The sequence below is a fragment of the Esox lucius genome, chromosome 17, assembly GCF_011004845.1.
Source record: "Esox lucius isolate fEsoLuc1 chromosome 17, fEsoLuc1.pri, whole genome shotgun sequence".
Taxonomy (NCBI): Eukaryota; Metazoa; Chordata; class Actinopteri; order Esociformes; family Esocidae; genus Esox; species Esox lucius.
In genome coordinates this window covers 19,947,287-20,091,465 of record NC_047585.1, presented here as the reverse complement: position 1 = coordinate 20,091,465, position 144,179 = coordinate 19,947,287, and the positions used below count along the sequence as shown (strand labels likewise).

General features: G+C 41.8%; 1 protein-coding gene across 2 annotated transcripts; it reads right to left on the bottom strand.

Annotated features, from left to right (window-relative positions):
- Nucleotides 1-31,472: 31,472 nt before the first annotated feature.
- Nucleotides 31,473-141,938, bottom strand: suclg2 (succinate-CoA ligase GDP-forming subunit beta). 2 transcript variants are annotated; one of them, XM_010881799.3, is made up of 11 exons: nt 141,809-141,936; nt 110,503-110,644; nt 92,042-92,141; nt 91,001-91,091; nt 85,870-86,022; nt 85,397-85,486; nt 83,946-84,042; nt 82,021-82,182; nt 80,727-80,869; nt 40,155-40,275; nt 31,473-32,306 (listed from the first exon to the last, which is right to left on the bottom strand). In XM_010881799.3, the coding sequence occupies exons 1-11, from the start codon at nt 141,923-141,925 to the stop codon at nt 32,191-32,193; spliced, it is 1,332 nt and encodes a 443-aa protein (XP_010880101.2). In that variant the 5' UTR covers nt 141,926-141,936; the 3' UTR covers nt 31,473-32,190. The 2 variants fall into 2 exon arrangements, with proteins under 2 accessions (XP_010880101.2, XP_010880102.1); XM_010881800.4 differs by lacking the exons at nt 31,473-32,306; nt 40,155-40,275 and adding an exon at nt 79,074-79,295 and having other exon boundaries at nt 141,809-141,938.
- Nucleotides 141,939-144,179: the final 2,241 nt, after the last annotated feature.

The window sequence follows — 144,179 nt, the reverse complement described above, 5'->3', positions numbered from 1 at the left end:
TAGGGTAGTCAAGCTCTAACAGGACCAGAGACTCACTCAGCTTTCTGTCCCTGGGTGGTGGGGCTGGGGTGCTGATGTATGAGCTGTTATGGGATTCTTCGACTTGTAGGGGCTCTGGGGAATCTGAGGTCTCTTGGACCACTGGGGGCTTTTACGTTGTTTTCATGCTCTGAAGCTTCTGTACCTGTGATGCTATTCAGAATGTCTGTCTCCACATTCTCTTTGAGTTTTGGAAAGAGCTCTTCAAGGGTCAGGAGAATGATCTCACTTTCCTGTATTGATACTGTCCCATTGGTGTAATAGGGGATTGTTGGCAAATATGAACTATTAGGTCGTTCTATATTCTTTTGTCAGTATTATGTGATATAGTCCACAGATAGTTTAAGGATTTTCGAAGAAAAATTTTCTTAGTTTTTTTGTTTTTGTTTTACTGGGCATTCTACTTCTGTGACGTCCATGGTGACTTCAGATGCTCAAGATGCTGTTTTTCTCTTGTTTTGGAAGTACATTAGGTTTAAGGTAAATACATTCTGATAGGTATGAGACTTACCAGCATATCCTTTTTTAAAGTTTTCTAGAGTTTTTTTATCTTTCATTAAAACAGGTTGCTCTAAGTTAAGACTGACTGTCTCAATCTTCTTGAATACATATGTCAATTTTATATTTTTTTCATAAATTAACACATGGGTCTCACTGTCCTCTTCCATTTTCAATGCTACAAACAGTTATGTTTGTTATAATCTGTAAAATGTTACATTTAATTACGAAAACACTGGAGACAGGTAGCCTATCTTATAGCAATACCTAAAAAAAGAGAGAATTATGGTTTTTTTCAGTCTTTGAGGGATCGTAACTAGGTAGCTAGTAATAAGATTGTTCTCTCTCATTCTCTCCATGGTAATTTGGAAATAATCTTGGTAGATTACATGATTGTACATCCATCTGATGTTCGAAGACAATTTGCAAAGGTGGATAAGAAATGTTCATGACCTGATGCTGTCAGACATTTCTAACTTTGCATTTCACAAAATGACCTAAAACAAGATCTTAACTCTATTTTTCCAGCTGTATATTGATAGATGATTTAGAACATGCTATGACATAGCATGAGAAGTGTAAATGTAAACAACATAATTTTAATGTTCTCAGATAATCATACCTTTACAACCCAATGTGTTATGTTTTGTTATAGCGGACTCAAAAACAGGCTCAGACAACGGAAGTAAAAGTAAGAAAATAAGGATTTAATGATAGAGTCTTGACAAAAGGCGATCCCAGTTCTGGGAGGGTGATTCATGAGGAGGTATTGTTCTTCGGCTGTGGTGTGGCAGGCGGATGAGAAGCAGTGCAGAGTCCGAGGTATCCAACTGGAACACGAGAGGAATATCAGGGTAAGAAACGAACATGGATTTTAGAACATAACAACCCAACACTGTCACACACACAGTTACCACGGGAGGACGAAGAACAATGTGGCGCAGGCTGGTTGGATCAGGAAGTTCTTATACAGGTGGTTGATGAGCTGATCAGCAGCAGCTGCACCGAACAAGGGACCAACCCCTGCACAGCCATGCCCACCTGCACCTACTAAGCACATACAAGCACAGAAGAAAAACAGCCAGACTCTCCAACCAAATATGAATGTTTCCCAAACTCACAGGAACATGACACAATAGGGCATCTAGGAGACCTCTATTAACCCACACCATAAATGTCCCTAAATGCACAAAGCAGACAATAGATAACATTTCCAACCTGGTTACCTATTTACTAGACACTCGTATCTACAAGATCTTACAGTATGAGTCAATATCACTGTGGAATTTGGATGTTATTGATCCTGCAAATTACCATTGAAATTGTTCAATTCATTCATATTGAACAACCCCTGACCTCTGTGAAAAATATGAAAGCTTAACAGTTGAGACTGGTGCTTTGAATATGTCAACAGTGGGCTATGTCTGAATAAATGGGTGAAGTGGTTAAAACGTCATAAAATAGTTATCAAGATGTATATACAATGTTGACTAGCTGAGACCGCACTAAACATGCAACCAAACCAAAATAACAATAGGTAACAGTTTGGAACTTTTAAATTGTCAACTACAAAGTTGTTCATAAAGGGTCACATAGTAGCCCTGATCGTCTGACTGCCTCCATACGCTGGCTCTAACAAGAACGGCTTGGACAGCTGAGGGCGTATCTTTGAGGTGTGACATCTCATCAGCAGCATTTTGGGGAATCAGTGGTACTGCCGTAACACAACACCAGCCCCTGACATTTCCCATCTCTATCCTGACACTGTCTTCTCTCAACATCAGTATTTTCCCTCTCACCCACTTTCTCCCCAGTCTGATTATTGTGTGTAGAAGTGACATGGTCTGCCACAATCTGGCTTCTATACCAGCCCTCACTGAGCAATATCTACCTCTGTGGAAAAGTTCTACTCCGTAAGGGTCTGTAAAATACACTCTTTATTGCTTATTATCAGGGGTTCCAATAATTTTGGAGTGACTGTAAATATGTAAATATATTTTTTGTCTAAATCCCCCATGTGACTTTTCAAATAAACATAATTTTTTTGCCGGACCGTGTAAGCGGAGCAGACTATAAAGAGCGAATGTCTCTTACTGACTGACTGACTGACTACCCCTTGTTAAATAGCATAGTGTTTAGAGAAGTGGACTTGTGAACTTTAGGTCCCGAGGTCGTATATCTCCTTGCAGGCAAAGCGAAGTACGCATTGTAAATTATTCCGTATTTACGAAAACTTCGCTGGCTAAAACCGAAACTTGAAAATGTATATGGTTATTTTGCGAGAGTTTCTGGCATGGAAAGTTCATCTTCAGTCTCGCTAGAAATTGCTCAATTCTTATGATTATTCCTAAGAAGTTAGAAGATACCAGTAAGCCTTTTACTGGCTAATACGCTGTTCAAACGGCCAGTGGCAAAAGCTAACAGCTCATAGATGATATTTCTGGTGGAGGTAAACTTAATGAGAAACGTTTGTCAGTATAGCAAAATGCTCAATAGTGTTTAGCGACTGGTGAAATGCGTAATGCCGTGTCGTTATGGTTGCTTCTCACGTGACAACCATATGGTTGCCTCTCACGTGGAAGGCTAAATTTCAAATTTATTGTGAACAACGACATTTAGTTCTTATGCCTTGAAATGAAATAGCTTTGTCAGACTCGCTAGCAATTGCTCAATTCCTATGACTATTCCAGTAAGTTAGTAGATACCGGTAAAGCTTATAACTGGCTTATACGCTGTTCAAACGGCCAGTGGCAAAAGAGGATTTGTTCAGGAAAGAGGCTATAATGACACTAGTTGAATGTAGAGCTCTCTGGTGTAGTGGTTAGCGACATTGCCTTTCACGTGGGAGACTCGGGTTTAATCTCAAGAGGGCAGTCATTCTATTGCGGTCCGGCTGAACTAGGCTTGCCTGGTTTCTTGTTTCTAATGTTTTCAACCAGGTCAGTATCTCTGGTCTCACCGGTCATATCTCCCTAATTACCACCCATGACCGCTCTCTACCTTCTTACCACCCATGACCGCTATCTCCCTAATTACCACCCATGACCACTCTCTCCCTTCTTACCACTCATGACCACTCTCTACCTTCTTACCACCCATGACCACTCTCTACCTTCTTACCACCCATGACCACTCTCTACCTTCTTACCACCCATGACCGCTCTCTACCTTCTTACCACTCATGACCACTTTCTCCCTTCTTACCACTCATGACCACTTTCTCCCTTCTTACCACCCATGACCGCTCTCTACCTTCTTACCACCCATGACCACTTTCTACCTTCTTACCACCCATGACCGCTATCTCCCTAATTACCACCCATGACCACTTTCTCCCTTCTTACCACTCATGACCACTTTCTCCCTTCTTACCACTCATGACCACTTTCTCCCTTCTTACCACTCATGACCACTTTCTCCCTTCTTACCACCCATGACCACTCTCTACCTTCTTACCACCCATTACCACTCTCTACCTTCTTACCACCCATGACCGCTATCTCCCTAATTACCACCCATGACCACTCTCTCCCTTCTTACCACTCATGACCGCTCTCTACCTTCTTACCACCCATGACCACTCTCTACCTTCTTACCACCCATGACCGCTCTCTACCTTCTTACCACTCATGACCACTTTCTCCCTTCTTACCACTCATGACCACTTTCTCCCTTCTTACCACCCATGACCGCTCTCTACCTTCTTACCACCCATGACCACTCTCTACCTTCTTACCACCCATGACCGCTATCTCCCTAATTACCACCCATGACCACTCTCTACCTTCTTACCACCCATGACCGCTATCTCCCTAATTACCACCCATGACCACTTTCTCCCTTCTTACCACTCATGACCACTTTCTCCCTTCTTACCACTCATGACCACTTTCTCCCTTCTTACCACTCATGACCACTTTCTCCCTTCTTACCACCCATGACCACTCTCTACCTTCTTACCACCCATGACCACTCTCTACCTTCTTACCACCCATGACCGCTATCTCCCTAATTACCACCCATGACCACTCTCTCCCTTCTTACCACTCATGACCGCTCTCTACCTTCTTACCACCCATGACCGCTCTCTACCTTCTTACCACCCATGACCACTCTCTACCTTCTTACCACACATGACCGCTCTCTACCTTCTTACCACTCATGACCACTTTCTCCCTTCTTACCACTCATGACCACTTTCTCCCTTCTTACCACTCATGACCACTTTCTCCCTTCTTACCACCCATGACCACTTTCTCCCTTCTTACCACTCATGACCGCTCTCTACCTTCTTACCACCCATGACCACTCTCTACCTTCTTACCACCCATGACCACTCTCTCCCTTCTTACCACTCATGACCACTTTCTCCCTTCTTACCACCCATGACCGCTCTCTCCCTAATTACCACCTATGACCGCCCTCTCCTCAGCACCATGACCTCTGGGACAGAAATACATAATTAGATCAGACGATAACTCTAATCTCTAAAACCATTAATCCAAGAAGAGCTTCCTGCAGTTATATCCAGTACACCCCTCTCAATGCTCAACGCTGAGGTATTTTAAGACTTAATAGGTTTTAACATTTTTCAAAAACATCTCTATTATTGCTGGTATTTTATTTAAATGTATGCGTCAAGGACCATGTTTACAAGATTAGCATGTTATAACATGTCATATGTCTTATTATTCTAATTTTTTATTTAAACAATAAGGTTTGTTTTTAACTAAAATCAAGTTGTAGATGGGGAAACCCAGCTGGGTCACTATGTTCCTCTGTCCACTTCTTTGCCAAACCTAACCCTTGTCCAGTCAAAATGGGGATAGAAACAGGCTGAAAACACTGAGCCATCTCCTATGTTGTCTGTCTGTACTCACCACCTCCTTACCTCAACACCTGACCACTCCCCTTTATATCCCATAAACTCAGTCAGCCTGTACAGATCCCCTCTATCTTCAGTCACTGCTTTTCCTCTCACAACCTCCGAAACCCCTTCAGGCATCTCTCCCTCCCTTCCCACACTAGAGCACCATGAGTCCGGGAAACCCCTACTGACGGTGTCTCCCCACTCCCAGGGTGATGCTGGCCAATTAGCATCGCCCCTGGGGCTTCCCAGCCACCTGTCAGCTAGTAGTACATTTGACTAATTGCCCTCCTTGTCAACAGGAAGCTTTGTTGGTTAATAAACATCTCAGGCTGCTGTGATAAGAATGACAGAAAAACCTATTTTTAGTCTATGGGGAGGTTTAGACAGGGAGTCTTGGATTAAATAGGAGAAAACATCTATTAAAGAATATGAACAATAAAGGTATGCTAATCTTTAGATGGAGACAGTAAATAGAATAATGATTTCCTTAAGATTTAGGGACATCTATGATGTGTTCAGGATTGTTTATTACCCATTTGTCATTAGATCAATTCACCTTTTAAAATCTTTGATCAATTGACCTTCGTAATACTTATTTGTACATATGAAGTGTCAACAACTACATTTCATTTATTCCGATAAAAGATCTACAGCAGAATTAACAATCTGGTATGCTTAAATTATAGCACTGTTAAATTAATGTCAATGTATTTTTCTTTTTGTTTTGTTCAACCCTAAATAGGTCAACAGTCACATGTCATCCATAGGTCAACATGGATGACATGTGACCCTAAATAGGTCAACAGTCATCCATCTAAAATCTCTTTCAGTCTGGAAAGTGCAAACAAGTCAATGTATCTTTTAAGGAGCCATTTGAATTGGGTGATCACATGACCTTTGTTCCTCTAAAATATACAAAAAAAAAATTTGTGACTAGTGCTTAAGTTGTCTAACTCTAACTTGAGGGTAATTGTTTAACTCTAACTTGAGTATTTTCTGAAGAGGGTTACTTTTAATTTTAAATTACTATCAAAGTAACTGCACTTTTTACTGAAGTACAGATTATCAGTACTCCAACCACTTCTTGTAACACATTGTTGTGTATGGCCGGTTAGAATAAATACTAATCACATTGTGAAAAGAGGGGGGTATGTTGAATTATCAATAAATGATTACATCTGCCCCTCAGTTGACAAAAGCCGCTGTTGCATGGTTTCCCAACAGTAGGGACAAAGTCCTGCTGATCTGTTGTGAGCAATGACAGGAGAATGTGCCTCTGGTAGGAAGACAGCCTGAAGATTAGAGGAGTGTTCAGCCAGACCCCCTCAGTGGGCAACAGCATGAGGCTGCGACAGAACAGCAGACGCCAGGATAATTGAGGAGGAGTGAGGGAGGAGGTCTTCAGTTTTTATTACACATCTTAAGGAGATATCTGTCACTATGTCTTCTGCAATATACTAGTCTACTTTCTCCTATTCACTCCCTCTTTCTTGCTCTCTCTTTCTGTCTCCCTGTCTCCTGCTCTGTGTGCTTCCTGAAGGTTTCAAGGGTGTATCTCCTATTCCCAGTGGGAATCTGCTGATTCAGACAATCTGACTCGTACAAAACTCATTATGCAGAGAAATACTACAAAACCCCACTGGAGTGTGTCAACAATCCATGCATTTCACATACAAACGTACATACAGATCTGCAGCCTGTTTTTCTACAACACATTTGTTTGTAATAAGATTGTATCTGTCTGGCCTTTCTTCCAGACAATGTGTGTGTGCGTCTCTGTGTGTGTAGAATTCCCTAAATCATGGTGTATAGATTTAGAAGCGGCTGGCTAGAGATGAGATCATCCAATGCTTGCTGCTGAGTTAAGGAGCTTAGCCATAAGTATATCCCCTCTGCCTTTAGTCATAGAGGTCATGTGAGAGGTGGCCCTGGCAAAGATTCTAAATCAGTTTGCCACTGTGCATATCCCTCAAAAGGTTGTGAGGAAAATGTTCAAGTGGTGAGAAAGTGACTAAGCTTAAACATTCACGTGACCCTCTAGAGCTGAAAACGTTGTGGTTTCGGTGTCCCGAATGTTGAGTGGATTTACAGCGCTACCAGACTGCTAAACAGTGGTTAGTGAGTTGATTAGCGAGATGGTTAGCGAGTTAGTTAGATCCTTCATCCTATTGGATTTACAGAGGAGACACTGCCCCGAGCTGCATACACCGAGGACAACTTCATGGGCTTCAGGAGGAAGGCCAATGGAGAACGAACGAAATATGTGCTGCAGGCTGGCCAGACCTCAAAGTCAGATGGGCACACTGACACCGTTTGAGCCAGTTGCGGGCTCTGATGCAGTTGTGGCCGACCCCTGTGTGGTTGTCGAGGCTTCGGCTAGTCTTTATGGAACGTCTTGCCCTCCTATGTATGGGATGGATGTAGCTACAGGGGCACTGGACTGGCCTCAGGCTGTAGGGAAATCTCCCTCCGGACTGTACTTCTCCGTCTCCCATCTCCAGTACCAGAATGCTGCTTTTGGCCACACCCCGCTCTCTTTTACTGTTAAAATGAGATTACAGGCTCCACCCCCAGATTCAGTCTAGAACCCTGATTCTGGTTCCCAACGTGACGTGGACCCGGCCTTTGCTGATGAGTTCCAAGTATCAGACCCTCTTATTACAGCTGAAAAGCCTTGTTTATCATTGCCAACTATATTCACCGGGAGGCCTTCAAATGGCACAAGACTTTAGTCCACGGTGAAGCAACTGGTTTTGCTGGTCTTCTGTGTTAGTGTTAATGGATAACTAGTCTGGAGAAGGTGTCATCTGTCAATCTTGGTTTTCTCGCATACAGACACCTTAAACCAACAGCATGTTTGCATGGTTAAGTTGATGTGTAGTTAAATGTGTGTTGGCGTCTGTGCGTATACTTTTCTCTCTTCCTCTCCCGCTATTTCTCCCTCTATACGTCAATGTGTGTAGCTGGGAAGCTGCTGGCCAGAGAGGAGCCAGGGGACCTGCTCCTTTGCCCCCTCCTGGTTCCTGCTTTGATTTCCAATATGTCTCCCCATCAGGACAGATGGCTATAGAGGAAACGTTTCCTCCTTGGCTGGTGCATAGGCACCCCCAGGCCCTGAGGCGGACAGGGCAGAAATTGGAGAATAATGTAATAGAATATTTGATTGGGCTCTGATGGGCAGGATGCAGTGAATGTTGCCACGGTAATGTGTCTGCGCTTGGCTGCGGTCCCTCGCCCTGCTCAGGTTAGTGATTTAATAACATGCATTTCGCTGCTCACCGCTTGTTGGGACCGGGGTCTGGGGCGCAGGAAACGGGACTCGCCGCTTCCTATGCATGTCAGAAGATGCTAACTACGTGACAACTGTTTGGCTCGGCTGCTCCTGAATTTGGAGATGAATAAATTGACGTGTCAGCGGTAGAATGAATGTATCTTCCCCGGCTGGTTCTGGGGGATCCACTGGAACGACTCCAGTGGCAGAATGAGGATCCACACTGCAACCCACACAAACCCTTGGCTCTGTTGGGACCGTGGGTCAATCTGCACTGCACCGGTGGTTTTGAACGACTGTATTTGGAGATTACAGATTACATAGTCAACAGCCTGTCACGTTTGACAATGTGTTCATAGGTATACAAACAGGCTGAACTTTCCAGCCCCTGATTCACCTCATTGACCTGTTTGAATGGTCTGGTTCTGGTTATTTTGGATCTTCCAGAGGCAGTCCTGACCAAGCCAATCATCTGAAGAGTGACAGGGAAAAATAATTTAAGAATTGCAGCTGTAGTTTAGAAAAAGTAAATGGCTGGCAGAAAAAAGATGCTATAATCCAAAAGAAATCCATTTAGTGTCTGAGTAGCCCTCACCTGCTCCCCTCTTGGCTGAGACGGATATCCAATAAGTCATCCATCAAAACGACAGCCTGAGCCAGCCACGCCACTCCAAGTCACCCGGGAATGTGCCAAAATGTACCCACTCTCCCTTGTGGGCGAGTGGATGGTAATTGTCACACGCCACATTAAGTCCGCTAGGCTAGCCAGCCACGGGATGGAGACAGGGAAGCAGAGGGCCCACTGAACAGACGGGTAGGACTGGCACAGCCAGCGTGGCCCCCAAAACTCAATGACTCCTTAAAAAGTGAGAGCCCTAATTTAGTCATTAAGGCGTCATCTAGTGTAGATGTCCCGGGGTTTGACTTGTGACTCCCCCATAACCCTCCCAGTGTGGTGGTACCGCCCCTGGCTGCTGGACTGACAGGCGCATGCCTCCTCAGCGGCTTCCCCTACGAGAGGAGAGGGTGAATCAACCAGTAGGCGGCAGGGGTTTGGGATTGAGCTCTCCCACTGAGAGGGAGAATAGGAGAGGGACTGTGGATGAGATGCTAATTGAAGAGGCACTGCACAAAACCTGCATGGCTACCCGATGAGCTGATAGGCAGTGCCATCAGGCTAAGCCGGTGAACGGAAGCTAATGGCTCATTTCTCAGAGAGCTGCTGAGAAGACATTCTGAGAAGTCATTTGAAATTGCGTCTAAAAGCAGCGTACTAATGGTCAAATGTCTATAATTAGGCTGCATCTTTATGAGAAACGAAATGAACTGTGGTTTTGGGAAACATGGAATATTTCATTTGAAATTGCCTGACCGTGCGTCCTTTCAGTGTATCGCAGATACAGTACTTCAAAAGTAAGGACGGATATGGGTCACATTTCAACCCTGTGTGTTTTACTACGTGCCTGGAAAAGTCTGAGACGGCATGGCTGCTGGGCGGAGGCCCGATTTAGATGTCTGCCTGACGATTGGGGCTGTCAGAATGTCAGGTCTGGGGAAATCAGAGCAAAACTGAGGACTTCTCTCGCCGTCATCAATCACCTGCCTGTAGCCGCACTGCAAGCCAATCCTCTCTGGTGAGGCCTGTGAATTCATCAGGAAGGACACCATCTGACACAGAGAAAAATGAGCCTGCTCCTCCAGACGTCAGAACAGATTGTATCCCAATGTCACTGAGTGACTCAACACAAAGCCCTCGCAAAGAATATGATAGGGCAAGACTGAAGCAGGATTTGATTAGAAAGTATCCAGATCATATTGTGATGTAGGTGTGACCGTTGATCCCAGAGAGTGTCTGCTGCTGGTGAAGGGTTTTACTGGATGTGGTTCTTGGAAGAATAGCTTGTTCTGGTTTCTTAGCTAGGTTGACAGGCTGGGACTTTATGTATGTCTACATTGGTTTGGTGTCTTTGACAATTTGGTATGGACTTTGCATGACGATGGAAAAGGTGTTGAAACAGAATCCTGAAATGTTGAGGTTTTGCACCTGTTTTTTGAAAAATCTTAGTTAATCCAGACCCACTGCCTTGCAAAGCCTGATGATGGATGTTTGCAGTGGTTACAGGTACGTGTCTACCTCAGGAACATCAACACTGCTATCTCTGCATTTCAGTTGCACATGCACCTTGTACATTCAATTTGCCTCTTTGCATATTTTGTATTGCCATTGTACTTGCATTTTTACAGTTATTACACACACGTCTACCTTGGGGACCTTAGTGCTGCCATCTCTGCATCATGGTTGCTCATGCTACCCTACTACAGCACTCCTTCATATGCCTTGTTTGCACATCTTTTATACCATTTAGAAATTTACATTTCTACCTGAACAACTGTTATCCCACTTGTAACATACACTATAACTAATACTTATATACTTTCCACCCCCCTCTATTTTGTCTTAATTGCACATTTAGTATTGCCATTTGTACTGCATTTGCCTTCACTGCACATCTACACATTTCACCTGTAATATACATATACCGTCTTTGCACTTCTGGTTAGATGCTTACTGCATTTCGTTGTACTGTACTTGTACTGTTTGTTGTATTGTAATTGTACTGACAATAACGTTGAATCTAATTTAATCTACAGTCTTTTAAAGTGTTTGGGTGATCAATTAAGTTTTGGTTCCATCCCTTTTAGAATAAATATTAGAAATGTAACAAAGAGCCTGACCCTCTATATTTGCAAATCATGTCCCTGCCCATTCTAGAATATGGAAGACACTAACACGTGTATCCGTTGCCTAAACCATGAGAAAAACACAAAGTCGTTGACTTTTCATGTGAGTCTACAGCAGCTAAAGCCATTATTTGAAAATGCAAATAGGCAGGGGGTGGTGTGGTATATGGCCATTACATCTGTCTTTTTGTTACCTATGCAATTACCATATTAAACATAAATGTCTTGAAATACCTAAGGTATACATTGTCAAAGTTTTCAGAGTCATTACTGATTGTTCAAACCACCTCGTTTATAGCTCTGTACAGTTCCAACTACAGCATTTATGCAGTCATGGGTAGTGTTATTGTCTCTCCCAAGTTTCAGTTCGAAAATTGGCTGATTCCTATGTTGTTGAAAGTCCCACCCAGTTGACTGGCTTAGGGGTTAGGGTTACACTTACAGTTGGATTAGGCCTGGTTTAAGCATAAACGTTAGGTTATTGGCATTAAGTTAAGGGGATAAGGAAAATAGGAAATAATTCTAATGATCCCCATGAGGATTAAAAAGCAAGTGTGTGTGTGTGTGTGTGTGTTTGCCTTTATAGAGTTAGAGTTAAAGCTTGGGTCCACCCTCCCCCATCCTTTCAGGTAGGAGACTAGGAAGAGGACCATTAGGCAGAGAATGATTAATACCTCTGATGTCTAGCCTGGCATCTGTAGCACATCTGCCCTGGGGACCAAGACATCTAGTCACCGCTTCAGGGATTAAGCTGCCCTTGGCCTCCTCCTGGGTAAACCGTCCTCCTCATACTCCTCACCCCTCCTCCCCCAAACCCCTGGGGCTCCAAAATCTGGGCCCACCTTGGAGGGGGCAGATTAAGCCAGGGTAATATTTATGATGTGGAAATGGCCTGCTATTTATTCACAGCACATAGGACTGGTAATGATTCATCATGACCCCCCCCCCCCCCCCCCCTTTGGCCTCTCTCTGCCTCCCTCTCTTTTTCTAAATGAAAGGTGATGTCTATAATGAGTCCAGAGCATGATGAGACCACAGTAACAGCAGCCTACAGACATAACGCTGACTCAATGCTTACCTATCATAACACACAATGCAGACATTCATCTACATACAGCAGGTAACAATACATACACTGAATTATTAAAGTAGAGAAGACCACCATTTAGGTAATTAGGCTGGATTAAATCCAAACCTCAAGTAGCATTCCATAAATACCCCAGTAACACAATAAGGGGTTCATGACCACATGCAGTATTATCATCATACACACACACACACACACACACACACACACACACACACACACACACACACACACACACACACACACACACACACACACCAGTTCTGTCCTTCAGCCCTGTTCATGCCTAGCCTGTGAACACAGAGAGACAGCCTGAGATTATGACAGTGGATCAATAGCAGTGTTTGTGGTGATTCCCAGAGGGCCAGAGCACTGAATGAAAACCACAGCCGAAGGGTCAAGGTCCCCTCAGAAGGTTCCCTATGCATTTACCCCAGGGCTAAGGTTAAGTCCACCACAGAGGCAAGACAGGAAAACCCCCACCAGGTTCCTCAAGCCTCCAGGCCCCTCACATTCACATGGAACACAACGGCTCTACCCCTCTGAGTGTGTGGGAGAGTAGCTTTTTGTGTGATAACACGCTGCAATAGCACAGCATAGGACCAAGTAGGGAAATACATGGGCATGCTGTTGTTTGCATTGATCCATCCAGGATGTACACTTTGTAAAAAGCTACCACTAGTCCCCAGCCATGTGAGGGGCAATGGTCCAAGAGAGGTCATTACACAAGGAGTATTGTTATGGCAGTAAATAAACACAACTAGTTATTTGGCCCAAGAGTAATTATAAGCCAGCGCCTTGTTAACCCTGGTGATTTACTGGCACTTAATTCCCTTCTTAAGACCTTGTTATTGGATTTATTAACATTTAATATCTCCAAGGAGGAATCTCTTTAACTGCTGGGCCACCATGGTGGCAAATCAAGCATTATATGTGTTTGAACTTCTATCTGTTTAAGAAGAGAAAATGAAAGTAAATGGCCCAGTTCTGGTAAACTAGCGCTGAGTGTTGTCTTCATACACATCTCATTCCTCTGTCTTGTGAACATTCAATCAGAGATGAATTTCAATAACACTTAACTAATCTGCAAACTTACTAGCTATAGGGAAGCAGACTGTCTACAGGACAGTGTTGATCCATCCGGCTAGCCTGAGAAGTGAGTCCGTTAACCCAGCCTCAGTGTGTGCGCTTTCCTTCAGTTACTGCCCCAGCCTACACCACATGGACTGACTCTGACAGGCCGTCATCTTCACACAGGCTGATGGAATACTAATTAGCATGGGATGGATTGAATTATTCATGCATATTAATTAGGGAGATATTTCCCATCAGGTTTCTCATATGGTAACAAAGGAGTACCACACACACACACACACACACACACACACAAACACAAATCTCCCATCTCATCCCTAGAGGCAGAGATTGATTAAAAGAGCATTTCACCCCCAAATGTGAGTCATGCTGCAATATTAGGAAAGCCGTGTGAAAACCTGCAGGAAGGCATGGCACGTTGAATGGAAAACATTTGAAAACATTACACTGCAGTCACACGGTGTCAGAGAATATATGTTCATAAAAAACCTGACTTTCTTATCTAATTATAATAAATGAATAATCCATGCCTAGAGCCAGCTCAGCTATAAGGCCATATGAAACATTATGCAAGAGCTGATCCACTAATAACAGGTTCAGTACCCCCTTAATGTGCCAACATTATTACATGCCACAGGTGTTGCAGTCATCAAGTAAGGTAACGTAGTAGCTAGTAGTGCATGATATCACTGTGCTTCTCCATTGTCCTGTGTTGGCCCTGGTTAGTCTACTCACTACCCAGCACAGCTGGGTCCATCTGCTCAGAGTTAGCTGGGAAATTAGGCACTTAATGTACCAACTTCGTTTTAAGTAATTGGAAAGTAATTAATAACCTTGTATGCAATATCGTGCCGGCAGAGTTATTCTGCAGCCTGCTCAGCTAGGATGTAATAGGTGTTGTAAATGACTGTCATTAGCTTTTTTTCAGCATGTTGCTATGCAGTTGTATGTTGCTGTTGTTGTTGTTCTAATATAACATTGGTTGCTTTGGATCCTGGACGCTGAGCAGCTTTCTAAGACATTTTGTATTGATCGTCACAGTATTACTGTGGCCTCTAAACTGCCCCATCGGAAAATGATCACTTCATCTACATAATAATTTCCTCAAGTTCAGGCTGCTGTCTAAAAAAGCTATTGTAATAATCAACTTGCATGTTGCTTCCCTTTTGTTTCTAGCCTAACATTTATTTTGTTACTGCAGGGGTTAACTTCAGCATATCAGTTAGGCTGTCTGAACCATTAAGCTCTATCTGCGGCCCGCAGCAGGGAAGCTCTGCCCAGGGAAGCACTGCCCAGGGAAGCACCGCCCAGGGAAGCTCCGCCTAGGGAAGCTCCGCCCAGGGAAGCTCCGCCCATATGGAACACCCTCCCCCGCATTCGATTTGTTCCTTGGCGGCCCGCGGCAAGGATGCTCCGCCCAGGAAAGCACTGTCACTATAAAATACGCTCCCTCTCTTCCAATTCGTTCCTCAGCGCTTATCTTTCTATTGGACTACTTCCTTGTTCTACAGCCAAATTGACGAAGTCATATTTTTTATTTACCGAATGACTGAATTCATATTATGAATTTTGTTTATATACATGTCGAATTTACATTGCCAGCTTAGATTGTTTAACAGCATATCCAATGGGCTATATTGGTCTATATCAGTGATCTTTCCTAATATACTAGTGTATTCTACTGAACTATTTGCTTCCCCTTTGCATGGTTAGGGAGGTCTATTTTTTAGTATACTATTTTAGATTTGTAATTAATTATGTTATTTGTGCCTATGTTACTGCACGTCTCTCCTTGTATTGCAACGTCTTTGTTACAAAAACAGTAAATCTCACACTTCCCGTGACATCGCACCTTTCCGATTTTACCTTCACCAACTCAAACAAAACTACCAAAGTCAAGACAAATGTTTACAAACTCAAAAGCACTTTTCATCATATTGACTGAGCACTACTTGAATTACAAAAAACAAAAGAAAAAAAGAAAAAGCTTTTGCTGCTAAGAAAGCCAGATGTAAAATTACTCTGTTTATTAGCCGTAGTTATTTGTTTTCACGTTTCATCAAATCTCCCTCAATCTATTTCCATGTTTTTATGATAAAAAAAAACAAGAGAGGTGCTTTTTACTATTTTAGACCCGATAGGACATCTCTTCTCATCTTTAAGGAAATTGACACCTCAGAGCATAACCACAAAGAAACCAGGCGCAGCAAGCTTTGAGGAACCAGGAGGGGAGAGGGGGAGGGTGTTATATGTGGGCGGAGCTTCCCTGGGCGGATCTTCTTTGCCACGGGCCACAGATTGATCTTTCTTATCTGAACTCCGAAGATTAGTATCACTTTTTTTTGGGATCTCACCTAGCCAACCTCATCTCTGGCGAATAAGTAACTTATCCTCTTCGCACCGGCCCCTTATGGTCCCTCCTGTGGGTGGTGAGCCCACGGGAAGGCGGCCCCACGTCACCTGTTCGGGCTGAGCCCGGCCGGGCCCCATGGGGGAAGGCCCGGCCACCAGGCGCTCGCATACGAACCCGGGCCTGGCTCCAGGGTGGGGCCCCGGCTGCGCCATACCGGGCGACGTCACGGTTGCCCACTTCAGGTTGGTGGAGAGTGCCTGCCTCAAGTGGAGGAGTTTAAGTATCTAGGGGTCTTGTTCACGAGTGAGGGAAGGATGGAACGGGAGATTGACAGACGGATCGGTGCAGCTTCTGCAGTAATGCAGTCAATGTATCGGTCTGTCATGGTGAAGAAAGAGCTGAGCCGCAAGGCAAAGCTCTCGATTTACCAGTCAATCTACGTTCCTACTCTCACCTATGGTCATGAGCTTTGGGTCATGACCAAAAGGACAAGATCCCGGATACAGGCGGCCGAAATGAGCTTTCTCCGCAGGGTGGCCGGGCGATCCCTTAGAGATAGGGTGAGAAGCTCGGTCACCCGGGAGGAGCTCAGAGTAGAGCCGCTGCTCCTCCACATCGAGAGGGGTCAGCTGAGGTGGCTTGGGCATCTGTTTCGGATGCCTCCGGAACGCCTTCCTGGGAAGGTGTTCCGGTCCAGTCCCACCGGGAGGAGACCCCGGGGAAGACCTAGGACACGCTGGAGGGACTATGTCTCCCGGCTGGCCTGGGAACGCCTCGGTGTCCCCCCGGAAGAGCTAGAGGAAGTGTCTGGGGAGAGGGAAGTCTGGGCATCCCTGCTTAGACTGCTGCCCCCGCGACCCGGCCCCGGATAAGCGGAAGATGATGGATGGATGGATCTTACAAATCTATGAACAACTAGATTTACGGTTAGGGTTAAGGTGAGGAATTACAGGACTCGGGTAAAGGTTAATGTTGGAAAAACCAAAAACTGTAAAAAACCCAAAACTACAGATTTTAACCATTGGAGTGTTTAAATCTAAATGCGCTCAGCACTGCCTTTTGTAGGTTTGTGCCCTAACCTAAAATAACATAACTTAAGCATTCAGCCAATTGTGTGCCGTTGGTTGCCTTCATTAAAAATGTACGTGCGTAAAAGGTGCCCTATGGAGCATTTTCCATTGAAAATATCCCCCCTGTTTCTGTGAACAGTAATACAGAGTTGGGTAACTATCTACTTGACAAGTAGGTTACATCACCTCATTCAGCTAGTTTGCTAGATAGTCAAGGAAAGCTATGTGTAAGTTATTAGATTGAAGATGATGGAGAAACAACTATACTATGTAGTAAACCAGACTCAAATTGTTTAGTTGATTTGTATGAGCGCAGGTATGTTTTAAGAAGTTTTCTCCATAGTCTTTGGTCGAGACTATAAGCTAACGTTAGCTAAGTTGTGTCTGAGCAGGCACTCTTTCATTCCATTTCTTTCTGGTTTTCTCTGCAAAATGTTTAGAAAAACAAACATGCATGGGTTGTTTGACCTAACCTAACGTATAAGCAAATATTGCTCGGAAGAAGGAATTATATTTTAGCTAGATTTAGCCTTGTGCAAACTGATCAAAGTATGCATATTATTGTTCCAGCTAGTGCTAGTCATCAAGATTATGGTTTAATTTTTGCTAGATAGCCATCAACGAGGCTCTGAAATATGACAATGCATCTAACGCAACAGATAGCCCAGCTTCAGTGTTGCCAACTCCTCAGTAAGGAAAGTCGCTATTGGCTGTCCTAAAAGTCGCTAGAAGTTGCTAAATTACGTCATCGCCTAATTTGCATAGTTTCCCATCAGCATCATTAATGGATTTTTAAATTATTTTTTAACATACAAAACTCTTGTTGGGGAAAAGAATATACATGCGTATTTACAAATGTTGTCCATGTACAAGAAATAATCACCTGAGCAAAAAACAAGGAACAAATCAAAAAAGGGGGCGCTATTTTAAGTCAAAAATAAAAAACTTTAGAGCGACACACAAGGGGAGATATCATCATGGTCATGGATTAAGAGAACTGCACCAACTGCACGTGATGGATGCTGCCTGTAGGAGAGGAATAACGAATAAACCTACCCTAAACCTACCCTCCTCCTTTATCCGGGCTTGGGACCGGCAAAAGTTACCCAAAAGAGACACTCTGGCGGAGCGCATGCGCGATAAATTTTCAGTCTAGACGCGGAGGAGTTAACATCTCCTGCTCTGACTGCAGCTCGGAGGAACTGCTGTGCAAGGACTGTGCTTTCAGATGGGGGAGGGGCCCACGGCGGCACCCGCTGCTCGTTGAGAAGAGTAAGAAAATGTCTCCAATAACACCACAAAAAGTCGCTAGAATAGTCGCTAAGGGGGTCTGAAAAGTCGCTAAATCTAGCGACAGTCGCTAAATTGGCAACACTGCCCAGTTTACGTTTTGATTGGTTTAGGTATTTATTCAGTTTATTCTGTGTTCCGTAGTTATGGCAAGGGCCCATCAACTTTAACCCCATTTGAAACAAAAATCATTGCTCCAGTGTCGACTGTTGGAGGTGACACTCCTTCAGACCAGTCAGTATGCTCGTAGTTACTAATGACAGTGTCAGATCCAAATGTTGTAGAACCGATATTCAATATTCAATTCAACCTACAAATAGGTGTCGTTAAAGAGGCGTTAAAGAGAATAGCCTGGCCTGGCCGTAGGCAACCGATGGCACACAATTTGCAGACAATATGATATTGTTTTTCTGGCATTAAAATTATTATAATTATTATTATATTATCATATACAGTATTCATCCATGAAAATGGCCATTGAAAAGCTTAAACAAATGAAAATGCTGCTTTTCATAGCCAACCTGTATATCAATCACTTTTAATTGGTCATTAATGCTAGTAGTACAGTAAAGGGCTTACAAATGGCCCCTTTAAGTATTTGTGGCCTCATGTCTTTTACTAAAAAGGGGTTTTTGTCCACACAACTGCTTTACCCAAATTCTAGGGCTGCAACAATAACAAACAAACATCAACAAGTATAGTATAATCACTAACCTCTCTGTATTGTAGGGGCCAATGAGTGGTTTGTGTAACAGCAAACCATCATTGGACAGTGCTGCACACATTGTGATGTTAGCACCTCTCTGGCCTGGGACATCCATGGTGGCTCTCTATCCAATCACATTTCTTCCCCTGCGGCAGGTTTTTGCCTGGTTGAATCCAGCTTTCTAAAAAAACTGTAAATTCATAGTTTTACAGTACTTTACATTATGTATATACCCTGTTTGGTTATTGAACAGATATCTTACCTGGATGTATTGATACTGGAGTTCTTTCACATATTTGCCGTTTCTCCCAAAGGGCACAGTGTACAACACTTGGGTCGGTTTTCAGTTGAATCTGCAATCAACTGTGTTTGGAATGACTCAATATTCTAACATTATTAACATTTTCTAACAAATATCAAACATTTTCTTTATATTTCAATCTAGTTACTGCAGAAATGTACACCAGTTGCCATCATTCTGTTTTGAATGTGTTTTGAATAGTTTTGAGAACACTGTGTAAGCATTTTAGAAATCATGTGCAGTGAACATATTGTTTTTTAGATGTTGGAGTATGAATAAGAAAAGAGTTCATGGATTTGGGAGAATTTGTTTGTTGAATGCATTTTGTGTGAAGGCAATGAGAAAATTTGGTTCACATACACTTCCGTTTTGCAGACTGCGTGAAGAGTTTTGTTAATGTTACTTCTGTATTGTTCGATGCTTGTTACAAATCGGGAAAAACTGTAATGCTGCTTGTTATTCTACCAGTGTTCTGCTGTAGTTTTGTGGTGCTTGTTGATCTATTGGTGTGTTCTACAGTAGTGTTGATTGTTGTTCTATTGGTGTGTTCTATATTAATTAAGGGTGCTTGTTATTCTACCAGTGTTCTGCTGTAGTTTGGTGCTTATTGATCTATTGGTGTGTTCTACATTAGTGTTGATTGTTGTTCTATTGGTGTGTTCTATATTAAGGGTGCTTGCTATTCTACCAGTGTTCTGCTGTAGTTTTGTGGTGCTTCTTGATCTTAGTTTGTTCCACGGTGGTTGTTGTTGTTCTTCCTGTGTGTGACATGAATACTTATTTACATCCAAACGGGAAAGCTGAGGTTTGAGTAGAGTTACATTAAGAAAAACAATGCAAAGAGGTTATAGGCTAAGCCAGTGGTGCCTAGGCGTTGGCACAGGCTCTCACAATACACATGGACGATGACTGCACTGTTGGTTTAGGCCAGCATTACATCTTCCACTGTTTAGAGTGTCATCTGCAGCGCTGAGAGGGGGGGTGAGAGGGGACCCAGGGAGGGAGGAGAGGGATGGAGTAGGGAGCGGCATTGACGATCAGCTCAAACATACGTACCCTTCACCCCTACAGAATGCTCCAGCAGCTGCAAAACGAGGCTCATCGGTGTCATTATAGGCTGAACGTAGTCTTCCGTGAGTGTGGCGCCCGGCAGCTCCTCCCTGAAGGACAGCTCAAGGACAATGGAACCAGGTGGGATGACAGATTTAAGTCAGTCACCAAACAACTTACCTGCTCTACTAAGGTGGCAAATTGACAGCTGTTTCAATGGCTGAGTAGAGGGGTTTGAAATCGGTAATATAATCTTTTGATTCTCTGTTGAGCTGTTTGAAATGAATGACTCATAAAAGTACGGGATAATGACAAGACATGTTGTTTCTTTCCAGAGTGAATACTCAAAGGCAAATGGGTTCTCTTTTGTACTCTGTTATGTACTCTAAACGTCTATTCATGTCCCCAATGTGCCCTTGGTGTGTCCTTCACGGACAATTAAGTACGTCTTTACGGATGAAAACAATGAATTAGGAACACCAATTATTTTCTTAAAGCAAGAATCCTTTTGGGGATGTATATATTAAACTGTCCCTTCATTATTAAAGAATATCACTTATCATGAGCTTAGTTGAGTGATTCCCTCCCAAACCCAAAATCGATTTTTTATTGGCCCCAATGTATGCAAGCAAACTGTATAGCTTCAAAACCTGGTTGAGACAGTCATTGTGACAGCATAGATGGGCAAACTTCATCCCTACCTCTGTCAATGATTTAAGACGTGGTTACATTTCTCCAGGACTTTCTCTCCACATACCAAAATAGAGGTGGGATGACCACTTGGTTATTGTTTCAAATAATTTTCTTATACCTTGATAAATGGTTCATCAATCCATTTAATCATATTCTGCTCAAAGCCTCCTTTGAACAGCAACCAAGATTGTGAATGACAGTAACGCAAAATGTACCAAATAACAAAACCTTAAAATGTTCTTCCTTAGAAACGTGGGCAAGTTCAGATTGTATCAGCCCAGGAGCATTACATTATTAGGTGTGAGATATAAATCTGCATTGATCCAGGTAGAGACATGGACAGGACATAAGAGATACATACATACATTATTTAGATGGGTGTGTGTCTGTGTGTAGATCCTGAGTGTGTAAGTTCTACGTATCGTAACCCATGGTAAACCTGGAAGTGGGAACATGTCGGTTATCACTTGTGTGAAAAAGGTTTGGTTTTAAGTTTTACAATCAGGCTTAGTATTAAGGTTTTGGATTAGAGTAGGTTTAGGGGTTAGACAAAATAAGATTTTAATGGGAATACATTTTAGTAAAACAAGCATAGGTGTGCCTGGGGTTAGCTAGGAGTTTGTTTTCCCTGACCTTGTGTCAGTGCTGTGGCTCAATAACAGGATGAGGAAGGATACCCGCTAAGTCCATGTCGGCTGGTGGAGCTGTGGCACATGGCCCAGAGAAACCAGGCTCATTAAACAGAAAGCTCACAATGAATCCAATCCACATAAAAATATCTAACATAGCCCTCATACATCACTGGTCAACTTGAAAGGAATGCAGGGATAAAAAATAAATAAAAATAAGATGGTGTCTTTCAAAAAACGTGAGTTTGAACTGCATTAGCTTGCATAATTTAAGGTTAATGAGGAAACCAAACTGTACGAATAGCACATCTCATCTTCCCCAGTCCTTTCTGCTGGGGCTCCTTCATTAAAAAGGCATCAGGCACTAGTTTTTAATGATTTGTGAAATCATTAAAATTTCAGATCATAATTACATCACATCTCAGAGCCATTATGCAGGAACACTTCTCCCTTTCAAAGAGAAGATCAGTCTCATCTAAAGCAGTCAAACGGCATGTAATAGGTCAGCCACAACTATTACACCTCCTTCAAACTAGCTAGTTAACATTCAGGACCCACCAAAGTAACATCAGAGAGATGAACTTGATCATTTCAGGGTTATAACGTATTGATTTTTCTTGCGCTAACTGTGTATATACCCTCTGATCCATTCAGAAGAAGTAGATAATTGATCATTTGGAAGCTGAAAACGAGGTAGAAAGTTAGTTGGTGCAGAATCCCTCTGAGCCCTAATGTTTCCCCCATAAGGAAGAAACTATTCAAAATCCAATTCAAGGATTTTAGATTTGCCTGGGTCCACTAGATTATAACAGTAATGTTTCCAAAATGCAAAAGCCTGATTGTAAAGTATCCCATTTATTGGCAGTTGTTCAGATGAATCTTTGGCATTATACTGCAGTGCACTTTCCTAGGCTGTTCCAGTTGTGTGTTTGTGTCGCAACGAGTTCTGTTCCCTAATGATACGTGTTGGCCTGCCCGCTGAGTTCCTTCTGTAATACAGACAGTAGTAATTGGACAGAGGGACACGGTGTCCTCACCCCACTGCCACTCCGCCAAGCTAACATCCCATCTAATCACAGCTCCATTTGCATGGAGGGCCCCAAGAATCAGCCTCAATAAAGCAGCTCTGCTTTGAGAGATGAGTTTTTAATCTCTGGGAGGAGATGAGATTCTGACCTCCGACTATTTGTTTTTATAGCCTCACACTTTTTTCTTCGGCGAAGGACCTGCGGGTAAATTCACGGCGGCAGGAGGGCCGTCTCGCTCCCTAAGGACTGTCATTGTGCATTCATTAATACCCCAATATCTGAGCTACTTGTCTGCGTGAATGAGGCTTTATAAAAGGCAATCAGAGCACTGACAGACATCTCAGCAGAAGGGAATTATTGGTGGGGCCGAGCCTTAGGAAAAGGATAGGTACTTATTTGTATTCATTTGCCCTTGGTTGACCCATGTAATGGAGAATTTTACAACTGGAAGTGTTTGAAATATCCAGTGGATGTAAGTAATGTGCTCATTTAGGAGAGGATACCGCACTCTGATCTCACAGAGAATGCACACGCACGCACACACACACACACACACACCGACAATGACATGGCAATATTACCCAGTGTATTCTCCCCCTCTGCACACAGAATGTCTGTTCACCATTTTGTTCGCGAAGAACATTTAAGATTTTATGGGAAACCTGTGGAGTCAACCAGATGTTATTGCAAGGAAAAGGTATGTTCTTTGATAATGTACCATCTATAATTACTATGCTGGTAGATGAGTTATATGCAAACAACCCCGAGGCATTGTTGTATCCGGCACTCTGAGGATATGGAGACAGTGAACCTGTGTAATGTGATTGGCTACGGCTAGAAACACAATCAGCATTTTCACCAGATTAGTTAACCGTCTTTCATCAAACAATCAGCAGACAAAACCTGTATACACAAACTTGCATATTTCCATCCTCAAACACCCTCCCTGTGTGCCTACCAGCAATATATTCACGTGCAATATCATACCTACACCCAGACACACACACACCACACCCTCCCAGACACCTTATTATCACGTTAACGCATACGCTGAGGAAAAACAAACCCAGATGCACTCTGATTTCCATGCCCACACTGATTACCATGCCCGCTAGCATCAAAAGTGTTGAGCAGCTAAGATCTCCACACACACCAGTCTCACCTTAGTGTGTGTGTGTGTGTGTGTGTGTGCTTGTGTTCATCACTCCTGTATGGCTCCTGCTGCCTTCATCTCCTCATTACCACCATGCTTTATCACATCGCCAAAATCACCCGTGACAGGCCACTTTTCCTTGGCGGTCTGCACACTCTCCTCGGATCGAGAGCTGCAGTCAAACATGTTTGACGACAATAGCACTTGACATGCACAGGCTTCATATATTCACCCTGAGTTTAGGGAAGGAGACAGAAAAACAGACCGAACAACCCTCTGGTTATAGCTATTAACTCCCAAAGTCACCTTCAACCTCACTGCGTGCATGCACACACACAAATGAAGATATGCAAGCAACACAAATTGACATTACTTTCGTGTATCTTTTTTCTTGAGAAAACTGAGTTGAATGGCTGAATAACTGTTTATATGTAGGCTATTGCCTACCAGCGTAAACACTGAACAACAAAAACAGTTTCATAAAATATATAGGCAGTGTATTTAGGTTTTAGCTTTTTAGTTTTTTATCTGTACAGCCATTGTTTTAACCTCTAACGATTTCATCCCCCATTTTCTTCCTACTAGGCTGTAAAAGGGGAGGGCATTGTAGCACTGTGGAGTGAACGTGTCACCAGCACACCTGCTGAGAAATCCACCAGGAAGCACCAGAGCATAATTATCAGGCAATTTGAAACAGCATTATTTTGCTTGTGCTTCTGTTTTAATTAGAAAGGCTTTCAGAGGTCACACCAAATGAGCTTTTAATTAGTGTCAGTGTATCAGTAGATTCCTTCGTTATTGAAGGCTTCTCTCCCGATACCGCTTTGGAGATAATTGGATCAGAGACAGCTCACAAACACACATACAAATCACTGTCAGAAGTTTGCCTCAGTGAAAGTTTTTCAAACAAAGGCGAACTTACAAATATTTGAAAAGACGGCACGGATGAATGGCAGGGTGTATTCAGTTCATGCCTCTGTCACTCTCCTTTAATTAATATAGGGGCATTAACTGCTTGCTGACAATGAGAGTGGAAAGGCACAGCTGGCTGTGAAGAGATGCTGTAGTCTGAGACAGAAGGGAGAGTTTGGGGAGAGAGGGAGAAGGAACATTGAACAAAAAGGAGAAGAGAATGAAGTGCGATGAAATGCTAAACAGTCAGACACTGCAAGCACAGATTGGCCAGCTGGCAATTCTGGCAAATGCCAGATGGGCTGGAAAATCTTTTATTTGGGCAGGCTGGTAAAAATAAATAAATGTATATATCATTCTTTAATAATTATTTGACAGGTCAGTGGCCCAGCGTTTAATCACTTGAACAGTATTTATGTTAATAATCTATGTGAATCATTTGGCTAACTAACGCGCAACGGCCAGCTCTCTAGACCAGTGTTGTTCAACCCTGCTCCTGGAGGCACCCCTTCCCTGCATGTTTTAGATCTGTCTCTCTGCCCTCCCATACCTGATGTAGCTCATCAAGGACATGAAAATGAGCTGATCGTTTGAATCAGGTGTGATAGAGCAGGGAGAGATCTAAAAAATGCTGGGCGGGTTGCCTCCAGGAGCAGGGTGGAGAAACACTGCTCTAGACAGTACAGTCTGGCCCAGGTTGGCTGTGCTGAGGTTGCTCATGTTCAAACTCTAACAAAAGATGATTTGTAAAAAACAGAAAGGTGGTGGTGCTGCTATCTGCATTGACATTAACCAGCTTGTTTGCAAAAGGATTATATCCTGCTGGTCTGCAGTGCTGTGTCTGTGACAATGGTGTTGTACATTGTTAGTGCTAGTCATATTTCATGTATTTTGAGTTTGCTTAATCACACACATCACTCGCAACCCTTTTATTATGACAATGCCGTTTTACTATCGGCACTGATGACCAGATGTAACATAGCCCTGCATTTATATTTTTGTTTAGTGTAGATACATTATACCATTCAAGTTGTTAGCTTAGTTCTCCACAGAGACTGCTGCAGTACAGTTTTGAAAGGCTCTGGTTATATTAGCCGGCTAGAATTATGAAAAGGAAGCTAATGTAAATGGAGACTGACTTCAACATGCCCAAAATAGGCTGCCAGATTCTCAAGTTTCCTTTGCTTTACATAGTGGGCTAGTAGTAAGAGACAGTGGTGAGGATGAGGCTGATCTGAATAGACAGAGGAAGCAAGCGGGAAAAAAACAGATTTTTGTCTGATTCTGTTTGTGGATCTTGAAGGACTTACAGAACAGACATCCTACATGGAATGCGTGGTGGCTCATTCCACAATAAAACACATTGAGCCAGATGTCATTTGTAGACCTCAGTAGCCCTGCAGAGTATTGGTCAGAAAGGTATGGCGCTTAAACTCGCAAGGTGGCATGCAACAATTAAGATTTTCACTTGTTTACGCAACAAAACATGATCTCAGACGGAAATCTGGCAACGTTTCGTTCATCTAGATAAAACTAACGTAGTTTAAGTATACATAAAATCCTCAAACAAGTAATCTCTAGCTGGAAATCAACCTGCCCAGTCAAAGCCATCCACTCCTACATTCACTTACCAAAAGTTATTCCAGAATGGACAGTCGTTTTTTCAACCATCCATTATTCAGCTCTGTCCCCGGCTGTCATTAGCGTTCTTAGCATCGTCCAAATTCATGAATAGAAATTAATTGTCCCAATACAGCAAAGCTGCATTGCAAGCGGAAAACTACTCCAAAACACTTACAACTACATTTAATAATCTGTCATGGTAGCATCGATTTTTTTTAACTCTACACTGACCAAACAACCAAACAACAATTTGGTAAATCCAAACCAGCACTAGAGAACTATTTCCTACAGCCACTCACACAGCTTTTTTAGCCGTTTGTTAATCAACACAATGACCAGAGAAATGTTCGATCAAGCAAAACACGTGGCATGCCCACTGGCGAAACCACCGAGGTGTCTTGCCACCCAAGTTTTTAGGAGTGTCTGCTGTAATACATTCATATTTAATTTTATTATTATATTTTTGCTACTGTCGTTGTTAACCTGTTCCAATACCCCCTTATGTCTTGGAGTCCGCCTGCTCCTGTCACCGTGCTGCTCCCGCTCCCTTCCAGAGAAAACACTGGCCGTCGGTCCGTGGTACTTTACGCAACTAAGCAGTCAGGATCGCTTTAAACTAGCCTAGCAGTAATGAAAGAAGGTACTGCTGTACATGTTTCCTAAATATACGATACAACTAATTATAGTTTAGATATGTCTGATATCTACAATCTACTGTAATGCAATCGTCAATATTATTGGTAAAGTTCACAAGCTAACAAATTTGAAGTAGCTTGCCATCATTGCCATGTAATACTTGTCCTGATAGCAAAGGGGCATTGAACGATGTTGATGTAGCTTGCTATGGATAATTAAATGGTTTATTTCATCTGTTGAGACAGAACATCTCTGGATGTCAATCAACTGTTTGGTACATTAGGAAGAAGTAAGCACTGGTAAACTAAGCAATGGAAAATTACCAGGAAAAACCAACAAAGACACTGACAGCGGATGAACCAGGAAGACAAACAAAGAAAACAGATCGACAAATCAGGAACACTCTCCCACCTGTGGGAGATTGTGGGAAATTATGTTTCATTGGAATTTTTGATATTTTAAAGCAGCCATTTGAGCTTTCAATAATCACGTTGAATCTCCTTTGTTTGTCTGTGGGAAGTCCAGCTAATTGTGACTGAACAGAGCCTTCAGCCTTCATCCTTCATCATCAACCTCTCCACGGTACATGGACTCATCTTGGTCAGTGATGATACCAACTTAAGTTGTGTAGCTAGACAGATGCCTTGTTGGTGGTAGAGGGGTAAAGTCTGAGGGGTGCATACCCATCTTTTTGTGCTGTGTCCTGTTGGTCATGAAGACAGACAGAGTTGGGGAAAGTATGTCTTGTTGTTCTGGGAGGATGGTGTAGAACACCCTGGCAAGCCTAACTTGGTATGTATATTATTGTTACCTGATAAAATGTGTTGTCTATAAAAATGCATATAACATCTGAACGGCTGCTGAAAAAGATAATCCCAACATTGAGATTTGGATAAGAAACAATTTAGCCCTTTGGCTGTAAAATCTCAAAAAGATAATAAAAGATGTGGTTCCGCCCAGAGTGTTTCGAGCCCCGTCATTAGCGTCAGTTTTGTTTCACAAGTGTCCATTTCATTTCAACTGCGCCAGGTGGCATGAATAAGCAGCATCAGCAGCCCCCTACCGCCCCAAATCTTTGACAAATTCCGAAAATGTTCCTGACTAAAAACATTTCTAAATCTTCAGCGGTCAATTTCTTGTAGAGAAGACACTAAAGGTAATTTCCATCGATTTTAAAGTCCTTCAATTACAGACAGACAACAATTCTAGAAGTGGGAAATTGATTTTTCTGCCTGTCTATCAGCCAAGGCCAAATGGTAAGACTTGACCAACAACCATGGACAAACAATATCAACAAACCCCGAGTCTTTCTCCCACTGACATTTTGATTGAGACTCATAGTTGTTGTTTTTTGTTGCCATAAAACCTGTCAGAGTATATTTTTTTATGGTTTGATTTAGAAGTTGAATAGGACATTTTCAGTGTGCCGGTGTTGTAATGACAATAGCCATAGGAATTCAAGGCCACTGACCTGCTTTAAAGGCTTCATGGCAAGAGGTTTGCTGTGGGAAATGCTAACAACCTTCAACCTCACCTCTCACACGCAGTCCTTCTGGCCTGTCCTTATCTGTCCAATGCCAAACAAGCCATCTGTAATATCCACCTATGTGTACATATTGGACAACCAATGTTCCCAAAAGGATGCAATTTACAATGCTATTTGTTTTCCATGAACTAATATATTAGTGGTTCTTGCCAATAAATTACTCTATAAATAACCAATACTTCCTGCAAGGGCAACTTGACCTTCATGTCTAAAGCTAAAGTGCCCAAATAATGGTTTCCAAGAGCGCTAGTTCTCAGTTCAGAAGCAAACAACAAGCAAGCTTCATAAAGTGCAATTATCATTTTCACATTGGTCTTGATGTGTATAGTATACCCAAGCCAAAAAAAGAATACTTGTATTATTTTGGAAACACAAATATTGAACTTTAGTATGCTAAATGATTTTTAAGTAATTCATTTCCACATTGTAGAATATTAGTGAATACATCAAAACTATCAAATAACACATATGGAATCATGTATTTACCAGAAAAGTGTTAAATTGATCAAAATACACTTCATATTGTATATTCTTCAGTAGCCACCCTTTGCTTTGATGATTTGTACAATGTTTGCATTCTCTTATATGTTCATTTGAATTTCTTTCCTTACATTTGAGCCAATCAGTTGTGCTGTGACAAGGTAGGGTTGGTATGTCATCATGTCTGTACTGTGGCAGTCCGTGTTATAGCATCAATAAGCAAAGAGAAACGACAGTCCCTCATTACTTTTAAGACGTGAAGGTCAGTTCATCCGGAACATTTCAAGAACTTTGAAAGTTTCTTCAAGTGCAGTTGCTAAAACCATCAAGTGCTGTGATGAAACTGGCTCTCATGAGGACCGCCCCAGGAAAGGAAGACCCAGAGTTCCCTCTGCTGCAGAGGATACGTTCATTAGAGTTACCAGCCTCAGAAATCTGCAATTAACTGCATTTCAGATTGCAGCCCAACTAAATTCTTCACAGAGTAGCATAACAAGTAACAGACACATTTCAGCATCAACCAGTCAGAGGAGACTGTGAATCAAGATTTTATGCTTGAATTGCTGCAAAGAAACCACTACTGACGGTCACCAATAAGAGACTTTAAGAAAGACGAGAAATGGACATTACACCGTGTTTGTATAGGCATACATAAACTGATTCATAAAGGAATGCATTACTGCTATTATAATTTAGTTGAATTAATGAATAAGCAAGCAAATTAAATCTCTTTCTAAACATTGCGTCTGCAGGGTTAGTGTGCTCTCTGTCTCTGAAGGCATTAGCCAAGTTAAGAGCTGGGAGTAAATGATCTAATCCACTAGGTGACCTCCAATGGTTCTCTCCTCATCTATATTTATATGACAGTGCTGCACTAATTTTGGCGAGTAAATCAGCGCACACATTTTCCACTGACCTCTACCTCGCTGCTGAATTAAACAATGTCAGTGCCAAAGCCCACTTTAACAAGCCTTAAATTCCACAGTCCAATCCATCAGCTGGGGTTTTTCTGACACACCGTAAGAAGAGCATGAAATAAGGCAATTATTGAACCATCCAGCCCATTTGCACGGCTCCTCTAGGCCGCCACCTCGGAGAACCGGGGGAAAAGTTGGACTTGTTCAGAAGGCGACACTGAAACGGGAGAGCCAAACAGGGTGAACTACCCCACTTATAACAAAGAGCAACTCACTGCGTTATTGCGACTACTGCACTTCGCATCACTGTAGGTTTAGGACGTGGCAAAACTGACATGTTGATCTGATCCACGTCCCTGATTTGCAATGCTCTCTCAATGGGATTTGTTGATTGGCTGTCTGTGGAGATGGCACTTCCCTCTCCAAATGATGTCTCTATTTTCATATACCAAACATTCAGTGGCCTTGGGTAGTCAAGCTGTCCTAACCACTGCCTCTGATGCACATCCACCATTGCAGCAAAGGTTCCAGACCTGCCCCCAAACACTCTCCTAACCCTGCCCCTGTTAAATCAACTCAACAAGAACCTTCTGAGTGTGTTGAGCACAAGCAATGCCTCACCTGTGCTGCCTGAAGTAACAGATTTCCGCGGACAAAGTCCGTGTCTATCCCAGCGTGGCTGCAGCCTGATATTTCACCTAGTTAGAATACAGGACCTGGAAAGACACCTCCGACCAAATTTAAGCCATTGTCGTTTTGCGTTCGTCCTCCAATGATGTTTGCACAAGTCACTGAGGCTTTTATCTTCAGATTCTCTTTTCAATCCCTGCGCTCGCTGTGCTTTGGACCAGCACGCGGTAATATTGATGACCTTTCAGATGCAGGCTAGCCTGACAACCAAGCAATAATGTATTCATTATGCCAACTGTCAGGGTGCTTCTTAGATAAATCACGTCTAACACGAGCACAAGTCGAGCGGGCCTTGGACCGTTTGTGCGCATAAAGCTTGTGGGAGGGCATTTTCTTCAACGCCACTGAGGACCCCTTTGTGTGACTAACTGTTCTGTGAAGGTGGGTCTACAGTGTGTGTGTACAGTGTGAGAGTCACATGGAGGTGCCAGTTGATCTGGCTGGTGTGTGTGTCCTCAGATCTTGTGACAGATAATCCATCAGAGAGTCAGCCTGTCTGACAGGGATGGATTTCATCTCTCCCTCTCTACAGCTCCACTCCACTCTACTCCGGCCCATGAAGGGCAGTCACTCTGCTCCTCTCAGCGACAGCCTCTCCTGGGACAAATACATGGAGATGAATTAGAAGAGCTTTACACTAAATGCGTGTACTGAGAGCTTTATTAAAAGAGATGTATCCACTCAGGTTCAGTATTCACCAAGGATGTTAGACACAAAACCGGGTGTAAATGACAGTCGTGCAAACCTACGATGAATGACGTGTCCTGTAAATCAGAAATCAACACAGAAAAAGTAGAATATTCACCTGTATTTATTAATCATTTTATTCATACAATATATGACCTAATCAACTGATCAACATATAGTACAATCACGATAATAAAAAGCTACTTCAGGGTCCAACGTACTGTTCATGTGAGGCATGTTGGCATCATGATGTACGCACACAGTATGATCAACACACATGGAGACTAGTGCAACAACATTGGACACTTCATACAAGTTGTCTGAGACATAATCATCATGTATGAGATTTATTGTGACCCAGGTTTTGCAAACTGGCATACTAAAGCACCTCTGATTAAGGCATCAATGTATTGGACTTCAACAAAGGCAAACCAGTGAGGTCACCAACTAAACACCTTCTACAAAATAAAGGTAACACACACGCAAAGGCCTTAAATGTTGCTCTTTAATACATGGGGTTTGTTCAGCGTATCAAAATGGAATGCACAATTAAAATCAGGACTTCTCTAACGTAGACCAAAAAAAAAGAACAACAAAACACCTATGGTGCAGTGTTTACCTTTACCAAGACAACAAAGTGATATGATTAATCAACCTGAAACTTGTCCTGATTAGACAGGAAGGTCAAAGGTGAGATAGGGTCTGAAGGACTGGTGTAGGGCTGGTGCTCTGGAAGGAGGTCATGTTTGGTTTGGTGTGAGGGGAGGTGCCGAGGACCAAGGGAGAATAAATGGCTGGTCATGTGTCCAGAAGGCAGGGGGCCTTTACTTCTTGCCAATGGCAGCCACAGCTTTCTTGGCAGCGTCGTCCAGGTCATTAGCCGCTACGATGGGCAGTCCGCTCTCTGACAGGATCTTCTTGGCCTCCTGCACATTTGTCCCTAAAACACACACACTCTCAGTTAGTGAATGGCCTATGACACACAGTCAGAGAGATACACACTAAACCTGATTCCGCTGCTCAAAACTGACAAAAACAAATACACAGAAGACAGGGAACATTGACATAGCCTGAATAACCAATGCACCGATAGATGGATGAATGGTAAAACAACACATTTGTCCTGTGATGAAGTGTGAAAGCTATCGGTCTAGAAGGGCAGAGGGAGTGTGCTGTTCCACTGGTCTAGAAAGGCAAAGGGAGTGTGCTGTTCCACTGGTCTTGAAGGGCAGAGGGAGTGTGCTGTTCCACTGGTCTTGAAGGGCAGAGGGAGTGTGCTGTTCCACTGGTCTAGAAGGGTAGAGGGAGAGTGCTGTTCCACTGGTCTTGAAGGGCAGAGGGAGTGTGCTGTTCCACTGGTCTTGAAGGGCAGAGGGAGTGTGCTGTTCCACTGGTCTAGAAGGGTAGAGGGAGTGTGCTGTTCCACTGGTCTAAAAGGGCAGAGGGTGTGTGCTGTTCCACTGGTCTAGAAGGGAAGAGGGAGTGTGCTGTTCCACTGGTCTAGAAGGGCAGAGGGAGTGTGCTGTTCCACTGGTCTAGAAAGGCAGAAGGAGTGTGCTGTTCCACTGGTCTTGAAGGGCAGAGGGAGTGTGCTGTTCCACTGGTCTTGAAGGGCAGAGGGAGTGTGCTGTTCCACTGGTCTTGAAGGGCAGAGGGAGTGTGCTGTTCCACTGGTCTAGAAAGGCAGAGGGAGTGTGCTGTTCCACTGGTCTAGAAAGGCAGAAGGAGTGTGCTGTTCCATTGGCAGCAGTGGGGGTCAGAGGAGAGTAGACCGGCAGCTGGCTGGGTCTCCACTGATCTGAGCATGCTCCAGCGCAGCCCTAACCACGCAGAAACACCCCAGACCCGGAGCCTTCATTACACCGGCTCCTTCGGAAAACCACACGAAAGCAAGAAACGTTGGGAAAGTTAGGGGAGAAAGAGAGAGGGACGTTGGAAGGTTGAGCTGGATCAACAGGGATGGTAAGAAAAACGATGTAAAGAGAGGGTACAGACTGGTCTCTGCTCGCCCTCCACCCGTAGAGAAAACAAGGACGGGGAAAAAGACAGAGCCCAGCTGTTTGTGTGGTGTTCACTGATTTCACAGGTGAGAATGGTACAGCAGGGACGAAGGAATTTACATAGCACAGGCGTTCCACATTACTACTGTGTGTGTGTGTGTGTGTGTGTGTGTGGTCTGCGCATCAGTTTAGCAATCCTGGCTGGTGTGTAATTAAGATTGCATGATATGTGAAATCTCAGGAGCCTGGCTGTTCTAATCAATAGCAGTTTCATGAGGAGTTATATTACCGCTGCCTCTTAACTCCTAATATTTCATTGCATTTGTCCGGTGAGATAATAAGTCATTCTAAACACATTTCTTGAGTTCTGGACAAAACAATCAATTGTGTAATCTAATTAGAGGAGGGAAGGCCATTGGCAGACACATTGCATATAGGGTATCCAAAGTCATTTTCTGACTAAACAGCATAGCAAGTTCTCCTTTGTCCTCTCATCAAAATCTATATCTCAAAGGGCACTGCTTTCACTCAAATCAGTGAGGGTACAGTAGAGGCTCAATACACTTGTATATAAACTAAATTTGAACTGACAATTCACAAAGACCCTATTCCTGCAGAGGTCACTGAGGATATAGTCAATAAACACTCCTTAAAATGTGTTTAATGGGTCTTTACACTACTGCTTTAAAAATGGTTTCAATTAGGAAAATGATTCCTTTAACTCTAATTCCTCAACTGAACACCACTATAAATGCTTTAGCAATGTGTGTTTCAATGTGAAGATGTTTCCACTGTATGTTCCCCAGTGTGTGTGTTTTCAGTGCGGGAGTGTGTGTGTGTTTTCAGTGTGTGAGAGTGCTTCCATGTGAGTGTTTCAATGGGTCGCTATGTGAATGTGGTGAGAGCATGTATCAGTGAGCAGAGTACAGTCACCAGACTGAGTAGCTAGGAGTTGAAGCCCAGCCTACTGGTACAGTACAGAAGATATAGTTTCTCCTACAGCCACTAGGTGCTGCCAGAGACCTACTCACAGTCTGGCCTGGAGGAAACACAAGTAGTGACCTGTACCTTTAAGAAAAAACACACCACTATTTTAGTAATCTTTCAATGCGAAGGAACATTATAGATATTACACAGATTGACAGAATGGAATGGATTTGGACTATGCGGAATACAGAGCTGTGCTTGCAGGGTACTCTATGACCATACATGGTTAATCCATCCTCCTACACAGTACAAACAGTTTGTTAATGCACCCTGGGCATTGTGATGATGATTCGACCGTTAACTGGGATCTGTGGGATTTGAACATTCTCCCTCCCTTGGCTTTAGCAGAGGGAACTAAACAGGACTGAGGAGGTGCTACTGGGACTGAGGAGGTGCTACAACGGCAGCAGAAGAAGACCCAGCCCTGCCTGAGTCTCCATCTGAATATGATAATTCTCCTAGCTGAAGGAGGCTGCAGCAGCCTAAGGTATCTGGGAGGACGGTCCTGCCCAGGGAACCACAGAGCCACAGCAAGAGGCTGGTACATGAAGGAGGGCCCGCTGCTCTCTGTCTCTCTACAACTCTAATTAGTCCGAGACTATAGTTCCTCATCCCGTTCCCCTGTCTGAGAGTGTGTTTGGGAGAGAACGGTAGAGAAACAAGCGAGACCTCATGTTTATGTCTGCGGTAATGAGCATTTGACAGGCATGCTGGCGCGTGTGTGTGTGTGTCTATCTGTCTGCATGCTCGTGTGGGCGTGGTCTGCGGCTGGACAATAAAGACTAAAGCATCTGATGGCTCAATTAAGGCCGTAATGATACTGTCAGGTGTGTGTATGTGTGTGTATGTGTGTGTGTACTCTGCAGCTAAGCGACAGTTGATAGGTCTTTTCAAGCTGTAATGATACTGTCAGGACTGAGGGAGCCATCTTGACTTCTCTGCAGGACCCCAACTCCTTTCTTAATTACGTTGGAAAACAGCTATATTCCTCCAATTTCCCTTTAAGCAGAGACTGGTCCCCATCCCCAGGCAGACAGAGACAGACAGCAGTGGAATGGCCGTGGAAATCAATAGCAGTGGAATGGCTTGAAGGGAATTTAATCACTTTTTCATAAGACCCTGTGGTGTGTTTAAGGGGACTTTAATCCACACCCAAAGACCGATGCATACACACAAACATGATACACACATCTACACAGACATTCTACACACACTACGTACACACACTACGTACATACACAGAGGCCAGTGTCTCAGGAAGGGGGCAGTAGTTCCTCATTTATCAGATCCCATTTAGTGGGTGTACATCAGATATGGCTACTTGCATAGGAGAACCTGACACCAAGGTAATCAGCAGTGTACATTAATAACCTAATGTCCAACGAATGAAAGCCTGTCTTCTCAAACATCAACGACTGGCTTCAATCTTCTAACTCCACAACTTGTGCCACTAAGTCACTAGAGAATTTACAACACTGTCAGCTCCCATGTGTGGCCAAAAGAGGGACAGGTAGAGAAAAGACTTGCCAATTAAAAGTGGCAGAGTTAATCCTCTCTGATCCTGTTGAAGAACAGTCTTGCCATTATGGGGCATGCGGTCAGCACAGCTAGCTTAGCTGATTGATTCTAACCAATCCATCTTTTTGATGCCCTGGCTTTAATAGCCACAAAAAACCAAGGATTAATCGCCAGCAGGACTCTGATTAAACCCGATGGTTACCAGGACCTTGTGACTCTGTCCCCAATTTGAAAGATGGGGCCTTATCTTACGTTTGTTAAAAAAACTGAATTCATATTTCATTTCTATGTCTTAAGAAAAACTTATTGTATGAAAGTAGTATATCCACCAAGTGACACAATTATAATAAATGACATTTCCAAAAGCGCATTTCAAGAAACCCAAGGACACTGAACAACAAAATTTAAGCAAAAACCGTAATCACAGAGAAAACACCATAAATAAGACTGAGCTAAATTGGACCAGGCTTGGACCAGTTTTGAGTCTGTTTTTAAAAGTGATGATAGAGTCTGAGTTGCGTGTTGCTAAAGGGAGAGAAACACTGAAAGCCCGGTCCCCCATGGTACAAAGTCTAGTTTTTGGGAGAATGAGAAGTCCAGAGTTGGAGGTGCGGAGACTACGAGATGAGGTGTGTAAGTGAATGAGGTTGGTGAGGTAAGAGGGGGCAAGGCCATGGAGGGCCTTGTAGGTAAGAAGCAGGATCTTATAATGTATACAGAACTTGATAGGGAGCCAATGAAGACGTTGCAGTGTGGGAGTCATGTGATCCCAGGGTTTGGTGCAAGGACTTTAGCAGCAGAGTTTTAAACATTCTGAAGCCTGGACAAGATTTTGCCTGACACCTCCAACAGGACTCTATTGTAGTAGTCCAGACATGAGGTCACAAAAGCATGAATGAGGGTCTCCAACAAGACTCCATTGCAATAGTCCAGATGTGAAGTCACAAAAGCATGTATGAGGATCTCTGCAACTGGGTCTGTGAGGTATGGGCGGAGCAGGGAGATGTTTCAGAGGTGAAAGAAGGCTGACTTGGTGATAGACTCGGGGCTCGAATGAGACAGTTGGATCAAAGATGACTCCAAGGTTACGAACCTCAGAGAATGGTCAGATGGAACAGCCATCAGTAGCCAACACAAGGTCACCAAATGTCTTCAGAAGAGCCTTGGAAGCCACCACCATAACCTCTGTTTTATTACTATTGATTTTGAGTAAATTAGCGTTCATCCAGTTTTTGATGCCTTGAAGACAGCTAATCAGAATTGAGGGAGTGGGTGCGAGTTGAGTTTGGTGTTGATATAAATCTGAGTGTCATCTGCATAGGAGTGGAAAGGAAGAACATGTCATCGAATGATCTGTCCCAGGGGTTACATGTAGACAATGAAAAGAAGGGGTCCAAGCATTGAACCCTGAGGCACACCTTGGTCGACAGGAGCTGGCTGGGATTTTAAGCCACCTAATGACAAACTGCTTCCAATCAGCCAGATAGGATCAGAACCAATCAAGTGCCGAACCACATATGCCCAATGTTTTTTCCATGCTGTCGAGAGGGATAGTGTGGCAGACAGTGTCGAAGGCAGCAAAGAGGTCCAGGACGATGAGGAGATCGAAATGGTGAGAGTTGGCAGCAATGAGGAGGTCACTGTTCACTTTGACAAGGGCAGTTTCTGTGCTGTGCTTCGTCCAAAACCCTGTTTGGAGTGGTTCATACAGGCCATGGTCAGTCATATGACAATGGAGTTGAGAGCTCCAGGATTTTAGCCAGAAAAGGGAGGTTAGAAATGGGCCTGTAGTTATTGAAGTCATCCGGGTCTTGTCCTTGCTTCTTGAGGGTGGGTGGGACTGCAACCAGTTTGAGTGAGGGAGGAACAGCACCAGCCTGAAAGGAACAAATTTACTACGTTCACCACAAGAGGGCACAGGGAAGGCAGGCAGGCCTTGACCAGGGATGTAGGCATGGGACCCAGTGAGCAGGTAGAGGTTTTGCTCTGGTGATCAACTCTGTAATGTTGGTGCCATCAACAGCAGAGAAGGTGGATAAACAGCAGTCTAGCGGGAGGGCTGTAGAGGTATAGTTAACAACATCCTCAGTTAGAGACAGGGTGAAGGATAACTGGAGCGGTTGGTAGACTGAAAAAACTCCTGAAACAAATTGCAATGTTGTACAGAGCCAGTGTGGGGGGAGGAATCCAGGGGCCTAAGTAGCTGATTAATAGTGGAGAAGAGAGTTCTGGGGTTTCCTTTGCTAGACATGCCATCTAAATGAAATATTCTCAAGAAAATAACTTTGTCAATATATACAACAAAGGTGTAGCATTTAACTGGGTTTGTAGACTAACTGTCAATATGCAAACTTGACTTGCCATCAAAACCATATGCAATTTCTATATTTTCATGTATTGTAGTAAGTCCTTTCCTAATTTTAGAAAAAATATATTATTCAGAAAAAGGAATTTTAGTAACAACACATTGTGGACGAACACTTAGTTACTTGCCTATGACAATCCAAAAATAGGGAGTGCAGCGCATACAGGTTAGTTGAATATTCTCCTGCAATACTTTAGATTACCTACTGGATGATGGATGTCAGCACGTTGGAACCACAGCAATAAGGCCCTAGTGCACCTCAGTCGCATGGACCATTACACCATTTCTCTCGCACAGTCAAAAGTGGTGTTTTCGCATACTTCTAATCTTTTGCTTCTATATTACCCTGGGACAAAGGGAGTTGTGCAATCTTCTGACCAATCACAGTATGCGAATTTAAGCTAAACCAAAGAAAAACAGGAAAATATGTTCTCGAACTGCTGAAATCCACCTGCTAAAGAAACTCCCCAAAACAAACAAAATGTATACAATACATGCAGAGATGCTGATAACACACATTCTTTTAAGTGGGAGCAAAAAATTAACATTCATTGTCTGACCAGCTGATATATCAATTAGCTACAGCCTTTCGCATCCTGCTTTGATAGCTAGCTCAGCCTGCATAGACCTGGAAATTTTAAGTGTCCTTTCTCAATCTTAGCTTTTAATGAGCAGGTTTTGGTTTTAGTGATGTTCTCTGGGTTGCTGGCTCTGCTTGCTGGTCTTAAGTTAAGTTGACCCATGTGCATCAACATTGATTGAGGCAGGAGATGCTGTAGATCCCCTGATGTTAATCCAGGATTCTTCTGGACTTCTTTGAGGATGTTTTGGTCAGCTCTTGGGCAGAACTTGGTGGGGTGGCCTCTGCCAGATACACGGCCAAAGATCTGAATTTCTCTACATTTGTAGATTATCCAGGGAGTTGCTTGAGGACCTAAGAAAGCTCTGTATTCCCATTCACACTAGCTAGAAATATCTTTCTTTTTCACTTGTGTTGCCACACCAGAGGTTTTAAACCATTTCTCAGATCCTTCAGAATTTGGCTTTAGCTCTAGCTCTGAACACCTGATTCACAAATCAAGGGTTTGATGATTAGCTGACAAGTCTAATCAGGTGTAAATGGAATGCCAGGAGTCCCTGAGAAAAGGGTTGAACACCTCTGGCGTAAACATAGGCAAATCCCCACTTCATATGTGGTTACGTTTATGCTGCCGTGCGTACACTACTTGAAGACTTGTCTTATTATAACTGGCCTGGCGGTGTCCCAGAAACAGAGGCTCTGACCTAAAAGGTATAGTGGTGCGGAGAGCCAAATGAAGTGCTGTGGGCTAATGGAGAGTCCCTCGCTCTTTCTCTGGGCAACACCAGTCAGCTGTTTCCTGCCAATTATCCTAACGACCAGCTGGGTTCCGCCGCCGTACCCTGAGTCACGATGGCACACCGTAATGCACAGCAACGCTGCCTCATTAGCATACTCAGGTGAGAGGTGACTCAATCAGGGCTGTCTTCCATTGTTATTCCAGTCGCTGTCGCTAACAACACGCTCCGCTAAACGTGACACGCGTGAGAATTGGGTAATCTTGTTTGCCAGTCAGAGGACAACACTGGACTGTCATATCAGGGACAGGTCATTCTAAAATCACTCACTCAAAATCGGTATAGCTTATTACCGCAAGAAATTCCTGAATAAGCTAGGGAGAATGACAGTTGACATAATACAGTTGAAAGAAAGCATAGTGAAGGAAACACAGAAATGTATGCATGTGTTACTTGAGTATAGAAGAGATCTGGGCTAGTGAAAGAAACAAGAAGCTGATAAAGCAGAGCGCTGTTTGGGGTTAGGGTGTAAAGAACAAGCAAACAGTGCATATGGGCAGGTGTAGCGTTGTGGTGATGGCGCCACCTGTACTGTACCCACCTTCCAGCCTGACAACCAGAGGTACTTTAAGCTCCAGCTCACGACATGCCTTGGTAATGCCGTTGGCAATGATTGCACAGTTCACAATGCCCCCAAATATGTTCACCAGGATGGCCTCTACCTAGGAGAGGAGACAGGAGAGGGTTCATATATTCAAATAGGAACACTGAAACTATACTACATATCCATCTTATGCTGCACATACACCTACAATCATTCTTGAAAACGTATTATTTTCTTCAATGATGTCAACCAGAAACAAATAGCATAGGAACACCATCATTATACAGGGGTATATATATGTAAATACAGCTCTGGAAAAAATGAAGAGACCACTGCACCTTTTTCTTTGATCCCCAAAAAAGTTGGATAGGAAGGTTTTAGAATTAAAACTTTCCTTTTTTGGAAAGGAATGAAAAAGCTGCATTGGTCTAAATTTTATCCAGCGCTGTATATCCAGAAAAATGTCTCAACTTATTTGTCTCAACTGAATATGTGAAGAGAAGGCAAGTGAGGGAAGCACTGGGTTTTTGGCTCCAGAATGACTTGTTCTTGTGTAAATTGTTAGGTTAATTTAAGTGCAGATTGGTCGATCCCACAATTTGCGCATCCTTGAGTCAAAAGGTTGAGCACAATATTTTAGTAGTTTGCACCAAGAAATTGTTACCGCCTACAGCGACCATGTAGATGCTTTCTCCAAAAGAGTTTTTATGATGTTATTATATTTAGTTTGCTGCCAAGATCTTTTTGCTCCAAAGGGGTTACAACTAAAAACCTTATTATTAATAATCACCCATATGTATGTAAGCCTATTTAGTAAACCCTGCAACTTCACTTACATATTTACTCTGTCAGTTATTTTTTGCCAGGCTTCCAATTGAGCTTTTCCAGGCAGCGGTGATGTTACTTAAATTATTGTTTGGGAGAAATCGCTAAGCAGTACATAGAGTTTGTATAGTCAAAGCTAAACTGTCCTGGGTTACATTGGACAGTTAGTTAGGTCCGGGGAAAAATAACCTGGACGCAGAAACAAGTTGTCATTTTGGCTGTTTACCAAAATATATTTAAAGTTACAGTTAAATAATGAATATGGGCTTAAAATGCATTTTAATTTGAATTCAAATCCAAATTAGAGGAAGGGTTTAGGAATTACAGCTATTTAATATACAGCCCCCTCTTTTTCAAGGGATCAAAATTAGACAATTGACTCGAAAACAGTTTCATGGACAGGTGTGGGCTATTCCTTCATTATTCTTTATCGGATAAGCAGATAAAAGATCTGGAGTTGATTCCAGGTGTGGCATTCACATTTGGAAGCCCTTGCTGTGAACCAACAACATGCGGTCAAAGGAGCTCTCAATGCAAGAGCATTGACCCATCCTTAGGTTGCAAACAAAATCCATCAGAAATAGCAGGACCATTAGGAGTGGCCAAATCAAGTTTGGTACCTTCTGAGAGAAAAATAATGCACTGTTGAGCTCTGCAACACAAAAAGGCCAGGATGTCCACAGAAGACAACAGTGGTGGATAATCATAGGATCCAGATCAGATTCAGTCAAATTCAGCAAAGTTGATTGGGCGCTTCACTTAACAGATGGACAATAACCCAAAACATACTGCAAAAGCAACCCAGGAGTTTTAGGCAAAAAGGTGGAATGTTCCGCAATGGCCGAGTCAATAACCTGATCTCAACCCGATAGACCATGCTTTTCACTTACAGAGCACATAACTTAAGGAAGAAAGGCAGCTGCAGTAAAGGCCTGGCAAAGCATCACAAAGGAGAAAACTCAGTATTTGATGATGTCCATGTGTTCCAGACTTCAGTCATTGCCTGCAAAGGATTCTCGACAAAGTATTAAAAATGAACATTTCATTATGATTGTGTTAATTTGTCCAATAAAATTTGAGTATGAAAATGGTTGTAATTCCTAAATATTTCATACAATATTTTTGTTAAACCTCTTGAATTAAAGTTGAAAGTCTGCACTTCAATTGGCTCTCGGTTGTTTCATTTAAAATCCATTGTGGAGGCATACAGAGCCAATATTTTGAAAATTGTGTCAGTGTCCAAATATTTCCGGACCTAACTGTTCATGTTGAGTCATAAATAACTGACAGAAGGAAAAAAAAAAAATATATATATATATATTTTTTTTTTCTGAATTATCCACAATATCTATTCAAGGTTTATGTTTTATGTATGTCTTTTTTTATTACTTTAATGCATTTATATATTTATTGTGTGTAAAGCACTGTGTAATTGTACTAGACAAGTGCTATACAAATAAAGTAAAGAAATATATTATAATAATTTGTAAATTATGGTGCACAATGCAAGCTCCAATGTCAACAATGTTCTGTGAAGGAACTGGCCATATTTGACATAGTAGAATCAGGTTGGTGGATGAACTGCATTTTATTAACTTGGATTGGATGAGATCAACTTAACCTAGGACAGTAGGTGGCTGGTTTGGTTCAGAGTACAGCGGGGAAAACAAGTATTTGATACACTGCCGATTTAGCAGGTTTTCCTACTTACAAAGCATGTAGAGGTCTGTAATTTTTATCATTGTTACACTTCAACTGTGAGAGACGCAATTTAAAACAAAAATCCAGAAAATGACATTGTATGATTTTTAAATAATTAATTTGCCTTTTATTGCATGACATAAGTATTTGATCACCTACCAACATGTAAGAATTCTGTCTCTCACAGACCTGCTAGTTTTTCTTTAAGAAGACCTCCTGTTCTCCACTCATTACCTGTATTAACTGCACCTGTTTGAACTCATTACCTGTATAAAAGACACCTGTCCACACACTCAATTAAACAGACTCCAACCTCTCCACAATGGCCAAGACCAGAGAGCTGTGTAAGGACATCAGGGATAAAATTGTAGACCTGCACAAGGCTGGGATGGGCTACAGGACAATAGGCAAGCAGCTTGGTGAGAAGGCAACAACTGTTGGCACAATTATTAGAAAATGGAAGAAGTCCAAGATGACGGTCAATCTCCCTCGGTCTGGGGCTCCATGCAAGATCTCACCTCGTGGGGTATCAATGATCATGAGGAAGGTGAGGGATCAGCCAAGAACAACATGGCAGGACCTGGTCAATGACCTGAAGAGAGCTGGGACCGCAGTCTCAAAGAAAACCATAAGTAACACACTACGCCTTCATGGATTAAAATCCTGCAGCGCACGCAAGGTCCCCCTGCTCCAGCACATGTCCAGGCCCGTCTGAAGTTTGCCAATGACCATCTGGATGATCCAGACGAAGAATGGGAGAAGGTCATGTGGTCTGATGAGACAAAAATAGAGCTCTTTGGTCTAAACTCCACTTGCCGTGTTTGAAGGAAGAGGGAGGATGAGTACAACCCAAAGAACACCATGCCAACTGTGAAGCATGGAGGTGGAAACATCATTCTTTGGGAATGCTTTTCTGCAAAGGGGACAGGACAACTGTACCGTATTGAGGGGAGGATGGATGGGGACATGTATCGCGAGATCTTGGCCAACAACCTCCTTCCCACAGTAAGAGCATTGAAGATGGGTCGTGGCTGGGTCTTCTAGCATGACAACGACCTGAAACACACAGCCAGGGCAACTAAGGAGTGGCTCCGTAAGAAGCATCTCAAGGTCCTGGAGTGGCCTAGCCAGTCTCCAGACCTGAACCCAATAGAAATTCTTTGGAGGGAGCTGAAAGTCCGTATTGCCCAGCGACAGCCCCGAAACCTGAAGGATCTGGAGAAGGTCTGTATGGAGGAGTGGGCCAAAATCCCTGCTGCAGTGTGCGCAAACTTGGTCAAGAACTACAGGAAACGTCTGATCTCTGTAATTGCAAACAAAGGTTTCTGTACCAAATATTAAGTTCTGCTTTTCTGATGTATCAGATTCTTATGTCATGCAATAAAATGCAAATTGATTACTTAAAAATCATACAATGTGATTTTCTTGAAGAGTACCCATGATAAAAATTACAGACTTATACATGCTTCGTAAGTGGGAAAACCTGCAAAATCGGCAGTGTATCTCCCCACTGTATTTGCTGCTGCAGTTTCTGATCAGGATACACTTCTTGCTCTCTTTCTCAAGCCAAAAACTCAAGAGTTTGCTCAAGTTCTGGTTTGACAGTGCTCAGTAAGTTACTAATCCATCTTTCTAGTTAGATCATAACAACATAAAAACACAGTAATTATCCAGGACAGACTATGATGTCTAGTTAGACCTTAACAACATAACATTGTTATTATCCAGGACAGACTGTGATGTCTAGTCAGACCCTAACAACATAACATTGTTATTATCCAGGACAGACTGTAATGTCTAGTAAGACCCTAACAACGTAGTAATTATCCAGGACAGACTGATGTTTAGTCGGAAACAACATAATACAGAAATTATCCAGGAAAGAATGTGATGTCTAGTAAGACCCTAACAACATAACTTAGCAATCATACAGTGCAGTAGGAAAATGCTAATGTGAAGACAGAATTAATCCTAGATGTTTGTTTGTAATCTTTGCTAATCTGCCATTTGTGTTAACACACAGCCATGTGTATTAATGATGTTTACACATAGATAAACATCATAATGCGCTTGTATTGAGACATTAGTGATGGCCATGATATTTTATACAATAGACCACAGTAGACTAATTTCAGACTAGGAATGTCACAATACCAGAAATTTGAACTTTGATACGATACCAATGAAAACACACGATTATTGATACCATTTGGATACCACTGCAAGAAAAGTATACAAAAAGTATTATTTTTTTATTAACAATTACCATTAAAGTGTAATCAACTTTTTAAGGAACATGGCTTAGGGCTTAGAAAAATAATCTGACCAAACTGATTGTTTTCAGTCTTTATAACATTGAATAGCCATCTCATTATAGCAAAACATAAAACATCAAAAAACTGAACTAATAGTATTTTGGGACAATTTGAGCATTCAATTGTAAGGTTTTATGAGATAAGCACCTGTATGACACTAAAACTGGGCAGCGCTTGACTTCGCATTAAAATAAGTGCAGGAACAGACAAATTGCACATTATATTATGTTCATCAAAATGTATGTGTTAATAAGGCTTGTTCCATTAAAGTAGACTATCCCAGAAAGCAATACTCAAAAAATTTAACCGGAACGCTGTTGGCCTAAAATTTTAAGTGCCACAACTCCTGTTTCGGATAGTGATGGGAAGTTCGACTCACTTCAGTGAAGTGAGTTTTGAATCGTTCAGTAAAAAGAACAAATCTTTGACTCATTTTGTTTATTGGAGTGATTGTTTGTCTGATCATTTTGGCATATCTATTATTAGCAAATAATATAATCATTGTCGATGTACAACAAAAAATTGGTATGGCCTAAGAGTTTTGGGTTAGGATGGTATAAACATGTGGAAGTTGTTTAGCTTAAACAACAAAGCTATTTTTGTTAAGCTAATACTAATGTATATGTAACATTCATAGTCAATAACATTACAGAATGTTTAGTTGGGATTCCTGTAACAGAAAACGATGTTTTGTCCATCTGAAATAAAGAATCTATAGATTTTGCAATAACTCTACTAAACTTCAGTCTCTACATAAGATTTTGTCGCGCATCAAGCCAAGTTTGAATATTTAGCTAGACACAATTAAGCATTGTGTTAAACTGGCTAACATTTCTTATGAAATTTACTTCCCCAACAAATAGCCTGTATGAACTGTTTGGCTTTTGCCACTGGCCATTTTAAAAGCTTCTAAGTCAGTATTACTAGTATCTTACTTCTTGGAATAGTCAAAATAATTGAGCAATTGCTAGTGAGACTGAAGACGAACTTTACACTGCCAAAGATATTTAATTTCATGGCACAACCTCATTGCTGCTATCCCTGCATTTCAGTTACACGTGCTACCCTACTCCTTCATTTTGCCTTGATTGCAAATTCAGATGCCATTGAGAATTGCCACTTGTACCCGCACAACTATTTATCCCATTTTGGCGTTTTACAGTCAAAGAAATCTGTCAACCTTGGCGGCAGGTATGGACTGAAATAATTGCAAGGCATTCTCAAATGCTGATGAATAAATGTTAAAATGAATTCTGCGGTTTTCTTGCTGTTTTGGTTTTGACGGTATGGGAAGTCATCCCCTGAAACATGAGAGAGTTGCTTTTTGGTGCTAGCTGGCCTGTTAGCATTAATGAGAGTATTTTAAACATGACACAGTTGGTTGATAGTAATGACAGCAAACTGTTTTAATAATAACACCTGACGCACATGAAATAGTGTATTGATGCACGAGAAAAATCTTTCAAAGATGACAAAAGGTAACGGTTTTTGCATTGCGGTCAATGGGGAAACCCAGTTTCTTTACCCCAGTAGAGGGGCATGGGTATTTTTTGTTGTTGTAGCTTCATAAACTGGGAAGCCACCAAAAATCTCACATGGCAACAGAGAGCGTTGTGTGAGTTATCCAGGAAAGAACACTCATTAAGTTTATATGCCTTTCAGGTCAATGGCCTGTGTAACTCATTGCTAGAGTAAATCAAAAATGTTATGTTAATGTTATTTAAATGAAACTGTGTAAAACCCTTTTAATCTACAGTGCGTGAGAGAGGTGGTGTAAGAAAGACACAGCCTCATTGGCTACACAAAACAGTTCAACGTTTGCCTAACATCCTGCTAGGTGAGAGTGGAAGCATGGCCCGACTGTTTCTTTCTAAAGGTAGATGTTATCTTTTCCACAGCCTGGGGGTGTGCCTGTGTGTTCCTCTTGGCCTTGGGTAGCTCTCGCCCCAGGCACACCAGCAGATTAGTCTAATCTTGGCATTTCCTCATGCTCAGTAACGCCATTACAACGAGCCATATCACAGAAAAGGAGGGAGAAACAGCATACAGTAGAGTTATTGCAACCTACTGTAAGAGAGAGTGAGTATAAGAGGAAAGGAGTATTAGAGAATGAAAAGGAGAGGAAAAAGCAAGAATAAGAGAATAAAGATCGACAGACAGTGGGCACGCTGTGGCTTCTGGTGGTGAGATCTATCAATACTCCAAGCTCTGCTGAACCTTAGCCCTGCCATTGATCTCTCCATGTAGATCATTCGATGATCTATACTCCAAGGACACCACACAGGGAACAGTATAACTGATCATGAACATACATCAGTTTTTCCTGCATTGCTTTACTGCAGGGAGGATATGCTCTAACGTTACTTGCATTTATAGATTGTATAGATTTGTGCCTTGCTTGTGGCTGGAAAAAATAAACTGTATCAGTAACAAATGTAGTTGGGTGGCATATGAGGTGGACCTACCTGGTGTGGAACATGGGTGGGGGTATAGGATGAATGGGGCCATTATAATTGTTTTTGCTCACGGGGCCGCCACATTGTATTTACACCACTGAGCGGCACCCAATCTTGTGCTAGCTAGGGCCAACAAACAGTAACTGAAGTTCTACTATATTAAGGATGAGTTTGCTGATGTATTTTTCCAAGGAAATGGAAAAGGAGCAACCTCAAAAACAGTTAGTTGTGAGACTGGGCATCGCTTTTAGAAACACACAAAATGGCAGCAACAATATGTGCACACTGTACTAGTCTACTAGCCTAGTAGTTTGTTGAATGATTCATTTCCTATTCAAAATATTTTCCCTCCCTAAATATCTCTGAGTGTTTCTAGTATGCAAAGATTGTTTTTTCGCCCCCCACATGCTTGGTGGTTTTAGTTGACTAGCAGAGACTAGTCAGATTTAAAATGGCAGGTTACTACAGTAGTCAGATTCTGGTTCAGTTACCATGGTAACCCCTTGCCCTTAAAGGTAATTGGGGGGTGGTTTGTCTGGTACAAAAAAAAAAGTGGCTATATTTTCAATCTACCTGCTGGTGAATCAAAAGCTTAGTTTGTATCTAGCAACAATATAAATGAACAGTTTTTCAGGAACCAATTTTTTTTACTGTACAAGCAATGGCATGAAAACAAAAAACACATTCCCCACGGACCCCTGGGCAATAGGTGCCTCTTCCAAAAGAAAGTATGCTGTAGGAAACATATCATACCCATATAACCTTATAAAAAAAAAAAAACTCCAGCAAGCCTAATCAATACCCATAAACTGACAGGTGAACCACTGTGGTGGCCCAGTAACAACACTGTTGAGGACATTGTAAGACAAGCACATTTTATACATTTAATCTTTCCTTCACTGTGTGGTTCCGTCAGTTTCTAGCAGCACAGAGCAATTTATGTTTCCCATGAGCACCAGGGGCTACTTGACAGGCCACAACTCAAGGTTGCTCAGGGTAACAATCTGGCCACACACAGGTGAATGTCCTGCTCTTCTGTCTTCTTACCACTGGGTGGCAATAGAGATCAAGATGCTGTTTTTGGAGCCCAGTACAACAAGCCCTATTCTCATACTTTCAGTTAAAAAAAAATTCAATCCAAGCTCTACTGAGTGGCACCACATTTCTTCAATTTGTGTGTCTCCTATTGACATCTATGTATCTTAATGATACATCAGAGATGATTTGGGTATCATGCTACAGTGCAAGTAAAAACAGTTGGCTTTACCTTAGTGTAGGTTACTAATTCAGAAATGAGTAAATCCCCCCCCCCCCCCCCCCCCCCCCCCACACACACACACACACACACACAATAGGCTTAGTGTAGAGATGGCAAAACGAAAATCAATTGTTACACACATCCCAGTTCCCCCATTGTGGGCTAAAGAAACTGGAACACCAGTAAGAGTAATGTAACAATGAAACAGTAATCCAGAACACTACAATTCCCTTCAGATACTAACTATATATAACTAGAATAGGAAGCATAAAGGCAAAGCTTCAAGTTACAGAATTAATTTTATTTATTTACATACACACTGACATCAGGTTTCAATGGTTGAGAGGTTGTCACATTGTTACAGCAGGGTCAATGCATGCCATCCATTTTGCACCTGGATGTTGACAACATATTAGCAAAGCCTATACAGTGGGGAGAACAAGCATTGCTGGTTTTTTCCCACTTACAAAGCATGTAGAAGTCTCAAATTGTTATCATGGGTACTCTTCAACTGTGAATGATGGAATCTAAAACAAAAATCCAGAAAATCACATTGTATGATTTTTAAGTAATTAATTTGCATTTTATTGCATGACATAAGTATTTGATACATCAGAAAAGCAGAACTTAATATTTTGGTATAGAAACCTTGTTTGCAGTTATAGTGATAATACATTTCCTGTAGTTCTTGACCAGGTTTGCACACACTGCAGCAGAGATTTTGGCCCATTCCCCCATACAGACCTTCTCCAGATACCTTCAGGTTTCGGGGCTGTTGCTGGGCAATATGGACTTTCAGCTCCCTCCAAAGAATTTCTATAGGGTTCAGGTCTGAGGACGGCTAGGCCACTCCAGGACCTTGAGATGCTTATTACGGAGCCACTCCTTAGTTGCCCTGGCTGTGTGTTTCGGGTCGTTGTCATGCTGGAAGACCCAGCCAGGAGCATCTTCAATGCTCTTACTGAGTGAAGGAGGTTGTTGGCCAAGATCTCGCGATACATGGCCCCATACATCCTCTCGTCAATACAGTGCAGTCGTCCTGTCCCCTTTGCAGAAAAGCATGCCCAAAGAATGATGTTTCCACCTCCATTCTTCACAGTTGGGATGGTGTTCTTGGGGTTGTACTCATCCTTCTTCTTCCTCCCAACACGGCGAGTAGAGTTTAGACCAAAAAGCTCTATTTTGTCTCATCAGACCACATGACCTTCTCCCATTCCAAACTTCAGACGGGCCTGGACATTGCAAGCGCTGCAGGATTTAAATCTATGATGGCGTAGTGTGTTACTAATGGTTTTCTTTGAGACTGTGATCCCAGCTCTCTTCAAGGTCATTGACCAGGTCCTGCCGTGTAGTTCTGGGCTGATCCCTCACCTTCCTCATGATCATTGATGCCCCACGAGGTGAGATCTTGCATGGAGCCCCAGACCGAGGGAGATCGACTGTCATCTTGAACTTCTTCCATTTTCTAATAATTGCGCCAACAGTTGTTGCCTTCTCACCAAGCTGCTTGCCTGTTGTCCTGTAGCCCATCCCATCCTTGTGCAAGTCTACAATGTTAGCCCTTATGTGCTTACACAGCTCTCTGGTCTTGGCCATTGTGGAGAGGTTGGAATCTGTTTTATTGAGGGTGTGGACAGGTGTCTTTTATACAGGTAACGAGTTCAAACAGGTGCAGTTAATACAGGTAATGAGTGGAGAACAGGAGGGCTTCTTGAAGAAAAACTAACAGGTCTGTGAGAGACAGAATTCTTACTGGTTGGTACGTGATCAAATACTTTTGTCATGCAATAAAATGCAAATTAATTATTTAAAAATCATAATGTGATTTTCTGGATTTCTGTTTTAGATTCCGTCTCTCACAGTTTAAGTGTACCTATCATAAAAATTACAGACCTCTACATGCTTTGTAAGTAGGAAAACCTGCAGTATATCAAATACTTGTACTCCCCACTGTAAACTGTACAGATGGCTGCTGTAGAACCACTGTAGATCTCTACGGTAGGCATTGTTCTTTAAATTTAAATCTGATTCATGACAGAACAGTTCAGTTCCAATTCAAGTTGAAAGTAAATGTTACATGAGATCCCATCGATTCCAGCTTGGACTCAAACGTCAACCACCCAAAAATGACACAAAATAAATTCAACTGTACTGTGAACGTAATAGGATGTGTACTATTCTTCCTTTACTCCTGTAATAGAGAAAACTTGGACTCTTTGAGCTTAAACGTTGGCTAAAGTTACTTCTTTCATGGCAGCAGAACATAGTCATAAAGCATAATGTACCGCAATCCTTTGAGAACCTTTGTGCTTTACTTTTGAGGAGTTCTAACTGGCCGGGTGAATGATTCAAATTTTACATAATAGGATCATAGCAAACGCTGCTCCAATACCCTGTCAAGGCTCTTTCACATCAAACTGGGAAAGGGCTTCACAGGAGCAACCGGCTTTTCAGCCTCCATTATCCAGCCTGCTAACTGCATTTAAGACCGGATGAAATATAGTCAGGAAGACTACATGCTGACAGACAGCGGAACTAGCATATCCCCAGTGTCAATGCATTTTATGAAACACATTTATGTCTGTGCCCAGTGTTCAACACAATATGACGATGAAGGCCATTATTAGCATCACTGACAAGTAACACTAGTATACTACACAGAATTAGAACTCTAGAAGCCCATTTGTTTAGCCAACAGAACAACACATTCGATATCTACAAAATGACAATGAGTATAAATAAGAGTCTTCTCCCTTATAGAGCTGTCAGCACCTAAAAAATATGGCACTGTAGTTAAACTTACCTGCAATCCTGCTTTGTATTTTCTCTAGCTGCTGCCAGGATCCCTGTGGTGAATGTGTGTACTGCTGAATTATCACTCCGACACACATTTTGCACTGTGCTTCACACTAACAGCAGCTAACAGTCGCGTACCTCTGTTGACCACATCTAATCTGTCAAAGGAAACATCTTTCCTTTGATAGAGCGTAACAAATTGTGCAGAGACGTCTGGAAATCCTTGATCGCTCTGTGGCCTGTTAAAGGCATTGTTTGTTTTATCTGGTGGCAGCAGCCTCCTCTGAATGCTGGTTCTGGCCGGTTTATTCCTGATCCTGCACCGGGCTGCAGCTCCCAGTCTACGGGTTAAAGGTTAAACACTCAGCCTTTCCAAATGAAGACAGGGCATTTGGGATTTATCTTCAATCTTGGATCAGACAATTTCAGCTCCGAGATGGGGTCCAGTACCACTGAGTTTCCCTGTCTCCACATCTCTACAAGACTGGCGAGGAGGCGGCCCGGCCCCGGGCAAGGAGACATTGAGTATTTCTCCTTTTTGTATCATCCTCCTGGCTTCCTGTTTTGGCACAATCTTATCAATTCTAAGCTATTTTCTGCAAATCTATTCCCTTTGGTGTGTTACTCCTCAAGGGGTTTAGGGAGGAGACAGAGGAGAGAGAGGCGAGAGAGGAGGTGAGGTGGCATGGAGCATTGCAGGCCCTGGCTCCTATTGAAGGATGGGATTGGGCCTGGCAATGGGGGATAAGAGGGAAATAATTATCCGGCCAGCTGAAGCATGACAGCTTCTCTTCGCCCAAAGTGAAAGAGATGGAGCATTATGTCAAAGAAGCTTGCTCACAAACAGACACATCTTGACCCTGCCATCTTGAAGTTTCACTTTATGTTAAGAAACCCTCGGCAACTGACAGCCGTCTGTCTGATCGATGGATGGGAAACGTCTTGCTTCTGACACACAGGACAACACTGCTTTGCTGCATCTACAGAGCATTTAGTGCACCTTTATAACAAATACTGTCTTCAGATGAAGGTGCATGAGTAAATGTCGCCCAAGATATTTGCGTATGAGAATGTTTGACAGTAAGTAGGATTCTATTTGAATCCATGTTTTAAGCACATTATAGGTGGCTGGCTGTCATTGTCATGAAAGGGAAAATACGTTAATTGCACTGCATTGCACACAATACGTACCAAATAAAACCAATCTACAGGTTTCTTGAGCCCTAACCCAACACCGACACAGCACATCGAAACCACTCTGAAATACAATGTCCAATTCTATACAACGCGTCTGCTCGCTCTCCATCTACTGTGACGTACAGCTGTTGTGAAAAGTTCCTGTGCTGTGAGATATGAAGAGGGCCTTCTGTTCCTCAGGCGACCTGCCTTGTGAATGGAGCTTGTCTAGGCACAGCCAGCCAGCACGCTTTCTCCACTGAAGAAAAGAAACCAATCAAGGCAGAAATGGGTTTGCAGCGAGACAGAAGAGGTGCAGGCGTAGGTGGGAAATGGGGGGGGGATAGCAGTCTCCTTGTGAATTGAAACAGGAGCTGGTCATTTCCGCCTCAAGGTCTATCTCTCTTGTGAGCGAGCAGGGGTGCTGTGAAGTGACAGCTGCCTGTCGGCAAACCATTGCTGGATGAATAAGGCTGTCCTTTCACTCAGACGGTCATTTTGGTTTTTAACCCGCTTGCTAATATGGCGACAAAGTAGCTAACTAGATTTGATTGTAAGATGACTCCATTCACTTTAACCACACATTTAAATGCTTCTCGGCATGCATGCACAGACACACAACACTACGCTGTACAATGTTAGAAAACAATAACAATATTTTTCTATTCCCTTCCTACCTGTTGAATCTTTTAGAATTAATAAGTGGTTTACTTTACGACCATATGCTAGCGTTCTGTTAATTTACAACATACTGGCATAAGAAAGTTCTGAAAGTTTGGTTAGGGGGTAGACATGTAAATTACAACACTAAACACTTGTCAATAAACTGACACAATAGGGCTGTTTCATATACAGCATGGACAGGTCAGATTGATCTACAGGGAAGAGAGAAGGAGTAAATACACCTAACTGGATTGCAGTCTCAATGTTATCTTCACACACGTTTTGAGATATAGTTAGAGGTTGACTGTGACCTTCTATGATGATCAGTAAGTATACAATATTATATTTATATGATTGATTTTAAGACCAAAATCAAATCTATGATAGATACTGAAATGGGGTGCTGTAAATGTTTTGAATCTTAACTAGGAATGGTGGTCATTTATGTTTTAGCTTTTGACTTTATGTACTGTAAATTCTGTGTGCTGCTATTTTGGCCAGGTCCCTCTTGAAAATTGATTTTTAATCTCAATGTGGCTAACCTGGTTAAATAAACGCGAAATGAAAAATAAAATAAATAAATAAGTAAACATTATGAGTTCCAAACCTCTAATTACTTAGATTATACACTGCCAAGAGAGCAGAGAACTTGACTGGCGTGCAGATATACAGTGCCAAGCACAGAAACTACAATGAGCGCATACAGCCAGTGTTGGGTACAGTAATTATACTGTAAGGTTTGCAATTTAGATATAGAGCAAGAGGAAAATTATTTACCAAAACTGTTTGTTGCATTTCCCCCTCTGTGGTGCAACTAACCTTCTTAAAACTGACTATCCTGGAGTAACCAGACGTTTCGAATCTGACTATACTGTAGTAACCTGAAGTCTTCGGTATAAGTTTAAACTAAAAAGTTCAACCTTGGTATAATGAGACCATAACACATTTTCCCAAATGCTTTTGGTTTTTGCAAACAACAAGAAAATGTCAGGAAAATCCTACTAGAACAGCTGAACTTTGTGATTAATCAGAGTCACTTTAAACGATGGCAGTTGTGTCATGATTTCTATTTAACATGAGTTTGAATGTGATTGGTTAATTCTGAACACAGCCACATAAGAGGGTGTGCACACTTATGCAACCAGGTTATTGTAAGGTTTTTTATTAGAATTTTTTCCCCTTCGAAGATTTCAGTTTGTTTTTCAATTGAATTATTCACATTATAGGTCACATTAAAAGTGGAAAAAGTTCTGACATGACCTCTCTTTATCTCATTCTTTTACATTACAAAAACCTGGCATTTTCACAGGGGTGTGTAGACTTTTTATATCCACTGTACCCTCCAAGGAGTTTTACAGTTGTCTGCCACTAGTGCCACCATTACCACAAGTACACTTCTAAGTGTGACTACATTTATTTGGTGAGTAAAGGTGATTCCATAAACATCCTAAGCGGGAAACAACAGTCCCAACCATTTTCGGGGACAAAACCACCTATGTCAGTGAAGCAGCGACAGACAAACCAAATAAATTCCATTTTGACAATCACCTTGTGCGACCCCAGCCACCCCACGCTGACTGACTGCGCCATCAAAAGCCAGCCTCTAATTAGAGCTTCTCCCATCTCACTGCCCTTCCCCAGGCCACATCATTCACATTCTAGCGGACCCATCAGCAGCATCCACTGGGCCCCTCTGGGACTCATCGGGTTTGGAACCTGACTTTGGAACAGACTGTGAAGTGCACTTTGTAGCTGACTGTGAAGCATACTTCACCTAGCCCTTTGTCATGGAGATGGCAGTGTGCGCTACGTTGGATATCGTCTTTGTTGTGGGGTTTGAAGTGGCTATTAAAACACATAGGCGGTGGGGCATATCTTATGGTGCGGTCTGCTTGCTGAATGGCCAAGAACTCTTTCATGTCCCCCTGCGTTTCCCGTCTATAAGGTACTGAATAGGCAGATTGCAAGAAATTTTGAGCGAAAGAGCAAAATGGTGAAATAATGCAGAAGAGGCGTGGTGACAGAGAAACGGGGGGCAACACAACAGAGGTCAGACCTTCACGGAGAAAGAGGCAGTCGGGTGGTAAGAGGGAGCAACACTGACCAGATGAGAGACAAGACAATGAGACATGATGACTGGCAGCAAGCAGAGTGAACAGGATCCCATCGATCAGTACGAGCAGGGGACATTGTCAGATGTCAGTCAGGAATGTGCGTCTCATGTCCTAACGCTCACCTCAGGGTCTTGTGCATGCTCACACACAGACACACCAACAACCACGATAGAGGACACTACAGCAAGCCTATTATTCATCTGAGTGGGCCGCATGTCACCATTGACAGGCCGACATAAATATTCCACAACCTCCTACCCATTGGTTAATGGCTGTTGATTACTGAGGGATAGGAGAAGTCCAACACATACATAAACACACACGCACGTACCAGGGTGTCTGTTAGAAAAGTGTTTTGGGCACAAAATGTGAACGGCACATTATTTTCCTGGACATTTGAGAATTGTACTGTGGACCTATGTCCACAGTCTGTGTTATTTTGTCCATCTTAATCTTCTCTTCCAGTCTAGGACCTGTGAGGTGTCTGTTTCTGAAACTAGACACTAATGTATTTGTCCTCTTGCTCAGTTGTGCACCGGGGCCTCCCGCTCCTCTTTCTATTCAGCTTAGAACCAGTTTTGCCGTTCTGTGAAGTAGGGTTAGTACACAGCATTGTTTCTAGGTGAATTTCTCGCATGGAATAGCCTTCATTTCTCAGAACAAGAATAGACTGACGAGATTCAGCAGTTCTGCAATCAAACCCACAATTGCTGATGCTCCAGATACTCAACTAGTCTAAAGAAGGCCAATTTTATTGCATTGTTAATCAGCGCAACAGTTTTCAGCAGTGCTAACACAATTTCTCAAGTGTTTTCTAATGATCAGTTAGTCTTTTAAAATGATAAACTTGGATTAGCAAACAACGTACCATTGGAAGACAGGACTGACGGTTGCTGATAATGGGTCTCTGTATGCCTATGTAGATATTCCATTAAAATCCTCAGTTTTCCAGCTACAATGGTCATTTACAACATTAACAATATCTACGCTGTGTTTCTGATCAATTGTATGTTATTTTAATGAACAAAACAAGGACATTTCGAAGTGACCCCAAACTTTTGAACAGTAGTGTACAAAACCAGGCTTGGAATTTCGCCATTTCAGGGGCAAGGCCATTTGGTGAAATAAGAGAATTTGGAGCTTAAATAACATGAATTGCTGAAAAGAAAAATCATGAATGGCATAAAAACATACATTATTCACCTTTTTAATATCATATTTTGAATAATAACTTATTATAACATATGTTTTTTCCACATAGAAATATATATTGTCATGTTTTAATCCTTCAAATTCTACTCCTCACTCAAACATTTTTACAGATTCTGGAATCTGTTTCTTTTCAAAGGTTTTAGTTGGGAGCATTCACATGACAATAGGCTACGGTATTGACAGTTCAGTAGCGTTAAGGCTAGCTAGCCAGAGGCATGTTACCTGTTACCAAAAAGTTTACACAATCACCTCCGCTAATGAGTACGACCTAAATAAACAAATATACTGACTTTTCTGTGCGCGGAGCAAGTAATTCTTGTTTACTAATCTTTCACCACAAATGCTTTCATGTCGAGTGATGTGAAACCTAACGTTTCTCGGAGCTTTCAAAAAGCGTTCAGGTGTATTCTTCCACTTATGCCATAACAAGATGGGGACAGTAAAAAGTCCCCATTTGTCAAATGTTTCCACAGTTTGCAGACATTTCTGTCCCTATAATATAGTTAGGTTAGAAACACACAGATAGACAGACATATTCAGGACCACAAACATACACAGTAGTCCTCCATTTAAAAAACTATGGGGTAGTGTGTGAGCGCTGTTTAAATTACACTAGAAAGGGTCTGACAGCCACACGCATCAAAATCCATTAGACTTTTAATCTGCGTGCACACACACACACACACACCCACGCACACACGCAGACATACTTAAACGTGAACAATGATTACTATACACAATCTTCACACATTTCTCTTTTCAATCACTGCAGAACTCAGCCAGCACAGTGGTGATCTGCTATACTCTGCTCCGAGCAAGAATTACTTTATTAAATTGAAGGAATGCATAATATCAGGGAATGGCATACATAATCACCAACTAGAACTAGCAAAACAAACCAGTACTGAATATAAAAGAGCAACATTCCCACTTTGTTCATGATGGTACACGGCCAATCAAAAATAATTTATTCTAATGTATTCACACAGAAGGTCAATTATCCAAATGATTCCAGTTCAGATTGCACCTGATCTTGGAAGCCAATGAGCCATCTAAAGGGCAGCTGGGTGGTTTTGCAAGGCAAATCATATTTTGTCTGTTTGCATAGACACACCACTCTCCTTTAGTGAAATGCATTTCCTAATTACCAAACAACTTGCTGCTTTTTAGAAACCACAGGACAGAAGTGGGCAGGCCTTTGAGCCAGAGATGGTCAAATTAGTAGGTGGACACACTACAGGTCTGGATACATCACCAACCTCACCAAAATACTACTCAGCCGAGAACACGTAAAATAATCACAACACTTGCATCGGAGCGCAACATGGCTGCAGCTGCAGCCGAGTCAACATGATGCCGTACGTACAGTAGGCATTGTCATTATCATGCCATACATAGCCATATTCATTATAATGCCATACATAGCCATATTCATGGCTGTGAAAGTAGAGAAATGCCAATTAAGCAGACACATTTGCTATCAACACTACTACATTGTTAACAATGCCACACTTACAGCTAACACAGCCTGAACCTTGATATTGGGAGATTTTCTGGAGAGTGTGAAGTTGGCAGACAGAATAGTGCAATTTCTTCACAATACACGGTCATCCTGAAATACTTTAACAGCCCTAAAAGGGCAGAAGTGGAAAGTCCTTTGTACTCTTTCAGACGAGGAAGAACCCAGTAATCTCAATTTTTTTGAGGCAATTTTGTGGGGATAAGATAACCGGGAAGGGCTTAAGTCCTGATAAATGTATAGTATAAATAGTATATTGATTAAGAGCTTTTACCCTCATTCTGCCACATTCTAATAATACAAACAACTTTTAAGGGACACTAATTTGTTACTTAATTTGACTGAATCAATGCAGTAAGACAACCTTTTTTTTTACTGTGACTCAGTTCTAGCTAAATGAGTCCCTTAGATATTGATAGAATACACATATTACGAACCCCCTCCCTCCTTCGGTCGCTCGCTCATTGCCGACGAGTCTGGGGAGCAGGCCGATAAACTGCCAGAAAACCAGAAACCAGGTCGAAACAGATGGGTGCAATCAAGATTTAATTTCTAAAAAGCCAGACACGGGTACATACACTGATTGAGCCTGTTTGTTTTTCCCTGCTCACTCTGTGGCATTGGAATCTCATGTGTCACGTCTCTGCGTGTGTCATCAGAACCTGACCAAACACCAGGTCTCACTTATGCAGAGGAAGGGCACCATTTCTAAAAGGTACCCTGGCCATGCACATGGTCTTTGGTGAGATGATCGGTTGCTCCTGGGCTGACATTACAAACCGCGGGCTTTGAAGCTGTTCTGAGGAACCTGCAGAATATCAATTACACATTAAGGGTTTGCTCAGGTATTAAAGGGATCAGAGGAGCTGATAAAAGCCCAGTGGAGGGATGTGAAGATGAAGGAAAGAAGCCCTTAGTCAATGAGATTGAGCCTGCTTCTCTGACAGTCAAGGGCTATAACCTGCCCTGGTTAAAGCTCAGAGGAGAGACAACCTGCCCTGGTTAAAGCTCAGAGGAGAGACAACCTGCCCTGGTTAAAGCTCAGAGGAGAGACAACCTGCCCTGGTTAAAGCTCAGAGGAGAGACAACCTGCCCTGCTCAGAGGAGGGCCTCACCTGGAGTCTGGTTCCTGTTCTCTGGATAGTGGTCAGTGCAGGAGCAGTCAGGCAATTTACAGTATGACGCAGATGGAACAGATCCTGCCCTTTGACCTACTGAGACTGTCCAGCTGGAGACAGATTAATGAAGAGCTCATCAGCCCTACCACACAAGCCAGAGCAGAATCAATGTCATGTAGTGGCCACTTCTCAATTCACTTCACACTGCTCTCACGGAATCCCAAGAGTATTGTCCCACTTCCACTACTAATGGCCAGGACCAGACAATCCCAGCTAGTTTTGCAACTGGCCGACATTTCATATTTCTTCCCCCAGTCCCTCCCTAGTTGTTTTAGCTTCCTCCCACTCCTACTCAGCCAGCAGCAGTGACAGCTGCCGGTGCTAGTGACCACTCTGCACTCTGACTCACTTCTCCACCAATTCCCCCTAATGTGCCTTTCCAGTTCCACTAGAGTAACGCCCGCCCCTCCATACCACTCCATCAGCTCCCTCCTCAGAGCAGGACGACTAGGACGGGTTGTGGTGTTGGCGGGTGGGGAGGGAGGGGCGGTTGGAATGGAAGCCCTTTGATGAGCTTCAGTGATTACAACCAGAGACAGTTTTCTAATTATTCTGTCAAACATCAATCCTGTGGCTGATTCAAGTCGTCTTGGTGGTTGATGGACAGTGTAATCACTGCTGGGGCTTTAAATGGTGAATTTCTCCATCTCTCTCTCTCTTTCCCCCTCTCTCGTTCCCTCTTTCCTGCTGCCTGGCAGACAGGGCCATGACAGCAGGCCTGAGAAATGTGAAAAGCCTCTATAAACTGATACAGTCAGTGTCCTGGCAGGGCTGAAGAGCTGGAGGGGTGAGAGAAGTGAACCAAACACTGCCTCTGAAATATGTGGAGGGATGGCTGTGTTGAAAACCACACCAGGGGGATGGAGAGAAGAAGATATGAACATCTGGATCAATCAAACAAATCCCCTCATTTAAGAAAGATGAACAAGTGAAACAGATTTTTCTATTTCATCCCATACTGTATTCATCCCATACTGTATACCCTACAGCATACTGTAGATTATGGGTTCCATCCAGTTCAAAATAGTCTACTAGACTAAATCATGTTGTCACTTCAGGGCATCTATACAGTGTATTTAATATATATAATACTCTCTAAATCAGTGGACAGTTGGCCACGTTGAAGCTGCTGTGCTGCAGACTGTTCTAGATGGATAAAGACAGCAGCCTTGTAAAGGTTGGTGGAGCCCAGCCATTTCAACCTCGGCTCTGCGGCAGTAGATACCACAGGAGACAGGGGGATAAGAGTCCATAGCCCATGGTTTTCGCTGTAATGTGGAGTACCTGCAGCTGGAGACATGGCCAGGTCGGCTCCACCACAGCAGTGGGGATCAAGTCAAAGACGACGCTAGATTATCAGCTGATCTTGTAACATTAGTCAGTTTACACCTGGTGTGGAGAATGAAAACGAGCAGTGCCAGTGCTAGGAGGGGAGGCAATGCTGTTACAGGAGCAACGACCATCCAGAGTAATTATAACAGTGAGGTGGTAGCAGGGTCCAACGGTCCAACTTTCTTCCTCAGTGGCCCTGTCGTGCCAGTCGGTCTAAAATCTACTGGCCCTGACTGAATGTTTACTTGCCTGAACTGAATAAAAAAAACTATACAATTGCATTGTACAAAAGTATTGTATGTAAATATCAAACCATCAGAATATTCATTTATACCAGACTTTTGCATGTGACCTCAGACAAGAGCTGATTCAAGCAATTGCTGTTCACATAAACAGGATGCAACGTACATCATTACATTTTAATAAATAGTTCTAATTGTACTATGAATATCATTATCATTGTTTCATGAAGATACTTGCATTTGATATGACATATAAGCTTGATAATAAAATAGAGTTAATATTTATGGTTACATAAATATGGCGCAATACACATTCAGTCCAACAGGTGGGGTAGTCACACTAGTTGGTTCACTGGCTTTTCGTTTGTCACGGCTAGTAAGCGCTTAGGAAGGCATATTTACATGACACTTACTGTCGACGAGCCAAGTCCGTATGGGTTCTCTATCCGTATTCAAATGTCACGGATGTAGTCCGTTGAATGATTTCTCCCTTTTCACAACAGGGTAGGCGGTCATAATTAGCATTGTTCATTTTATCAGCAGCCGTTTGGCCACAATACACGTAACATGCTGCAGAGACTTAAGAGCATGTTTTCGGTAGTTGATCGTTCCCTTGAAAAACAACCCTGCCTTATCGGCTTTCGTTGGGAACCCACGACAGTTACGTGTCCCTTGCCATTATTGTTTTCGACCCACATAAACTGTTCTTTCCACGAAAACTAAAAATATCGTGTTCGCGTTACCAAATAAACCTTGTACAATGTCATGTTTTGGGGGGGGGGGGGGGGGTACAGACAGATTTCTATTTCGAGAACTAGCAACAATTTAAGCGAACATTGTAATACAATACTTTGAATTTAAATGTGTGACTGTCTTCGTCTACAGGCCCGACGTTAGGCCTTACTGGCTCTGGGCCCATCGTTAATGTTGAACCCTGGGGAGTCATAATTATGGTGCATTCAAGGTTCATCTTTCAAGCTCCACAAGCGCTTTGAATAAACGGTCCTTTCTGACTTAGTTGAAAAAGTTACACCATCCTCTCTCTACTGCATGACAGGAATAAGGTGAGGCAAACAATTTCTCCAGCGATCTGATGAGACCAACATTTCATGTGGATCTCATCGTCTCTCCGTTGCCGTGGTAAAGAGGTGTACGGATCAGGGGAGAGGTTCATATCAAATCGGGCCTGGGAAAAGCCAATTGCAGTGACAATAATCTCTCTGAACCGCTGCCAGTGGGGATCAGCATAACAAACCGAACCACAGGGCAGAGGAGGGGCTGCCTGCCATACAGGTGACACAGACAGAGGTACGCGAGTACAAGGCGACCCAAATAAACAGCACCACCCTGATAACACACATCCTTTTAGTTCGTTATCAGGTGTTCGTTTAGTGGGAGTTCATTGATGTGCAAAAATCTGATCTCTAAGAGACAGGCAGGGTTCATATCCAGCAGGGTTCCCAGATGTTGTTTTCCAGGGCTCCCATCAAAGTGACCTTCTCTCTTCTGGTTCCCCAGAGTGGACAAACCTGATGTGACATGGAGTCGGGGGAGAGGCCTGGAGGAGAGGAGCCAGGGATTGGTTCCAGCTCATCACATTCATTACGGCATGGCCTCCTGCTCGCGGAGGGAGGGGCTCCTCTTCCTCGACCCCATACTTAAAAACAGGGCTCCATGCTGGAAGGGCCCGATACAGCCAGCCACAGCAACATACAGTACACGCAGGCTTCTGACTACATCAACTATCACCAACTGGAAAAAGACACGCATGCACTAAACTAACCTAATCTACTGCCGGAGCCTTGGCTGTGTGGCTTAAACTACCATCAGTGTTCCCTGCTCTCTCTCACATAAAGGGGAGCCTGATTATTGAATTACTGGAAACTACATCCCCTGTGTATTGTGCGCCTTGCGATGAGTCATATTGAGGCTAATGACACATAGCATATGCCAAAAGACAACCACTGTGTCTAGGTTTTAGGACCACCACACCCTGGGGAACCTTAGGTTTTATTTATCATATTGATAAATGTACAAGGTGTCAAAAAAAATATCATAATCTAAAACAGTGGTTCCCAACCAGGGGTACTAGGACCCATGGGAGTCCTAGTACCCCTGGTTGGGACAATCAACAGGGGGTATTTGAGTGCACTCATGCCAACATTGTCTTACTAGTGAAATTAACATGAAGGGGTACTTCAGAGTAGGGCAATAATTCGCTAAATATCGTTGTGTTTTAAAATAAAAAAAATTCAATAGTGCAAATAATAGGTTAGGGTTAGGATCTGGGCCAGAGCTTCCTGCTCTGGCCCAGATCCACCCCTACAAAACAGATTCTTTTTTTAACCACTGGCAGATAGCTAGCTAACTACCTACTTAGGTAGTGATTATACTCAACAACACATTTTAACTGGATCAGCTAGCAAGATTCTCCTGCCAATATTCTCTTTAAACGCACTGAAATATGGATGGAAGATTGTATTTAATTGCATTTAGATTAATAGTTTTATCAGGACCAAGACGACAAATAAGTTAATTCTAGTGACTAACCCAATGCTGGCAGTATGAAATGACGTAAAGCTTCCTTTACTAGAGGTTTAGGAGCTACAGTCACTATTGAGATCAGCGGTTACAGCAATCAATATGTAAAACACATAGCTAGTTAATAAGCTATGGCTACTTTTAACACTGCAGTTTTAGTAGAACATTGAAGCCAAACTGATTGATAGGTATCTGTCTGCCTGAATGATGCTTAAAGTTCCTCTGACTAGGTAGTGAACAGCCTGTAGAACAACTTCTCTTTTTAGATATGGCTTGTTAAAACGGCAATTCCTTTGAGTCTTGCTTACTGAAAACTTTACCTTTAGGAATTAACTACTGAGTTCTATTGATAGCAATTTACTGTAAAATATATAGCATACTCTTTTTAGATAGGGTTACTTTGCTGTTATTCTGCTTACTTAACATTTGGTACAACAAACAGTGGGGTCCAACATAGAACAAGCAGATTTAGTGGAAAGTTGAGAAATTGTGAAACTGAAAGTAACAAAAGAAAAAAGTTCTCTCTACTGGCAAATGTGTGTTAATGTTACTGTTTGTTAACAAACACAAATGTGCTGTTTTACCAGTGAGATCTGTTGTAGTTACTTATGGGTGCATTACTGGCACCAAAAACACATGGGCATGATCAACATTGGCCTTTAAAAAATAAGTACTGTTACAAAAAGTGCATATGTGTTCTAGTAGAGACAAAGTAGTCAAATTTTGATCGCCATTTTGTTAGGGAGGCACTATCAACATTCGTTATGAATTCAGGAATTAGTTATTTAAGGAACAGACCAAAGATTTGCTTAATCTGAATGCATTTTTAAGACACAACGTGGCATTGCTAACATCACTAATTAGTACATTGAAGTAATGCTATGGTGAAATGCCCCTTTAAACACAGTCTGATCTAATGATGGGCGCAGTATATAAAGCCGCTTTAAAACACAGCGATTAACCCATGATCTATCATCTCACTCCTTATTCTGTGCCCCTAAGGCATCAGCGTCCTCAGACTAGAGTGTACACAGCGTCAGACATCGACACGGAGCACAGGAAACGTGCCGCTGCACGGCAGACCACGGCTCATAAATCAGGCCTGATCTCATCATCTCAGTCTCAGTGTTTGGGTGGCCCGGCCTCAGATGAGCCCAAAGCAGCATGTGTACATCAAAGCCAAGAGGCGTGAAATGAGTGCAGCCACAGCCACACTATCAGCTCAATGTTTCGGAACACGCCGGATGCCCCAGCGACGCTCGCTCACACCTCGGACAGACAGATGGAGGGACAGACTGACGCCCGGCACTAACGGCTGTCTGTCCGGATGAAGGGAACCATCATCTGTTAAATTGTGCAGTGTGGACGAGGGGCAGCTCTTACTACTGGACACACCATTGAACGCCACGTCATGGCTGGGGCCGCAGTGGAGGGCGTTGCCCCAGGTTACTGCCATAATAATAATCAGTGGGGGGTGAAATGGTGTTGTCAAAGTATTCTGGGTGCATTTCCCTGCGAAGTGAGATGGGGTCTCCAGGCAGTGCCTCAAAAGTGAAAGGGAACTATTGTTCTCCTAAATATGGCAAAGAGGAAAAATCTACCTCCTGTTGCTGAATAACAGTCTGTGACTGAGGAGGGATTTCAATCTTTAATACCTGGAGGTGGTGGAGTAGCTGGAAGGGATGTGAGGAGTTGTACAACATGAGAATAAATGGATTTGTCCAGTTTTTTACTATAGAAAGAGCACAGCTTGACTTCAAGGCCACTCAATCACAGGTATTGTGGACATATGACATTTGAAGGCCTTTCTAAGGCTTCTCCATTGCCCTGTCTGGGGCCTGCTGTTGAAATGACAAAACACTTCTTGCAGACATGAGAGTAGAGCTCAATTAGTTCAGTTTCAATCTGAGATCATTGATCATCTATTGATTTCTCCCAGGTGAGAAATGAACAGAAAATGGTACAATCAAACAAGGCCACAGGAGAAGGGAGGACAATGGCATAGTCCACAGGGGTTGAGAGGGATGATGTTAAGACAAGGTAAATATATTAAAAGGATAGTTCAGCATTTTAGCAAAGGTTTGAAGTGCATTTAAATGGGGATTATCCCCCCACTTTCCTATAAGCCATACACCACACCTTTCAGTGTATCATTTGTATTATTGTGAAATCAAATTACATGTGAAAAATGCAAAAGCAAAATTCCATAAGTCTCCAACCCCCTGAAGTTGATACTTTTTGGAAGTGCATTTGGCAGTAATTGAAGCTTTGAGTCACTACCTACTTAGCACACTTAGATTGGCATTTTTCACCATTCTTCTTTCCACATCTGTTGAAGCTGTGTCATATTCCTTGGGTAGTGGCGATGTACAGAAATATTCACCACATGTCACACATTTTCGATTGGATTAAGGTTAGGGCTCTGACTGGGCTTCAAGGACATGTTCATGTTTATTCTTCAACCATTCCACTGCAGCTTTGGACTCCTGCTTCGGGTTGTTGTCATACTAAAAGGTGAACTTGCGTCACAGTTTCAGCACTAGTGAAACAACAGTTCCTCAGTGACATTTCTGTACATTGCTCCATTCATTTTACAATCTATCCTGACAAGTGCCCCAGTCCCTGACAAAATAACAAATATCTTTCATATTTTTATACCCATCCAATGATCTGTCTTCTCATTTATTTTACCCTAAGCTATTTTGAAAGAACCATGATACTCATGGTTGAGTGTTTGCTTTGCAATTCACTACGCAAGAGGGAACCTACAGAAATTGCTACTTTTATCTGGAAATCAAATAAATCAATACAATTTACCACTGGTGGAGGCCAATTAACTTCAGGTTTCTTTTTGGAGGTGATTGGTTAAACCTGAGCTAATTTAGAGTTGGTTTAGAGCTGGCTAATTTCAGTTTGGTATTTTAATTATATAATTTCACAAAAACTAAAATCCCATTAAAAGAGTGGAGAATGGTGGGCAGACTAGTGGAAAAGAGGCAATGACATAGTTGAAAAGATTTAAGGTGGTGTAGACTTTCTATTGCAGGTTTTTGCATCTAGTACTCGGTATGTTAGAGGAATTTGCACAAACATTTGTTCACATTTATCCTGCCATATCATTCAAACTGAATGCTATGACAAACATGTTCCATAATTGTTTCATAATTTTCCATCCGTTCACAACTGGCCAAATCCATATTGCTTAAGAAAGCACCACAGCAAACTAGTTCTCTTCTCAGAGTGTGGAGCTTATCTACAATTACTAGTGAAAGTACAACAATCCTAGCAGTCTGCCATTTCCTTTCTCCTACAGACATACTCCTCACAAGTGAATAAATTTCAGAAAGCGTTCCAAATTACTAAGAAATACTAAATAAGGATTCATGTCTTTCAATCACCCCAGAGTTATTACTTTCTAAAAACACCCTTAAACACCATTACTGCTGTGAATCGTAAGAATCTGAAGAATATCCTATCAACTTCAACTGCAACTATTAGGGCAACAATTAGATCCATTTTGCCCTTTTCTTATGATAAATAAGACTAGATTTACCTAATCTAAACTCCACAGTACCTGCCCGTGACAAGCATTCCCATAGCATTAAGCTGCCACCACCTGACTGGAAAATAGAAAGTGTTCAATAACATCACACTCACACCACACTACTGTCAAAGTAAATATAATTAAGTCTTAATGGATCCACTCCAAATCATCCATTGTTTTCAACAAGGGTGTGTTCAGTCATACTGCAAGACAACACATGAGAGAATTACTTTTGGCCTTAAAAACAGCTTTGGATCAAATCCAATCCAACTTTATGTTTAGACTACAGTACGCTTGTCATCAGCAGAACATGGGGAGCCAAGGTTAAAAGTTCAAGGAAAATCTCCATCAGTCATCTGAAAACCGAAGCCAATTTAATAAATAAAATAATCGACACTAAGAGTTGCCAAAATGATTCTCAGCTGTAATGTCTGCCAATGACGCTCCAAAAAAAGTATTAACTCTGCCGTGATACAACATATGCAATCAATCTTTTTTCAATTACTATATATTCTTTTGGAAAAGCTAAACCAGTTTATTACTTAAATAATCATATGTATTCCGGTTCAGATTACATTGAGGCAGAGATGGGGACTCGAGTCGCACTTAAGTCGCAGCTGACTTCAGACTTGACTTGCGACTCGACCCAAAATACTTTAGACTCGAGCTTCGAGACTCGTCAAAAAACTGTTTTCATGCAATTATTGCTTTTTAAATCTAAATTAATTCATGTATTTCTATTTTGTTCTATTGGCGCATATACGTTGTGGAAGGGTATGATGTGCTACATGTCCCCTGCCCTTTGCCGTGCAACGTAACGCATGAGCTATGCCTATATGTGCAAGCACTCATATCAAAATATGCATTGACGATGGCGACACCAAGTCCTACCGGAGTTGTGCCTTTTGTCATTAGTTTTGGTTTCAATAACTTCGTAAACAGTGGCGGTAAACGAACATCTACATGCAAGGTGTGTGGCACCAAGATAAATTATGCCGGATCAACAATGTCGAACTTCATCAGGCACCTCAAAACGCACCCAGATAGGTCAGTCACTTTCTAATGTGAAAAAGACGTTACATTTAGCATATATCGTCACAGGTAACAAGCTAACCATCGAACAACCCCAAGTGTTGTTGGGGTTATGAGGTTGGGCTCTACAGCCAGTTAGTAACACAGACAAACATGTATTCTTTGGTGCAGATACCAACATTTTGAAAAATACAGTTATGAAATTGAAAGTTCTTATTTTATTTTTTTATTGCATTGTAGTAGACCACAGAGTAATCCTACAACTGATTTTGATACTGTACTGTATGGATGGTAGCTACAGGACATGCTTTGAATTCATAAGATTTAACAATGCCGAGACTTGACTTGGACTCGTGGCAAAAGACTTGAGACTTGACTTGAACATGCCCCTCAAAGACTTGAGACTTGACTTGGACACAAGCTCAGAGACCCGGACAGATGTGGAATCTTTGCCAACGCCAGTGGACCTCATGTATCATTCAGTGGAATCTAAGCTGCCCTAAATTCACAGCTTGGTACAATGTGATACAACCAAAAACCAAAATAATTCCAATGTAAGAATCCAAATAATGCCAGAGATATGTCAGTTGACTATGCTTCATATAGTTCTTTGTTTCTCATAGTTGTAAAAAGAATTACAACTAGTAATTAGAAACATCTGTACTTAATACGTTTTTATGGCGGGCTAGCTCTGATTATGTGGCTCAAATAAATCCACAAACCATGTTGCTGAACATGTTTTAAGTGGGCTTTCAAAGACTGCCTGTCACTGTAGCAGCCTAGTCTGTGACTGTTCAGTGTTATTAATATCTTATTGCGTTTCATGGTTTTAACTGGGATTGTAACCTACATATTGTGAACATGTTTCTTGTAGGAAGGCCCAGCTAAATTCATTTTTGAAAGCATGCCAGAGAATTTGATCAGAGAAGTGTACTGTGCCACATCACAACCAGTCTCCATTCGTCCATTGGAAAATGCTGTTTAGAAGGTCAAACACACAGTTCCAAATGCGTTTCCGTGTACAGTGGCACTCAAAAGTATTTACCTGCCTTAGATTTATTGCAGCTGATCAACACATAGAAGTCCATGATGTCTATGTGAAAATAACATCTACAAATTAATAACATAAAAAATAGAAAATAATTGATCGCATAAATATTTACAAACGTTAATCAAAGTTTGGGGCATGTTTGGCAGCAATTACAGCCATGTGTCTATTAGGATAACTCTCTACCAGCTTTGGAGATATGGACACAGCATTTTTTATCCATTCTTCTTTGTAAAATTGCTCATGCTCTGTCAAGTTGGATGGGGATCTCTAGTGAACAGCAATTTTTTCACTCTTTCCACATGTAGCGGCTTTGACTAGGCCACTACAACACATTTACATTTTTAAGCACTTCTGTGTGGCTGTAGGTTAGGGGTCATTATCCTACTGGAAGATTCCAGGACTTTTCTGTACTCTGCTTGATCCATTTTGCCCCTTTCTTCCAAAGCTTTCCAGCCCCGTTGCTTGATGCTGCCACCACCATGTTTCCCAGTAGGGATGGTGTTCATAGAATGATGTGCCATGTTAGGCTTACGCCAAATATAGCGCCTAGTGTTGAGGCCAAAAAGCAGTATTTTTCATCTCTTCCATGAAGACCACTTTTGTGAAGCACCAGAGCAGTTTCACTCAGTTTTTGAGGACAGTCCATTCTACAGATTCATAGTTGTCCCATATTCTCTCAATTTTTGCCGGACAGCGTAAGCAGAGTCGGCTAAGAAGAGCGAATGTCTCTTACTGACTGACTGCCTGACTGACTGACTACTCCTTGTTAAATAGCGTAGTGGTTAGAGAAGCAGACTTGTGAACTATAAGTCCCAAGTTCGTATCTCCTCGCAGGCGAAGCGAAGTATGCATTGTGAATTACTCTGAATTGGCAAAAAATTTGCTGGCTAAAACAAAAACCTGAAACTGTATACGGTTATATTGCGACTGTTTCTGGCATGGAATAGTTCATCTTCAGTCTAGCCAGAAATTGCTCAATTCTTATGATAATTCCTAGGAAGTTAGTAGATACTAGTAAGCCTATTACTGGCTAATAAGCTGTTGAAACAGCCAGTGGCAGAAGCAATACAGTTCAGACGCAATTTGTGGTGGAGGTAAACTCATGATAGATACAAGAGGCAATACCCAACAACAGTACAGCTCCGTGGGGCCTTTCAAGCGGGTGACCCAAGTTTCTTATCTCAAGGTTCAGGACAGAGAAAAACTTAGCTTGCTATAACATTATGTAGCTTCGTAATAGTAAGCCTGAAATAAAACAGTTCTAGTGGATATTAGGATTTTTTCAGGATAGACAAACGCTTCGCTGCCTACACAATTCTCTCGTCTTTTCACTTGAAAAGTCAGTTAACGTCAACTATATTGATAGATACTCAATGTCATTCACGAATGGCTAATTAGCTGTTCAACCAGTGGTAAAAGAGGATTTGTTCAGAATATACAAAAACTTCACTGGCTACAACATTCTGTAGCTACGGGAAGCCTAAAATGAAACTGTTCACTGTAGTGATGGCCAAACGAGGCTTCATTAGCTTTATTTTAGTAGAAGGATATTATGCTGGCAGCACTCAGATTTTCATTACAATAAAAGCCATCATTGAAATGAAGGCCATATAGTTAATCTAGTATGTAAAAATACAACAGACAGGATAGTCAAACACTTCGCTGGCTAAACGATTCTCTCGTCTTTTCACTTGACGTAAAAGTCTGTTATCGTCACCTATATTGATACAGTAGTTATTGTACCAATGTCATTCACAATTGGCAAATAAGCTGTTAAAACAGCAAGTGGCAAAAGCCATACAGTTAATAGTTACTATTTGTGGTGGTGGTCAAATTAATAAGAATCGTTACAAAGTTAAACACAATGCGTAATGGCGTCTAGCGACATATTACTGGCTAATAACCTTTTAAAACGACCAGTAGCAAAAGTCTTACAGTTCATAGATTCTATTTGTGGTGGAGGTAAACTTAAGAAATGTTACTCAGTTTAACATGATGGTTAATGGTGTCTAAAGAAATAATGTCAAAATGCGATACTGACACCCGCAAATGGTTAGCTCTGTGGCATAGTGGTTAAAGACAGCCTTTCACGTGGGCGACCTAGGTCCGACTCTTGAGAGGGCAGCCACTGGCAAATATTAAATGCCTTATTATATGCATGTTATTATATCCTACCCCTTACTGAGGTTTTTGAAGAACCTTATTCTAGATTTGCTATGAATGTACCCCTTGTATTCATGACAAGGGAACATTCCTAACTCCAATTCCTTATAATTTAAGAACTGTACTGTTACAAATTGCACGGGGAGACCACAACTGTGGGACCTCCTAGAGACAGGTGTATTTAACCAGAAAACCTGTGAAATGTCTTTATAGCACAAAGGTGGACTCCACTCATCAGTTTATGTGAGCTCTAAAGACAATTGTTTGCACTAGAGCTCATTACGGTGTGTCATAGCAAAGGCGATAAATGCTTTTAATAATTTTTTGTTTTATATTTATCATTCATTCACCTTGACATGAAAATATTTGTGTTGATTAGTGGCAGAAACTATGAATGTATCCATTTTGATTTCTTGTTTTAAAATAAAATCTAGAAAAGGGGGTGAAAAATTTTCAGAGCCACTGTACACCGGATCTCTAGCTTTTGGTCTGGAATCTTTGATATGTCCTTGAGGTTTCGTTAATACAGATCTAAATGGTCTACATGAGCCACAGTCTTATTTCAGTGAATTAAAATTTTGGAAAGAAAAAAGTCCCAAAAAGTAACATATGACTCAGAAAATTGGCAAAGACATTACATGTAGAGAGAATGAGATGTGACAACTTAAATATGAATTTCTTTTTTAAAGTAGTCCAGAACAATTTGCAGATTGTATTTTTCACATTGACATTGTGGATTCTTTTTGTTGAGGAGTGATAGAAATTCCTATTTAAATCCATGGGAGGGAAAATACTTTGAGCCACTGTATTAAATTTGCATGCATTATTACTTTCAGCATTTAGCTTGCATTCATCTGTTGGCTGCATTCACAAATGCTGTTTGTGATAGGTGAATTACCCTGTATTCATTCTGTAATCTATATTCCATAGCCAATTTATAAAGGCCCTAATACAGTAGTGTCTTTATCCAGACACTGGGCTTGTAGCTAACACTCAAACAATCACACACACTGAAACAATCACATTTAGAGGAAACCCTATAGGTCTCTGTCAGACTCAGCGTGATTTGTTTTAAATGCCTTGACAAAATTGGAGTCATTGTCAATTACAGTAGCAGTCTCCTTCTGAGTTAGGCAATAATATGAATGAATCTGCTCAGTGTCACTGGCAATGGTATCAGAAGTGTTTCATCCCTAAACTCTTTTACAGCTGTCTCACGCTGCAAAGGACAGGGATTGATGCAACGGGCTGTCATTTTAATAAAACTTTGTTCTGTGCTGTTGGTAAGTCAGCTGTGATTGACACGTATTCCAAACCAACAATATTTTTTGTAAAGTTCTGTCTCCATCGCATAATAGGTTAAGGTAGTTAACATACATTTTTGCCAGAGACTGTTCACTTACTGTTACATATTTTGGGGATTCTTCAAATTATTTTATGAAACAATTGAGACAACAGTGGAAATCGTTAGCATTTCTGCTACCAGACGGCCAGCTCCAAGTTTATTTAGTTCTCTTGAGGTGACAGCGTATACCGAGCAGAATTCTAGCTTTTGCTGTTTTAGAAGCTGTAGCGCCATCATTCGCAGAACAGTGACAGTCTATTCCAGCCAGTGTTGTGGAGCAATGCTTTTCCTGAAGGTGTTTTTTATATTTGAAGAGAAGTCCTTTGTTGTTGACAGGCGTTTATCCCCAGGGCATGGTTTGCATTTTACTATGAAGTTGTTTTTCTTTTCAATCTACTCAAAGTAGTTTGAAAACTTCCAGGATGTAAATGCAATTTTTGTCTCCGCCATCTTGCTGGGTAGCTACCAACCAGCTACCAACATTTACTTCTCAGTGATCCAGTAGAAACAACAAAAGCGCAAGTGGAAATATTTGTTGGGAATAAATGTTGGGAAATGTTAAAAAAAAAAAAAAAAAAAAAGTTAGTTACTTATTTTAAAAAGTAACTACATACTTCATAACTGATATTTAAAAAAAATAAACGCTAACTCGTTACTTTGTAAGGAATTACACGCGACACAGCTGTATGCTTCCTTACATTTTCAGCACCAAAATCCCCCATGTGTCCTGAGAAGTCTTAACGAGAGTTTAAACAAAAACAACTCAAAGGAACAAACCCAAATGTTTGGATTTCTATATTACATAAATTCATGTTACAAGGAGCAACAAGCAGCATTATTCCAGGTGGTAGAATTAAGATTTTATTATCATCATTATGTTGGTAAGAGAATGTAGCAGACCGAGTCATTCCTCTCTGAACATCCTAAAGTATGAAAACAGTATCTTAAAATAACTACTGTCATATTCACTGGTAATAAACAACTATGTCTTTCACAGTTGGTTAATCATGCAATTCAGCTCAGTATTGCCCTGGGTTCACTCCAACAAAACATAAACAAAATATATTTTGTTGGCTAAAACGAAACCCAAAATCAAACAACTTCTTTCATATTGACTGGAGCTTGGCCTGGAGTCTGCTTTTATGTCTGGTCATAAAAACGTTACTCTCTACTCCAACTAATTAGACTAACGTAACAAAGTCTGGCAAACTGTTGCAATTCCAATTTCCCAAGTCTCCAGATATATTCACTGTATGGAGGAGAAATTTTCTGGCAATTCTTTAATTGAAATGGAGTATTACAAAAGGAAAGGTTCAGTGTTTTGACAGTGAGTGCAGACACACTGTGCATCCAGTCTTGGTGGAGCATCAAAATGCTTCTTTGAACTGCTCCTCCACAAAATCACATGACATCTCCAAGGCTGTTAAACTGGAGCTCCAACCCCCCCCCCCCCCCCACACACCATTTACATCATGTCAGGACCAGCCCCAGTCCCAGTCCTCAGTGAACACAGCCTGACAATGGAAGCAGACCACATTTTACTTTGATCTTATACACTGTGAGGTGGAACAGACAGCTAATGTGCAGTTTTGACTGTATTAAAGCAATGCATGGTAAGCAAATCTTCAGCTCCAGTATATTGGGTCAACAAGGCTTTGACCTTCTAATGAGTGATGCACTGAGAAAACCACTGAGGTCCATGATCAGCAGTGAATGTGTCAGATATACTAGCATGGTCTGTACACTTAGGGAACAAGTAAAGTCCTCATGATTTGTGATATAATTTTCTTTAATGATTCCTACTCAATAAATCTTATTCCCCTACCAATAGTGATCCTGCTAACAGGGACTGTGCTGAGCCTTTAATATATATATATATTATCTTAGTTATTTAGCTGACGCTCTTATCCAGAGGGATGGACAATTCTAGGATTCAAACCTGTGACTGTTACCTGTTACTGACCAAAAACCCTAAACAAGATTAGTGTTTAGAGTTTTACCACAACATTCTCTAAGAGACTTAAGTAAGCTCACAATGCCATGAGGTTCAGATAATTGTATTTAAGTGAATTGTTAGACCCATTGAAGCTATACATTACTGAAATAATGTCCTTTACTTTATTCACCAGCATCATACGATTCAATTCTCAGGGTCAATATGTGCTTTGCAATGCACAATTCCTATAAACCAGCACACTACCATAGATAAGCTATCATCATTCAGAGCTCAGTATGTATACCCAGAAAGCCATTACCACTCTTAGCAAAAAGTGCTTTTGGTAGCATGACCTGCTTGTCATTCTAATTTTCTCTCCTCATTGCCCCAGTCCAATGTTTACAAGTCCCACTGCACACGTCTCAGGTGCTCCTATAGCCCTCCCTCTGTAATACCAGCCTTAATGCTCTACACAGTGGGGAGTTAACTCCATTACCAGTGGGAGCTTGTTTCAGGGCATTCTCGCCGGCTTATCATCATTGCTTGTGTTTACGACACAAGGGACTGGCAGTTCCCAGAGGCCTAGCCTGCAGGCCGACAGACTATTTGTTCCCACAGCAAAACCCAAATATCCAAGGTACCAGCCAGCTCCATGATGACTGAGCTAAGCAAGTCATTTATATGAAAATGAAAAAAATATTAAACAAATGTTGAAGAGCAATTTCTCACTAAAGAAAGACATTTTCACACCTACCAAGGCAAAATTCTCATTCCTGAAACAGTTAGTCAGAAAATGTAATAAGAAAACATCTTTGTAAACTTTTTTTAAACACTGCACCTAGCATCAAAAGGCTTTAGTTAAAATACAGCATATTAGACTTGAAGTAATAATTTTTAAAAAATGGGATGGACTAGCTTTTTGCTACTGTGATACTTGCACATCCTTGCTTGACGACATTGTGTTGTGCACTGACAACCCAACACAGAAATACAGTTAGAGTACACGGCCAATAGGATTCAAACCTTTTCCCAATTTGAGCTCATTGGCCATTTTGGTAATGAGGAACTTTGAGAAAAGCAACATTATTCTGAAGGCACAAAAGCAAATACATGCAGAACTGCACATCTAGATGCGGGGTGGGTAAAAACAATATGCGAGACCCTCTGTTGGTTTGCAGTATGGTTTACCAATCCCTGACATGAATAAAGCACCATAACCAACTAAAAACAGATTTTTCTAGAAATGTTGGTGTTACATAATGAAATGTCCATGGATGCTGTTTTTATATAATAAACATTATAGTTTAAAGTAAACTTAGACTAGCATCACATGTGTAAGATTTATAGACACCACAAATAAAATCTACCTTTTGTCTTATCAAAATACGTTTTCATGAGCAAATCATTTTTCTGACTGTAACAATTTTACAGAGTGCACCCCATGGGGGTGAATGGATGGAAGGTGATTATTGAGCTGGCTAGTGGTCAGTACTTTACCGGCCCACAAAAAAAACATTGAATGTTATTTTCACAAAAAGGCAAACGCACAGTCCGGTCTTCCAAGTAAAGTTGTTAGCATCTCATGCACATTAGACACCCCGTCCATGCATTTGTGGTCCCCATTTTTTAACTGAGTCAACGTTTTATATGTCCAGAACACAGCCAACCTATTTTTGTGCTGCTGCTCTAGCGGACAGGAAATGTGGATGCGGGACTAATGTAGCCGGTTCCACTGATTACAGTAGGGGTCCTATCCACTCTGTGTATTTGAGCGATGCGCGACTGCCTCGGCCTGTACAGCCATGTGGATGAAAAAGATCCAAGGACATTACAAGGGGTCATTCCCACCGAGCCTCAAGAACTGTGGTGTGAGAAAAAAAAGAGGATGATCTGCCACTCACAACCAGTTGTGTCCCAGGGGGGATTTTTAAAGAAGACCACAATAATACGTGTCTCCCAGTTCTCCCACAACCGCACACCATGTCTAAACGGGCAGTCTGACATTCGACATGGGTCCGGAGATCTCCATACGTACATAGTGGACTTGACAGTGTGTGGCTGGTCTAGAATGGAGAGGCTGGGCTTTCTGCACAGAGCTTTGTGAAGCAGTGGGACGCCAATGGGAGTCCCTCACAATGTTGTCCTAACAGGATTTAGCAGATCAAAGTCCGGGGGAAGGACGAGTGCTCCCTTCCACTGCGGTGTGTATACATATTCACAGTATGTGGACAGTAATGCCTCTGATGAATGGAATAATCCTACACCCGAGGTAATGCGGTTATTTGGAGACGAAACGTGACGGGGACGGGGGGGAAGGACCTCTCCATGAGGTACAGCACGTTGCGAAAGATGAGACAAACATCCCTTCAAGTGGGGTTCTTCGCTGGCTAGGTGAGCAGATAACAGTGGCTGGGGGGGGGGGGCACAGGTGAGGCAGAGCAGAAACACTCACGCATTGACAGAAACACAACCTTGCGGCGTACGCAGAGACAACGCTGCAAGGAACACAAAAGTCCTGAATACCATCTACAAACACCCACGCACAGCACATCACAGACGCTAACACATTCTGGAGCTGGAGGGGAGGCACAGGTGAAGCTGGATTTTCTGAGTGAGTAGACAGCCCTGGAGCAGAAACACTACACACATGAACTAGAAACACCCCCACCACCAGATTTTTTGGTGTGAAAATTACTCCTCGTTGGCCGGGGGGGGGGGGGGGGGGGAGTTCCAATGAGTCCACGGCATTCTAGTTAAACTTTCATAAACTTTCATAGCCCTGTGGAAACAACCACACGTGGCAATTGCCAAGTCACTTACTGATGTCACAGCCACTTCTTATATGGGCCATAGCTCACTAACACATAGGAATTGCAGGAGTTTAGAACAAAATGGAGCCATAAAACACATTCTTCTGCCATTTCTTATGAGGACTGAGCAGGAGGCGGTGCAATAAGGAGGTTATGTTGGTATTTGGACACAGCCTACAGGTGATGTGTGGGAGGGGAACTTAATAATACAACTATTCTGTCAAAGTAAGAAGTCATTTATATGCCTGTGAAAGAGTGGGGCTATTTATTCTAGCAGGGACGTAAAGGTGCCAGGGGAAAGAATTTGAACACCATTGAACAGCCTTGTACTGCATGTCCACTGCAATGAATAGACTTTGCCCACATACACACCAGCAATTACCTTTATTTTTCCTTCACCTTTCCTTTAATTTTCTTATTTTTCCATCTGCTTTTCTCTCTTTTATCCTATAGATACGTTTCATATTCATCAGGTGTGCTTTTTATAATTTCACCTTACCTATTTCTTATTTACCTAATTCTGTGTGCAAACTGAAAACATTTGGTTCAGTCAGGTCAGATAGGTCTTTTGATCTTGCCATGATATGTTACCACACACCCATATAATAGCAACAAACCAGACCAAGTTTCTGGTTTTTTATGGAAGGCTGGACCTTTCCAAGTTACACACTAATAATTTTCTAATTCGAAGTTTAATCATTTTAGGTGGTGGTAAATATAGGGGGGTACTAACTGTTTCTGCATAAGAAAAATGTATTATTTGTTTATTTTAACTGCACCTATTGTTTATATTTTTGTGTGAAATAATCAAACTGGATTACCTTTATCAATTAATATATTTCGAATTTAGCTGAAATATCCAAATGTGTCCAAATATGTACAACAAACAGACCACTTACCAGGGGTTTACCTACAAATAACAGTAGAAATAGAGGTGTCAGATATCCAGTGTTTTGCCATGTTAACAAAAGCTTTTATGACGCTGCATATGTGCTTTTTTAATTAGAAATGTTCCCACGTGGCAATGCTGTTTAAATGTTGATTTTATGATTTAAAAAAAGAAATTGTGCCATAATGTACCAATTCACATCAGATATACTGTGCCTAACTATATGAACTGTATGATCTTAGAGCTAAGAGCAAAAATTCAGCTCTGCTAACAAGGGTCAAAGAGCCCTTATATAATATATTATCTAATGCAGAATATCATCGACTCTCCGGAGACATACTAGTATAGTGATATAGATACCGTGGTATAGATACTATAGTGTAGACACCATAGAATAGATAATGTAAGAAGAAAATTAGTTCAGTTACAAGCATCTCACACTACACCAAACCTTGAGGACGAAACTGGTTGGCGTGAACCAAATGTTCGTTTAGCTGCAGCGTATTGAATACGTCAAGAATAAAGATTCCACATTAGACTACTCTTTAAACTTAGATTAACATTTAATGGAAAAGTTGAAATGACTTAACATCCTCAATCCCAAAACAAACACGATCAATACAACTGTAAACAAATGCCTACTCTTTGCCAAAATCAACCTCTGAAATCCTTTCAGGTAACTTTGTCATACCCAGCAGTTGATTCTTACTCTCAAAACCCCCTCTGTCTCAAGTTGTTCATTGCCTAGTCCTAAATGGAACCCAGATGCAGAAAATCATATTTTAATTTATGAAAAGAAAAATGCAAATTAAGATTTTTATCATGCCAAGAATCTAATAATTAACATTCCTTCCACAGATCTGACGAGTTTCCAACTCCCTGTATGAAATGCAAATGCCGGTACCGAGGTTTAATGTCAGTCCTGTCTCACTTCTTCCCCATAAGGGAGGATCTGTGTCGCCGTCTGTCTCGTCTCTAAACAGCTGGAGGAGGGGACAGGTAGCTCCTCCCTTTGCTCTGGGGTTTGGGCTTGGGCTGGGCTGTTTGATGCCAGAAAACAGAGAAAATGACTTCCTATGCAGGAGTAATTAGGGGTGTGTAATGCAGTCTTTAAAAGCTGGCTCTGTTTCCCCTCCAAACTTATCGTTATTACGACCCTGTTTGACACCTTAATGGATGAATTTGATCACACTGCTTCGTAGGACTGAGAAACACTTTCACCACTGTTTTCTTGGCTGTTATTTCATTTTGTTTTTAGGACACCTTGATAAATTCATGCAGAGCCAAAATAATAAATACACTGTGGATATCTCAGCAAGACAATATATCATCTACTGAAGCGTTAGACTAGCAATCTTTCTTTTTTTTTTTTTTTATGCATCTCTTGTGACTCGTGGCCGGAGTCTGAATGAAAAACAAGAGACTGATATAGGCTAGCCTGTGATAGCTGATAGATTCATACTGTATAAATAAGTCCACAACACAAAACTAAAGTGAAGCAAAGTAATTTCCGTTAAGTGAATTGTGTATTGCAATGAGTACCATCCCAGATGTATTCCTATTCATGTAGATATCAAACATCATACCTGACTTTGCTTCATTTCAGATTCCTAAAAATAAATGTGTGGTTAACTGGCCTGTATGACATAACACAATCCAATAACTCATTCTATAATAAACAGATGAAACAACCATAGTCGAATATACTTGGAGAAGAACAATCCTTGGTGAGGTGACAGCAAATGAGAACAACTAGCACTACTGTCATTTCTCCAACTGTTAGCTGCTCATTTATATCAACAGAAAAACTTGCCTCAGTTTTGGGATGGCAGGTACAAGCGATTAAGCCGTATTAAACCAGGGCATTATAATTAGACCAGTGATAGCACATCTCCAGGACAAACATGAATGCCAAACCCACTAATGACTGTTGCGTCTTGGACCAGTGCCTAAACAAGTAGTCTAAAGAAGGCCTTAAGGAGAAGCTCTGACAGGACTCCTGTTCAAACAATCCCACAAGAACGGAAGTAGCAACAGTTACAGAATAGCTAGGGTGACGTGTTGAGCAGCTGGGATAAATCTATGTCTTAAAGATCTTAAAGATCAACTAACAGTTTGTCATGGAACTAGATAGTAGTCTTTTGAATGTGCTTAGTTTTCCATCTTCATGTAATTTAATAAGTACAGGGGGAAAGCTAGACGGATGATGACTGCATCACTGGAAACTAGATGCTTCAGGTTTCTGAGCATTACACTAATGGCGATCTACAGGTGGTACGACTCCTCTCCAAAACACATACACAGTGTGACATGGAATAAACTGTGGTCCTACTTGAATGTGGTTCGAAGGCGAAAGCGTGGTCGGATCTTGGGGAAGTTGGAGGGATAAAGATATGACAAATTTTGAGTGAGTTTGCTGGATAAAATGTGTCCTGCTTTGAGGTGGTTTGAATGATAAAGTGTGGTCGCACCTTGGGGTCAGCAGTGAGCAGTTTGAAGGCCTCGTACACCTGTCTCTCTTTCACCCCTCCTCCCAAGTCCAGGAAGTTAGCTGGCTTTCCTCCATGGAGGTCAATGATGTCACATGTTGCCATGGCCAGACCAGCTCCATTCACTGTAATGACAAGTCAAAGGTGAAACTAAAGTATTTTAGCACGGATAGTACTCTCAGAAAACCCTTCAGAACATCTTTCCAAAATAGCTATTGTGCTCATAGCAAAGTTAGATGACAATTGATGATACCGGAAATCTGATAATGGTTTTTGCTCATACTCTAATGATGTTGGATTTCCACCATTAGAGTACAAATGAAGCTGATAATTGAAACAAAATCCCTTGAGACAAAACTGTGACAATGAAAAGTAGTTGGATTTAATTAAAATAAACATTAGATTATACCAGCAAAAAAAACACATACACAAAAGAGTGAAGAAGGAAAACAATGAGTATTTTATAACAATGAGGGAATCACAATGTTTAGAGGATTTAAAGCTTTAAGGGGTAAACTTGGAAACGCGGAAGTAAATGCGTTTACAACAACACTCAACTTGAGAACGTGGACCAAGTATTGGCTGTTATCAGGCTACCTAGTGAGTATCTCCATGCTGTTGGCTGCTTGGGTCCGTGCTGTGAAGGAGCCAAGCGATTCTGTGGGTTCGTACTGAAGCCAACGCGCCTTTCTACAAACGTCTCATTTGGTTTAACAGCGCTGAGCCTGCATCCTGGCAAGCGCCTCCACAGAAGTCCCAATAAAAGGAAACTGGCTTTAACAGCTGTCACTTTAGTGGGTTACAGAGCATTTAAGGAGCCCATCAGCCCTGAGCTGTTGGTCGGCCGAGGAGGCTGGGAAAGGGGACGGAGGCACTAACCTGTGCTCTTACTGCCACAACGTTTACAAGGCAGCAGGGCAGCCAGCAGAGACACTCCAGCAGCCCAGATTTATACTGTAAAGCTTTGATTTATGACAGGGGAGGCCTACTGCATAATGAGAATGCTAACAATCCTGCTCACTGGAGACTTTTTTGGCGGATTATGGCTAATTAGAAAGCATTGGTTACGGCGTCCTCCTTCTGGAGTCGTTAGAAAGCTGGTTGTTAATTTGGACTGGAGAGGAGCCCAGCCAGCTTTACTGTAGTTTTACAAAGTTTTTACTCTCCCGCCCTTCAGTGGTCTGATACGAGAAACTCTGTTCCAGCTGGGGTGTGTTACTCACATCTGGATCCATAGACCAATGTGAGGTTGTGGAGAGCAATGTGCAGAACTCACCAAAGCAAGCTATGTTTCCATCCAAGCCGATGTATTTGAGGTCCCATTTGGCTGCCTCGGTCTCTGTCGGATCGCTCTCCGACATGTCATCCATGGCAAAGACTGATTTCTGTCTAAACTCTGCGTTATCATCAAAGTTGATCTTCGCATCAAAGCACACCACTGAGAGGGGCAAGAAAGATCGCAAGGGAGAAGCAATGAAGCGGGGAAAGAAAACAGAGAAAGTAGAAAAGAGAAGATGTTGAGAGAGAGAGAAAGGAGAACACGTAATTAACTCAATGAAATACAGTATGTCAAATAAAATGTGGCAAGTGACCTCTCCCTATTAGAATGAATTAGTTTAGTGTTTGTAATGGCGCAGCTCATGTTTATGTATCTGACAGTGCCTCTAAGGGGAATTTAAAATGCATAATAAACAATACACTCACACTCCACAAGGTGCAGTTCAAAGAAACTGTCAACTGAATGTTACCTGGAAGCAAAGTATTTACTTTTAGCTTTTTCTTAAGTGCTAATAATCAGTGGATTGACTTGATGTATCTTTGCTGAAGTGCTAAGGTAATATGGATAGTAAAGCCCACTACATACCAGAACCAATTACACATCACTTATCAGTACAGTATAAAGGCCTGGATGATACAGGACAGTTGTGGTACACATGATCCCCATGGAACCAACAGTAAATTCACTATGTGATTGGTTATCTCTGTGAAATACTACCTGGGCTGAAGCTCCCAAGAGTAATAAAAGTGATGCAACACAACAGCCCACACGCACAGGCCTCAGACATTGCCCTGAGCCCCCCCCCCCCATGCTTTACTACCAGCGAGGACTGGCAACTTAGCACCATTATCAGAAATACAATTCCAAACCCACAGCCCTAAACCTCACCTCAATAACATAAATCTCATGCCCTAACCTTACTCTATGCCTAATCCTAACCCCATACCTTATAAAGCTTCAGGTCAAAGTAAAAATCAAGTGAATTAAACCAAGTTGGGAGGCAGCAGTTTGAAGTACTGGTCGCGTCCTGGAGCAGCTGGATTTCAGCTATATCATAATCACTTTTAGTTGGTCTTCCCCTCTGATAGGGTACAGTTGCACTGAAATGGAAGTCAAAGTAATGAACCAAAGTGGTAAAAAACTTTTCTGCCTACAGTGATGTTCTTCAGTACCCTGCGGCGTGCTGTTTAAACACGACTGAAAACAGACATCTTCAGTAAATTATCCCTTTCCCTCGTTGAATATGTACTAACTTAACGTACCAGGCGTTAAAAAGAAACGCCTGAAACCAAACCCCCAGCCCCACACACAGAAGCAGAACAAAATAACTGTCTGGGGAAGTTCTCTTTTGCATTGATCAACCAATCCAGTAAATGTGTCGTTAAGAGGAGGCTCTCTCACAGGCTGTCTAACAAGCAAAGAGAAACATTTGCTAGTTTGGGACCCCATAGTGGGTGAATATGTACATGAATGAAAAACAAGTTGAGCTACCTTCCACTTGAGAATAGGAACATGAGTTTCTGACCTGCTTGTGGGATGGCAGAGTTGCACCTCTCCAATACATCATGGTTATCCAGAACAAACAAATACACCTTTCACCAATATTCATAAGACATTATGGAAGTAGGCTACAGTATGACTTTATTCACTCAAACCAGACAATTAAACATGGATTTGTTTCATAATAACGCATCAAAATCTGAGTTTTTCTGTCAGAAGCTTCTTCAAGAGGCAATTAGTTGAATAGATTTATTTGACAGTGATATGCTCCAATATACATCTAAAACCCAATAAGACTCCCATTATGAGAGAGGGAGAAATAGAAAAAGAGAGAGCAAAAAATATAAACAAAATAGACAGACCTAGATAAACAGACCTGATGTAGATACCAAAAAAGGAACAAAGAAAAAAGAGAATTGTACCTTGTCCTTCGGGAGTCTCTCCGAAAGGATTGACTTCAACTTGAGTGGCGTCGACTTTCAGGAACAGATCATAGAGCCTCTTAATCTGATCCGCTGCCTGTGAGTTCCACAGAGAACAGTAATTACCTAATAACACGCCTCTGAGACGCCGGCCCGCCAAGGCCACTCAGTGCCATTCACAAGCCCAACAAAACATGGCAAATCAAACACATGAGCGCGTACACACGCACGCACATACAGTGTATGTGTTCTTGTCTGCCAGTAAGTGTGTGCATGTGTGTATGCGAGAGTGCACGTGAAAGCAGGTTTTGGAACATCACATTTTAATGGACACATTTTAATGAAACTCATACTGTACAAATGGACAATATTATACGACGTACATGCTTTACAACTGAACACATTACATGCATAACTAAGCCTATATACACAATTAAAACAGTAATTCAATTACTATCGTCAGGTCTTTGAATGGTGCATTAATTTATTTGCTTTGGGTGAGAATGACAATGTGTCTCTTGTGGCACATTATCCTAATAGGCATAGTGTTGCTATTGGAGTGGCTGTCATTGGTATAAATCCTCTTTTCAAATAATCGGGGGTTCAACTGATGTCACTGTCTGTCACTGCAATCGAGCTGCTCTTCAGATAAAGAAAACAGCCTGACAGAAAACATTGCAACCACTACCCTCTGCCACACACCCGCAGACACACATGCACAAACACAGACTTTTCTGGCACCTCAAGGCTCTTCAAAGCAGGAAAGTTATTTAAACAAATATTCCATTCCCCACCTAGAAGCTCTGTAATTACTAGTGAATGGAACAGACTGTAGCGACTGATGTGCTTTAAAAGACACAGAGTTGGCAGAACTAAACTGACAAGACAGACACTTAGCAAATAATGTTCATTCCCTCAAGGCTGTTAAAATCAATGCCGATTCAATAGCAAGACAGGCTAGTTTTATACAGGGCGTACCTCTCCTGTATGTTCATTACATTTTGAAAAGACGATTCATTAAGTTGATTTATACTTTTTCCGCATTTTAACATTCTGAACTAATCCAATTCTTTATGCTGCTGTGCTCATGGATAGGAATACAAATTAGCAATATGATGCAACAAGACAACTGGCTCTAAGATAAACTGGAGCACAACTTCTAACATCATATTTTAAATTGATTTTATTTGTGTGTTCATGACCCAGTTTAAACTGGTCAGAAGTGGGTACAGCATTATTGTACTATAACGGTGAACCTATAAAGCTCTGTCTACGAGGTTAATATGGAGTTCCATAAACAGTGTAGGCTAACTCAGAATACAGAGCCCAGTAGACAGGCTGTGTCCAGTCTAGTTTCATTAGCTCTGAGCCTTCTACTGAGGTTCTTTGGTGCATGGACGCCATTCTGCTTCTCTGCACTGTGGTTCACAGAGCTTTGCCAGACCCATTACCTGTCTCTCCAGAGGCCCTTTGAAACCCAAATTAGCTGCCATGCGAAGCGCCTGGTCATCTTGCACCCCTTCAAAAATATCTATGACTTCCTGTGGTGGGAGAGAGAAACAGAGAAGATAAAAGAGGGAGATGTACAAACTGAAACACTGGACGGGAATTTGACACAAAGTATATTAAATCACCAAAAGCAGCAATTAAGGAGCAACCTAGACGTGAGGAAGGGAGATCCAGGCCTGAAACTGGGTGTGTAATTATCAGGCCCTTACAGAGGTGTCTGAAACTGCCAGCCAGAGAAAGACAGACCAAGAAAGACAGTGAGAGAGAAAAGACATCCAGACCTGAGGAAAGGTATATCAAGGATTTCAATACGGCCGTTACTAGCAGATGTTAAGCGATTGGATGAAAGCTTCAGTGAAAGATGATGTGTTCCATGTTAGCCTTTGTGGTCCTTGTTGTGCTCATAGTACTGTACCTTAAAGATGAGCTCTGGTGTTTTTTCAGCCACCTCCTCTATATCCATCCCGCCCTGAGGACTGCCCACCATGACTGGACCGTTGCAAGCACGGTCCATAAGGATGGCAAAGTAGGTCTCCCTGTTGATGTCCAGGGCTTCTGCCACCATCACCTGGTCAGAGGGTGGAGCATCAGTCTACGGAGTTCCCATCACAGTCACACTCAAACACAAACAGGAAGCCTGAGACGTGGAGATTCTATACCAGCACAACACAGACAGGAAGCCTGAGACGTGGAGATTCTATACCAGTACAAGACAGACAGGAAGTCTAAGATGTGGATATTCTATACCAGTACAACACAGACAGGAAGGCTGAGACGTGGAGATTCTATACCAGTACAACACAGACAAGAAGGCTGAGACGTGGAGATTCTATACCAGTAAAATAGACAGGAAGCCTGAGATGTGGAGATTCTATACCAGTACAACACAGACAGGAAGCTTGAGACGTGGAGATTCTATACCAGTACAACACAGACAAGAAGGCTGAGAGACAGAGATTCTATACCAGTACAACACAGACAAGAAGGCTGAGAGACAGAGATTCTATACCAGTACAACATAGACAGGAAGGCTGAGTCGTGGAGATTCTACACGCAACACACAGAGAATCTGGGAGTTCTAATTCTAGGCCCTACCATAAAAGCTTAGCACTGGAAGATTGCAAGGGAGAGAGAAAGAGCAGAAGAGATAGCAGAGCAGATGGATAGGGGTTAGTTGGTTGTCAGTTATCAGTTCCCTACAGCCTAACTGGACACTATTTATTAAGCAATCCTTTCTCAGCTTAAAGTCTTGATTCTCTCGACATTTCCACCACTGTCCCTGGTCCTTAAAGTCTTGATTCATCTCCATATTACCATCTCTGTCCTTGGTCCTTAAAGTACTGATTCATCTCCATATTACCATCTCTGTCCCTGGTCCTTAAAGTCTTGATTCATCTCCACACAACGACCATTGTCCAGACTTTCTCTCTACCCAAAATGCCTTTTGGTGCACCTTTGTCACTATTCTAGTGCCAACTACTCATCACCTTCCCTGGTCCTGGTCAGTCTAGGCAGAGAGAATGTCTTTAGTATTGTAAAAGGACCTGGTACAATGGCAGGCTGAGACCTTACTCCCGGTTCTCATTCATGGAAACTGAGCTTGACAACACCATTAGAGCCAGTTAACACTAGGACCGCCAAATGCCTACAGGAATTGGTGTTTGAGTTTGTAATTAAAATACAACTGCCATTTTGAAAGCGACACCCTCCTTCCTTCCATGACTTTTCTTTTATGGGCATATATTACATTGTTCCGTTGTCAGAATTCTAAACTCACAAATTACAAAACATTTAGAGAATATTTACCAGTTTGTTTTACCCTGTTTTTCAACTTAATCTGCCAACAGTCCACGGCACTTAACACTGGTACCCAGTCAGCCCGCTAATGGTACCCAGGCGCGAATCACCCATCACTGAAGGCATGATGTCTACGGATGAATGTGTGATACACCCAGATGAATGACAGTCTTGGTTGAATTTGAATGAACTTAAAAATGAAATACAAGATATCCATGACCATTCAACAATTTAATTACACTATTATAGAAACACAATAGAAAACATATAGGCTACCTGACAGTTCAACGTATCACACATTACCGTTTTTCAACAGGCGATTCAGTATCTTGTGTAGGCTAATTCATCAAATATAAATCTAAAATGTAAATCTAAATATTTGAAGAAACTAAATACCAGACATTCCTATAGCCAACTACCAATTCAACAAAGGTATTACAAGTTACTGTTTATCTTAGGAGAGAGAGAAAATAAATTGCATTCACATCCTATCATCTCTTTGAATTTTCTCTGCTTATTTTTCTAAAAATCAAGATTCAGACAATAAAGTTGAATCTAATCTAATGACTAGCAATGAAATAGCAATGACATGAATGAATGAGTGGGCGATAAGCCCCTAAACAACCCAGACACACCTGTGCATGTGACTGAAGTGCAATGATGAAGAATAATGATGAGGAGGGTTGAAATTGTGTATTATCTAAACTCGGTGAGCAAGTCAGACACTTCAGACACAATTTATAGCGTTTAGTTCACAATGTCAAACAGAACCCGACGATTCCACTCCGTGACAGCATTGCAGGTGCTGCAAAATTTAGATTAGATGGAGTCAGATAGAAATAGATCCCAAAATCGACATCTCGGATGTCGGGACTTCATCTGATTCTGATAATGAGCTGCCACCTGCAATGCCTGTGCCTCCTCACAAAAAAAAAGAAACAAACCAACAGCGACCACAAATACCACTGCGAGACACTACTGTAAGTTATCCATTGATCATCCATTTACTCAGCTTTTAAAAATGTCCTTATTCATGTACAGTGGGGAGAACAAGTATTTGATACACTGCCGATATTGCAGGTTTTTCCAGTTACAAAGCATGTAGAAGCAAGTAATTTTGATTACTTTCGATTACTCTTCAACTGTGAGTGACGGAATCTAAAACAAAAATCCAGAAAATCACATTGTATGATTTTTAAGTAATTCATTTGCATTTTATTGCATGGCATAAGTATTTGATACATGAGAAAAGCAGAACTTAATATTTGGTACAGAAACCTTTGTTTGCAATTACAGAGATCGTTTCCTGTAGTTCTTGACCAGGTTTGCACACACTGCAGCAGGGATTTTGGCCCACTCCTCCATACAGACCTTCTCCAGATCCTTCAGGTTTTGGGGCTGTCGCTGGGCAATACAGACTTTCAGCTCCCTCCAAAGATTTTCTATTGGGTTCAGGTCTGGAGACTGGCTAGGCCACTCCAGGACCTTGAGATGCTTCTTATGGAGCCACTCCTTAGATGCCCAGGCTATGTGTTTGGGGTCGTTGTCATGCTGGAAGACCCAGCCACGACCCATCTTAAATGCTCTTACTGAGGGAAGGAGGTTGTTGGCCAAGATCTCGCGATACATGGCCCCATCCATCCTCCATTCAATACGATGCGGTCGTCCTGTCCCCTTTGCAGAAAAGCATCCCCAAAGAATGATGTTTCCACCTCATGGTTGGGATGGTGCTCTTGGGGTTGTACTCATCCTTCTTCTTCCTCCAAACACGGCAATTGGAGTTTAGACCAAAAAGCTATATTTCTGTCTCATCAGACCACATGACCTTCTCCCATTCCTCCTCTGGATCATCCAGATGGTCATTGGCAAACTTCAGACGGGCCTGGACATGTGCTGGCTTGAGCAGGGGGACCTTGCGTAAGCTGTAGGATTTTAATCCATGACGGCGTACTGTGTAACTATGGTTTTCTTTGAGACTGTGGTCCCAGCTCCTTTCAGGTCATTGACCAGGTCCTGCCGTGTAGTTCTGGTCTGATTCCTCACCTTCCTTATGATCATTGATGCCCCATGAGGTGAGATCTTGCAAGGAGCCCCAGACCAAGGGAGATTGACTGTCATCTTGAACTTCTTCCATTTTCTAATAATTGCACCAACAGTTGTTGCCTTCTCACCAAGCTGCTTGCCTATTGTCCTGTAGCCCATCCCAGCCATGTGCAGGTCTACAATTTTATCCCTGATGTCCTTACACAGCTCTCTGATCTTGGCCATTGTGGAGAGGTTGGAGTCTATTTGATTGAGTGTGTGGACCGGTGTTTTTTATACAGGTAAAGAGTTCAAACAGGTGCCGTTAATACAGGTAATGAGTGGAGAACAGGAGGGCTTCTTAAAGAAAAACTAACAGGTCTGTGAGAGCCGAAATTCTTACTGGTTGGTAGGTGATCAAATACTTGTCATGCAATAAAATGCAAATTAATAATTTAAGGGCAATTATAGGCTGTAGTAGTGAGGATCTGGTGTGTGTAATGATGGGAAGTTTGGAGTGATGTGATGAGGAACAGGTGTCCGTAATAGTGGAGAATCCGAGGTGTTCCATGAATGCAGTGCTAGCAGCGGGAAGAATAGATTCGTATGCTAATGACGAGAAACAGAGTTCGGCTCTGGCTGATACTGTTTGTCTGAAAGGCTTGGCGGTTGTAGTGTAAAGAAGGCCCACACTTAAATTTGTTCAATCACTACACCGCTCCTCTAGTATTCTATTAATCTGATAGCAAACCGGGGGGGGGGGGCTTTGACTAAAACCACTAGCAACCAGATTGCATCGTATTGTCCATATCTGCAAAGGTTTGCAATGTGTATCTATTATTAGTTGTGATATACAGGCAAATGTCATTTCAAAAGTACCTACGGGATGATTTATCACGATACACTTCTGCAATAAATATATTTTCTATTCCCATATGTTTCGTTTATAAAAGACCACAATATCAGGAATTGTGTTATGTCACTCATTGGAAAATGACTTTTGGACGGATAATGCAGATAACGTTTCAATATAAAATCACATCTCACAACGTTTCTGCCGTTAGTTTTTTTCCATGTTGATATTTTTTCCCTCTTTCCCCAGTGACTCAACCCTGGTGTTGTGGTAAAAAATGTCCTTCCCCCCCAGCACTTTCGAGAAAAATGGCAAATGTGACACTAATTTGATACTTCTTCTAAACTTTGCAGCAGGAGCGGAGTGAGGTGTGTGTGTCTGGCTAGCAGGAATGAAAGCGAGCGTTAATGGGGAGCTCTAGGCCATATTTCACTGAAGGGGGAAAGAGAGAGAAAGAGAACGAGAAAGCACTAGCTACAGGCTAGGAAGCCTTCATTACCTGGAAATGTGTGCTTTTTGAGGGCTACAGTGTGTGATTGAGGAAAGGAATATTCCTGCTTGTTAGTGACACTTGGAAAAGGGTTGTTTATGTGACTAACACTTTGGTCTCACAGAGGGCCTGACTCGCATTGTATTATTTGTCGCAATGAACCATGACAGCAAATAGCAAATACAACAAACCACGTCGGCTTCAAATGGCATGTCTCCACTGGAGACCTATCCCCAAAACTAGTGTAACAAAAACAATATAGAGTAATAGTAATATTGTACCAATGCTTGTGCAGTCATACATTTTTCGGAACCACAATAGTGAAGTGAAATTACCCTGCAATGAGGGCAGCAGAATGTTATTTTGCCGTATGTCGTGACTTACCGTTTTGACTTTCACTCCGTCTTTGGGTGTCTGCTTAGTGGTCAGACTATAACCTAACATCTTATTGGCCAGTTCACCCACCACCGAAGGGCTAAAAAAAAAAAAAGACACAGGATTGGCTGAATTACAACTAGTCTAAATACATCTTTTGTTAGAAACTAAACAAGCACTAAAATGTAGAGGACAAACATAAAAAAAATAAAAGGACTAGCACAATGGCAGATAAAGTCATTATTTTCAGCTTCTGAAACCATTTCCATTTTAACAAAGAAATGGTTCAGCACATTTGCAGCATGATTCTAACGTATTCCGACCAAGAGCTGCCTTTTGAGAATCTTCAGAATGTCTACACATCTCTCTGAATAAAGCTCTCCTGATTTCGGCTGCTCTTTAAAGGCAGTCTCTCCTTAATGTTCTTGCCTTACTCTGGATTTATAGAATACAAATTAAGCCTAAGGTTGTGCTTTGCGTTGATAGATGGACAGAGATTGAACTGTGTGCACACGTCACTGTCTTTCTCAACTTCAGATGTCTCACATAGAAAAGTATGAGGTATCCACAAATACCTGGACATATAGACAATTATACATATTGCTGCTATGGATGGAAATCTCAGTTCAGTCCTTTTCATGGCAGCTACAGTCGTTACATTTGGCATAGATAATATACTGAATAGTAGCTCACCAGAGTATGTGGCATAATAAGGACAACATTTATTTTTGTCGTGAAAATCCAGTCAATAGGGGCCTTATGTAACAATGTGATAGCTAAGAGAACACGATAAGTTTGAGCTCCACCATATTTAAAGGGCACGATTTCAATAACCTGACAAAGTAAAGCAAACCTGGTTCATTGCAGGGTCATGTTCAGTTAGCTTAGCTGCAGACCAAAGATTGTGAAAATAAATATGACTAGGAGGAAATCTCTTAAGCACAAGTTACGGAAAAACAAGAAACTAAAGAGAACCACTCTCTGAAGTTTTTATTTTATTTTTTATCCCACCCCAGTGAGTACAGGGGGGTTGACTGTGGATGTACTCACTCTTTAGTCAAGTGGACACCACCTTTTAGGCCGCTGTCGAACGTGCCCTTCCCTCGTCCCCCAGCCAGAATCTGGGCTTTCAGGACTATCTCCTTGGCATCTGTAGAGAGAGGGATGAGACAAAAAGAGAGATGGGTACCGTCAATAGGATAGAGAGATAGAGGCAAGTTGCAAGCGAGACCTCACCAATCAGTACATCATCACAGAGCCCCATTACACTTCTCTCTGAGTAAAATTCACCCATCGGCCTGGGTCTCTTCGGTGCATGCGTGCATGTGTGTGCGCGCGTGTGTGCGAAGGGCTAAGAGGGGAGGTGTGTGTGATATGAGGGGCTGCCGAAACAGGAAGGGCACTCCAGCTGAAGCACGTCATTCCCCTCCAGTCCTGCTAATAACAGTAAGTAGACAGGGTACAGAGCACAGCCATCATAGGGACATCAGCACTTAAACAGTCAAGTACAGAGATATTATTCCAAAGTCACAGACACACGTCTGTGAATCCAAACCCATGTCTTTGGACAATTTGCACTATAATTTGCATGATGTTCCAGTGTAGTGGCATTTTAACCATAATATAACCTACTCGCCTTCCCTCTCACCTCCAAGTCCCCCTCTCCACACCAGGAGTGAGCATTTCAGGTAGAGCACAGCGGTCAATTCAACTGCCCCCTGAACACAATCTCTCTATATTCAAATTGTGCAACAAGGGCACATGATGGGACGTGGTCTTCAGCTATCATTAACCTGGTAGGGAGTTCTGCCACAGGCGAACAACGGACCAACCAGGACACCAGGAAAGGCATGCTGACCTTGGTCCAGGAACAAAGCTCTCTCCCCCTCACTAGTGCAGCTCCTCAAGCACAGTAGAGTGTGTCTAGACTCCACACACGAGGCTAAAAGCTCAGGCTGTTACAGTACGAACAAAATCCAGACAAAGTAGCCTCTGACAAGGTGGCAGGGATTAAACCAACACTGCATTAGTGAGCTCTTTCCTCCCTTGGGAGGAGCAGGGGGAGAAAGGGAGAGAGAATATAAAGGTGAGAACACGGAGCAGCTGTGAGTAGTCATAAATGAATAAATATGTTCATAAAAAAACTGTGACCGCACAAAATTAAAAAGGAGTTCAAAGCAAGATGAAATGGAGCTTCCTGCGGGCATGTGCAGCAGAGAGGGACCAAGGATAAAATGAGAAGAAATAGGGGGTGGGGTAGAGTAGGCCAGAGAGGAAGGTGTGTAGCATGTAATAACAAAGGAAAATGTCATCACTTCATTAGTTATGACTTGTAATGTAATACATCCTGTACCTATAAACCCTGTGTAAACCCAATGCATATTTTTTGGCCAGTAAAAGATGGAATGTTAACTGATAATAAAGTATTACATTTAAAAGTGATTATTACATAACCAGTGAGTTCAAGTGAACAATCAGCATTTACTGATTGGTCCCAAAAAACAATGGGTTCCGTCTGGTTGGTCCTAGAAACCAATGGGTTGGGACAGAGCCAGAACACATGGGTGAAGTAAGATCTGGATAAACATTTTTGGATAGAGATGTTTTGTGCAAAATCCCTAATTTATATGTTAGACCATCCTAACTGACATTTGTGTAGTTCCCTGTAAATTCCCAAGACATCTTTAAGTGGTACTCACTTTTGGATCCTGGGAAACGTAGCTTGATTGGTCACTGAAACTAATGAGCTGGACCAAAGAGTTACAAGAAACCTTGCCAAAATATGTCCCAGGCTTTCATATTCTCATCACTTTATTTCCTTGTTTTACAATACCCCTCACTGCAACGTCAATTCAGCAATGGTAATCTCAGACTGAAGTATAAAGCAAAAAATAAAACGACTGCAGATATCAGCTGGAGTCATTAGACAACAATTAATGGAGTACAACATGAATAGTACGGGGTAGAAAATGAAAACCGAGTAATGATAATTGAGTGGTGAAAACACAGTGGTGAGGGAAAAAAGTGTGACCAAAAATAGTGTGGAGGGCTGTAGCCAGACACGATTGGTTATTAAACAATATACGATTGTTTCTGAAATACTGCAGAAATTGATAAAACGACGATTCCACAATGTGTGCACATCATATAAACAAGCTCTGATAACACACCAAAGATATATATATTCATAAAATATTTATCACTGTAAAGAGAATAGCTAGACAGATTTAACAGACACCTCTAAAGGAGCATTTCCTTATTTTTCGGAAAAGAAAGGAAACATAAGCCCCTTAACGAATGAAACAAAATCTCACGAAATCACTTGCCTGGAAGTTTAGCCTTGTATTACACAAGCCAACCTTTACAGTGGCTTCAAAACACCTAAGTGCAAAACCACCTGTTTTTAATTTCTACTTTTTCATGACAGCATGAAAATTGTAGACTCTCTTAAGCTGCCACTGCCAAGGACATAAAAACAACACGGTCCTGAAAAATGCACGATGACATAATTACGCCCTCAAAGTTCAGAGAGAACACGGCACTGAGAAAGGGCAGAGCGGACATTACACATTAACGCTCCAACCACGAAACGGCGCCCAACCCAGGCAGGAATATATCAGAGTCGAGATGAGAGTGGATACGTTTTTTTGCTTTGACATACAGCCTGGAAAATAAGGAGTAGCGTTACTACATTAAACAAAGACACTTCCAGACCACATCAAACTTCTAAAACCACTTGTGTGACGATGCAGCTCCGGCTGAAGACGGGTCTCAGGCTGCGACTCAGTCACTCGTACAGTAGATGATCAGTATTTAAGGCCACCATTGATTGTGAAGGTAAAAACGAGACCACGGGCCACAAAACATACATCCATGTCCATTCTTGATTGTATTGACGTGTGGGTTACGAGTGTTGCATTTTAGCAGATGAAAGTGATCGTTGAACAGCAGGAGGCTGAAAAACAAAGTCAGCCAGGGAGCCGAATAAGGGTTGTGTATGTTCAATGGAAGTAGCGAGGGGGACTGATGAAATCAGACACAGTGAGACTGGTTTGGCCATGGCATCGTACTGAACTGACATTGAACAAACCAAAACGAGCCAAGCCGGGATGTAACCACGGTTACTCAGAGTGGATCTGACCGTGAAACAAATGCTAATTTCTCAGAAGTGGTACATTTCAGAAGTAAAAGTTTAGGACAACCTCTGGTTTAAGAGTGGACAAAGGGACAGGGAGGCAGCATTGCATAACCAGCTATCCATTTCCTTTGGAACCACAGAAGAGTTTGGCAAATCTCAAAAGGAATATTTTCTTCTCCATTTCCTTTTTCTTAGGGACAGACAGAGGAGGAGATTAACATGTAACTACATCTCCAACGGCATCAGCTGTAATCTGGGTTACACAGCCGCCCCCAGGCTATCTCCTTTCCCAGTAATGAACGCAAATGAACTCCCAGTTAATATACTGATGACAGCCATCTGAATCCAGGCTGTTACTTCTGCCTCAGCAACATCTCTCCTCCCCCGAACACACATCGCCCCCACCTAAACTCAGACACCCAAACCAGGGGTTAGGGACAGCAGACTTAGTGTTGTTGGATATTTAATTAAGATGTAAAAGGCTGTGCATTGGGGGACAGTATAAACAGACAGATGCAGGCCACAAGCCAGTCTGAAGAGGAGCTGGCTGTGTGCATGGAGAGGACAGCAGAAGTCTAATGCAAGGAATTTAGCGGCTACAAGTAGACAACACACAGACACAGACATGCTGCTGTGACAGGAACATTCAAAGACTGAGCAGACTCAGTGTGTCCAATGGATAATAACTGCCGAAGTACAAACGCTAAGAGTAGAAAGTGGTGTAAAAGGCCAGCATCCGTCTAGATATCATTAAAACATAATACACGGGAGAGGAATGTTAATGACTCCCAAGGGAATATGACCTCTCCGGTACTACACCACTCCGGTGAATCCGACAAGATCCTACTTCTGACACCAAAAATGAAAAATAAGTAATGCCGGTCTGACATCCATTGTGATGGCCTAAGGCAGAATTGGCCAAAAAAATAAAAAAAACTCAACGATTGAAGTAAAAAAGGAAAGAAAAAATGTCATAAAAAATGTGAGCGCCAGAGAAATTCTGTTGAGGGGGCGATTTCTTCCTTCATAGAATCAGACTGACGTGAGCATGCTGTTATAATAAATAGCTGCTTCAGTTTACGTCTTTCAAATGTAGCTGTAACTTTTAAAACGATGAAATTTTATAATACGATTCCAGAGAAAACAACTTCTGAACACTTTCTAAGTTGAGGTTTTGGAACCCCAGCTGGAAAATCGCAAGTATTCCAACAAATGAAAAATTTGACTTTTGTGGCTGTTATAAAAGGTATGATATTATTGTTCTCAAAGACAATAATATTTTTGGTCATAGCCTATAGCTAATTTGCAGTGTGCAAATTATTACATGTATGTAAGCCTTCTGAATTAACCAAGGATTATACAGTACAGTGTTAGCATCATCCTGAGAGGACAGCACAGTGTTAGCATCCTCCTGAGAGGAGAGTACAATGTGAGCATCATCCTGAGAGGACGGTACAGTGTTAGCATCATCCTGAGAGGACGATACAGTGTTAGCATCATCCTGAGAGGACAGTTCAGGGGTAGCATCATCCTGAGAGGACAGTTCAGTCTCGACCCGTAGTTTAAGAAATCCTAATCTAGCGAGATGCCCTTACAACCTCATAAATGTCAAACAGAACTGCAGGGTAATTGTTGAATTAGCCACACTCAAAATGATCCTATAAAATAGCTTATCATACTGTAATGTAAAAATAGAATAACACATTCGACCTCAAGCTGACATCTTTTCCATAGCAGAACCTTAGACAAACTCCCATCTCAAGAGATGTATGTAGTTGAATAACATTCAGGTACAGTATATCTAAAACCGATGGGTCACCAAGGGTCTTTCCACTTTTAGAATCTGGGTAATGACTTATTGTATTAGGAGCACATCTAAGCTTACCACTCTGTTCTACTGCTGTAATGAAGCAGAGTAGTTTATTCAGCGGAATACTACATGGCTAATGGTAAGACACCCAACACGCAGTATTTGACCTCTGTGAGCTGTGCAACGCTGTTGCTCTATCCATCCCGCAACTGCACCAGCCAGGTAAATCCCACTCGGAGGCTGAATCTAATGAGCTTGTCTCCGTGGAGCTCAACGGGGGTTCATCTCTCAGCCTAGACCTCTGCTGCCTGCTACCATATCAAATCCTCCTGTCACTGCCCACATGACAGCTGACTCCTCGTTAAACTAGTCCACCTGGCTCCACACAGCGCTACCGCTAATGATTCCACGGCTGGACTAGAGCCACTGTATCACGGACAGGCAGAGTTCAAACCCCGGGACCAGGTGGAGACTAAGTCCCTCTGGAAAGAGAATTTACCGACAACAGTCCGAATGCTTGGACTAGTGTCTCGACAAAGAGCAGCAGTGGAAACCAATTGAATCATCATTTGGGGAAAAAATTAATAAATCGCAGAGCAAAAAGGACAAGGGTCATGGTAGTGACATTATTCAGGCCGGCTAACAACAACCCAGCAGAAATGAGCATGCCGCCGTCCTCTGGATTTCACGTGGCTCAGGGACAATAGTTACTACCGTGACTGGTGACTGGAGGGAATGATGAGCCTTCCGGTGCCCTGGAGTGATTCACATCACTGTAACCCCCACAACCCTGGGCTGACAGTGAGTCTGTCATAAGCTTCAAGCATAACGATAATCTGAATGGTAATCATAATGATTTTTACCACAATATTAGCTCCAGCTGTACACCATACTGAATGTCTGACAAGAGAATGAGTCTGATATGGATAATTCCATACATCTCCACATATAATGAATATGTGGATAGCATAATGAGAAGGTGGATATAACGTAAGCTGCTTATAGAAAACAGCTCCTTCTTGACAGCCTGACTTACCAAAGCCTATTTGCAGCTGTTAAGAGAATTTCAGTGAGCATGTCTTTCTCCACATGTAAGGCTATGACAACAGGCTAAGCCTATCCAGAGAAAGCTGAGGTGTACAACATGGCTTTAAGATACCACCAGCATCACATAAATACATGGGTGTGCCTGCTCATAATGCCATATCGGGCCATAAGTGCATACAGTAGGCAAATCAGTCTCCGCTGTGAATGCGAGTCCTGTTCATAATGGTGACCTCCCCCATGAGAAGTAATTGTGTTCTGTTCCAAACAGCTCAGTTAAAAATAACAATAATTATGATAACACATATATGCAGATGGGGGACAAATTAAAGGGATCCATCTTACCCTAAAGAATCTGATAAACTACCTGGATGTGTAGCATTGAATAGAGTTACAACGAACTCAAAGCATTTGGAAGGTAAATCTTTTTTTGTAATCAAGTACCATTATATTTAAATTGAGGGCATTTTCATCCATATCGAATGAACCGTTCAGAAATTACAGCACGTTTTGTACATATTCCCCCTTATATATTCCAAAAGTAGTTAGTTTTCACAGCTGTTTCGTATTAGGCAAGTGTGTTTGTTTGCATCATTAGTGCATGCACAAGAGAGCTGACAATGTGTAGTCTTGATTCTAGGCTTTGTATTTGGATTCTGCTGCTGGTGTCCAACAACACGAGGACCAAAGAATTGACAATCAAAGTCAAACTGGCCATCATGAGGCAGATAAATCAGAATAAATTGATAAGAGACATAGCAAAAATGGCAAATGACCTGGAATCCGTCTGGAGTGAATGACCAAAGAATGCACACTACAATGATTTCTTTTAACTTTACAACAGATCAGGAAACACTGAACTACAAACGCTAGTCAACAAATTGCAAAAACTTGACTTTTTAGTCTGAAAAACTGAAAAACAGCTCTAAAAAGTATATAAAAAAAGAGCCTGCAGCGTTTTGTAAAAAAAAGAATTGTGGACAGATGAGACAATGAGATAAACATGTAGCATACTGAGGGAAAACTTCATATAAAATTGCTAAATAATCCATGACCATGGCCATCTTAAAACAATTCCATATGTTAGGTTGGCAGAAATACCAAATTAAGTGTAATACAGGTTAAAGAGGCCAAATGCAATGTTTATCAATGTGTTCAATGCATCATCATAATAACATTAGACACATTATGTCCGCTAAAGCTGGAAAACAAATAATGAATCAATAAGATATTTTGTAGCATTACTGTCATTTCTTACTGAGCTCAACAGCTTCTGTCCAAAAAAGAATCCAGAGAAAATAACAGAAATATTGAAGGAGCAAGCAGCAGTCAGCAGCATATCCGACCCTGGATACAACCGCAGTATCTTGGGGGCGGGAGTAACTAAACAACATTGCCGATAAACCACCAAATGCACACCCCATGTCTGTTTTCGAATTGAGAAAGAGGCGGAGTTTGACAGTTTTTCAAGCCCCAAGTCAGCCTTTAAACAAGCTCTTCAGCCTCCCCTCTCCTCTCTCCCCAGGAGCATGTCCTCTTGGCAGGTAACAATACCAGGAAAACTCCTTACACCATCCGTCTTTCCATGTGACAGGCCGGTTCTCGGGGGGGCTAAAGCCATTCTGTCTGTCACCAGGAGGCATGCTGGGAAAAAGGTGGTGTGGCAGAGATACCTGCAGCTCCACAGACTAACTTGCTGCACTCATTATTCTGCCACCTGTCTGATCCACTGGTAAACGAGGACACTGATGTTCTCCTGACTGTGGCAACTCAGTTGGTAACGAGAGAGAGCACTGTTGTTTTGATTTGACATTAACAATTATTTACAATGCAAATGCGCTAAGTTACCCTAATGAACATCAGTCTTTAATCAATCAAATGTATTTATAAAGCCCTTTTTACATCAGCAGTGCTTTTACAAAACACCCAGCCTTAAACCCCAAGGAGCAAACAACAGTACTGTTCAATTTCAGTGGCTAGGAAAAATTCCCTAAGAAGGGCTATATTTAGGAAGAAGCCTAGAGAGGACCCAGGCTCAGAGCGGTGACCAGTCCTCTTCTGACCTTGCAGGGTGAACATATTAAGAGTACCAATTGTAATAATTAATAAATGCATGTGGGCTGAGTCCAGAGGCTATGTAAACTTAGTCCAGGTCAGAAGCATGACCAGATGGACAAGGACAACACGGGGGAGGGGGAGGTATCAGCGCAGTGGCAGCTGAAATCGTCAGGTATCGTCTTGATCTGCAACACAACCAGGAGGACTTTGGACAGGGACAGCAATGCGTCTTTCAAGCCTGGTACTCCTCAGGTGTGGGCCAGGACCTCATGTCCTCCTAAGTTTAAAACGGCAGGAGACAGGGAAAATTTAGATCTACAAGAACTTATAGTGGAGAAGGAAAACTGACCCTACTCCCCCAGCACAATAATATAGCAGTGTAAGACCTTGGGGGGGGAGACAGTGACACTGTGGCCCTATCTGAGGGAGGCCCCGGACAGGGCCCAACAGGCAGGAAATCAATCCACCCACATTGCCAAGCATCAACCAAAGGAACATCCACCAACACAACCACCTTGAATGAGGGCCGAGTATTGCCAGCAGGGTACAGCCCAATTGCACAAGTGCGCAACAGAGAGACAACAACAAGCCAGTGACTCCACCCCCGAATGGCATTGGAAGGAGGGCATCCCAGTGGCGATGAGAGCCCACCTGGCAAGACAGCAAGGGTGGACAGTATCAAGCCTCTCTGGTCACCTTCACACCCCTGTGCCAGACTACACTTAATCATAGAGCTGAGTCTTTAGTAGACACTTGAAATTTTGCACTGAGTTTGCATTTCAAACCTTAATTGGCAAATCATTCCACAGTAGTAGAGCTCCATGAGAAAAGGCCCTGCCTCCGGCTGTTTGTTTAGAAATTCTATGTACAATTAAAAGGCCTGCATCTTGCGATCTAAGGTTACATGCAGGTATGTATGGCTGGATCATTTCAGCAAGGTAAGTAGGAGCAAGTCCATGTATTGATTTATAGGGTAACAATAAAACCTTAAAATCAGCCCTGACCCTAACAGGCAGCCAGTGTAAAGAGGGTAGTACAGGAGTAATGTGTTCACATTTTTTTTGTTCTAGTTAGGAGTCTAGCAGCCGTGTGCAGCACTAACTGAAGTTTATTTATTGATTTGTCAGGGTAACCGGAAAGAAGAGCATTGCAGTAATCTAATCTAGAAGTAACAAAAGCATGGATTAGTTTTTCTGCATCAGTTTTTGATCGAAACATAGCAAAAAATCAGAAACTTTCTAAGATGAAAATAAGCAACTCTTGAGACATATTTTATATGTTCTTCAAAGGAGAGGTCAGGGTCAAGGGTAACGCCAAGGTTTTTTACAGTTTTCTGGGATATGACCATGCAGCCGTCGAGGTTCACAGTGAGATCTGCTAACAACGCTCTTTGTTTCTTGGGTCCTAAAACAAGCATTTCTGTTTTTTTGGTCAGGGATGTTCAGGACATTCTCAGGACAACAGAAATTTTGGGGACTATAACTATTTAAGGAGGAGTCAGTTATTTGTTTTCTAATCGTGATGATCTTTTCATCAAAGTAGTTCATGTATTCATTACAGCTAAATTGAAAAACCACTTCACTTGTTGAGCGTTGCATTTCTGTTAACTTTGCAACTGTATCGAAGATACATTTTGGATTGTTTTTGTTCACCTCAATCAGGTTGGAAAAATAAGCTGATCGAGCAGACATGAGTGATTTTCGGTATTGTAGTGTACTGTCTATCCAGGCTAGTCTGAATACTTCAAACTTGGTGGAGTGCCACTTACGCTCTAATTTTCTGGAGGTTTTTCTTGAGTGGTCTAGTATTGTCTGTGTACCAGGGAGCAACTTGTTTGTTGCGTATTTCTTTTGTTTTTAGTGGTGCAACCGTATCTAAAGTATTTCGCAGTGTTGAGTTTAGATCCTCGATTTGATCGTTTGCAGATTTATTTACTCTGTCGTTGATGAGTGAGCTTATCATGAAGAGAAAAATCAAGAAATCTATTTGTAGTCCGAGAATTTATAGTACGGCTTTTGAAACTCATTGTTTGCGGATTTCCTGCGGCCAGACCTGCACCCTATCTCATGGTGAGGCTATAGAGATAGGGTGCAGGTCAGGCTGCAGACTGTTAGCCAGCCTGCTAGCATAGGGGAGTCTGTCGATAGCATAATAGAGTAGTTAGTAGTTTTACATATTGCCACTGTATTACCTAAATCAGTTGAGGAACACTAATTTCGATCATCTCAGTCGCCACTAAAGGGTACTGCAATATGAAGAGTGACAGTTATTAGAGTGAAAACAGATATTTGCAGATATTTTTAGACTGAGAAAATATTTTCTATGCACAGAAAAAACATTATTGTTTCCCAGGCAGAATGAATGCTCAGTTTTCCTGTAACAATTACGTTGAATGGAAAAATCCATAAACCACCTAATAGCAGTACACTTCTTCATGCAATCCACTTGCTCACTCTAATGTTCTCATTAACTGTGTGTGTGTGTGTGCGCGCATGCACGTGCGTACCACCACAAACTCAACCGTCTTGGGGCAAGGAAGACATGATTGAGTCAATGCTGTGACCCAAAAGTACTGCCATGTTTTCCATCTGCCCTCTGCTAGCTGTCAACACCCATGTCAATCAAAGCTCGTCCTCTCACATCCCAGTGCTGCCTGTCTGCCTGCCTCTTTCTCCAACCCTGGTGACTTGGCTCCTCCCAAGCCTCGCAGAATGGCCTTACATATGTATATGACCTTTCTAAACTCATTTTGACTGAAAATATGTTTTGGCCCGACCCGGTAATTATATTATATTATATGAATGGGACCAAGTCTAATATAACCTCATCAGAGCCATTCCACATCATACAAACCCAGTAGGTGGGAGCACCACGCAGGTCCTGTCCACATGGCAGTTAGAAAAGGCTGTGTTAGGTCTGTGCCAGACACTGGCCCCACCACTGAGACAACACTTACACAGCTCTCAGTGTTACTCTTCACAAGCAACAGGTTGGTGTTCTATAGGTGGGGGGAGTAAAAGTGATCTTAACAGTGCTTGAAGGGTGAAGTAGGGCAACACTGAGTGCAACTGCAGTGTGTTTTAACCTGGCCAGAATGCAAGCCCTGTCAAGTAATTTCCAGGCGTTGTTAGGAAAAGCATTGTTATCAAACAGAGTTCCACATAATAAAATGGAAGGAGAATGGGCCCCACAGTATGCAGCAATTTAGACACACGCATTTAAAAAAAACTGGAAGGAATGCACTGCTGAGACAGAAGAAAGAACATTGTATTTCTTCTAACAAATTTACTGCTCAATGGAGCAAGGAATAGCCCTAATAAAACATGCAATTTGGAGGGAACATTACCAAAATAATGGCGCCATACCTTCTGCCTGAACAAGTGTTCGGCGCGTTGGCAAGGCGACACAGCAGGGCCTAATGCGTGAGTAACGGTAATGTGCTTCCCGCAATATCAGTACAGCCCAGACGTCACCAGTACAGAATTACATTTTGATTTGTGAGGTCCCTGAAATGCAGCTCATATTCCTCAGAATGTTTACAAAATCATTTGAGAGGCATTCTGATTGTTTTACCTCAGAAACACAAATCAGAGATGTAATTATGACCCTTTATGATCTATAAACTCACAGATTTTCTTATTAGCAGTGGTGGCCTTTTATGCCGCTTTCCCTTCACAATCCTCGCTCACGAATTCCACCAGAGATTCAGAGGCCTGTTCGGGTTTGCTTATTGTAAAGTACTACAGCTGTGGTTTCAGAACAGTGGACATTGTACACACTGGCCATGAACAATATTGCAACCTGTTACATTTCCAAATAAGTGAATTCATAGAAGTGAATAACAATCGAATGGCCGTGTTAATCCTACTGCAAACCAACAACCACAAACCGGTATCGGAAATAAAATAAAGAAAAAATATTCTGAGAACAATTGAGACATTTACATCCAAGTACATTTACATCCAAACGATATGCACTCCTTCAGTGGATAGAAACAGTAAAAGAGGAGAGCATGGCCATAGTCGGCATCAGTCATTGTTTAACAATGAATGAATGAGGAGGCAGAGGCAGGCAAGAAAGTGAGGACACAACGCCATGCACGACTGCTGAAGATGGGGGAGTTAGGGGGTGTTGACAGATGGTACAGCCTTGGTGGTTTCGGAGAGAAGCAAATGGTACGCTCCGGCTGACATCAGAGGCAAGAGTTGACCAGAACCAGCCCTGGCCAGGGGCGTAAAGGCTGCCCTGCATACAGCCGACCAGCCAGGGACATAGGAGAACCAGGAGGGGACCAACCAGGGACAAAGAATCACTGACAGAGAACCACTGGATCAGTGGACCACTTCTATGCCAGCATAAGAGAGTACAGGACCAGCTTAGAGAGTGTGCATTACGTGGTCATAATATAGAATTGCATTACAATGTCCAATTCCAAAAAGCATACTTGGGGCAGGATCTGACCACAGAGAATAGTAAGCCTTTGTTTCTGGGAAGACAATTTCTTATGATTTCTAATGAACTGTCAGGCCACGGGAAACCGCTGCTTCGACGCCGAACGAGAATGAACGAACTTTGGCGAGAGGTCCTGTGCGCCCTCTTTTATAATTAGCTAGACTAACATTTCTGTCAGCTAGTCAAAAGTTCAACTTGTCTTAACTTTTTCACAGTAAAAACAGATGGACATTTTCTGGATGGGGATGAGTCATCTCTCCCGTCTAGCAGTGAACGAGCCCCATTGAGAAAGCATTGGAAATCACGGATACGGATAAAATCAACGCGCCAGTGTGGCGGCGCCCTTACTCAATTTACAGGTTGTAGGCCTGAGGCATGAGAGATGGGAGCCATAACTGATTCCACAGCAGACACAATAACATGGCCACACTTCTCCCCTGATTGAAAAGCAAAGGGGGAGGGACAGTACACTCTTTCCATAACAATTCAGACATACTGTGGACTTGTGACCAGACAAGATTTCACACTGACTGGGACCAAATCAAGTGCCTATCTAAGTCACGTTTGGACAGCAGTATAAGGATGCCCATCAGCGATGGATCACTGTTAAATGTCTGATATGCAGCACTTTCTTTGAAAGCGCACGTGATGTTTAAATGAAAGTATGTTTCTTGCCATCTGAAGACAAGCTAATATGAATTAGGCTTAGTAAACAGTTGCCTGTCAGACCAGTGGATGAGTGTTGAAGTCTACACTCATACCTGCCTCATCAAACAGTTAGCCTAATGTCAAGGCATCTGAATAATATGCTCGGGAAATATCAAACTCACTTTCCCTCTAATAAGCACACATGAGATTTGACTATCATGCATAAAGCTCCACTGTTTACACTGAATATTCAGATCTGTGAGAAATGAATTAATACTCTCCTGCCTCTTCTAATTGGGATTCTACCTGAATCGCTCTAATCTGAATAAGTTAAAACATGATGCAATAACCAAGGGAAGTAGAAAATGGCAGGATTAGAGAATGGAGAAAAAAGTAAGAGAGCTAAAACCAAGAGGTAAAGAGTGAGAGAAACAGATGGATATGGGGGAGAAAAGGGAACAGGCCAGAAAGCGAGAGCACCGAGGGAGCTTGCCTTCAGGTGGCAGGATGTAGGTATAGGAAACAGGAGACTATGACCAATGCTTATATGACAGATGGCTGTCTGTTGAGCTCATTTCAGTTGGAAAAGAAAGCACACAACCTAGAAAATCCCACGAGCTGTGTCAACCTGGGCCTGTCTAGGCACCATCAGAAGAGTTCTAGCATAAAATACAAAGGTTATGGACAGTAATGAGCTCTAGCATAAAAGACCCACCTATTTGAGACATAAGAGCTCTAGCATAAAAGACCCACCTATTTGAGACATAAGAGCTCTAGCATAAAAGACCCACCTTATTGAGACATCATAAGAGCTCTAGCATAAAAGACCCACCTTATTGAGACATCATAAGAGCTCTAGCATAAAAGACCCAACTTATTGAGACATCATAAGAGCTCTAGCATAAAAGACCCAACTTATTGAGACATCATAAGAGCTCTAGCCTAAAACACCAACTGAGTCTGTGTACCAGATGGTAAATTGCCCTGCCTACCAAGGAACTGGCTCCCAATCATTTTGAATTCAAGATACAGACTGCTGTGTGGGCCAATATATGCAGGGAGGCACCCTTCATAAATGTGAAAAAGAAAGCGTATACTCCACATCGAATGGAATTGTAATGGAAACCGGAGCAAAATGTGATTTGTGGAAAGAGAAAGAGTGCAACTATCTGTGATGCGCATGCGTGTAAAAATACATGTTGCTGTCATTCATCAAACAAGCTTAACATGTGGAGAAGATAAAAACAGAGAAAATGTTTTTACATTTCTGGTTCGTTGATCACTGCTCAAGGGACAAAAAGGCTGGCAGACGAAGGCTCCCGGACACACACGAGGAACAAAATGCTTTTTTATGCAGAATTTAGAGTAAGAATCCATCAAGATTTACACAGCAGATGCATCTGTCAACAGGGTTGTGATATAGGCTACAAAGTGTCTGAAAATAATCACGCGCTCAATTGGCTGCTGGGTTCAGGTGTGTGTGGGGGTTTGTGTTTTGCTTTCAGATGGCTGGAGGGGCTTGGGCTATGCTGAAAAGGAAAATCTAAAATCATCTTCATTCATTACATGAGTAGCTCCCATATATCAAAATGGTAAGACGCCAGACAGTCTATATTCAAACGCAGCAAATACACCCAGCGTGTTTGATAGCATCCCTGCTGAGGGGAAAGCTGCTCAGTCTTCCGCTGACTGACACTGAACCATTATCGATAAGGTGTTTAGACTATTCAGAACCACAGAGGAAAAATGCCAAAGAAATAGACAGCCCCTTCTAAAATTCAAAGAAGGTCCATTTTGTCAACCCATTATGAGGCACTGCATTGCTAGATGGCATGTCAAAACCCCTTCCCGGGTGATTTTCTTTTTTAGACTCTCAACATAAGCTGAAAGGGTTCCCTCTCCATTAGCCAATAAACACACAACTGCTGCATACTGGAACACCACAGTCTTATTTTTGAGCTGTGGTTGAGAGCCATGGAGGCAGGGCCAAGGCTGTGTAATCAAAGTGTTGTGTACACAACACACATGCACGCACGCACGCACGCTGATGAGGGCCAGATTATAGCTGCTTTTCTGTGACAGTTAGATTACTGAACAGTGCGTGGGGTTTTTGAAAGTACGGTCCCACTGCCTGCCCCGGCCGCACAAGGCTGTGTTGAAGACAGGTAGAAGTCATTTGTCATTAGCTCTGAGAAAGCAAGCAGGAGTCAGTGTGTCTGTCTCTGTCACACAGACAGAGAGATGAAAGCAGACAGTATTGAGACAAAAAGATACTACTTAAATTGAATGACATGTTAGTTATGGTTGGGTCCATCTGTGTTTGAGTCACTCCTTGCTCAGACACTTTCCAAGCAAAGACATCACAATTTCAAAATCAATGTTTTAATCTATTAAAATCAGTTGCTACCTGAGATTTAAGAGGCAAAGTGACCAAGCTGAAACCAACTGAATCCACTTCAGATAGCGGACATCCAGAGAGCCCAGCTACCACTGAGCGGTCAGGTCCACGTAGCGTAGAGGGAAAGACAAAGGGGAAGGGGTTCAGTTTCAACTGACACTTTTTATAGGTTTTCCATTAAAATTATAGTGAAAAAAATGTCACATGACTTGCTGTTGTTGCTCTGACCACATCATCCAACTGGAAAATGAATGCAACAGCCTCCTTGTGTCAAGTTATTTGGTGACACTTAATGCTTAACCAACGGAAGACGGAATTCAAATGACATGTTGAAACGAGAAGGACGGGACTTCAAAACCAAACAGGTTGCCAGTTATTTAGCGAAGTGGAAAAATACACACAGCAGAGCTTCTTTTAGTCACGTCCACTCCTTGCTTCAACAGTCGTTCCATGCTCCTTGGGGTTTCAGGCTGGGTGTTTGGTAAAAGCGCTCTGTGACAACTGCTGATGTAAAAAGGCCTTTATAAAAACATTTGCCTGATTGACTGATAGTGCAAATGCACCCTACATCCTCGGCAGAGGGACCCTAAAACTGTCCTGAAAGCGACCCTGACTCAGGTGCTTTCAGCCGGACTCTGTGGACAAGGAACGGGGCGTCTCAGTAAATTCAGACTACCTCTGTGGACAGGGAGCAGGGGCGTCTCAGTAAATTCAGACTTCCTCTCTGTGGACAGGGACCAGAGGGCGTCTCAGTAAATACAGACTACCTCTGTGGACAGGGACCAGAGGGCGTCTCAGTAAATACAGACTACCTCTGTGGACAGGGACCAGAGGGCGTCTCAGTAAATTCAGACTACCTCTGTGGACAGGGAGCAGGGGCGTCTCAGTAAATTCAGACTTCCTCTCTGTGGACAGGGACCAGAGGGCGTCTCAGTAAATTCAGACTGCCTCTCTGTGGACAGGGAGCAGGGGCGTCTCAGTAAATACAGACTGCCTCTCTGTGGACAAGGAACAGGGGCGTCTCAGTAAATACAGACTACCTCTGTGGACAGGGAGCAGGGGCGACTCAGTAAATTCAGACTGCCTCTCTGTGGACAGGGACCAGAGGGCGTCTCAGTAAATTCAGACTGCCTCTCTGTGGACAGGGAGCAGAGGGCGTCTCAGTAAATTCAGACTGCCTCTCTGTGGACAGGGAGCAGAGGGCGTCTCAGTAAATTCAGACTGCCTCTCTGTGGACAGGGAGCAGAGGGCGTCTCAGTAAATTCAGACTGCCTCTCTGTGGACAGGGACCAGAGGGCGTCTCAGTAAATTCAGACTGCCTCTCTGTGGACAGGGACCAGAGGGCGTCTCAGTAAATTCAGACTGCCTCTCTGTGGACAGGGATCAGAGGGCATCTCAGTAAATTCAGACTGCCTCTTTGTGGACAGGGAGCAGGGACATCTCAGTAAATACAGACCGCCTCTCTGTGGACAGGGAGCAGGGGCGTCTCAGTAAATACAGACTGCCTCTCTGTGGACAGGGATCAGAGGGCGTCTCAGTAAATTCAGACTGCCTCTCTGTGGACAGGGATCAGAGGGCGTCTCAGTAAATTCAGACTGCCTCTTTGTGGACAGGGAGCAGGGACATCTCAGTAAATACAGACCGCCTCTCTGTGGACAGGGAGCAGGGGCGCCTCAGTAAATACAGACTGCCTCTCTGTGGACAGGGATCAGAGGGCATCTCAGTAAATACAGACTGCCTCTCTGTGGACAGGGAGCAGGGGCGTCTCAGTAAATACAGACTGCCTCTCTGTGGACAAGGAGCAGAGGGTGTCTCAGTAAATTCCCAAAAAATAAGCAAATTAACGAGGAAAAATCTCACACATTCACTGACATGACCCGAGGCGGCCTGGGAGCATAGCGCGCGCACACACCCACTGTGTGCTTCGCCGCGAATGAAGCAGCAAACACTCACTGCCTTTTAAAATGAGCTTGGAGCAGTTAATGGACACAAACACACTGAGGCCTCAGAGTGAGAGAGACAGACAGAGATAGAGAGCAGGACAGAGAAAGACGGAGACAGATAAAATGACGGAGTGACAGAGAGAGAGAGAGCGCGAGAGAGACAGGGCTCTAGAGAGATATAGAGAGGTGAACACGGCCACTACAAGACAGCAGCAAAGCCCATTGTGTTGGTGGAGATAAGCAGAGATTACAGCAGCCCAAGGGTTTGGGCCGAGAAGAGGTCTGCGGAGGGCCCGGTGTCTGTGGGCTCGGTATCAGGTCCAGCCGCCGTTCCCTCACTGCTCTCAACGCCGAGTGAAAGAGAGCACAACCGGAACTGTCACTGAGAGGCATTACACCTCTTCAGCCGTTTACCACGACCTGCATCACCACCCAGTCACCGAGAACACCCCAGGCAGGCCCTTCGTTCCCGGCATCTCACTGGCCAAAAACAAGGTGCTAGAGAGGGCCGTCCACAGCAAGAACACTGAATTAAACATACGGCCAGTGTGTGAATTCTAAAATCGAGACAGAGAGAGGGAGCGAAAGAGTGCATGAGTGCATGAAAATAATGAATATATAATGGGGTGACGAGAGTCGAGCCTGTATGATCACTGAACGCGAGCAACATGGGCTGAGCTCCAAAACAAACACTCCCGCGCATACAACCAAACCGGAATCCACTTCAACCAGTCTTATCCAGCAGTCTTCACATCTGGAGGGCTGTCCAGGGACTGCTTTGTAAACGGAGACACAGCGCTGCCAGTGCGCTTCTCAAATAAACAGCAGCGGCGAGACAAAACAAAACACGAAAGGTTTTATTTTGTCTCACGCAACCCGTTTGATGACAGCCACTCCTCCCACATGGGTCGTGTGCAGGCGAAGAGCCTACTGGACACGACGGTTTGAGTGTGACTGGCTCTGCGCTGCAGTGGTCTGCAGTATTTGTGTAAGCTACAAGTCGTTGTGATATTCACGCACTGAGTTTCCTGGCAGCCTGCAAGGCATCGGGGGCGTTGTCAGCCACATAGAAGCGTTGCACCGTCACCCCACTCTCCTGCATCAGCATCTTGCTCTGGTACTCCTGAAGGTTCAGCCATCGCCTGGAACTCACCCGTGGACACTGCAGAGAGAGGGGGAGTAAGGGAAAGAGAGACATACAGGGTGAAGGAATGCAACACAAAGCTAACGGTTAAAATCTAAATGTTTTATTGGACTCTTTTTTGTTTTACATTTACAATTTACTACTCAAATTCAAAATCAAGTAGAGATGTGACGTGGCTTTCCATTTCCCTGAAAGGTACTTCTAGGCGAATTAAATGCTAAACAGGTATTTATTGTGAGAAGTGTCCTTGGTGGTGACCAGAGATTCCCTCTCAGACAAGGTTTAAATTAGGCCTAGATCAGCAAATATGGCTTTGAACTGCACACACAGCTGTTAGAACGTCTGGTGATGTTTTTTCTTAAACGTTGTCAAGCTGCATTAAACCAACTGGATAGGAAAAAAATATGAAATTAATATTTAATAGTGCCACCATTCCACTCAATGATTTGTACATTAGATGAATTTAATTGGTATATATGTATCCGATGTGGGAAATATCCGTGAAAAAAACAAGACCCAGGATACATCAATACGACACAGAAAGGTGAAAAGAACGGTTGTTCTGTCCCTGAGCAAGGCAGTTAGCCATAACAGCTCCCGGGCTGTTGCTTTAAACAGCCAACCTACCTGATAAAATAAGGGCAAAAGAAAATTTTAATTCTTATTACTTATTTTTTGTTCAGGATTTCAGTGATTTGTAGTTAAAGGAATAATCTGAAGAATGCTTGTAAGTCTGATTAAGCCCTAGTTAGGTTCAGTCCTCTCGGGTGCATTCCCATCTCTCACCCTCTCCTTGTCCTCTGCTCCCCCTCCCTGTCCCCCATAATGAGACAGGTAGACAGGCCCAGGCTGAGGTAAAACCATTTGCTCAGTCTGGAAACGCAGCTAGGCTGTCAGCTCCAGCTGTTGGGACTATTAAAAAGACATTGGGTGTTAATGTGAGACACTTGTGTTTTAAGGTTAGACTCCCTCTGTGTTGTTAGGTGGGCCCATTAGACTGAATGTCTACATTCCCTGCGTCTGGTAAGGGAAAACAAAGCCATTGTCGTAGCGGAAACTCCCAATGCTTAGTAAACGGTAGGATAACTGGTTTCCTTTTTAGCATTCTACTTGTGGGGGACCTTAGTTATGAGCATGTAGGACGTCCACTTCGAGCCACCATACGGAGTTCGAATGACATACCAACTAATCCATCCAACTGATCTGCATGGAGGCTGCACTTCTTGAAACAATGAAGATATGGAGGATCTTGGTCATAGAGGAGATCACTGGGACTACATGTAGGTTACGGTGTACCTCCATTGATCAGAGGACTCAGGCCTAACCTATCGGCTACTTCCATCAAGAGTTACATAACAGAAATGCCTTTAAGCCGAACCATACTGTGCAGCATCTTATTTGGGCAAATTAAAAATAATTTCTCCTTTCTCATGCCAGCCCTGCTTAAAAGCTTGTGTGTGACTCCAGCAGGCGTAATCCTATTCTGATCCACCATGAAGCCCTGCTGATGAATAATGAAGGCCTCCTCAAGTGCAACAAAGTATGAAGGCCTGATCAAACAAGCCAAATTTCAGACAGCCTTTTAAAAAATGGATCCTGACAAGGGAAGGTTGACTGAAAGCTGATGCAGATGAGGGGAGTGAGGGAAACGGGCGCTGCCATCTGACTTAGTGTTGCAAGGGTTCTGCCAAGGCCCTGCCTTAACACTGACTGTCAACCAGAGCTGCCTGGGAACTTCCATCATTCATGAGAAATTTAGAGGGAAGTAAGCTGAGAGCCCTAGACCTCACTGAAGGAAGGAGCTTTGACCCTCCTTAACCCCTTTGTCAACAAAGGGCAACCCAGTTTCTCTAGAAGTTTTGAATGAAGCAATAAGCCACACAGGGCTGTGATATATGGCCAATATACCACGGCTGACGGCTATTCTTAGGCACAAAGCAGCGTGGAATCCGGACACAGGTGTATTGGCAATATACCACAAATCCCTAATATGCCTTATTGCCATTTTGAACCAATGACCCACACAATTAGTGAAGTGAAAAGTGATGCGATGTAATACCCGTAGTATACGTAGTCATACAACACCGCTATCAGATAAGCAGCATTTAGGATTCAAAGCAAGCGTTTTATAATGGGCTACCAGCTACGTGACAGAACGAACATCGTGTACTAAGCCTTTGGTAAAGATTACTGAAATTAATGTTTAAATCCATCTATCCATTAAATCTGTTTTGAAGCCATTTTAAAGTAGTTTAGGCAGAGAAGAGTAGCTTCTAAATTCATTTATAGAACAAAAATGATCAGTAGCCTATCCCTGTTTGTCCTACGCTATGATTCATTGATAAAGCATGAATCATGCATAAGCCTTAGAAGTCTTTGTGTGATTTAGTATTGTATTAGCATGCATTGTTCGCTGCGACCCCTTTTCAGGTAAGGAGCATTGGAGACTTCATTAGAGCTAAAAAGCCAAGCTTCCACCGAAGGTATTGGAGTGTGCTGGTTGGTCTCCCTCACATTAGCGAATAATGAGGGGCAGATGTGGGTCATTTAATCCGTTTCAAAAGTAAGCCCAGGTTTTATTTATTTGAAGAGGTTTCTGAGACAGTTCAGCGCAACATGAACTCATGACAGACCCCATGTCATGACAGACTTTATGGGCATCGTACATTCATAATGGTCATAGTCAGTTTCATCGGTGTATGACAGCTCCTTTTCAATGGCTCAGATATGTATATAACTTAAATGTTTTTTTGAGGCTAACTGTTTATTCCTTACACTGCAACCATTTAAAACCTTTCTGTTTCACTATTTTAGGAGGTGGATTTACCCACACTTAAGGTTTTCAATGTTGTATCTTTGGGAAGGATGATATGGCATAAAAAACATATCACGCTACATACAATGAAGGGAACATGTAATCATCACTATATAACACCAAGTCAATTAAACGTCAGGGATTTCAATCTGTGCAGTTAGGAAGCATAAGCAATTGTGAATCCATGTTACCTGTTTTGGTGCAAATGAAAGTGACAACACTGGAGAGGCAACAGCAAGACAAGCCTCAAAAGGGAATGGTTTTACAGACAATTGTTTTCTCCTTATCCTTCTGGACTGATTCTTCACTAGTTTTGTATTTTGTTAGTGTCCTTGTCACTACTGGTAGCACGGGGCAGTACCAGCAGCCCATTCAGGTTGCACAGGTAGCCGTTGCAAGAAGATTTGCTCTGTCTCGCAGCATAGCCTCAAGAGCATTGAGGAGATACCAGGTGACGGGGCGTAACACGAGGAGAGCTGGACAGGGCCATAGAAGGGTATCAACCCAGCTTCAGAACCGGTATCAGCTCCTTTATGCGAGGAGGAACAGGAGGAGCACTGCCAGAGCTTTACAAAATTACCGCCAGCAGGCAACTGGTGTGCATGTTTCTGACAAAACTGTCATAAACAGACTCCATGAGGATGGCATGAGCACATTACGTCCTCTAGTGGGGCCTGTGCTCACAGCACAGCACCTTGCATCGGATTGGCATTCGAACACCAGAATTGGCAGGTCCACCATTGGCACCCCGTTTTCTTCACAGATGACAGCAGGTTCACATTGAGCATGTGACAGATGTGAAAGAGTCTGGAGATGCAGTGGTGAATGTCACGCTGCCTGCAACATCATCCAGCATGACCAGTTTGGCGGTGGGTCAGTGATGGTCTGGGGAGGCCTCCTTGGAGGGTCACACAGACCTCCATGTGCTAGCCAACGGTACCCTGACAGCTGTGAGGTACCGGGATGAAATCCTCAGACCCGTCGTCAGACCTTACCCTGGTGCAGTGGGCCCTGGGTTCCTCCTACTGCAGGACAATGCCCAGCCTCATGTGGCTAGAGTGTGTAAGCAGTTCCTGGATGTCGAAGGCATTGATCCCATTGACTGGCCCTCACGTTGCCCAGACCTGAATCCAATTGAGAACCTCTGGGACATTATGTATCGGTGCATCCCACGCCGCTATGTTGCGCCACAGACTGTCCAGGAGCTCACTGATGCCCTGATTCAGGTCTGGGAGGAGACCCCTTTCATTGTTTACTTAGATTCTCAGTCTGAGTTTGAATCCAGCCCTCAATCGGTTTACGATTTTATTTTCCATTGACCATTTGTTCTCAGCAAAGTACACAATGTACAGTGAAGGTTTTGATCTTCAATATATTTCCTTCATTGAGACCGTGATTTAAGTGTTCCCTTTTGAGCAGTGTGTGTGTGTGTGTGTGTGTGTGTGTGTGTGTGTGTGTGTGAGATACATATAATATATACAGTATATAATACTGTATATATTATAAGGCTTGCTGCAAGTTGCACACGTGCATGGCCCCAAAGCTCCTTTGGGTCTGCCACACAGAAGAAACCACAGCCGCACAGAATCACAACATTAAACTTCTCAATTTGCTTTATAGAAAAGATGAACTTGATAGATTGAATAAACATAAGACTCAACGCAACAAACCATAAAAGTAATCTAACTTAGCAAGATAGGTCTGTAGTTTTGTTATAAGCATTGTAAAAGTGCTTCAAAATAAAAGTCTGATTTGAACCCTGAACCCGTGTTGCCAGATGGGGAAGTTTCCTTCACAGTTGGGCTATTTTTAATGACAGTTTGTGTGAAATAATGGGCTTGGTGGGTTGTTTTATAGACATGGGTTTCTTGCAAAAATTAATTTGGGTGTTGTATTAGTGGAGTTGGCAGGATAGAAGTTGTGATTGTGCAATATACTGTGAAGAAAATCGGTCAACCCTGCCCTAAACAGATCTGTGCACCAATCAGAGCTACAGCAGGACTATATAGATAAATGCCATTTGCCACACCAGCCACGGCATTCTCTAAACTGTGTAGCCTATACAGGCAGAAGTTCAAATACAGATATTTAGCTAAAAAGGAAATATTCTCCTACTTGTATTGCGTTTTCACATATTTTACCACTGAAATATTTCTTTCAGTCTGTCATATCAGTATAAAATTATTAGGGTACAAGTTTTCACACGCACACCTCAACTGACTATCATCATAGCTTTCATGACCAATGAGATCTCAAGCCCAAAAGTAAGCCCCGCCTTCAAGGTGATGTAGTCACGACTGAGCCCTCAGCAGATCCACAGCCAATTATCACATTGTACAGACCTCATGTATTTCTAAAGAACAAGCCGTTTTTAGCATTTTCACTACCTACTTTCATGTCAGCTTAACTGTCCAATGAGTAATTGTACTCAGCCCACCATATGCTGTAACTGAAAGACACCGCAAGGTCAGTTAACTGTAGACAACGCCTTCCTAAAATTTGATTTAGAGATATTCACAGAAACCTCTCCCATGTGTAACAAGTGCCAAGCTTCTTAAGCCGTACTACTTCACATATTTTTCTTTGGGATACTGTCCAAGGCCTTACAGTTTCCTATCACCAGCAAACAATCTTGGAAGTCTCAGAGGATCAAGAAGAACTGATAATGTCCTAACAACAATGTATTTCATGTTTGTCTTGTTTCAGGGAAACATTATAACTGTTTTTAGAAAAAGACAGAAGTAAATTCTGGCTCAACGAATTGGCAAATCCTCGACATTTGGAAATAACTCACTGTCTTAGAAACAAATTACCAACATTTATAAACATCTGGCAACCCTTCCTCTAATTAGAACTTGTTTTCCAGGTTTTTGTTCCGTCTTTCTGTTTGTTGGTTTTATTTCTTTCCTGTGGAAAATTAAAGCACCCCCAGGTACATTTGTAGGTGTTCATTTGAAACTAATAACACAAACAGTATACCTTCACGCACCCAGGCATGTAGTTGCAGTTTTTACAAATATAACCGTTTCCCTATTTTAAATATACTGACCATATTGTCTTGGGTTTTAATTTTTTTTGTTGTGTCTGACAGATGTCCTTCTTTAAAGGTACCACAGTGCTTTCTCTCTCTCTCCCCTTTCCTCTTCACTTTACATGTCCCAATACTCACAGGCAAACAGAAAAAGGTTTACGGTCCTTTCCTTATTGGGTTAGGGTTAGTATGAGGTTATTTCTGGAACTCCCCGCACTCAGTCTGAACACCAGCTATGTGTGAGTGTATGTTAGTGGGGATTGAGATCGGGGTAAGTGTGTGTTTATGGGAAGTGAGTGCAGGTTGAGTGTGTGTTTGTGGGAAGAGAATTTGGCATGAGTGTGGCGTGTGTGTGTACCAGCCCCTCGACAGGCCTGGGAGCCAGACTAAGTGCAGATTTGTGGTACAAATATTTAGGAGCCTAGGCCACGTACGTAGGCTGGCTGGCTATGGCCTTCAGACTAACAAAAGCAGCGATCATAGGAAGCCTTGCTGTGGGGAAAAGTTGGTGCCAGTGTTTCCGGCAGAAATTATCCACAGCAGCGAGAAAACACTGCTGAATCCACAGCACCATGGCAAAACAACTTTTGATTTTCTTGAGGTGCAAGCATAGGTCTGCTGTAACTAGCGGAAGGCAAAAAAATAAATTGATATGGTACTGTAGGTAGGCAAATAGCCCCAGCCTGCACTTTTCTATAATGTCTTATGACTGAGACATTCATACATATTGTTGAAAAGTAATTGAAAGGTGCAAGAAAGCAAATCAAGTCAAAGATTCAGTCCAAAATTGTTATTTTTTTAAGTATCAGTATATTGTTAGTTTTGATTAATATGGCAAAGAAATACTGTTGATGTTTTAAACATATTTGTAACGTTGAGTTGAGACCTGGATTACAAAATCCCTATATCAAACACGCTCATCAATGGCACATGAAATACATTCAAACTTGAAATCAAATTTTCTAAGTGAGTCTACCATTGGCATTTCCATTGTTTTCTTCACGTTGGCTGTTTTTAGTGGAAACTGCACCAGTGATCGAAGACATTAGATTAAAGTCCATTCAGATTCAAGCAACGGAACAATTCTCCACAAGTGCCGTTGGCTCCATTAGCACAGTAGTCTCTTACCCTTAAAGGCTGTAGCTAAACATTTGTCTCAACTGGGATATTTTGGCTTAGACCTGGTTACAAATATTTTTGGAGTACGAACATTGGGAGAGGGGAGCAAAATGCACTTCAGAGCGATTAGAGATTACTCCTTTCTGTCACCAAAAGAGGGAGGAAGGGGGGGAGAAAAGATCCCAAAATAACAATGCTGGAAGCAGGGCTGGCGGTGTCCCTCCAGGCACTGACAGTTACCTTGGGCCAAACAATAGAGGAGTGAAATACCCAGAACAATTTATTCCCCAATACAGTAAGACCCACACACCAGTACACCAGTTATACAAAGGAAGGACCAAAGCCACTTCTATCCTGTCATTCACAAATGCCCCTATTATCCCATTGCTTGCTCTCTCTGTCTAAAGGCAGTTATTTCTGAGTCTTTCTTTTTCACCACCATGGGCAACATGCAGGGATGTATAGGTGTAATTTGTGAGAGGAAATGCTACAGTGCCAACATTTCAGATCTTGTGGCGGCAGCGAGGGAGAGAACACGGTAACTGTCAATCAAATTGCCATTATATTTCAATTGTTTTTTGTGCCTATTTTTCATCAATTCTCTGGCACATAATGCACTTCTGTATTCTATTCCAATCCAGGTTTTATTCCTAACATAGAAGTTGTAAAACAAATGTCTAAGCATGGATCACCGAAACCAGAGCGTCCTCTACGCATTGTGGGTAGGCTCTCTGGGTAGGCTGCCTTAAGCCCATCACATCCATTGTACCGCCTCTCCGTTTTAGGAATGTGATTCTATTTGCCCATACTGGGTCATACAGATTAAAAGACTGAGAGGAAAGGTCATTAGGTCATGCACCAAACCCTGATTATGGCACAACAAGAACAAGCGGAGTCGGAGAAAGTCTGAGAAAGAGTGGACCTTAATGTGGTTGGGTCTAAATGACCTGGAGGGTGGGGGGCGTCCAGGTTGGCTGCAACAGTTTCTGGCTTTAAAACGTGATATTGAAACTCACATGAAAGCACTTTTCCCATACACCGATCAACAATAACATTATGACCACTGACAGGTGAAGTGAATAGCACTGATAATCGCATTATCATGGCACCAGTCAGTGGGTGGGACATATTAGATAGCAACTGACCATTGTCCTCAAATTTTATGAGTTAGAAGCAGGAAAAATGGGCAAGCGTAAAGATCTGAGGAAACTTTGACAAGGGCCAAATTGTGATGGCTAGACGACTGGGTCAGAGCATCTCCAAAACTGTGGTCCTTGTGGGGTGTTCACGGGCTGCAGTTGTTAGTACCTATCAAAAGTGGTCCAAGGAAGGAAAAGCGGTTAACGGGCGACAGGGACATAGGCGGCCAAGGCTCATTGATGCACGTGGGGAGTGAAGGCTGGCCCGTGTGGTCAGATCCAACAGACTACCAACTATAGCTCAAATTGCTGAAAAAGTTAATGCTGGTACTTATAGAAGGGTGTCAGAAAAACCAGTGCATCGCAGTTTGTTGTGTATGGGGCTGCGTAGCCACAGACCAGTCAGGGTGCCCATGCTGATCCGTCCACTGCCGAAAGCACCTACAATAGGCATGTGAGCATCAGAATTGGACCACGGAGCAATGGAAGAAGATGGCCTGGTATGATGAATCACGTTTCCTTTTAGATCACGTGGATGGCCGGGTGCGTGTGCGTCACTTACCTGGAGAACACATGGCACCAGGATGCACTATGGGAATGAGACCAGCCAGCAGAGGCAATGTTCTGCCGGGTCCTGACATCCATGTGGAAGTTATTTTACACATTCCACCTACCTAAGCATTGGAGCAGACCATGTGCACCCTTTCATGGCAACGGTATTCCCTGATGGCATTGGCCTCTTTCAGCAGGATAATGTGCCCTGCTACAAAGCAACAATGGTTCAGGAATGGTTTGAGGAACACAACAACGAGTTCAAAGTGTTGACTTGGCCTCCAAATTCCCCAGATCTCAATCCGATCGAGTATCTATGGAATGTAAAAGGATCTGCCGCTAACGTCTTGGTGCCAGATACCACAGCACACCTTCAGAGGTCTAGTGGAGTCCATGCCTTGACGAGTCAGGGCTGTTTTGGTGGCAAAAGGGGGACCAACACAATATTAGGCATAAAGTTATGGCTGATCGGTGTATTGTGTAATCAATCATTCTCTCCAGGATTATATGCATCTATGCATGCATTATATGCATCATTTTCAAATGAGTATGAATTATTTCTATATTGCCCTGCTTTGTTTTCCTGTTCTTCTCTCCACATAAATGTCTCTATTGTTTCAATATGTCATGCTTTTTCTTGTAACTCCATCTCTATGTCTTGTTAATGCAGGCCTAAGTATCATCTTGCAATTTAAGCTTTACACCTTGTTTAATGCCATCATGACATTATTGCAAATTAAATCAATGTGCCTGTATTATTCATATACTTCTCAGGCCAATACATTTTAGTCAAAAGATAAGATAGATAGATAAGATTGATAGATTTCAGTGATGCCACTGAACATGGAAATTATTGCAATTATCACTAGCTATCAATATTTTTGAATAATTTGAGATGCAGACAACATTCATCTTGATATAAAGACTCCAACCAGATGAGATCAACTTTATTCATCAGAACTGTTAAATACCATGGTCATAAAATTGCATTTGTCTTTTGTATCACATGATGGAAAAAAAACATGTATCAACCTCAGTTCAAGAGTGTAATAACCTGTAAGCTAGATAGTAATCTGTTAGAGCTGGGTAACGCACCTTAACATCTGGTTTAGCTCGTAGGCTCAACGAGACACTGCCAACATTGGAAGGCAGATATTTGATACTAATTATGCTAGTAATTCAACAATTGAACAGAATCTAGCTACCAATACGAAGGGGAAGAGTAAGATGCCTGATAAACATTTGAATTAAGTGTCAAACTCTGTAAAGCCCACCAACCATTAGCTGAATTCTGAATGGGTGACATCAAGCACAACACAGGGATAACCCAAGGATGCCAGATTGCAGCGACATTAAGCTGACATCTATACTAATTTGGGCATAACAATCCAGGAATACACAGTGAAGTCTGTAGACATTTGGCATTCATCATTGATAATGAAGTGGAATTGCTATTGATTACCAAGTGCTTTCAATTATTGTTAGGGATAATTCACACGGTAGACTCATAACTATGCGTAAACTGCACTAGAGTACAGCAATTTGTTGCCCAATTATACATATTCCCACTAGACCCCTGTAGTACTCCCAAGTGGTTTCTGGGTATTAAGCTGGATGTGTGAGCCCAGCGCTTCTGATTTACCACACCAATAGTGATGACTGGCCATTCATTGGGCCACTATCAAGATGAACTATTTTATTCATTTAACACATTAAGAAATTACATAAAAATTGCTGATTGTTTATTTAGTAATTATGTTTAAGTCAAATTATTTGTATTCATTTTAAACCGGCTTTTTTGGTGTCCAAATAACAGTATTGTAAAAGGGCATAGAAAAAACTATCACTAGACGTGAATGACCAAATATATCTGACTTTTTAGTATGACCAGCAAGATATGACCACCAGATGTTTAAGAAAATGAATGGGTTCACACTTCACACTCTAAGTTCACACTCTAAGTAGAGCATCATAACAGATTTACGTAAGTGTTTCGAATCACTGAAGGGGTGGCACTTTAGAGTCACATCATGTGACTTAGTCTATATGAATGTTTTATGAATTACAGATATCAGTCTCACTTCAAAGTATCAATAGAAACTACTGAGAGTGTCAACAAGTTACCATTCAGTTGATTTTTCAAGTTATAGATTAGTTGAGGGGCATCGAAAATGTGTGCGTGCAGCATGTGTGGTAGAGCCCAAGCCAAAGCAGGTATTCTGTTACCATGCTGAAACCAGGGCTCGAACACAGCCTGCTACAACGGTGTAAACATTTAGTGACGTAGTGGGTGAAAGTGTTTTCAAGAGTATAGAAAACCTGACTGGGACTAGCACTAGCAATGCTAAAATATGTGCGCAGGCGTTTGTATATGTTCCAGAAAAAAAACGACTTTCAATTTCCTAATGATGAGTGCTATTATAATAGGGTAGCAATGTTCTATCATGAGCATATGTCATCCTGCAGAACAACATGTGCACGCCTCATCTCCAACGACAGCCCTGAGTTCTGGTACATTGGCCATCTAGCACAGATTTGTCTTCCCTGACATAGTGGGTTACATCACATTTGACATTGGTTTATGAACCATTTATAAAGCTAAAGCTAGACAGGGTATAGATGCTTTGTAACCCGTTTATGTAGTTCTTATGAAGGCATTATCAACCACTTAAAAGCTAAAAACCTTTTCAAAGTGATGTTTAGCATATTTGCAATATGTAACTGCTCCTTTTGAAAGTGAGTCAGATAATTTAACGTCATTTATATTGAACTTCGGGAGTCACTGATAAATTATAGCTTTGGTAACAAATGCTAGTCTGACATGATGTTTAAACAATGACAAACTAAGAGAATGTTAGCTAAGTTTCAGCTAGCTCTACCTTCTGCCACATCACACCATAGGAGATCTAATCAACATGTGTGATGTTTCATACAGTGGTTTCACATTTATACCCCGTTTCTGGGTAGCCCTTAAGTTTGGTGAGAGATTGGAATTCACATAAAAGTTACAATTAATTCAAGGTCAGTTCTGCACTACTGTAACATGTACATATAGGGTGATGGTGGCAAGTAGGTGTGTGTGTGTTTGTGTGTGTTTTCGCTCTGCAGGCCTCCCCAGAAGGAGCAGTTAGTGGCAAATGGCAGACAGCTACCCACCCCAGAGACACTCTTTTTACAGTAATTATCATTATCAGTACTTTGGAGACAAGTTACCCAACAATATTAAATAACCGCAACCTGCTAACACACACACTAACAAACACACAAAGGAAACTCACACACAACATCCGTGAACACAGTGCTCTCCTCGCAGTCATCACTTTTGACTGCTTCAAAGGCCTCACTCCAGGCAGTGATGAGGTACTTAATGTGTCGCCATCAACATGCACAACATTGCATAACCTAGGGCTTTTAGTTTATGCTGGAGGTAATCAATTAGGCTCAAGCCAATCATCATTTGGCAATTGACATTTTATGGCCACTACATTTGCATGTATGATTACAACATTGATGTTTATACTTGGGGTGAGTGACTACCATGCAATTAACAAGTCACCTATTCGGGCCATGATGTTAAAGCAAACATTTTTAAAAATCATCTTGGAATTTGGGTGTGTATTGAGCCATAGCACAGAAATGAAAAGCTAAACCTTTGTGAAAATTATATGGGATTTGCTCCATTAGTTTTGTTGCTTGGGCGCTCGTATAGGCCAATGTGCTCAAATTGCCACAATTACCTAATGGCTACGTTCCAAAACAGTAGCTGAAAGTGGGTACATATTTAGTAAAAGTAGGGTTGCACTATATTTGAAATAACTGACATTGCGATGTTTTGTTTTTCTGCGATATGAAAAAATACAGGAGGTCTACAGAAACAGCTTTGGCTATCAACCTGACAGTATCCTTCATCCTTCCCCAGCCCCATCCACTTCAATAAACATTGAACATTTGTACATTTCAGAACAGGTTGCTAGGTAATAATATGTAACAGTATTAATAAAGCAATTGCAACAGTAGTAAAATAGAATGCGCAATTGGGCATAACTTAAGATGCAGTCTGTGGCCAAAGCACTGCAATCGGGTCCACTTGTACAGGTGCAGCCTTCACCATGTTCACGGCATCGTCTGTTGTAATATAGACTAGACGACTCTCATCTAAGCCCCAATCAGCTAAAGCTTCTCTCATCCCTGTTGCAATGTTCTCACTTGTATAATCCTCTGGGAAAATGCAGTTTGCAAACAGCGACTTTTCAGGTGGAAGTCTTCATTGATAAAGTGTAGGGCGCCATTGTCCGGCTGGATTACAAGTCCGTTGTTGATGTAAAATATTCCAACTCAACATCATCCTGTCTGTAACCGAAATATTTCCATGTAATTGACAACCAAACCATTTCTTTTTGCAACTAAATTCTCCATTTCTGTCTTTTTTTGCCTGTTCCTCGCTCATCATTTCATCACGCGCAAGCAGAGCCTGCATGTCAACTAAGTTCAGCAATGAAGTGTTTAAAAAAAAAAAATAATAATAATAATAAACTGCGTACCCGATAACCCATAAATACCAGTAAATTACCTTGTATCAGACCGATAAAAAAAACTCTTGAAAAAAAACTATACAGTGGTGTATTTGATACACTGCTGATTTTGCAGGTTTTCCTACTTACAAAGCATGTAGAGGTCTGTAATTTTTATCATAGGTACACTTCAACTGTGAAAGACGGAATCAAAAAAAAATAATCACATAGTATGATTTTTAAATAATTAATTTGCATTTAATTGCATTACATAAGTATTTGATCACATACCAACTAGTAAGAATTCCGGCTCTCACAGACCGGTTAGTTTTTCTTTAAGAAGCCCTCCTGTTCTCCACTCATTACTTGTATTAACTGCACATATTTGAACTCATTAGCTGCAGAAAGACACCTGTCCACACACTCAATTAAACAGACTCCAACCTCTCCACAATGGCAAAGACCAGAGAGCTGTGTAAGGACATCAGGGATAAAAGTCCACTCGCCGTGTTTGGAGGTAAAAGAAGGATGAGTACAACCCCAAGAACACCATCCCAAGGAGGTGGAAACATCATTCTTTGGTGATGCTTTTCTGCCAAGGGGAAAGGACAACTGCACCGTATTGAGGGGAGGATGGATGTATCATGAGATCTTGGCCAACAACCTCCTTCCCTCAGTAAGAGCATTGAAGATGGGTTGTTGCTGGGTCTTCCAGCATGACAGTAACCCGAAACACACAGCCATGGCAACTGAGGAGTGGCTCCATAAGAAGCATCGCAAGGTCCTGGAGTGGCCTAGCCAGTCTCCAGACCTGAACCCAATAGAAAATATTTGGAGGGAGCTGAAAGTCCGTATTGCCCAGCGACAGCCCCGAAACCTGAAGGATCTGGAGAAGTATGGTGGAGTGGGCCAAAATCCCTGCTACAGTGTGTGCAAACCAGGTCAAGAACTACAGGAAACGTATGATCTCTGTAATTGCAAACAAGGTTTCTGTATTCCAGAGTCGTACAGTTACTTATGTTTGAGAAGTTTAGAACATGCCTACACATAGTTGAAAGAACAACAGATCAACAGCACCTATAATATGTCAAAGCTGTAAACCCTGGCTGGAGTATGGATAGATTAGTCATTGTCATTGAGGTGCTTATGTTAATTTACTTTCATTTTAGGCTTCAAATCAATGTTCTCTTCTTTTTTTTTTCCTCAGCAGATTTCTGCTGTGGTGAGCGGAACTTTGAAGGTGATACAAATTCTGTGCACTTTCTGGTAGGGCTGCACTATATATTGTTTCAGCATCGACATTGCGATGTACGCATCTGCAATAGTTACATCGCAGAACGTGCGATTTAGTAAGGTGAACATATATCAGTCCACAATATACAGTGGGGAGAACAAGTATTTGATAACCTGCAAAATCGTCAGTGTTTCCCACTTACAAAGCATGTAGAAGTCTGTAATTTTTATCATAGGTACTCTTCAACTGTGAATGACGGAATCTAAAACAAAAATCCAGAAAATCACATTGTATGATTTGTAAGTTATTAATTTGGACAGCTCTCTGGTCTTGGCCATTGTGGAGAGGTTGGAGTCTGTTTGATTGAGTGTGTGGACAGGTGTCTTTTATACAGGTAACGAGTTCAAACAGGTGCAGTTAATACAGGTAATGAGTGGAGAACAGGAGGGCTTCTTAAAGAAAAACTAACAGGTCTGTGAGAGCCTACTGGTTGGTAGGTGATCAAATACTTATGTCATGCAATAAAATGCAAATTAATTATTTAAAAATCATACAATGTAATTTTCTGGATTTGTGTTTTAGATACCGTCTCTCACAGTTGAAAGGTACCTTTGATAAAAATTACAGACCTCTACATGCTTAGTAGGACAACCTGCTAAATCGGCTGTGTATCAAATACTTGTTCTCCCCACTGTAGGTGACGATACCATAAGTTTTGATATTCTACCAATTCTAAAGGTATTGTGACTCTACACGTACACTGCTAATCAATGCTGAAAATATTTTGCTCACCTTGTCTATTGCAGAACATTTGATAGCTTTTCCGTGAAAAACCAATCCCCTATCAAAGCTCCACATTTAAAGGGGTAATCCACCTTCATAAACACAAATGATGAAACTCCTTATAGTGTATGCCTATGTTCCAACAGGAGGTAAAGAAAACAACCTTTTTTTCGCCTTCTAGTAACTGGAGACTGGGGATAAACTAAAATACTGATTGTTAAATCAGCCAGTAGATGTATTGTCTAATACACAGTCTATAAGAACATGACAAAGTTTATTTTCATCAAAGTACACATTCCACTGTTAGAATAAAATGTTGTTCTTCAAACTACCATGAACCAAAGTGCACAATTTTTCTTACCGTCTCCCCTTTTCAAAAGTTTAATGTCTGTTAAATTCACGCTAAGGTATTTTTTTTTTTTAGATTAATCTGGTAACCCTGACAAACAGACACAGCTACCTTATTAATAAAGCAATGAGCAAGAAACAATCCTTCAGGTAACGTTGCATTTATTAACTCCTAAAAGTATAAGGTCGTTCATAAGCAATTTTACAAGAAAGACTTCATCACATACTGATACTGACTTTGGTATCATTGTGTAGAAATATTTTCTAACTATCCATGAGGTATAACCTTGTCAGCAAGACTGTTTAAAATATCATTTTTGTTTATTAGCTTCATCTTGCACTGAAAAATATATATTTTTTAAATTCCAGCCATCACTACAGCCATCTTCACAAAATCAGATATGTAGGATTTCAACAATTATCCTCCATCAGAAATCCAATCCAATCTCAAAGTAAAGAGATTTAATGCTTTGGGCCTGCAGGCTCTTTGCACTGCTCTGTGCCATATGGACAGGAAGGGAATGCAACTACAACAAGACATAAGTTACCAAAGTCATTGAAATAAACTGACAGTTAAAATGAATATACAATTAAGCACATTAATGCAAAAAGCACAAAAATTTGCTGAGTCAAATATGTGTTCCAGCGGTCCATACGGCTCCTCCGCATACAGAACTCAGGGTGGCTGTCCTTAAACAAAGGCAGAACAGAGGACAGTGCTGTGGCAGCAGCTGCAACAAATAGCACAGACGCACCACAATGAACTCAGTGGCATAGAAGGACTAGTGTGATGGCACACTGGTCCTAAAAAACCACTGGCCTTTCCACCACCTTTGTCCATATGGCATTCAGCACACACAAGCACTCTTAATTCACACTTTCAAGTGGCACAAAATGGGAGTGGCCAACTTGTTTTTCGTGAGACGCTCAATGTCATCCGGGTGGTGGGAGGAGTTCCATGATACCCGCCAGCCGGCAAGTCAGTCTCGGACACCAGACATTTTCTCAGAGACTCACCATGCTGTCTGCCAGGCTTTACACCATAACGGGAGAAATAGGAAAAGCATACATAGAGCTGTGGTAACAATCTCTGTGGTAGGGAATATTTGGGAGATCTTGGGCAACTGCAAGACCAAAGATGATATCAGTCCAGCTGATACAAGAATCCAAACTGTACTAGTCAAAACCACAAAATACCTTGGATAAGAACATTTCTAGAAAATGGGAGGTTGTAGTGGAAAGAGGAAGACCAGTGATGGTGTGCTATGCGACTGTCTTTTGAGTGATAATTGTCAACTTAATGATGTTGTCTGGGTCATCATTCACAACTGTTTATACACCAATGAGATTTCCAGCAGCGGCAGGACCTCACACAATCTGGGGATTGTCACACTGTAAGGGGAATAAAGACTGTGTAATCCTGTACTGACATAATGTATCTTAAGTGTGTTTTATAGCAGTGTATGAACTTGTTTGATTTCCTATAAAGGGCTACATAATTTCATGTATTTCATTTGAATTGCATGGTTAATTGACTGATCTTACAGGGATAGATATCTTGTGTTCCACCGATTGGCAGGCAGAAAATGAGGGAGCTAGAAAATGGTGTTTCTATCACATAGCGTAGAGGTTTACTACTGTTGTTTTTGTTCCATTCGGCCGAGTTGAAAGTATTATACTACAATTGGTTGGTTTTGAGCAAGGGTTGGAACTTCTCAATTGTTTTAGTCCAAGAAAAAACAAATTTCAGCAAACTATAAGTTCTGAACCATGTTAAACCAAATTAAAAATATATAATATTGTTTATTTTCAGTCTGTCTTACCTGGGAACTATTTTAATTACATTGAGGTCAATAAATGACTATTTAATGCTGATACAGCGGCTTGCAAAGGAATTGGCAAGCTAACAAATATTAGCAGCTAACACAAGCACTAACAAGCTCATATGGGCAAAGCGGCACCATAATCAAGAACACAATTAATTTTTAATAACGTAATAAATCCATGAAACCTGTTTGCGACAGTATCCTTAACTAGTGTTAATCAAATATAATATATGGAATTTTCTATTCAACTTATACCCGTTTTCTTCCCCTCAATTAACCGGGGCCTTAATCAATTTGTGATTAAGGCCCATTTAATTGGAGCAACTGTGAGGTCTATGGCCAGTTTATGTCCCTGTGCACACCACCTGTCATCCAGATCCTACTCACTCCCTGAACCCCAACCTTCCACTCCACCTGAACGCTGCACTCAACCTGCCTCACAATAACCTGAATACTAAGGACCTGTTGTATTAAAAATTATTTAGACATTTTGTGTATTACAAAAGCCTTGGGGGGGGGGTACCTTTGTACATGTAATGGAATACCTTTGTACATGTTCATAAGGTCAAGATGAGGAGGAGCCAGGCAATTCACACATGAAAGAGCATATCCATTGCACTAAACGATGCCAGGTAACAACTTAAAGGGGCATTCCCCCTGGGGGGACTTTAGGTGGTGTGTACCATGTCAGAGATTTCTGGGGCAGTGAGATGACATTCACACATAACTGGCCAGGAGCAAGGTTTAGTTTCTGCGCAAGACATTTGCACATCATATTACGTCACACACAGTATATATAGGAAGGACAAGCAAGATCTGAAATGAATGTAGTCATGTTTTGCTTCATTTTGCTAAGACTCCATGCTGTAACAATTGTGTTACAAGTCAATTTCATATGTAGTTGTCCTTGATAGACAGAGACCTTGGATGTCTTTCAGCAATGTTCCTATTAGTAGATAAATCTATAAATGTACAAGTTCAAGATTTTTCCTCTTTCTAAAAGACAATTCTAAAGCTGTAACTTCCTGTTCCGCCATATTCCGTCCCTTTCCCGGCGGGGTCTTTAAATCTGCAGTAGACTGGAAACTGCCAGCTAGCTAACTGCAATAAGCAGCCTGAGGTCAGGATTTGAAGGAATAATGTTTGAAAGTGATCTTACATCGTGATATTGAACCATACTTGTTTGAACCAGAGTAGGTTATTGTACATTGGATTTGAAAGACAGTGGTAGCTGGATATTACGGGATATTCTCTCATGCCAGGTGAAAAGCATTGAAAACGGGTTGAAGAATGTACTTACCAATTGTATTTGGACTACAGCAGTTTAACAAGACAAACATGGCAAATAAATGCTTGCTTCTTGCTAAACAAACAGTGGGTATTTACTGCTTCTTTTGGCTAGATTCATAAGATAACTATTGAGATCTGTGGCAGGTAATCTACTATAAAATGCATGGCCTACTCTTAATACATATGTATAACATATATTGTCCTAACAAAGGCAAATGCAGTTTACTTGATTTTATTAGAGGTACGGTAAGGTCTGAACATTCAGCACAGCAAACTGTGGCACCCTTCATAGAACGACCAGATTTTGTGGAGACTTGAGAAAGCATTACATTTTTTACTGGTGAATGTGTGTTAAGATTTGTGTTTTATTATTGAACTGTAGTTGGATATTAATAGTTTTATTATATAGTTTGATTTCAACTTAGAGAACCTTGGTTAGGGAAATACATTTTGGAGATCTGTCGCTAGCAATCTAATGTACAATGCCTACTTTTAAATACCGTTACTTTGCAACAGATGGTGGTGTCCTTCATAGAATGACTAGACTGAATGGAGAGTTAAGAAAGCATGAACTCTTAGCTTCTTCTACAGGGGAACGTGTGTTGAGGTATGTTCGTGTTTTTGCCAAGTAACAGCGAAGGTACAGAATTAGCTTATAAATGCAAATTATCAATGCACACAGTAATTTCTGGTAAATTAGTTAATAATATTGTTGGTATGTTTTGTCAGCAAAGTAAAAGCATGCATGTTGTTTACCAGTGAGATTTGTGGTAGTATAATATATAAAAATACAACTGAGAATACGATAAATGAGATAATACAATTATTCATTATACAAAAACTCAAAATTGCTCGTGTGTTGAGAAGACTGTGTTTTTATGACACAAATGTATCATTGCTAACCTTAGTAATTGGTACATTGAGCAGTTCTGCTATGGTGAAATGCCCCTTTAAGGATTGTCTTTTTCGCTGGGCAGAGGATGATTTATAATGCACGTGCCATATTTTGGAACATTTAGTGCAAAACATGAAGTTTAAAAAAGGTTTTTAAGAATACTGGGAAACAAATTTTAGGAGAGGGAAATGAAACATGAAGCGATAGCACAGAAAACCGAAGGAACACATCCATACACAACACAGCAAGGCATTTTCATGACAGAACTCTGGTGATCGATGGGATGAAGAGCCTGAGCAAACAGCAGAGAGAAATCAATGCTTTATGGAACACCTGGACAGAGGCCAACATCATCACTCATTCGCTCTTCAGATGCAAAATCCAAAGGTATTATTTCAAGGAGTGATTAGATTTAACTATAATGTATGAATGAAAGAGCCTCTGGCCTGCTACATAAAGGGCCAGCGGCTGCATTGAAGCAGTAGAGAAGAATGGATGTGGCACTTCAATGGCTCTGTGGAATATCCCTCTCAGGAAAGGCTATCATCATTTGCATGGCTCAGAGGCTGGACATAGTGCCGCTCTATTAGGAGCAAAGAAAAAGAAAAATGAAATGCGTTGATAGAGGATTTATTCCTAAAAGGGTATTTGCAGAAAACAAAAAACGCAGCTGCTAACCACCACAAGGGAATACAGATATTTTCTTAAATATGTTCATGAGAAAATCTGTTTCGACCCAGACTAGCTTTGGGAATAGGAAGAGGAGCATATGGGAGTCCAGTCAAGGGCTTTCTTTTCTCCAAAAGACACTTTGAAATTATAAACACTTTCAAGGTCTCCCCGTAAAAAATAAAATAAAAAATAAAAAACATTTTGGAAAGAGAGATGGCCTAGTTGTACAAGCATGGAGGCTGTAGCCTAACCACAACTCATGAGAGGAATAAGGAAGACATTTTGAAACAACTGGATGGTTTTTTGACAACAGTATTTAGATTGTGTTGTGTGTTTATTCAACTAAAGAAGACCCAGCTGAAATGTGGTCTTTCAACTAGTCTGACAGGACACAATGTCCCTCCGGGTTCAACCAGAGTTCTATCTTGAACATATAGGCCTACATGCTTCAGAAGGAAACCTCATACTGTTTTAGATGTTTGTTTTTTAACACCAAACAGTAAATCTTTGTGTTTGTGTGTATGTGTGAGTATTTAGAGTGTTCTGAACTTGATATACAGCCCTACAGCTTACAGAGGACATGTCGACAGCTCTGAAACTCGTCTGATACAATGTCTTCCACAGATGTCTTCCACAGATGTCTCCAAGGGTTAAAATCCTCATTACTAGTCATGGTCAGGCCCTAAGCCTTTGAAATGACTCTGGCTAATTAGCACCAAAGGATGGCCTCCCAGTTAATTAACCGGAATGCTCCTTAAGGGGCATTATCAAATGTTTAAGAAATTAACACATTGCCAGTTTGCCAATTGTACATAATTGATTTGTTCCCATTCAGGTTTTGAACTCAGGCCCTTTGCCTCTATTAGTTAACCATCCAGCTAGAGTTTAAAGGGGATTTGAATCCTGATCCACTTATAAGCACAGAGCCTGAAATGTGTACAGACACTGCACTTTGACTTGTTATAAAAGAAAATCGCTTTAACTGATTGCAGTTTAATGTTTTCCAGCTAATAACGAGGCAGTTTGCTATTAGTTCAGACTCATAAAGAGGAGCTGTATTGTAATTAGACAGCAGCCACTGCACTAGTTAGCAGTGAAGGCGAAACAGACAATTAGGGAAATGGAATGCAGAAAAGCAGAATGACTTGAATTTGGAGCATAAACAGGCCAATGGTAATAATCTGTAAATCCCCACATACAGGTATAACCGACCATGCAGTAATATCACACACCATGAAGCATTAGTAGCCTAATTCAGATAAGCGTATATCACCATTTAGTTTAAATGAACGGAGTAATTAAATGTTGATGACAGAAGCCCCACTCATTCACCTAATAATGCAACCATTTCATCTGACTGTCATCACAGAAGTTTTCCTGCTTTAAGAGCAAAAGCTGAGGGAAATGAATGGACCGAAGTGAATCTCTGACTCGATGCAGTGTGTTCTGTGCAACCACCACTTGTTCTATACTCTCATCGTACCTCCTTACCTCCAACCACCCGCATCTAATCAAATGTAGTGAAAGTCCTTGGCCTCCATAAACCGTGTGAGCACGGCTACAGGATTTAGATCACTGAGATTTGCATCATCGCAATGTGTGGAATGAGAAGACCTAATCTACTGCAAACCGGCTTAACAGAAGAACTACCCAATTCTCTAGGTCTCCACAGATAAGACAAGCTAGATTTGAGTATGTCGTCGATATGACCTGTTATTTTAATGTTGTGTGTGTGTGTACACACACACAGACAGACAGCATTACAATTAGAGACAATAATATGACACACTTAAATCTAGATTCAGTTAGTGAAATTTTACATATTCTGATATTAGGTTCAAAAATATATAGCTACAAGCAGCTGATAGTTCACACGGCCGGATACACGCAGGATATAGCCTAACTCTGTGACTACTAAACACTGCACAGCATCGTTCTAAAAATCTGCCCTTGTCCTCCGCCTTCAGCTCAAACTAACAATGATCAGTGGGAAAAAAATGAATTGACTGGGCCGATTTGAGTGCAATCATTTATTACATTCTTGCTTAGAAGGCTGCCGAATTCAGAATGATCGCAGCCCTTCTAAATTATTGAGAAAGCCTAAACACCTCTTATGAAGACAGAAATGGCTATTAACCTTGGCGAAATGATATTCAAATCCAGTTATAGTTAACTTGGTCTACTGTATCCCTTGCGGGAAGAAATGTAAATGTGTTCTTGCTGTAGACAGATGGGAAAGCCGCCCGGCGTTTGAAGTTTTAGCAACCAGAGTCGTCCCAGCCTCCTACCCCCTCGCTAAAATATTCAGGACAGAGTTCCATTGAGCTCCTCTCCCTGCTGTTTTCTACTCACCAGGCTGACGCTGGGCTGCAACACTACGGGCCAGAGAGCCGTGACTCCTTAAGAAACGTAGCAAACGTTTACAAATTCAGCACGCTGCGGCGGCACTGAAAAACAGCCAGAGGATTATCTCACTGTGCAGACAAGAATTCAGGAGATTTGATTTATGAGGGTGGGGGAAAATATTTAAAAAAAGACCCATCTCTCTGCCCATACACCATCATGCGGTGCATACATCTGAAATATTGTGATCTCCTGCACATTGTTATTGACAAATCATCGCAAATTGAATTCCCTATGGAGCAGACGACTGCCATAGCAGATGAGACTCCATTGTGACACAACCTGTCAATCAAAGCAGTCATCCCGCACCGGCCCCGATACCGTGGCACAGACAACAGCATCCTGGATCGTTACTCTTATCGCTTTGGCAGTATGCCCAAATAAGGGAGAAAGGGTATCAAAACCAGGTGCTGCAGCCAGAAAACTTAGATTAGAAGTTCTGCATGAGTTTACCACAGGGGGCGAGTAGCGGCGCAAAAGTCAATGCGCGCTGTCACTGAGTAAAACGATCAATTGTTTGTAGCGCTGGCAGACGTCCAGGCTTCTGCAGATTGAGCTGAGGCTCGGGTGTAGATTACGAGTGAACACAAGAAGAGAGGCGAAATGGATGATGGTAGGTGTTTTATCCCCTGAGAATGAGTAAGATTATTAATATGCCTGTCTAAACCAGAACATAATGTGAACACTGAATCATCAAAAGATAGGTGTTATCAAGACTACAATAGATCCGCTAATAAATTATCTAGATAATGATATCACATGCACACTGAACACTTTGGTTTTATCTTCAAAAGGTGATGATAGATAGGACAGGGAGCAGGCCATAAGTATTTGGACAGTGGCAGGTTGTTGTTTAAGCTCAAAGGTCACCAAACTCATTGATAGACACTTCACCTTGCAACAGGACAATGACCTTATACTGCTCAAGTAACCATGGAATTTTTCAGGACAAACAGTGTAATGTTCATGAATGGGCACATCAATCACCTGACCTGATTCCAAAAGAGCATGAATTTCACTGAAGGCAAAAATGCCCTGACAAAATACAGTCCTGTCAGAGCATCACCAGGGACGATACACAATGTCTATGGGTCACAGATGTCAAGGAACCATCACATTCAAAAGACATTCAACAGAGTTGTAAATGTGATATCTTTATTTAAGACTGTTAATTTATTCAATTAGTTTTGAATAATTTAATTCAAAAAATGAAGGGACTATGTAGAAAAAGGGCTGTAATTCCTATGTGCTTCAGTTTCAGAATGTAAATAGGTGTCCCTTAAATTAAGGCGGACAATCGGCACTTTTACCTCTTCGCAATGGCTCATTTCAAATCCAGTCTGCTAGAGTACTGAGCCAAAATAACAAAACTTGTGTCACTGTTCAAATACTTATGGACTGCACTGTATATAAAGATGTGCAATGTACCCTAATACAACTTGGCAGTGTGTGCTTTTTCATTATCCCCAGAGCCTTCTTCCAGATAGATGAAGATAGTCCCTAGCTACTAGCCTAAAGCTAGGCCAATGTCTCATTATACCAACAAGATGAAAATGCTTACTTAGCATAATACACAGAATACCAAATTAGCTGTTCAAGTAGCAAGTGCCCATATGCGAGTGTGTGCGCACGAGGGCAAAACTGCACAGTGATAGGGTGGTCAGTCTTCTGCTCTTGCTAGGAGTAGGGTTAGCATGTTAGCGCTAACACTGGTAGTCTAGTCGGGGGAGAGATAATGATGTGAACAGTGTTCGGGGCGTCAGGCAGATAGTATACTGTGGGCAGTTGTAGGCCTTAGTTCTAGTAGGCCTTGGTGTCCTCCATGGCAGTTAGGCTGGAGTTCTTAGAAAACACATACACCACTTTCCAGTAATTTAATTTAACTAAAAGAGACTTCAGTACTATATTTAGTCAAGATTAACTAGACCAACATATCAATATAATCTTCAGTATAGACATCAGTGGCCCGTAGGTAGCACTCAGCTACCTTGAAAATGCAGCCCCAAATAGCCCATATTCCTTTAGAAAATGTGTTCCTCACAAACACGCAACACTGTTGGAGTAGGGAGGACATTAGCTGCTCTAATTGTGTCAGTCTATTTTCACTTCTTGGAGGTTTGGGTAATGGATAGGCCTACTGATAAGACATCAAGCCACATCCACTACAAAATTAATTTATTTCCCAAAGCATCCCTGACAAAATTGTACGACTGTGAAAACTACAAAACACCTGCCATAACGTACCAAATGCAAAACCACTGAAGAAAAGTCCAAATAAGCTAAAAGAAGCAACAGCAATCTGTCTAGGTCCCAGCTTGGCTGGGCCACTGTTTAGACACCCCCTTTTTCTGTGTCTTTATTTACAGAGCACATAAATCCCATGGGCTGCCTTTAGACAGGTTGTCATATTCTGAGGTGCATTTGCCTTCAGTAAATGATATTTTAACCAATCAGAAAAACTGATAAATTGTGTTTATCTTCTTTTTATGGAGAAAGAGGTAAGTCAGAAAAAATTTACACGATTGGTCGCCTCAATGTTGAGGGCGGGTTACTGTGATAGAAATCAAACATTACATAACCTAATGCATACGGATCAACATTACATTTCTCATATGCCCGTCAAATTAAAATGCTTCCATACATATGGAATGTAGCAATTTCTATTCATTCTTATTTATTTGATTGCTAAGCTAGTTGTCATAGTAACAGGTGTCTGCAACGATGTAGGCTGTTAGTGCTTCTAACTGATGTTTTTAGTAAGCTAAGGTGACAAAAACAAGTTCTGCTACAAAGGTTCCCTAGTTGCTTTAAATGTTGGAAATCATAGTGCAAGTTCACTTATTAAAACCACAAAATTCTAACATTAGTTTGAGAGCTTTTGGCAGTCTAAAAGTACCCCACTAGTGATTAACCCAGCGATCACACTAGCTTGTTAACGATAAGCCTAACATGGTATTTATCGAACGTGCTAGTTATCGAGCACATATTCTTGTCAGTTTGTCAGAGTAGCCCAACTAGCAAGTGATAAGATACAGAAAATAATTTCCTAAATAAATAAATCTGATTTGATGGTTCAGTCACATGGCCTAGTCATTTTCTCAAACCCCCAGTGAATGTGGTTTTGAAGAGGAAGTAAACAATTTTACAATCCTCAAAATGTGCTATTCCTGTACTTTGATAACTGCAGTAATCATCCAAAAAGTGAAAACATGCATTGCTATTTTGGTAAACATTGCTCCACGCATTTCCCTCTTTTTCATTTTCTGTGGTTTTCAAGGCAGGATCAAAACATACAGTACATATCAATATACAGTTAGGTCCAAAAATACCTGGACACTGACACAAGTTGTTATTTTGGCTGTTTACCAAAACATATTCTAGTTAGTTAAATAATGAATATGGGCTTAAAATGCAGTCTTTCAGCTTTAATTTGAGGGTATTCACATCCAAATTGGAAGAAGGGTTTAGGAATTACAACTCTTTAATATGTAGCTCTGTCTTTTTCAAGGGACCAAAAGTAATTGGACAATTGACTCAAAATCTGTTTCATGGACAGGTGTGGGCTATTCCTTCGTTATTTCTTCATCAATTAAGAAGGTAAAAGGTCTGGAAATTCTAGGTGTTGCATTCGCATTTGGAAGTTGTTGCTGTGAACCCACAACATGCTGTCAAAAGAGCTCTCAATGCAAGTGAAACTGGCCATCCTTAGGCTGCAAAACAAAAATCCATCAGAGAGATAACAGGAACATTCCGAGTGGACAAACCAACCATTTGGGACATTCTGAGAAAAAAAAAAAAGAACACACTGGTGAGCTTTGCAAAGGCCTAGACATCCACAGAAGACAACAGTGGTGGATGATCGTAGGATCCTTTCCATGGTAAAGAAAAACCCCTTTGTGGCAGGGCGCATTATCCTGCTGAAGATGCCTATGCCATCAGGGAATACCGTTGCCATGAAAGGGTGCACATGGTCTGCAACAATACTTAGGTAGGTAGTACATGTACATGTCAAAGTAACATCCACATGAACCCAAGGTTTCCCAGCAGAACATTGCTCAAAGCATCACACTGCCTCCGTCGGCTTGCCTTCTTCCCATAGTGCTTCATGGTGCCATGTTTCTCCAGGTAAGCGACACACACACACCCGGCCAACAACGTGATGTAAAAGGAAACGTGATTCATCAGACCAGGCCACCTTCATCCATTGCTCCGGGGTCCAGTTCTGATACTCATGAGCACATTGTAGGTGCCTTCGGCAGTGGACAGGGGTCAGCATGGGCACCCTGACTGGTCTGTAGTGTGGAATCTGAGCATTAAAAATTACAATGTGAATGTATGTTTCATTGTAGGTGAATGTGCCTAAATAATGAGAACAACAGAAACCTCTCTGTTTAGATTATCTCTCTGTAGGTTGCGCTCTACTAACCCCAGCAATGTTTTACATTGACCATTTGGCATGGGGGTTACTGTCTTGGAAACCTGATATTTGCTAGGTAGACACACCCTTCAATGTATATATCAGCTTGTAACCAACATTACAGTGAGAAGAGATTGAGGTTGTGTAAGGAAGACCAGGCCCATAGCCTCATGAACAAGACTTTCTAATGCTGCAATGAATAATATACTTTCTATCTCCCTTGACAAAAGGGTTTGCGATAATTATTACAACCACTATACGAAACAGCTGATTTCTAACAGTAGCTACGCAGCCCCACTGCAGACCGGGAACACCCCACAAGGGCGGCAGTTTTGGAGATGCTCTGGCCCAGTCGTCTAGCCATCCCAATTTGGCCCTTGTCAAAATCCTTAGCTTGCCCAATTTTACTGCTTCTAACACATCAACTTTGAGGACAGAATATTCATTGCTGCCTAATACATCCCACCCACTGACAGGTGCCATGACAACAAGATTATCAGTGTTCTTCACTTGACCAGTGGTCATAATGTTATGGCTGATCGATGTTTATCATTATTCAGGTCTACCACAAAGGGAAGACTTCACATGAGTTAATACAGAGGTTTCACCACAACCCTTCATAAGCCTCAAGAATAGAAAGGCCAGACTAGACAAAAAAAACCCAGCCTAGGTTTGGAACAGCATTTTTTGGACAGATGAAACTAAGATCAACCTGTACCAGATTGATGGGAAGAAAAGTAGGCTTGGAACGGATCATGATCTAAAGTATACCACATCATCTGTGAAACACGGTGGAGACAATGTGATGGCATGGACATGCATGGCTTCCAATGGCCCTAGGTCACCAAAGTTTATTGATGATGTGACAGGAAGCAACCAGTTGAATTCTGAAGTATTTAGGGATATTGTCTGCTCAGATTCAGACAAATTCAGCAAAGTTGAATGGACAGCGCTTCAATTAACAGATGGACAAAGATCCAAAACATACTGTGAAATCAACCCAGGAGTTCTGCAATGGCAGAGTCAATGACCTGATCTCAACCCGATCGAGCATGCATTTCTGCCTTGCTGAAGGTAGAAAGACCCACGAACAAACAACAAATGAAGACTGCTGCAGTAAAGGCCTGGCAAAGCATCACAAAGGAGGAAATCCAGCATTTGGTGATGTCCATGCATTCCAGACTTCAAGCAGTCATTCCCTGCAAAGGATTCTGGACAAAGTATTAACAATGAACATTTTATTTGATTGGGTTATTTTATCCAATTACATTTGAGCCCCTGAAGTCAGGGGACTGTGCATGAAAATGGTTGTAATTGCTAAACGTTTCATACCAAATTTTTGTTCAACCCCTTGAATTAAAGCTGAAAGTCTGCACTTCAATTGCATCTCCATTGTAGTGGCGCATACAGAGACAAAATTATGAAAGCTGTGTTAGTGTCCAAATATTTCCAGACCTAACTGTACACTGCTTTTGCTCACCAATTAAAATGTTTTGCTCCTTGAATTCTCCTCCCAATGTGAATTATCTCACTGTGCATCATACTGCAAATTCAGTTGAGATGTAACTCACCGGGGTTGTCAGGTTTGGCACAGAGCCAATAGAAATGTTGGTTTAAATGTACCTATTGAGTACACACACATTTGTTTGTATGGCTACCCTCATGGGGACCAGAAAATAGAAATTGCATGCTCCCTTGCCCTAATCTTAACCCTAAACCTAATCCTAACCCTACCTCAATAAAGTAACATTTATGCCTAAACTTTACCTAGATGTAATGCCTAACCTTAACCCTAAACTTAACCAACAACGCCTGGACCTTAAAGAAACCCAAATTCTTACTCTAAAATGAATTGTAAGTTTGACCCTAAACGCTGAGCCGGAAATTTACTTTTTCCTCATGGGGACCCCATGATTATAGTTAGACCTAACACACACACACACACACACACACACACACACACACACACACACACACACACACACACACACACACACACACACACACACACACACACACACACACACACACACACACACACACACACACACACACACACACACACACACACACACACACACACACACACACGGAAAAGAGAAACTAATAGTGATGTCAGCAATGTCTCTACCAATCTACAACCCTGGAAAGAATTAAGAGACCACTCCTAATATTTCTTAAATCAGCATTTCTACATGTATGGCAGCCATTCCATTCCACTGTCTGTTAAATTTCAACACAGGCACACCTCATTTTACTTAATGAGGTACAGAAAAGGTGATTACCTGAACCAAACCTAATTTAATGAGGAAAAGCATAAAAACCACTGCTGTGGTCATCATTATCCTCTTGCAATAGGATCAGAATGGAAAGAACAGTGCAAATAGTACCTCAAAGGTAATTAGAATTTAAAAAAAATAAACTATTCAGCATGACAAAAGAGTTGAAAAGAAAAGCTTTGAGTGAGGAAAAGGAGGGTTCAATTCTGGCATTACTGGCAGAGGGATACAGTGAGCATCAGGTTGCTTCCATCCTGAAAATTTCAAAATTTCAAAACAGGCTTCTAGGGGCAGGGCTGAAGTTGTGCAAAGCTTGAAAAAAGCCCTTCATTAATGAGAAAGAAAGAAGAGCCAGGCTGAAGTTTGCAAAACACCATAAGGGCTGGACCGTAGAGGAATGGAGTAAGGTCATCTTCTCTGATGAGTCACATTTTCAGCTTTGCCCAACACCTGGTCATCTAATGGTTAGACAGAGACCTGGAGAGGCCTACAAGCCAGTGTCTCGCAACCACTGTGAAATTTGGTGGAGAATCGGTGATGATCTGGGGATGCCTCAGCACCCCACTGAATTTGATCTAGAGGAAGATGGATGGTCACAAGCCATATAACAAAGCCGAGCTACTTGAATTGTTGTGCCAAGAGTGGCATAAAGTCACCCAACAGCAATGTGACAGACTGGTGGAGAGCATGCCAAGACACATGAAAGCTGTGATTAAAAATCAGGGTTATTCCACCAAATATTGATTTCTGTTCTCTACCCATTAGTATTTTGTTGTTGAAAAATTAATATAAATTTTCTTTGCATTATTTTAGGTCTGAAAACGAATTTTTTTTTCCAGGTTATTTTGACCATTTAATATTTTCTACAAATAAATACTCAAAATGACAATATTTTTATTTGGAATTTGGGAGTAATGTAGTCAGTACTTTATAGAATAAAACAAAACTGTTCACTTTACTCAAACACATACCTATGAATAGTAAAACCAGAAACTGAATTTTGCAGTGGTCTCTTTTTCCAGAGCTATATATGCATGTTACATCCATCTAGTTCTTTATTTTAACAGAAAATGTTGCGGTATATAAGAAAAAGATTTATCAATGCATTAAGGCCCCTTTAAAATGCCAGTAGTAACAAGGCTTTTAAATAACCAACCCATGTAACAGAACTGCATTCATAGAACATGTAATAGGCCTATAGCTTAGTGACTCAACTGAAAAGTCTTTAGTAACAGCTAAACAGAGAAGGTAGAGCCAATACACTGACCTTTGCACTACAACAACCCAACGACTCAGCAGAATTAGGTTCAAGGTTTGCATAGCAAGTTACCCAATGGACAAAAGTCAATTTCTATTACATTTCATTCCAATATACCCTTAAATTGCAATAATTACTACATCAAATGTTTCAAATTCAGCACATATTGTGAATAACAAGTGACAAATTAAACTGCATATTTTTACCATTACACAAATGGAAATCCATTACAATAACCAAATATCAGAAGAGTCCACAAATTATTAAACTGACTGATAAAAAAAACACTTTCTCCAAGGTTACACGTACTGCCATAATATAATGCAAAAACGCATGCTGATGTTGATTATAAAAGTCAAATGGTGTTCGTGTTCTAAAAACAGTTTCGAAATGTTAAATGGTATTACATCTGTCAATTCGACCGCTAGTTAAGGACTTCACACTCTTGACACTTACGTCAGCCATCACAACTTTGATCTGTCAACAGACAGTTTATGGGTACAGCAAGCAAGGCTAACAAATTCAAGAGCACTCGAAGACAATGCCAAAAACCGCACTACTCATCATAACATAGGAAGCATATTGTCAACCTTTTAAATTATGTTTGTACCTTGAAGTTTTCAAGAAACAAGTGTTTGGCACTTGCTCCACGTAGTCCTCTCGCTACAGCCTGGGATGCCATGGATGCCGCCATGTTGACGCAGAAGAGATCACTGTGAAGGACCATGTGCACGCAATCTGACCGTTGATAGGAAGGCTGACGGAAGTGGGCGTTGCGATTAAAGAGCTGGCTTACCAGAGATACTTTGGGGGAGATTGGTAACGTTAATGTGTCCTGTTACGTAGCCTACATTAACGTACATAATGGTTACACATCGTCGTTTATTCGAGCGGTATATTATGGCTGTCTGTGGAGTGCACACCTTCAAACAGTGACGAGTCAAACTAAGTTAGATCAAAACACAACTTTAGCATAAATTGCTTCATCTGACCGCAACTCCGGGATTGCCTCCTTACTGATTATTGGATATTCACTCCGTAGTTACATATTGATAATCATTGTCTTTCTCGTGCGTTCTTGGGGCGCCACTCGCATGAATAGCCTGGCCATTTGACTAATTCAAACCGCTTAAATCGGCATTTAATCATACCACAACTACTTAATATACAAATTGATAATGTTATCAATGATACATTTCTGTCATAAAAAGATCTCCTCAACACAATCTAACGAGCAATTTATAATCTATAAATATAACTAGAAACTAGAAAACCACAAGTTCTAGCCTTCATAGGGAATGTTGACGCAGACTCCCAATCAAAATGACAATCGGAGAACACTGTAGCAATTTTGGGAAGGAGAAAAATTTAAAACAAAAAATATTTTGAAACTAAGTTTATTATTGTTTTGGGGGCAACCGCTATAATGTCACAAGTGACATTATGCCTAGAACCGACCCTGAACACACATTTTCCAGTAGAAGTGACTGTTTCCTTTAATTATTTATATATTATAAGGAAATTGTATACATTTGCAGTATCCTGGCAAAACACAAACATTAACACACATTTACTAGTACAAACAGAAATTCATGATTTCCCAACTTTCCACTAAATCTGGTCATTCTATGAAGGATGCCACCAGATCTCAGTGATGTATTTCCCGCAGGAACTCTTTTCAATAAGCAAGACTCACATCAATTGGCGTTTAACTATCCACATTTAAAAAGACTGGGCTATACTTTTTAATTATTTTTTGAAAATTCATAAATAAAATGAAATATCACATTTGCGTAAGTATTCAGACCCCTTCATTCAGTACAACAACTAAGGTAGCGTTTACAGCAATAGTCTTTTTGGGTACCTGTGTGTAAATAAATAAACAAATGTATGTGTTTTTATTTCATTTTGAAAAGAGCTGGTGACCTCCTTCATATAATAAAGCACCCACTATACATTCATATAATAAAGCACCCACTATACCCACTATACATTCATATAATAAAGCACCCACTATACCCACTATACATTCATATAATAAAGCACCCACTATACATTCATATAATAAAGCACCCACTATACATTCATATAATAAAGCACCCACTATATCCACTATACATTCATATAATAAAGCACCCACTATACCCACTATATATTCATATAATAAAGCACCCACTATACATTCATATAATAAAGCACCCACTATACATTCATATAATAAAGCACCCACTATATCCACTATACATTCATATAATAAAGCACCCACTATACCCACTATATATTCATATAATAAAGTACCCACTATACATTCATATAATAAAGCACCCACTATATCCACTATACATTCATATAATAAAGCACCCACTATACCCACTATATATTCATATAATAAAGTACCCACTATACATTCATATAATAAAGCACCCACTATACCCACTATATATTCATATAATAAAGCACCCACTATACATTCATATAATAAAGCACCCACTATACATTCATATAATAAAGCACCCACTATACCCACTATATATTCATATAATAAAGTACCCACTATACCCACTGTACCTTTCATATAATAAAGCAATTTATCAAACAAAAAGTGATGATAATAAAAATAAAAAAACTAATTAAATAGACTGCATGGGGACATAATTGATGCATAGTGATATGTGCATAAATGTTTGCAATTATCATCAACCATTAAAACATGCTATATATTTTTAGGGCTTTCAAACCACTTTGAAAAGAAATGGATCCAGGTTTCTAAAGGCTAAGCTCCAGACGTTTCCCTTGCTAAGGTTATTAATATGAAAACTATACTAACAAATTACTTTACAGTAAATTGCAGGGGGAGAGAGACAAGTGAAGTTAATAGAGAATGTACACAATGTCATCTCATTTACTCTGAGCCACTCCATTCCAATTCACTTTGATTTTCAGACCTGATCCAAGCTGCCACTCCCCTCTGTAGACAGACT

Coding starts and splice junctions, on each gene's coding strand:
- suclg2 (XM_010881799.3), bottom strand. CDS start 141,925: ATGGTCCTTCACAGTGATCTCTTCTGCGTCAACATGGCGGCATCCATG. Junction 110,645..141,808: donor TGTTTCTTGAAAACTTCAAG/GTACAAACATAA, acceptor CTCTCTCTGCAG/TGTCCACGGGTGAGTTCCAG. Junction 86,023..91,000: donor ACGGAGTGAAAGTCAAAACG/GTAAGTCACGAC, acceptor CCCTCTGACCAG/GTGATGGTGGCAGAAGCCCT.